This window comes from Corylus avellana, chromosome 3 (assembly GCF_965113065.1).
Source record: "Corylus avellana chromosome 3, dhCorAvel1.hap1.2, whole genome shotgun sequence".
In the NCBI taxonomy this organism is placed as follows: domain Eukaryota; kingdom Viridiplantae; phylum Streptophyta; class Magnoliopsida; order Fagales; family Betulaceae; genus Corylus; species Corylus avellana.
In genome coordinates, this window is record NC_142492.1 from 4,749,604 (window position 1) to 4,891,895 (window position 142,292).

Sequence of the window (142,292 nt, forward strand, 5' to 3'; positions counted from 1 at the left end):
ATAGCTTTTAAAAACACAGATTATTCTTGAAAAATCGCAATCCCAAATGCACCCTTAGTATCGAAACAAAAATTGATTAATATGAGAAAAAAGTAAAAATGTTTAGTATGAAAAAATAAAAAAGTTTTGTTTTATAATGATTTTTTTAATTTAAATAATAATAAAATGATTGAATAATGTAAAAAGTAAGAATGCTATAATTTTTTAAAAAAATTTATAAACATTAATTGTCCATGTTTAAATTCGCCGGCAGTTGCCAAATGCAGCCACTTTTCTTTTATATTTCTTAGTAAAAAATGCATTGGTATAAACTAGATGTTTTTAAGTCTTTACTATTGTTTTACCACAAAAGCAAGTAGAGCTGACAATTTTTTATATAACTTGCAAATCTAAAATGAATTCAACATGAAATTAAATGATTAGGTTTGAGGAGTTTAACTTATTTAATTAAATGGGTATGATTAAAAATAACTTATATAGTATTATATTCATACCTCGATACGATTCAAGTCCGACACGCGACATAATAGAAAGCAATTTTTGACATGATTCGTGAACTCGACATGAACCCAACACATATTAAAGGATTATGATTAATGGGTTTGACCCATTTAATTAAATGAGCCGAGTTAAAGTTGACTTATATAATTTTATACTCATGCCTTGATACAATTTGAACTCGACACGTGAACACAAATTACTGCACCGAAGTAGCAAGACACCTTATTTATTAGTGTACTAGTTAATGGAGACCTAACAAAATGCTGAAATTTGCAGAGGCTCATTTTTCTAGTACTTCTAATAGCTTCTTTTGGATTTTTCTTTTTAAATTTAGAGAATCAAACATTTTATATATATATATATATATATATATATATATATATATATATATATCAACTAAATATTCAAATCAATAATAGGAGAAAGACAAAAGAAAAGAAAAAGTATTTTTTTAATAAAATAAGGATAATGAAAAAGATTGATTAACATAGGTATCTGTCAATTCATGTCTTATTTTAATTAAATATTTAATGGGTTAAGTCTCATCTAATTTTTTTTAATAAAAAATTAAAATTAAAAAAAAAAGGAAAAGAAGAGAGGAGGTTTTACCATGCACATGAGAAAAAAAATATTAGAATATTAATTAAATCAAGCATTTTTCAACAATTTAACTTTTGAGATAAGTAATCATTTAACATATTTTTTCCAGGAAAAAAGTATCCGAAGGTCTTGAATTTATAATGACCACAAAAATCGAGTATCGAAATAATCAAATTGAAAATTAAGATGTTAATATCAAAAAGTGTAAAAGAACAAAGGAGTGGTGACATAATTTCCCAAAAAATAATAAAGCTTCAATCAATAGAACAAGGTATAAAAACGAGTCATGCATGAAAAACCATAGCCTATGAGTCTCCCAAAATAAACATCTAGTATAACAATTGGAAAAAAGTTCATTATATGTGAATATTCTTCTTTACTCTTTATTTCATTGCATAAATACATAAAAGACCATATATTTCCGACCCCGCTACCATAGAGGCAATAGTTGCCTGGAAAGTGTTTAAATTAAGTAGCGTCGTGGGATTACACAATATTATCTGAAAGGGAGACGCGTTGGAGATAATTCAAGTGCCACGTAAAGATGGAAGTTGTTGGAATAGATATGGGCAATTGATGAATGATGCGAAACATCTTCTTAATAGTTTCCGATCTTGGAGGGTGTGTCATGTCAAACGAACCGCCAATGAGACTGCGCATGAATTGGTCAAACTGGCTTTATTTCAAAGTATGAATCAGCTTTGTCGAGAGTATATTCATGAGATTGTATTTACTGAGTAAGATATTTTTTGAGCTATGAAATCTTGAAAGGAAATTTATGAAAACAAAAATATTGATAAATTATTTGTGTTCTCTAAAACATCGTGAAGTCCTGTTGTTATACAAAATTTGTGAATTTTTTGTATATATATAAATATAAAATATGGTTTGAATTTTTTTCTCTTATATAATATTTGAATTTTATTAGTATTATTTCATTTGTCCGTCGCCTCAAGAGAAAAATAGGAAAAAGAAACTAGTTGGCGTGGTACGCGCGCGCTTGGTGGCAGGTGGTGAATATAGTCCTTCACTAGAAAAGTGAGCCTGGCGAGTCAAAGAGCTGGGATTGGATGCCATAAAAAAATCAACCGGATATAAGCGGTGGACGAAACGGGAGCGGCGGCGGGCGGACGTCACGGAAATCTCTCCCGTGATAAAAGTAAGTGAAGAGATTTTCTGAGCCACCGGCTTGTCGGGTCAACTACTCCCACCTGCTTTACATGTGAAGTCACCAAACCCACTTGCTTTTTTCCCCTCCGATTCCCTCTCGGACTCTTTAAAAAAATCTATCTTTTTTCCTCGTGCTGCTCAATTCCTTGGTCGCATTCATCTTTAATCACTTCTTTTTTTCTTCTCATAATCACCTCAAAAAAATTTCTGATTATTTTTCATTCAACAAAAAGTATGTGAAAATAGAATTGAACACAAATATATCTATAGATATATGTTACAAATTTCAAGTAGAACGCTTTTGTGAAAAACGTCTATGTTGGCTTATTCTATTGATACTGATTTGATAGTAGCTCTTTATCTTTTAACGGCTTCACTCATCTATCGGTATTATAATATATAGCCCATAAGTCGCCCCCTCCGTGACTCGAATCCCTCGACGTGGTGGTTAGCTCCGATACCAAATGTTATAAACCTTGGGTAGAACTCACCCTTGAAAATCGGCTTGCAAGAAATGGGTGTCCAAGAATTTATATACACAGATTAAGATTAGACTTAAGTCATGTAAGACATTAAGATCGTAACAATATATCAACAAAAAGTAAGTGATAATATGAATGATGGTTTAAATTAAATTTTGATAAGGGAAAAACTTAATTTTTAAGCCTAAAATATATATATGAAAAATTTAAAAACCAAGGGAGGCCACCACTTCCCTTGATCTATATATAGTTCCGTCTTGATTTATAAATACTTTTTAGAAGATTTTTTTTGTTTTTATTTTTTATTTTTGAATAAGTGTCTTAATGTAACACAAAAGTGCAAATAATTTTGAGTATTATGTGGGTTTTTTTGTGTTTTAGAATATTTGTTAATGTCTTTTTAAAGACAAAACAAGAGAGTGAAGGAAAAAAAATTATCAAAGTAAGTGAAGATTTTATAGATACATATGATCCAAACACTATTTATTTTTATTATTTTTTATGATTACATAGATTAGGTGGTCTATGTAAAATCTGTTATTTATTTATCTTGGGATCATCATCAATTGATGGAATAATTTCTTATTGAACCTCAAATCAAATTTGACCTAGTGGGAGCCAATACGGCTGCGGGACATGTTAGGTAAAATAAATTCAACCATTTTGACAAATTCAAATTACTGACCATGATAGGTAGAAAATAACGTTTACATGGGGCCATTATGATTTATGAGTGGAATGTGATGTCTTACAAGTGAATTTCAAAAAATTATTAATGAAATTCTTACTCTATTCACACATTTTTCAATTGTTTATGTTGTTGATGTTCTTATACTTTCAATCAATTGATCAAATAGGAAAAAAAATAGGAACGTTTGTACAAATTATTTTTTTAAAAAAAGAAAAGTTTAGTAGCGTATGCACCATGCATCGAGTAAAAATTTCTTACAAACTAACATCTATAATGACATGGACAAAGTTGTAAGAAAATGCTTCAAATTCAGTCTTTAAAAGTGTTGTATGTCTCTTAATACATTTTTTTTAATGAGAAATGATAGAGACATAACTTTTCTCTTATGCGGTCATTTAAAAAAAAAAAACAAAATAAATAAAAAAATTTTGAAGTAAAAACATTCTATGTGGTCATTTTTTTATTGAGGTTTGATACGAATACAACACAAATCCAACTCATAGCCAACTTCTCTCCTATGTGTAAAAAACAATTTGAATTTTAAACCAAACAATGTCTTTTTTTTCCAAATTTTCAGAATCCCAAAATCCTCTCTATCAATTTTTTTTTTTTTTTTTTTTTTTAATTTTTTTAAATGACACGTAGTAGAGAAGTTGGCCATAAGTTAGATTTATGTTGTGACCTTAATATTTTCCTTTTTTATTTGGTATTTTTTTAAAAAAAAAACTGAACATTTTTTTTTTCAAAAAAATAACTACATTTTTTTAAATACCAAATAGAAAAAGGATCACATAGGATGTTATTACTTCATAAAATTTTTTTTATTTTAAAAAAAAAAAAGACCACATAAGAAAAAAGTTGGGCCAAAGTTATTTCTCTAACTTGTGTCTTTATCATTTCTATTCTTTAATAGCGCATGCTTCTCACATGTTTTTTTAATAACATTAATAAATAAATAATTGTGTTTAGTGTTATTCTCTAATATATCTCTTGCTCACTTTTTTTTTTTTTTTTTTTTTTTTAAAAAAAACCATTGAATCAGTGGGATTTACATGTGAGTCCAGCAGATTCAATAGTAAATTTACGCATCTCCTATACGGAGATAGATAAGCGATGTATAGGAGAATGAAAACAAACATTTATCTAAAAGAAAATGTGTTTCTCGCATGCTAAATGGACACATAACACTTTTAGAGACTGAATTGAAAAAATTCTTACAACTCAATTTGTAGATAATTTCTATCAAAATAAAATTGATTTAAGTAAGATTTGAATGTATCTCAACTTCTCAATGACAAATCATTCCATCTATAGACCAACCAATTCAATTTATTTCTAAATTTCCAGATGCAATCAAGGATAAAAAGCAGTTATAAAGATTCTTAGGATGTTTGAATTTTGTGTCTTAATATCATCAAGAGCTTATAAAAGTTTGTAAGTTTTGTTTCCAAAACAATCATTGCTGTAGTCAAATATGTTAAAAATCTTCCCTGCCTAAGATCAATAACACACTCAACTGTATAACATCAATTGGTACATTTACAAATCTACAAAAAATTTAGGATCTTTTTTTTTGCCTAATCATAAAAATGTTAGGATCATGAACCCTTGAAGGACATATCAAATTTTTGGTTGCAAAGACATATGTTAAAATGAAAAAAAAAAGAAAAAAAAAAAAAGGGGTAAAGTCTACTTAACCCTTTAAAACTACCACCCAATGACAATCTACCCCATAAACTATCAATTGCGATCATTTATCCCCCTAAATTATGAAAATAGTGACAATGTACCCCAAATTTTAACAAAATGACAAAATTATCCTTACTAAAATAAAAACAAAAATATTAAAAATTAATTTTTTTTCAAATTTTTAAGGGTATTTTTGTCTTATTGAAAATTTTATAGGGATAATTTTGTCATTTTGCTAGTATTGGAGGGTACATTGTCATTGTTTTAGTAGTTTGAGGGGTAAATTTTCATAATTGATAGTTTGAGGGGTTGATTGTCATTGGGGTGGTAGTTTAAGGGGGGTTAAGTGGACTTTACTTAACAAAAAATGTTAAATGTGGTGGACTATCCTTTTGGTCTACATTAAGCAATGTCAACGACCTAGAGAGCAGAAAAAAAGGGCCATTAATGATGATTATAATTGATCTGCCTATCTTGGGCGGTGCCAATCTAATTAATTAAGGAAGAAATCCTTTGCTTAGTGTTAAGCTTACTCAAGAAGATTAATTATGAGTCGTTTTACAAAAGTAACAAAGAAGCCTTGGTTATATGTCAAAATAGCATGATGAATATTAACTTTTATCATTTTAAATTTTTTTTTTTTTTTAATAACTAAACTTTTATCAAATTTACCAACATCTTTTGTCAAAATAGCATGATTAAGAAGATTTCTTTTTTCCTCTTTCTTTCTCAAACGTTGTTTTATGGTATAGAGAAATAATAACTGAATTTTATTGTGGAGTGTATATGAGTAGGAAAACAAAAAGTAACTTGATTTCCTAAATTTAAGGAAAATCTAAAGGAAATGGCAGCTAGTAAAGGATTCTAGCAACCCTTAATGATATACATATTCTCACTTTTATATTTTTTGACGTGGCAATGAAAATCACAATTCGATTCAAAATTTAATAGTGATCAATCAAAAAATCTAATAATAATTTTCACTGCCACGTTAAGGAGTGTAAGAATGAGAGTGTCTAGCATTTATCTGTACTTATTTTGATAAAATAAATAAAATATTTTAAAAATAATTGGACTTATTTGATATCAACTTTGATAACACTTATTGCTTTTGCTTTTACTTTATACGAAAAAAATAAAAGCATTAACAAATAACTTCAAACACAAAATACTTAAAATTGCATTTTTATCTTTATGTCACATCAAAATAATTTTTTAACTATAAATAAAAAATACCCTTTAAAAAACAATTTCAAACGAGACCCATCTATAATTTCTTATTCTCAGCTTTCGTCTATATGTAACTCCAACAACAATTTTGCAAATGACAAAAATTTCTTACAAATCCGCTTCTAAAAATGACACGTCTCTTAATATATGAGAAACAAGTGTTTTTTTTTTTTTAATAGCATATGCTTCTTGTATGCTTTTTTTAATAGCATTCATAAGAAAGCATACACTTTTCACATGCTTAAAGAACATATGCTATTTCTTAAAATCAATTTATGAGTTTCTTACAAATCAATTGTAAAAAAATTTTGGACATCAACCATGGAAATTTCTTACAAATCAATTTGGCTACGATGCCTAAATCTAGACAACAAGTACTTTTCTGATTTGCCAAATTTGCCAACACGTGGTGGGAGCAAACGCTGAAGCCTCTGCCACATATCCAAATAGAGAAATGATACGCATCATTCTTAAGTGTTTATCTTTTAGTATTCTTGTCTATGTTACATATTTACATCCACTCAATAACAAAGAGAATGCTAAGAGATTTATCATCCAAATAATGGGCTTTGCACTTGGTCCATAAATCAAAAACGTTGTCCTTTATGGGCTAGACATGAAATAATATAGCCTATTTATCCATATGTGCCGAGTTTTGAATAATTGAATCAAGCCCAGCATGAGGCCCAATCCATATTTAATTGTTTCTTTTTATTGAGTTTTTTTTTTTTTAGGCTGGCTTGAGACTCGAAAGAACATGGCATCCATTAAAAAAGTGGGCTTGTTATTCCAACCAACAACTTCTTCCGCAGAGAGTGGGCTTTTGAGATTTTTCGATCAATCTTGACCTTTCCAAAATCAAAATGAGGGAGACGTGAGGAAGGAGTTGAAACCACTCCAAAGGGCCCATGATAACCAATCCACCCAACTTTGACAATTAACTTGTGTTATAATTTCTTTGACAGTTGAGAATAAATTATTTTTGTTGGCATACTTAAGAGATTTTTAAGCTTATTTTGATACTACATAAACCTTTTTTTCTTTTCTTCTTATCATACAATAATAGGGGAGGTAGGCTTCCCTCACCTTCTCCTCTTTTTGTCTTTTTCCTTTTCTTTTTCATCAATTTGCTTTCCATTCCTTGGACTAAACATATCTTAAATTACCAGTATTTCCATAAGTTTAAGTTTATAGAAAAATGTAAATTTAATTATTTAATTATTATTTTAACACTCTCCCTCACGTGTGGGCTCAAACTTCTTTTTAATAAGGGAAGTATAACACGTGAAATATTTAATTTAAATAGGGATGAATTGACGGAGTTAAGGTTTAATCTTAGGATCTTTGACTCTAATATCATGTTAAATTATCAGTATTCTCATAAGTTTAAGTTTATAGGAAGATATAAATTTAATTATTTAATTATTACTTTAACAACATAGTAATATGGGTGTGATTGGATAAGGTTGTGTTACCTTCCCATACGTATGGGCCTAATTTTACAGGCCTATTATCCCAATTAAAGGCCCAAAAGACCATGAAAAGGTCTATTTGTGAAGAAGTAATCATCTAACAATAGTATACCACACAAGGTGCTCCTAGTCAATTCAGCTAGCATTTAAGTCATAGTCTTTATGTTTCTCATTTGTATTTTATTTTTGGTACAGGATGTTAGATCTACCACACTCCTATGTCCTCCACCACTCGCACGCCTCTCCTCCGCCCTTGTTGGTCCCCGTTCACCCTTTGCTAGTAGCCGCTTATGTGCGTGCACCTATGCTTCTCGCTTGCCCAATCTTAAGATTTTCTCCCCTCTTCCTTTAAATCTCTATATGCGGTGCCCTTTTTGGCATATGGAGACTTTCAAATCTAGATTTGAACAATTTATTTGTCATTCTTAAAAGATATTTCATTATTGTTAGTTAAGTTGCGGAAATGACTTGCTTTACATTGCTATTAAGGAAAATGTTCTCCTCATTATACTGTTAATTAATTAATTGTATGATAATTTAAACCAATTAATTAATGTTATGTGACTTTTTGTTAGATACTTTATGTCCCAACAATACGTGGCTTTAAAGTACAAATATATCCTAAATAATAAAAAATTAAAATTAAGAACAAAAATATAACAAAGAGTTATATATGTGACACTTCCCAATGGTACATGACATGCCAAATTAATATGTATGGCATTAATTAATTGTTTAATGTGATATATACTATTAAATAATTTAACAATAAATTTACAGAAAAATCTATTTGAAATCAGAAAAAACTTAAAAATATCTACTAAAAAAATCTCAAAATTAAATTGAATGAAACTTTAAAGAATAAATTTGATTTAAATTGTTTTATTCTTCAGTTCATCAAATGGATATTTAGTTGTGGTTCCTTGTAGGCGACGAAGCCAGAGAAAAAGATGGCGGAGACGAAGAGCATGGGAGTGGTGGGCAGCGGCCAGATGGGCTCGGGAATCGCCCAGCTAGGCGCCGTGCACGGAATCGACGTCTGGCTGATGGACTCCGATCCCGACGCCCTCGCCAGAGCCTCCAAATTCATCTCTTCCTCTATCCAACGCTTGGTCTCCAAAGGCCAACTCTCTCAGGTTCCATCATCTTCACCCATCCCTTTCTCTCTTTTGCTCGAATTAGTACTGTTTCAACAATTGGGTAATCATAATATGCATCTCTGTAAACAAGTCGGTCTGTATTTCCGACATCAAGATCTTGTCTGATTTAGTTGATTGGTTGATACTTTGCATGTAGATATGATGTTTACTTTTTGCAAAAAGAAAAAAAACAAATGAGAAAAGTTATTTATCCATCCACATACTCAACGGTAGATTTTACCAAGATAAGAGATGGCAAGAGGATGGAAACAAAAAACATTTCTAAAAAAACATATATATGATGTTCAGAATTTTGAGTCAGAATATTGTACTTGTTTTTAGTAGTGTATTAAGTGATGTGTAAATGTGCTGCCTCTTTGGGCCTCCGTTTGAAGGTTTAAAAGTTCGTTTAACAATAAAAAAGTTCTAGTTCGTTTAAAGAAAAAAAGTATACGTTTGAAAAAAAAAATTGAAAGCGCTTTTAAAAGTAAAAAAATCTAAAAATACCGATACATACTTTTGAAAAAAGCTTAAAAAATAAGCTTTTACCATAAAAATGTTTTTTTTTTTTTAACTTAAAAACTCTATTTTTTAAACACAATTTCAAACATGTTTAGCGGCTTTATGGAGCTGAGTTCCTTTAGATGTAAAAAAACAGAGCTTACCCAATTCTCTTGCGGGTAACACCTTTACAAGCAATCTGTACACAACAGAAACTAAACTTTCTATAAACCAGAATATGAACTAAGCATGCACCCTATCAGCTAAGAATATTAACTGGTAATCCCCAACACAAACAGAGATTTAAGTTATATTGGGTCTTCTTAAAACGTCCTTTAGCCAAAATTCTTGCTCTCATCTCCCATGTTATATTCTGCTGAATTCTTTCCTCAGTCTTGGGTTGGTTTCCGTATTTCAAGTCATATATTTGCTTCCATGAACTTGAGCCATTTATGAATTGCTTGATTTTATGACATCATTGGTGTAGGACGCAGGAGATGATACATACAAATACAGTTAGTTTTGTGGTATTTTCATTATGTTGGGGGGGTCTAGGTGAGGCTCTAATGTTGTAGGTTAATTAAAGGGGTTATCAAGTGATGAATGATAATGATGATGAAAATAATATCTCGTTTCTTTGTAGGATTATAAAAGTAAAAAAGATCTCCTTCCTAGGCTCAGATGTCTTTTTTCTGATTGCAAAGTTGTGAGAATAGAAATTTCATTTACACAACAAAAAGGATAAATTCAATGGGTCTTGTAGATTCATGTGAGTTTATGCTGTTAAGCTATTACAATGTTAACAAAAATTGGCTACTTAAAAGGCAGCAGGTACTGATGCTTTGGGACGCTTGCGGTTTACACCAAACTTGGAAGAGCTTCATTCAGCTGATGTTATTATTGAAGCTATTGTGGAATCTGAAGATGTGAAAAGAAAGTTATTTTCTGGACTAGATAGAATTGCAAAAAGTTCGGCCATTTTGGCATCTAATACAAGTTCTATATCCATTACTCGTCTAGCATCTGTGACTAGCAGACCCTGCCAGGTTTTAATCATAATATCTTTCCTTGGCCTGAAGTTATGCTTAAATATCTGATGGCAACATCTAATTGTATAGGTGTAGCAGAGTGTTTGCTCTCTTTAAATGTTTATACTGATTTAATACATAAGAAATCTGATTAGTCAAACCAATGCTTCTTCTACAGGTGATTGGCATGCATTTCATGAATCCTCCTCCTATTATGAAACTGGTGGAAATTATACGAGGTGCAGACACATCTGATGAGACATTCAATGCAACTAAAGCCTTGGCCTTGAGGTGGTTGATTGAAACTTTCTGTAATGGAAGAAATAAAATGCTTCTGTTCCACTAATTCCTGTTGGATTGGATTAATACCCCATGTCCTGGTTAGCCAAATAATAGCGAAAATAAACTTCAATCTCTCTCTCTCTCTAGAAAAAATTGTGATATGGTGAGCACGCTGTGCTTGTGTTCATGTGCATGCAATCTGACCGCCTAATTTGCTAAAAACTTCTCTCTCTGGGTTGACATAAAAATTCCTTCTGTTGGTGACGTATGCTTTTTCTTTCCTATGTTTTTAAGTAGCTCTTATCTACTCCCTGTTGTTCTTTCTTTTTTCCTCCTCCTATTGATAGCATTTTTATTTTGGCCCTTAGGGGGAGGGCTGTTTATAAATGGTGATATATTATGTATTCTTGCTCTGTGGTATTTTATCTGGTGACTTGTGAATTTGCAGGCTTGGGAAGACAGTTATATGCTCTCAGGATTATTCTGGATTCATTGTAAACCGGATCCTTATGCCGATGATAAACGAAGCATTTTTCACTCTCTATACCGGTGTAGCAACAAAGGAAGACATTGATACAGGTATGAAGCTGGGAACAAACCATCCAATGGGTCCCCTTGAGCTTGCAGATTTCATTGGATTGGATGTCTGCTTGTCGATAATGAAAGTTCTTCATACTGGCCTTGGAGACAGTAAATATGCTCCCTGCCCTCTTCTTGTGCAATATGTTGATGCCGGTCGACTGGGAAGAAAACGCGGTATCGGGGTGTATGAGTACCGTAAAGTGCCTGAACCAGTGAAGCCATTACCTCGACTTTGAACTAGAGGCATGTCACTAAGAACCTCCCAACAACTCTTATCAAAATTCTCTTTCAAGATGCCATAATATTTTCATTTGGCTTCTTCCACACTGTCATGTTATCTCACATGGTGAGGTTTAAAGTAGGTTCCACCGTGTGACCATGTCTCATATGGTAGGATGGAAGAAACGAAAATAGGTGGGGAAACAGCATCACCCTTTGGATTATGGAATGTATGATGCTTTTGTTGAACTAGTGAGGATCATCAAGTACTGAGAAGTGAGCTTTTACAAAAGTAATAAACAGAAAATGGTTGTTGTGATATTAATGCCTAGCTTTTGGTTTGGGCCTTACTATGCAACTTGAGATTTTTTTTTTAATTAGATTTTGAGGGATGATCTTCAAATATAATTGTTATTTAGTAAATTGTTATTTAATTTAATAATGTGGCAGTAAAAAACAGTTATTCAATTAACTATTATAAAAAAATTTAATAATTAATTTTTACTGTCACATTATTTTAATTATAATATAGTCATGTCATATCGGATCGTAATTCTCCTGAAAAAATAATTGAAAGTGGAGACTGTGGAGTCATGAAAGTCAATCCAGTAGATTGACATCACATGGGGCTCTTTAAAAAAAGGAGGACTAATAGTCCAACCACACCCAAAAAGAAACGACAATGGATAATAAAGTCGCAGACAAAAGAGGCACTTGATTCAATTATTGCACTAATAAAAGAATTTTAAATGATTTTTGTAAATTAAAAAAAAAGTGTCACTCAATTGTGCTATCATTTCCAAAGAATCAGATATAACTAATTTTTTATTGATATAGAGCAATCTTGTAAGCATTGAAGTATTGCGTGGTGTGATCCCTATGAGGATATTAGCACTTTAATCTCACATTGAGATGAGAATAACTTGCATACTTGTGGATATTAAGACAAACACTAGCTTTTTACTAGGTGAAATTGGATTTTATTAATGACTGTATAGTGAAATTTTAAATTGATTAGCCATTTTGACATGATAGTATAAATTTGATTAGCGCTTTCTCCGAGTCGTTACAACCTCACTACTGAATTTTGGCATCCAGATTGAATGGTTAATAATTTTGCCCCTAATGGGAGTATGTTTTACACCCTCATAGACTCAAAGCTAATATGTATTAAACCCATGTGCCATATCCATATACTAGAAACAAAATGTAAATCCTTCACCCCTAGGTAATGAAAGTTCTGCTTTCTTTATTGCTTGCCAGCTTCCCAATCTTTTGAAATGAGGCCAAAGGAATCAAAAGGAGCCCCACTTTTCCTCAAAACATGGCTAAGCATGACCCACATAGAGGCTGAGGAGCCTATTGCAAGCATGAGCTTCATTTGTTCAACTTGGTTAGCCCCACAACTCCTTCCTCCCACCCCACCCTAATTACTGAGGCATCTTCTTTATTTGAAAGAGACTGAAATGGAATCCAAAGGGTTAATACAGAATTACAGATAGATAAAAAAAATAAAAGAATAAAAGAATAAAAAAATGGAACAACATTATATAGAAAAGAAAGGAGATAAAAAGAGAAAGCAAAAGCTGACCTTTCTGTATTCTTAAAGGGCCTTTGGAACAACGTGAGAGATCAAGGGAAGGCGACAGCTAGAGATGAAGTTCTTGTTCCAGTGCCCATGTTGCTCCTGCTTCTGCTTCATGAAGCCCAAGAAGGGCAAGGCAAAGGTGAAAGAAGTTGCCAAGGAAGCGAAGGAAGCTGACAAGGTTGAGAAGAAAGAGTGACAACCTCAACCCCATCAAACAATGTTGAGGAAACCAATTAATCATCTGGTTTCTGCAATAACTCTTGTTTTAGCATGCGCAAGCATCTGTAACTAGCTACTTCTTTCCTGCAAGTTCATATGGGTATATCCATTGGGAAATGTGTAATATCTATGCATTGATAATAAATGTCTCTTGATCTATATTTTGCCTCTGTATCAGGCAATGTATGCCAATTTCTTGCACATATTTCGTTCAATACTAGTAGATCTGTTTAAACATCATAAAAAACCATTAAGTGTGTTGCTGGATCCTGCATTCTTTTGTGCATGTCATTGTCAGGGACAGGAAGAGAGGTCTTGATAATGATAAGGCACTCCCCCCATAGTTCAGTAAAATGCATTTAATAAAAGGAAGCAATTCAATTTCTTTCTGCATATTTCTTGCCATGGCATCATGGGTTTTGGTCCTCACTGGAATCCAGAAATATTGTGAGTATCTGTTTCTAATTGGGATCTTTTTAAATCACAGACTCAAACAGACCATTAAAAAAGAAAAACCCAAACAAAATTCTAAATAAAATTACAATGGAAACCAACTTAATTAATCTAATGTGGCGTTCAAAGTAGTGTTTTAATGGTACTTTGAACAGTGTTCTTTCGAGAGTTTCAAAATGGATTGTGGTAAAAATGTTGGAGGTGGGCATTGGAACGAAGTTGGGTCTCAGTCCATGTTTATTTTAGGCCAAAGTTTTATTAAAAAAATACCCCATCTTCATCAAGACTCCTCGTATTTTATTGGGCGTATGGTCATATCATATATTTTTGGCCTCATGGTCCACAAAGGAATGCAACTCAAAGTCGGGTTTCAACCCATGAATGATTCATTTTCTCCATAGGGGCCAATCCAACGACCTCAAAAGGCCAAAGCATTATTCACTCAACAATCATATAGAGGGTTGACAATTTTGATAAGACCTGCGAACTCGACACGTATACAATACGAAGTTACAGGGTTTGGTTTGATCTAAACGGGATTGGGTCATAATCGGGTTAACCCCTTTTTTTTTTTTTCCTTTTTGGCGGGTCAACCCGTTTCACAAACGGGTGATTCGCCTAACCCGTTAAAAAAAAAAAAAAACCCCCCTAAACTAAAGACTAACGTATTTACCATATAAACTTTATACTTTGAAATTTGCTATTTATTATAATGGAGTTAAAAATTGCTAATATTTGTAAATGTTTTTATTGAATGCCAGTTTGTTAACAGTTAAACCTATTATGTTTTTATCATATTGTAATTTGTGAATTCTACTGAATCCCAATGGTATTATTATTATATTATTTTTCCTTCAAACGTGTCGGGTTGGGTTGTGCCATGTCGGTTAACCTGACACGACCTGTTTTTTGAAACGTGTCAACAGGTCGTGTCGGTTACCCGGTTATTTTTCATGTTGTGTTCGTGTTTTAGAGTTCAACCCGCTTATCTAAACGGGTCGTGCTTAGGTTTAGGCTAATCGGGTGGCAGGACACCCAGGTCGTATTCGGGTGACCCACCAACCCATTTTGCTATCCTCACATACAGTAATAAGCCAACACTTATAATGAACGACCCATTGATGCCCAATTATAATGAAGAGCTTACATAGTCACCACACATAGGCTGGATGTCTAGCGAGTCCACAATAAACCCATTTAAAGGTTTTCTATTTCATTCGGCCCAAGTGAAGCTCTATCCAAAAAAGGCCCAACCAAAGTGCAAGTTCACAGTCCAATCTGAAACCTCATATTATGCACCAATTTATCTCTACATCTCTAGCTATCAAAATTTACATCCATCATTCTCAAAAAAAAAAAAAAAAAAAAAAAAAAATTTACATCTATCAGTACTCATAACAAAGCATTTATTGGTCAAAATACTTTAATCGAATTCAATCATCTTAGTTTTCCTCATCACCCAAACATTTTTGGCTACTAAAACTCAGTATTCTTTCTGTAGATAAAACATATGTTAAAAGTTAATCTCATCATTTTTCTCTTCTTATTTTATTACTCTGGTATATATATATCTGATAACAATAATAATAAAAAAATATATCTGATAATTCTTCGTTTGTTCTTTATACCATTTTTAAGCATTATTTTAGATGGGTTTTCTGTGTTTTTCTTGTTGATTTGAAGGATCAAGAATGCTGCTGCTAAGAAATCTCCAGCTCATTCAGGAGGTTAATTGGTCACTCTCTCTCTCTCTCTCTCTCTCTCTCTCTCTCTCACACGCAAGCACAGACCCATTTGGAGTGCAATGGGAGAAATGGGTTCTCATTTTTCAGAGATTTTCCCAACAGTTTTTAACTTTCAGACCATTTGGTTTGCTTATAAAACTCAGAAAGTAGAAGATTTTAACATTTTAGCACAGCAGTTGTTAAAAACAACCCTTGAGGATCCAAAAACTCAATGAAGAAACCAGAAGTAGTTTTGAGTGGCCACCACAATGAAACCTTGTGTAGAAACAGATTCTTGTCATTGGCCTGTCTATTTTTACCACTACGTACGTACTACCTTGTACAACCATGTCTGAAAGATGCTTACCAGCAAATTGCCGCCTTTTTTTTTTTTTTCTTCTTTTTTCTTCGATAAATGCAAGGGGTCAACACAAGTCAATGGCGGACTTCACAAATCCAATGGTTGATTATAAGGAAATATGGGCCAAATATGAGGAACTTATTGACCTCTAGCATTTCTCTTTTTCTTCTGGGCATCAGATTGCCACGTTAATCAATCAACAGAGAGGTAAAAGACAGATTGGAGAGAGAAAATGGGGATGAACTATGAAGGTTGCTGAACCATGGTTAAATTAGATTGATCAGTAAAAGTTAAAAGTAGGAAAAAATATAATATAGGGAAAAATCCACTTTACCTTCTTGAAGTTTAAGAAGTTTTTCAATTTGAACCCCAAAGTTTAAAAATTGACAATGTACCCCCCTAATGTTTCAAAAATTTTCAATTTAAACCTTCCGTTGCTAATTTCCGTTAAATTGGACAGAAATTAAAAAAAAAAAAAAAAAGCTTGAGAGTAATTACATAATTTCATAGATTTCTGTCCAATTTGACGGAAATTAGTAACGGAAGGTTTAAATTGAAAATTTTTGAAACATTAGGAGGGTACATGGCCAATTTTTAAATTTTGGGGTTCAAATTGAAAAAACTCCTGAAACTTCAGGGGGGTAAAGTGAATTTTTCCCTATAATTTAACCTCTCAAACTATCAGCCATTTTCATTTTAGCCCCATAATATTAAAAAAGTGATAAAGTAGCTCTAAAACTACTAAACAATTACAATTTGGTCACTCCGTTAGTCATTACAGTCAAATAGGATGAAAAATTCAATACTACTTCGTTTTGGCAAGGTTAAGTTATTAAAATGCCATTTTGAAAAAAAAAATCAAATTAAAAAGAAGCCCACAAAACGATGCCATATTGATTGAAATAGAAATTCCTTACACTTACCAAAACGGCGCCGTTTTGGTAAGTGTTAATACCCTAAAGCTAAGGACACGCAACTGACCCACGAAAAAACCTAAGCCATCTTCTTCTTCACTTCACGCAGCAACTTCTTCCCTTCTCCCTCAAGTGAAAAACAACGTAACCTGCAATTTGTTTAGCCAACCCATTAAACTTTGAAAAAAGTATATGTAGGGGAAAAGACGTCTTCCTTTGAAGATTTCGGCCATTGAAGGAAACCCACTAAATTTAATTAAGTTTTTTTCTATTTTTTAGGGTTTGTGGAGAAAGCTCAATCTCGATGGGTTTAGGTTGTTTTGTAGTTCTCTTTATTGATGTTTTGATTTAGTGTGAAGGAAAATTGACTTTATGGTGAAGGAAAATGATATGGGGCCCATTGTTTTGTTTTGTTTTTTGTTTTTTGTTTTTTGTTTTTTTTTTTTTTTTGTATATTTTTTTGCTTGTCTGCTTATTGGGGGTTTTGGTTTCACTGAATAATGTTTGAAGTTTCTGGTTGATGGCTTTATTGTCTACTTGTCTGCTTATTGTCAGATGGGTTTAGTGTCTGCTTGTTTTTTTGCTTGTCTGTTTTTCCTTTTTTCTGTGGTCCTCCTTTTGTCTGTGGTAAACAGTAAAACAAATGGACTTAACTGCTACCAAAACATTGACCAAATGGGAATACCTACTGATGTTATATCCTAGAATTGAGCCATCAAATTTGGTTTTGTGGTCCCTACAAAATAATGTCATATAATAGATCATAGAAAGCTACATGTGCCCATATAATATTGTGTACATAATTAATGACCATATATTGTCTACATGTGGTGACCATATATTGTCTACATGTGGTCCTAGGATGTGCCCCTACTTTAGATTGCATGCCTTGTACAATTTAACTTTAATTAATTAATTAAAGTTAAATTGTACTTAATATTTACTTAAGCTTGATTTGTTTAATATTTGATTGAGTTGTTAATTTTCTTTAATTCTTTTATTGTTTAGGATAACTATACCAGAGTTTGTCTTTGAGGTGCATTACAATGGTAAGATTAATAGGGGGTTTACGTGCACATATGTGGGGGTGAGGTATATGTGTATGATGAGACGTATGACGAGGACAAGTTGTCATTTTTTGAGATTGAAGGTATAGTAAAAAAATATGTATACAAGTAAGGGGATCTGGTGTATTACTTATACCTAGGTTGTAGTATCCAAAGTGTTTGAAATTAATTTTATCAGATTATAATGTGTTGGAAATGGTTGCTGCACATAAGGGGGTACTAGTTATTGAATTGTACCTTGTTTTATTTGATGAGCCTATTGTTAAAGATGATGAATATGAAGACGATAATGATGATAATGATGGTGAATATGGTGAAAACAGTAGAATTGATCGTGATGATCCTTATTGGGAAGAGGTTTTAGAACCAGACTTGTTTGATGAAGATAACAACCTGGCTGAGCCATCCATGGCAGGGAAAATGTTGAGGAGGGTGGTGTTGAGGGTGATGGGGAGGGTGATAAAGGTGAGGATGGGATGAGGGGGAGAGTGATGAGAAGGCGGAGGATGATAATCAAAATGCAAATGCAGAGGGAGCTGAAAAAGATAGTGGAAGGGGTAAATGCTATGGTGATGAGGTTGATGATGATGATGCAAACTCTGACATGGCACGAAGTGACATTCTTGTATCCCCTCTCATAAGTAATGAGGAGAATGAGATTTCATCTCTTGCCACATGTGTAACTAGGCGAACAGATTTTTAACAAACTGACATGTCGAACCCACAGTTGAGTAATGGACAGACATTTACCTCGATCAATGTCTTTAGAGAAGCTATTAGCGAAAACACTTTAAAAAATGGGAAGGATATATGGTTTAAAAAGCATTACATAGCCACATGTATTGTGGTATGCAGGAATCCAGATTGTAGGTATCGGGTTTTCGATCGTAAATGTAAGAGTGAAGAGTCATTTGAAATTAGATCAATACAGGACAAACACACTTGTACAAGAAAGCATAGGAATTCGACTGTGAAATCTGCATGGGTTGCTGATAAACTGATTGACAAGTTTAGAACACAACCTAACATGTCTTTAAAGGCAATTCTTAGGGAAGTGAAAGATAAGTGGGGTGTTGATGTTAATAATTGGCAATTGTATAGGGCTAGAAGAATTGCAAAGGAAATGATTCAGGGCAAAGTAGAGCTTCAATACAATAGGCTTTAGGATTATTACGAAACAATTAGACAAACGAACCGGGGTAGTTGAGTGATGATGAAGGTTGATATACCTTTACCTGACCATCTAGCATGTTTCCATATGTTGTATTTTTCTTTGGTTGCCATGAAAAAATGTTTTCGAGCTGGTTGTAAGCCTATCATTGGGTTAAATGAATGTTTTTTGAAGGGGACTTATAAGGGACAGCTTTTGTCTGCCATTTCGAGATATGACAATAATAACATGTACCCAGTGGTACTTACAGTCGTTGAGGCAGAAACCAAAGACAGTTGGATATGGTTTCTTGAGACTTTGCTATCAGATCTTGGCACCCCCTACACAATGATGGACATTTATTTCTGATTGTCAAAAGGTAACTATATTTTAAGTTTATTATTTTATTTTTTGTTTTTGTTTTTCATTGTTTTCATCAAAAGGTAACCAATTTTTGTTTATTATTGTGACCGATTGTAGGGGCTGCAACCAGCTTTTGATGTGGTGCTTCCCGGGGGTGACCACCGGTTTTATGTGAGACATTTGTATCCGAACTACAGAGACATAGGTCATCGTAGTCTTGCATTGAAGGACAAGTTATGGGTTGTTGCTGCATCATACACTGAAGCTGAATTCCATAATAAAATGGATGAATTGAAGCATATAAGCCAGGATGCATTCGACTATTTGTCAAAGATTGACCCAAGCTCATGGTGTAGGGCTTGGTTCAATACATTTCCCAAGTGTGATCTACTTGTGAACAACCTGTGTGAGTGCTTCAATGCATACATTCTAAAGGTGTGTGACCTGGCGATCATATTCATGCTGAAAATGATAAGGAAGAAGTTGATGAAGAGATATCAAATAAAGAAGGATGGCATCTGCACCATGACTGGTAGGCTTTGTCCAAGGGTTGTTGCCAAATTGGATGAAATTTGATAGGTTGTTGGGCATTGCTACAGCACATATGCTGGAGCTAGGTTATATGAAGTGACATACAATAACAAGTAGTATGTTATAAATTTGTTGAGGAGAACTTGTGGCTGTAGACAGTGAGACTTGACAGGAATCTCATGTGCACATGTAATATCTGCAATTTGTTTTTTTAATGCAAACCCTGAAGATTATGTAGATGATTGGTATACTGTTGAGATATATAAAAAAACCTATGATGAAATTGTTTATCCAATGCCTGGAGAGGACATCATCTTTGCAGATTTCGCAATGCCTGGAGAGGACATTATCCAATGCCTGGATAAGACCAATTGTTTATTTGATTTACCAAGTTTACATCATCTTTGTAGATTTCGCAAGCTACTGATGCATCTTCTAGAGGTAGAGAGAGTAATAGGGGTAGGGGTCGACCTACTCTAGAAAAGTCTACTGGACTGCAAAGAGGTGGACCAAGGACTAAGGGAGAGCCAACTGGAATGCATAGAGGTGGACCACGAATTAGGGGTGGAGGTAGAGGTCAATTTCAAGGTACAGTCCACACAGTCAGATTGTATGGGCCTTCTCAATATCAAACATCACAGTCTTAGAGCAATGCTAGTGTGAGCAAGCTATTTATAATATTATTTCATTGTGGTCCATTTAATTTAATGTGCATTTTACTTTTGAATGAAAGTTAATATTTTAATGTTACATAGTTTCAAGGTACTGTCAACACAGTACGGTTGTATAGACCTCCTCAAACACAGTCCACACAGCCTCCGAGCAATGCTAGTGTGAGGAAGCTATTTATACTATTATTTCATTGTGGTCCATTTAATTTAATGTGCATTTTACTTTTGAATGAAAGTTAATATTTTAATGTTACATAGTTTTAAGGTACTGTCAACACAGTACGGTTATATGGACCTCCTCAAACACAGTCCATACAGTTTCAGAGCAATGCTAATGTGAGCAATGCTAGTGCTACTGTGAGTACTTCATACACTAAGCGTTTCTTTTATTTTCTTTTCATTTGAATTTAATGGTTGATTAATGTGAGCACACACTTGTCGACACAGGAACATGGGACATCGCAACCAGAAGGGTCTACTCAACCAATTGGATCTTCTCAGCCTCCTCAACCACAACTGGAAATTACTATTGCATGATCAACACCTGTTAGAAGAGGTAAAACTATTGTACCAACCGTGGAGAAGACAATTGCAGTAATGGAGGCTAACAAGAAAAAAAAAGGAAGAAGACGGATTGGCAAAAATATTAGATCCAAAGAAAGGGGTTGTGAAAGCAATAATTGGTCATGTTCGATATGTAATATATACGTCTAATGGTAGACATCTTTACCTTGTGAAAGCAACAATTGGTTATTTTGGATGTGTTTTTGTTAACTTGTGCTATTGAGAGATTATGAACCAATTTTTAGTTTTAGGAAAGTGGACTATTCTAGGATAATATAGAAGCAAGCTATTTATGATATGTGAGATTACACACATTTGAAATTTTAGTAGTTTTAATGATAGTTTGGATTAGTTACTTTTTGCAATTTAACTCTTCACTATCTGATGTTTTTTCTTTCTCTTGATCTTATCCGGTTGCTAGTTGAATAATAAGCTCAAGAATGGAGGATATATATAGATGCATTTTATCATAGCCATATCATGTACAAATCATATCATCATTGCACCAACACCATCAACAAGAAATAACTTTGCAAATTAATAGTAAGGTGAGTAAAAGTCCATACATTAATAACTTGTTGAACAAAAGAAGTTCAACAAAAATTAATAGGCAACATTGTTTTCTCACTTTAAGACAAGCCACTAAATAAAAGCTCTTAAACTATATAGGTTTCTTCCTCACATGGCAACATTGTCCTACTAACAGTGCAATGATGTTTCTCCCTATTACTAACCAAACAAGACAACAACAAAAATGCTAAAATCAAACAAGTGGCCAATGACATCCTTAAGTATTTTTCTATGCTATTGTTTTTACACTTTTTAGCATCAATCTGCAACGTTAATTTCGCCAGTTCAGTTTCAAAACCTTTCTTCTGATCAGCAATTTGGGCATTGAACTGTGACACTGGGAGCTAGCTTCTTCGTCAGCCCAGATAAAATAATCACAACCACTATCACTTTCGTTTTGCATATTTCATAAATGAGAATTAGTCATCAATTGTTCATTCTATAGATTTAAAGAACCTGAATAAAAAAATTGAATCCTAAGCCCTTAAAAGAGAGAGCAAAATTTAATCCTAAGCTCTTAAAAGAGAGAGAGCAAAATTTAATCCTAGCCCTTAAAAGAACAACATAGGTTCTATAAAAAAAACTAAGCCAAATCCCTCAAACAAATGTCCTCACAACTATGCATGCAAATTATGTACTTCTTTAATCCAAAAAAGTAATAGCAAATCAAAAACTTCATGAAAGTCCATCATACATAATGCTTAACATTCGCCCTGTAGAACCATCAGGAGAGATTTATGCTTTGAGTGATAACTCAAAACATAAAACATACAAAACTAAATTTTTGTTTTCACATCAAAAATTTTTTGGAACAAAAAACATTGACAAACGGAGCATAATATAATTTAGTCTCCCTAAAAGAACTCCAAGAAGTAAATCTCCTCAACACATAATCTTAAAACTGAATCAAAAGAAACCATAACTAACTTATTGTCCTAAATAACAAAAATAATGCAAATTAAAATCCAATTAGCAGTTCTCCCAAGTTGCTTGAGACAAGGAAGCTCAAATAAAGACAAAAAATGTAGCATTCAGCATAGAAACATAATGAACTTCCACATAACCATATAAAAGATACCAATTTTCCAAAATTTGATGTATATCTATGAACCTCTAAAATTAAACAAGTGCTACAATGCTAATAAGTTAAAACAGAAACAGAAAAGGCTTCCATTGGAATGAAAAAGAAGGTTGGAAATGGCTATCAGAAACTTGGAATTTAGGAAGAGCACCTTAACAATGAATTAATTCAACTCTGTTTACTAATGAAGGTATCCAAGAACCAAGCTAAATATATGACTATAAGTGTTTTTTTTTTTTTTCTAGAACTTTCAGCTATCTAAAAGGAAACAACATAGACATAATAATAGTGTTAAAAAAAAAGAAAAAAAAAAAGAAAAGAAAAAAAGAAGCTCAACATGCATATACACATATACTTGATCTATTGACAAGGATTATCCCTAAATTTTTTTGTTCCAATTTAATTTATGGGGATTCTGATTACTAGCCTATGATTAATATAGACTAATTAATTAAAACCATTAAAAAAAAAACAACGTAAATTGGATCCTAATTAAGTAGAAAAAATGGAAGGAAAAGAAATGTCCAAAAACCTTTCTTGCAAACCGAAGCGTCGACATTGACAGCGCAAGAAGAAAATCTACATTTCACAATTTAACCTATTCCAATCTTTACTCTATTCCTTGATAGCAAATGCAACTATTTTAAAAACCTAAGGGCACTTGACTAATCAACTAATCAAAACAAAAAGGTCACATATCTAAGAAAATTTGTATAACCTGCAAGAAAATACATATCTTGAAAAGAAAAGGCAAACTTGAGACAGATCGATTCAAACAATATAATTCCAAACAAACATGTTAGTGACCCACGATTCATAAATAAACCCTAAGAAACTTATTTCGTAAAACCCCTAATTTTTAAAACCCTAAATCCGCACCTTGTATTTACCGCATCCAATAAACCTTCTACCAAGATTTTTCTGCGTGCGAGAAGTTATCACTAGTGATTCAATTCCGCATAGGCATTTTGTACACGCAATGGTAGACTTCGCCGACAAACTTCCCACCGACAATCCACAAGCCCTCACATTATCGTCAACGAACTCACTTGCAATCTTCTTCCTAGTTGACAAGCTGTGAGCCGGAGAGGAGAAGGTTTTGAGCTTTCGCATGGAGGTTGGGCAGCTGTGTGGAGAAGGGAAGTGACGAACTGGAAGGGTTCTTGACGAAGAAGATGAAGTGAGGAGGACGGGGTTCTCTTCTTTGGTTTTAGGGCCCGTTTGGAAGTGCGATTTCAATAAGTGCGATTTTAAAAATTGCGTTTTTAAAATCGCTAATTTTTAAAATCACACAGGCGTTTGGTAAAACATACTAAAAAATACTTTTTTTTATTAATTGAGTGTTTGGATAACATTAGTATATAATTGTGGTTTCATGACCAAATTACTAATAAGGATGAACAAGACAGAGAGGATGAAGAAAAGAAAAAAGAAAAAAGAAGGGTTTTAATATATTTTAGGTGGGTATTCTTGGTATTTTTTTTATTCCCGTTCTAAAAAAGGTAACTATTGCGCCAAATATCTTTTTAATATAAATCGTGATTTTGTTTTAAATTCGCACTTTTTTCAAATAAGTACCTCTAATCAGCTTATGAAAATCGCAGATTTTTTTGAGATTTTAAAATTTGCGTTTTTAAAATCCCAATCCCAAACACCTTAAAGTTGCAATTTGGTTTAAAATCGCAGATTATTTTTTTAATCCCTTACCTTAACAAATCGACGGCGTTTTCGTAAGGCAAAAAAGAAAAGCTACCCATGGGAAATAGTGGACAAGAAACGTTGTCGTGTTCTTTGTGAACTGATCGTTTCAAACAGTATGTTGGAAAACGTTGTCGTGTTCTCCCAGCACGACAACGTTTTGTGGGAGCTTCTTTCTAATTTGATTTTTTATCCCAAAATGGCATTTTAGTAACTTAACCTTGCCAAAATGATGTTGTATTGAATTTTTCATCCTATTTGACAGTAATGACTAACAAAGTGGCCAAATTGCAACTGTTTTGTAGTTTGGAGGCTACTTTATCACTTTTTGAACATTATAGGGCTAAAATAAAAATGACTGGTAGTTTGGGGAGCTAAATTATATTTTTCCCTTAAAAGTAAGTAATTTTTTTTTTTTAAGGGTGTGTTGTTAAAAGATATTGCAAAACGTAAGGCGTTTGGCATTGTGACTTAAAAAGCACTAAATTTAAAATAAGAAAAAAATATGTGATTTCTATAAAAGCAGGCTAGGAGGTGCTTATTTGAAAAAAACACGAATTTAAACCAAAATCATGATTTATCATAACAAATATTTGATAAAAAAATATTTTTTAATATATTTTACCAAACGCCTTTACGATTTTAAAAAGTAGCGATTTCAAAAATGCAGTTTTTGAAATCGCAATCCCAAACGGACCCTAAGACCTTAAGAAACTTAGAATCTGTTTGGCATTGTGTTTGATAAATTGAGCTTTTAAGTAAAAAAAATGTTTTTGGGTAAAAACTTCATTTTTAAGCTTTTGCTAAAAGTGCGTTTTGACTATTTTTGGGTTTTTTGAACTCTTAAAAGCGTTTTTAATTTGTTTACCAAATATGTACTTTTTTCTTCAAACAAACTTTTCAAATGCTAAACATATTTTTAAATCCTCAACCCCATACCCAAACAGGCCTTAATCTTAACCGTCGGTTAAATTACATGCTCAAGTTAAAAAGAAATGATGGAAACACAGAAAGAATAGGTCCATATACAGCTGCTAGTGGAAGCCTCTGGATTTTTCTTCCTTTGCAGCTGTCAATTAATAAGGCATGGCCCAATTTATTTATCCTTTACATTTCTCGGCTCTCGGCAACAATCTTTATTTTATTGAATTGGGCACATGTCACAAGGCAATGGATATTGTTTTAATGTTTTTGGACCACTTTATTGTCGACATCCTAGTAAGAATAAAGATGCAATATATATATATATATATATATATATATATATATATAGAGAGAGAGAGAGAGAGAGAGAGAGACAAATTGTAAGGATAAAAGGTACTACGAGAACTGGGGTGGAAAATAGAGATGTCTCCGAACACATATTCCGGCACAGATCATGGACCCTTGCTAGAGGCTTGTGATGATGATGATGATGATGATATTCATGGTGGAGATCATCAAGAAACAAATAATGGAGGGTGGGGGAAGAAAGTGTTGGACGTGGAGGAGGCCAAGAAGCAACTTTTGTTTTCCCTTCCAATGATTGTTACCAATGTTTTCTATTACTCCATAACCTTGGTGTCTGTCATGATCGCCGGCCACCTTGGCGAGCTTGAGCTCGCCGGCGCAACTCTTGCAAACTCGTGGGCGGTTGTCACCGGCCTCGCCACCATGGTAACTACTCTATCACGTCCATTATGTCTCTTAGTACTTCTTATATATGTTTTCCTTTTATTTGTTTACTTAATTTTTCATCTTCCTTTTCTTTCATGTATTTTTTTTTTCTTTCTTTTTAGTCTGAGTAATAGTATTGACATATTTGTAGCACACTGCTCTTGCTTTCACAAGAAATGTATACCATTAAATTCGCATTGATATAGTTCTTTCATAGAATTGAGAACAAATGGAAAGGCTATGGCTTCGTATGATACGCTCTCGAAATAAGCAAAAGTACTTAAAATTACTTTCATTTTTATGTTACATCATAATACTCTTTCAGTCAAAAAGCAATAATCACCCTCTAAAACGTTTTATCAAACGAACCGGTGGTACTAATATTTGTCTTTGGAATACAAAAAAAAGTAATGAATATTAGTATTTATTTTTGGAGGTAGTTGAGCAAGTGGGCCGGGAGAGCATGGTAGCAGGAGGAAGTGTTTATAATTTTTAATTAGTGGAGTAGTTGTCTCTTACATGGACATAGATTTCAGGCCACGTAATTGCAGCCAAATATGACAATGATGATGGTGATGCTAAACCATGACATAAGAAAACAAAAACTCCAAAAGCAAAAGGAAAAAGCTAAAGGATCACGTTTTTGGAGCAATGAGGCTTGCCTTTTGTCGTTTGATAACACTCCTTGAATATGCATCTATGAGCTCACAAGAGAGGTGTTGATCCACCTCAAGCCTTTTCTGGTTGTATGTATATATATATAAGGTAGGGATGTTTTCCTTTTGCTTTTGGAAAAGGAAAAAGCTAAAGGCTCACGTTTTTGGAGCAATGAGGCTTGCCTTTTGTCTTTTGATAACACTCCTTGAATATGCATCTATGAGCTCACGAGAGAGGGTGTTGATCCACCTCAAGCCTTTTCTGGTTGTATGTAATTAAGATGAAATGTGAAGGGTATACCCACATATGCTTTCATGGTATCTTTGTGGCACGAACTTTGTCACTTCATTTCTCATAATGGATTGGAGAAGAGACATAATATATCAGTACTGTTCTCTGTGTTTGGAAGAACTTCTCATAAAGTTTACAGACTGACAAAGTTGTATGCAAGAGTACCTATTTTCTGATAACATTACATAGTTCATGACTTCATGCTTTGTCTTGATCAAATGATCTTTCTTTTTTGAATGAATGACCAATTTATTTGACCAAGAGATAAAGAGTACAAATTTTGCTATAGCAGAAGCAAATCAAGGCACTCGATCACTCCTTAGTTGCAAACAAAGCTAAAACAAAAACACTACTACAAAAAAGTTGACAGCAGATAATCCTAGCTACTGCAAACAATGATATGAAACACTATACTTGAGGCTAACTTTTCTCAAATTTTTAATGATGTTCAGCTGTTGACTCCTATCATCTTTGTTCTTGTTTTAGATTGGATTAAGTGGAGCCCTTGAAACACTTTGTGGGCAAGGATTTGGAGCAAAATTATACAGAATGTTGGGAATTTATCTACAAGCCTCTTGTATCATATCTTTCCTCTTCTCTGCCATCATAGCCGTCATCTGGTTCTATACAGAACCCATACTGATCTTACTTCATCAAGATGCTGACATTGCAAAGACAGCCGCCCTCTATATAAAGTTTCTTATTCCAGGATTATTTGCATATGGCTTCCTGCAAAACATGTTGAGGTTTCTTCAGACACAATCTATTGTTTGGCCCCTGGTTGTATTCTCAGGGCTACCATTGCTTTTTAATGCTGGTATTGCATATGCTTTAGTACATTGGACAGCTCTCGGTTTTAAGGGAGCTCCATTAGCAGCTTCGATTGCATTATGGCTATCAGCAATTAGTTTGGCCATGTATGTGACTTGTGCAAAGAAATTTGAGCAAACATGGGAGGGATTTTCATTGGAATCTTGCCGGTACATTTTTTCAAACTTGAAACTAGCTCTGCCCTCTGCAGCAATGGTATGGTAAGTGCCTTCAACATACTATCCCCTTCCCTTTGCTTGATCTTTATATTCAAGACATTATCATGATGGAAGAGTGCCCGAGAATTTATATACAAATGGTTTAGTTTTTAAGCCATGTGGGACACACTCTATAGCCGATGTCCTCGGCAGCCTACTGTATCAATACTGACTTGATGATAGTACTTTCTTTTTTGGCTCATCCACTTATTTATCAGTATTCAATGACTTAATACTATGCTCATGTATAGTACTAAGACATTTTAATACAACCTATAAGTTGTTCCCTTCCTAATTCGACTACAAAGTCACCACAAAGCGGCAACTCATTTGATCCCACAAATGATATAAACCTTAGGTAGAACACATCCTTGAGCACTTAGTATCGTAAAACATGACCATATAAAATTTTTACAAGTCCTCTATTTTCAAAATGTTGCCAGCTTGGAGTACTGGGCTTTCGAGATTCTGGTGCTCTTAGCAGGACTGTTGCAAAACTCAGAAACAACTACTTCGCTGGTTGCAATGTGGTAAGTTCCTCCGTCTTTTCCCCTGCTGTATCAGTTACAGGCTGATTTTTACCCTTAAAATTTTTTTTTTTGTCTTTCTCTGGACTATAACTTCAGCGTGAATACAGAAGCTATTTCTTTCATGTTCGCATATGGTCTCAGTGCTGCTGCAAGGTGAGTTGGTAGGATATATATATATATAAAGTTGCCTTATTCTTTCTAAGTCCTCCATTTCTCCATTCTGTTCCAGATACTGACAAAATTTTGAACTTAATGTGGCAGCACAAGGGTGTCAAATGAATTGGGAGCAGGCAATGCCAACCGGGCTAAGAATGCCATGTCTGTGAGTGTTAAGCTCTCTCTGCTTCTTGCCTTCACAGTTGTTTTGGCTCTTGCACTTGGTCACAATATATGGGCTAGTTGCTTCAGTAGCAGCTCTGAAATCATAAAGGAATTTGCTTCAATGACACCTCTTCTTGCAATTTCAATATTCATTGATGCAGTGCAAGGTGTCTTGTCAGGTCAGAATCAATCAATTTTCTGTCTTTTCTAATATATGTTTTGAGGTTCAAACTTCAAAGCTAATGGTTTTGATGCTGCAGGGGTGGCCAGGGGATGTGGTTGGCAGCACTTGGCTGTGTACGTTAACTTGGCAACCTTCTATGTCATCGGTGTGCCAATTGGATGTGTCCTCGGATTTAAGTCAAAACTACAAGCTAAGGTGAGCTCTTTAAGAACAAGAAGATAAAACAGGAAATGAAATGCTTCTAAATTGCGTTATGGAGTTGTTTTTCTTAAGAAATTATTTGCCCCCCTCCAATTCTAACGAATTGATATGGGGCTACAATAAATATTTCTCAATGATACAATGAATCTCATAAATCTTTTATAGTTTGGTTGCGTTTTGCACAGAACGAAGTTAAACTAAAAGACCCTTAGAAGACATGTTGACATTAACATTATGTACACCAATAGATGCACCAACTTCAAATCTTAATCATAAAATGGATAGTGTCCTATTCCGCTTGGTTAAAGCAATAGCTTGGTGTAAGTTGGGCGTTACAAATGTCAACTTAACTTTCTCTTTTCTTCGTGTGAACTTCTTCCGAGACTCTTATGACCGAACATACCCAAATATCAGTTAAAATCTGTCTGCAAATACATGCAAAATACCATATTTCCTTCAAAGCAATATGAGAAGATATCATCTGCTTGACAAAAAAGAGAAAGATAATGTTTAACTTATTTGCTTTGTTTTCTACAGGGTTTGTGGATAGGCTTAATCTGTGGCCTCTTCTGCCAAGCCGGCACCCTCTTGTTGATTACACTCCGCACAAAATGGGATAAACTGGATCTTCTCGAGAAAGGTAATAAAGAAAACCCTGTCTCAGTCTAGCTCAAAGCCAAGCAGAAAAGCAATGATCAACACAGCCTGCAGCTCGGGTGAAGTAAATGACCAGTGACACATTTTGGCAACAGCAGCATATAAAAACACTCACATTTTATGATGATACACATGCAAATCTTAAGTCTTCACTCTTTGCTCTTTTTTTCTTTTTTTGCTTCCTCTAGGATTTCAAACTCATAAAGATACAAGGAACATTCCGCCGCTGGAGAAGGCGGAGATGTGTCGCCTAATGTTTTGGCGCTGCTAACTCTAAGGGGTTGGCCTAGTAGTTGAGGCTTGTGGTCTTAGGAAGTATCACCCCGTATATCTCAAATTCGAGACTTGCTAGGTGTAAACTCCCTCCAGTGTAAAAGCCAATGGTTTACCCTGATTCGTGTAAGAAAACTTTTGAGGGTGGGGCATAGGTTCAGGTTTACTCTATAGGGGTGAGTCCAAAAGGCTCTGCCTTGTTGAGGTTCACCGTCATTGAAAAAAAAAAAAAAAAATTAGGGGTGCCTAAAAGTAAAGAGTGAGATAGAGATTAAAGAGAATTTGAAACCCTAATGTTTTAACTCTTCTTACATGTAAAGAAAGAGTAGACAAAGAACTTTTTTTTTTTTTTTTTTTTTTTTTTTTTTTTTGACATGTCCGCACAAGAGGGGGAAATAAAATTTGAACTAATGACCTTCACTTCATTAGGCGTAGTCCCAGCCGATTGAGCTACCTCTTGGGAACAAAGAACTAATTTGACGTTCCTTAAACGGAAGTTACATAAGAGAGTTAATAGGCAAATTAAATGCACCATTTATTTCACTTAAAATGCACATAGCCATATTAAACCGGTTTTTTACCTGAACAACCTGTTTACTTTTAAAAAATTGTAAGTTAAATGACTAGTTTAGTATTTAAAATTTATGGGGTTTATGCCACATGTTGCAATTATAAGCCATTCCAAGGAAGAACTTTACTTTTTATATAAGGGTTAAATACATAATTTCCCCCTAGGGTTTCATTTGGATCACAGGAGGTACATATGATTTTGATAAAGACGGAGATAGTACTTTCGTTAAAATTTCATCCAAAACTTAACAGAACGCCACATCAGCACCAATCAAATGTCGCCACGTGTCATGTAATTAATTAATTAATTTTTTTTTAAATAAATAAAAAGATTTAAAAAAATTATTTTTTCAAAAAAAAAAAAAAAAAAAGAAGAAAAAAAATTGGGAGTGGCCCGGCCACCTCCAATGAGTCTTGGGTGTGGCCAGGCAAGGGGGTAGCTAGGTGCGCCAAGGGGGTGGCCGAAACCACCCCCACCCATTGGGGGTGGTTTCGTCCACCCCCTTGGTTCTATGAGGTGGTTAGGTCATCCCCAATATATATATATATATATATATATATATATATATATATTAATCTTTTTAATATTTTTTTTTAAAAAGTCAAAAAATTAGTTACATGACATGTTGATTGGTGTTGACGTGGCATTCCATTAAGTTTTGGACGGAATTTTAACGGAAGTACTACCTCTGTCTTTATCAAAACTACAGGTACCTCTTGTGATCCAAATGAAACCTTAGGGGGCAAAAAATATAGTGTTGAAACCCTTAGGGGAATTAGGTATTTAACCCTATATATAATATATATGATAAATGATTGGTATCAATATTTTATTCATATTTTCCTATATCATCTTACAAATTAATCATTAGATTTATAAATTTATGTGGACCCCACATAAGTCAATGGTGGACTTTATAAATTTAATGATTGATTTATTAAATTTGTAAGAGAACATGAGAAAAATACGGGCAAATTATTGAAATAAATAATTTCTCTCTATATATATATAAAATGATGAGAGCGCCATTATTCAAATCGACAATGGTTTTTTTTTTTTTTTTTTAAATAAGATTAATGGGAACATTAAGTGGGTCAAAGTTAAATTAATTCTCAATTAAAATCTAAACTTGAGCTTATTAACTCACAATCAACTAAAAAACTTTTCAAAGCCCCAACATAGTGGAAAATTTAGATAAATTTGAATGACATGAAAAGATGAAAGATATGTAAATTTTGAGCTAAATTTTTAGCCGTTTGTGAGTTATAAGCTCAAATTTACTTAACTCACAAACGGCTAAAAAGCTTTTCATATATATATATATATTTGACAATTCATATCTTCATCTTATCTTCATCTTATTCGTACATGCGGAATTGTCAAACTGAAGAAGATTGTACACTAAAAGAGTGCCTACTTTTTATGTGGTAAGCTCTTTCTTCTCATCCATTCTCGTCGTGTGGTGGTATGTCAGAAAGTGATAAGTCAGAAGAGAGAAAGACAATTCACAGCCAAGTAAGAAGGATTTTTTTGGGTCTCTTTCCAAAATTCTATCCAGTTTTTATTCCAAACTATTTTTTAAATATTTTATTGACTAAAGCATCGGAGTCTTCTTGTCGGACTAAAAAACAAAAATACTGATCCACCATGCACGATAACTTAATTAACTAATCATTATTAGGTTGGAACTAACTTTGTTCAAATGGTTGATTATTTTTTGAAAACATTGTTGTTGTTTTTTTTTTTTTTTTTTTTTTTTGGGTATCACTGAAAATTGTGGCCAAACAGAAAACGTTTTCGGTTAATCAAGAAAATCCTCTTTAATTACCGTCAAATAGTTGACATTTTTTTTAAATCGAAAACCATTTTTTGAGTTTGAGCTTTTCTTTCTTGCATACACTCTTTCTCGCAATTCATTCTCCGTTGCCCAGCCGAAACTCGTCCACTGTTTCTTGCTATTGCTAGAGGTTGTTGACGGTCACCATTACGGTCATTATTTTTTGTATGAGCAAATAACCAATGATTATTTTCAACTAATTTTTGTTAAAAATATTTCGCGTCGAAGCCCAAAAAAAAAAAAAAAGGCCTACATGTCTTACATAAGTCTATAAGTCTCTCTTGTGTCCATAAAAAAATGAGGTATTTTTTAAAATTATCATTTGATCAAAATTCAATAGTAATTAATCACAAGTCCAATGGTGATTTTAAAAGCTACATTATCATTGGAGAAATACAAAAAGAATATAAGAGTAACTTCTAACATTACTCAATAGGAGGCACATGAAATTCAACTCACATTATCATTGGAGGAATACAAAAAGAATATAAGAGTAATTTATAACATTACTCTATAGGAGGCACGTGTGAAATTCAACTGTAGATATAAAAGCACATTTTGAGTAGTTTTGTCCAAATTAATAGAAAATGTGGACGGAGGGGCAAATTAAAAATAAAGAAATGTTAAGGGTACCAAATATTTTACCCATAGATGAACACCAAAATAATGTAAAGCTTATTCATAGGTACCAAATATATATATACCAATGGATAAGCTTTTTTTTGTTTTTTTTTCATTAGACCGATCGATTAATAATTTAATAGAGAAATGCTAAAGGCTAAACTTTTTGGCCCAACAAAAGTCCAACTTTTACCATCTTTTTTTTTTTTTTTTTTTTCTAAAAAAAACAAAATGGAAAATGGAAAAAATGTCTAAAGCAACCCTATTTATTTTTTGTCTTTCTTTTATTTGGTATTTTAAAAAAATGAAAAAAATATCATTTTTCATTTTTTTAAAATACCAAATAAAAGAAAGACAAAAAATAAATAGGGTTGCTTCAAACATTTTTTCTATTTTTTATTTTTTAAAAGTAAATAAGACAAAAGTTAAATTTTTGTTGGGCAAAATAGTTGGCTCCCTATTATTCCTCAATTTAATATATGTAGAGAAGTTAACCGGAGGCAGAAAAAGCAGAGAGGACAGCAGAGGAGGAAAACAGAGATGATAGAAAAGGCAAATTTAGATGGTGCGACACCCTTAATAGAGGTTGATGATGTCGAAGAAGAAGAGAGAAAGGGAGGGTGGTGGGAGAAAGTGTTGGACGTGGAGGAGGCGAAGAGACAAGTCTTGTTTTCCTTGCCTATGATTCTTACCAATCTTTTCTATTACTTGATCACCTTGGTATCCGTCATGTTCGCCGGCCACCTTGGCGAGCTTGAGCTTGCCGGTGCCACTCTTGCAAACTCCTGGGCTACTGTCACCGGCTTTGCTTTCATGGTAACTCCATCTATCACATCTGTAATTATATAGCAGTATACTATACAGCTCCGGCTCAGCTGACCATAGGCAGGTCCCATAAGAAATATATGAAAACTACTGCCACAATTGCTTATGAAATATCTATACTATTACTTTGTAGGATTGAAATCAAACTGGGTCTCTTCAGTTGTCCATGTAACACAGTCATTGGTGTAAAGAAGGTGGTTGTGCCATGTAGTATATAACAAAATGAATTTGTAATTGTATTTTCCACCTTGCACAATGTGCACTAGATGTTTGATATAAATACAATGAGAAGATAGAGCTGTACATTAAACGTGGAAATAAGTAATGAAAGCTAATCTACTGCTGTGGTGGTGTTGGCCTTGTGGAGAAGCACGATCGGCGGACCAAGAATCCATGTCGTTACTCCACACGTAGGACAGAAAAGCTTGATGAATAAGTCCAAAGGCAAAGTAAGCATAAGGATGCCTATATCAGCAGAGTGAAAAAGTTAGAAAAACCAATGTCATCACGTTCGGAGCTGAGCCATTCGAATGGTGGCCAAGAACGCTTGAATAAGTAGGTCTATAGTAGGACTAATGCTATTTAGTAGACTGGTATACAATTGTTATACAACTTGGAATGGTGTGACAGTAAAAATCAGTCCTTGATTTTTTTTGTTTTTGCAATGTTTATTTTCACTGACATATTATCAAGTTGTATGACAGTTGTATAAGTTGTATAACAGTGTACTAAATAACATTACTCCTATAATAAACAAAAAATTTAAGGTAGAGTGTTTAATTTACTATGAGGTTTTCCACTTCATAGCTTTATCTATAAGGGCAGTCCTACATACTTTCTTAGTTAGTGTGTTGCTTGAACTTATTTTTACTTCTTTACTCATAGTTAATAGAAGATGAGACATAATTTGAGTTTTGAAAAAAAATAATAATAATTTCAGTTGTTTTCAGAACATTTGCAGTACTTATCTGCTTTTTACGTATCTTGATATTTATTTGTCCAAAGACCAATACCTGGAAAGATCTTAATTAAAATTTATGGATTGTGACATAATTCTGTGCAAGATGAGCTAATCTTTGAATTGATTGCATGGTTCATGCGTTCTTTACGTGCTAACTTTTCCTCCTTAACTTTATTATGATGCTCTTTTCTTGATTCTTATCATTTTAGGTTGGTTTAAGTGGAGCTCTTGAGACACTGTGCGGGCAAGGATTTGGTGCAAAATTATACAGAATGTTAGGGATTTATCTACAAGCCTCTTGCATCATATCCTTCCTATTCTCTATAATAGTATCCATCATCTGGTTCTATACAGAGCCCATACTAATCTTTCTTCATCAAGATACTGAGATCGCAAAGACAGCTGCTCTTTATATGAAATTCCTCATTCCAGGTCTATTTGCATATGGCTTTCTGCAGAACATCTTGAGGTTTCTTCAGACACAGTCTATAGTTATGCCCCCGGTTGGATTCTCATTGCTACCATTGGTTATTCATATTGGGATTGCATATGCTTTAGTACATTGGACAAGTCTTGGTTTCAAGGGAGCTTCATTGGCAGCTTCTATTTCATTATGGCTGTCATTCCTTATATTGTCCATGTATGTCATTTGCACAAATACACTTAAGCATACATGGGAAGGATTTTCATTCGATTCATTCTATTACATTTTCACCAACTTGAAACTAGCCCTGCCCTCTGCAACAATGGTATGGTAAGTAACCTGAAATTTCAATTATTTATCTCTTTGTTAGGCTTATTGTTAATTGTTTAAAACTAAACAATGACATAGCATTACTCAAATATGTGAACAATGTCTAAGATACAAATTGGATTGTACTGCCTTGTTAAGATATATAAATACTAAAACATGCTCGGTTGATTGTTTCAAAATTTTGCAAAATCTTCTTTCTATTAGCAATATACCATGAAAAGAAGAAATTCCAAACTGATCTGAAAGAAACTAGGGAAACCCATTCCTTTTTCAAACAAGTATCCTGTCCAAAAGTCTCAACACAAAGGGTTTCAGGTAATGAGTAATTTGTACCTTTTTAGCGTACAAATCAGTCAGGGGCCACAGGAATTGGTATAAAACATAATCTCATATATTTTACTAGTCTATTTTTCAAAATATTTGCCAGTTTGGAGTACTGGGCTTTCGAGATTCTGGTTTTCTTAGCAGGACTGATGCAAAACTCTGAAACAACTACATCGTTGATCGCAATGTGGTAAGTTTCAGTTATCTATTTCCCTGATTTTATCACTTTTAGACCTAATCTTTATGCTTTAATCTGATATGTTGCTTTTTCCTTTTGGATTATATATTCAGTGTGAACACAGAAACTATTGCCTACATGATCACATATGGTCTAAGTGCCGCTGCAAGGTTAGTTGGTTGAGTAACCTAGTAGATTGTTTTTATTCTTTCTTGTTCTTTCATTTCTGAATTCTGTCTCAGACACTGCAAAAAATAAAACTTATTGTGACAGCACAAGGGTGTCAAATGAGTTGGGAGCAGGCAACCCTAACCAGGCTAAGAGTGCCATGGCTATGAGTCTCAAGCTCTCTGTCCTTCTTGCACTCACAGTTGTTCTGGCCCTTGGCTTTGGCCATAACATATGGGCTGGATTCTTCAGTGACAGCCCGGCAATTATACATGAATTTGCTTCGATGACACCCCTACTTGCAATTTCAATAATTGTTGATTCTGTTCAAGGTGTTTTATCAGGTTTGAATTATCCAATCTTCGTCTATAAGCAGTTGTGCCTGACCTGTGTTTTCTAGTTTTTATCCTTAGTTACTGATTCTAACATTAAGATACTACAGGGGTGGCCAGAGGATGTGGTTGGCAGCACTTGGCTGTGTATGTTAACTTGGCAACTTTCTACTGCATTGGTGTACCAATTGCAGCCTTCCTTGGTTTCAAGTCAAAACTGCAGGCGAAGGTGAAACAGATATAGTGGCAGTCTGTTTACAAAATACCTAATCATTACACTTCTCTGCATAGACATACAATTAATCACATTTCCTTCTTAGCAATTTGAGAGCAATCACATACTTAACAAAATGTTTAGTTATTTAAGATTTGCTAATGTGCATTAATTTGTACAGGGTTTGTGGGTTGGCTTAATCTGCGGGCTATCCTGCCAAGCCGCCACCCTCTTGCTGGTTACACTGCGTTCAAAATGGACAAAACTGGATCTCCCTGAGAATAGTAACAAAGAAAATCCGGTTTCGGTCTAGCTCAATGCGAAGAAGGTATAGTGACTAACAACACTAGACTACTTGAGCCTTTTACAGATTTTTGGGGACATAATTAGTATTCTATAGAGACAAGTTTGAGCTTCTGATATTTCAGCTTCCTTCAAATGCTGCACATTTGCCATTTGGATTTGCTCAAGAGATGTGTGTGGCAAGAAAATTTGCAAGCTATGAAGTAAATTTCAGCAATTTTTACTGATTGATCCTACTATGGCTCAAAAGACAAAGATTAGAAGAAGGTGAATGTCCTTCCATATATTAATCTGGAAATGTGTTGTAAAATAAAAGCATTTCAATTTTCCTTAGCTTGACATTTGCTACATGGCCTGAAAAAAACACCCCCAGATAGTTAGGGATCCAAGAGTATCAAATAGGCACCCTGCACTTGTTACTAACATGTGTTAAAATTTTGATACATTAGGAAAAAACGAAAGAAGAAGATATAGAAATAAAGAACAAAAAGTATATTTAAGGTGTTTTGTCCATAGAGGTGTACTATTATAGATGCCTATAATACTCCACTATATATTATAGGCATCTATAATAAGAAACCTCTATATATATGGCCAATTAATTTGAGTAAACTTCTATTTCGATTTTTTTTTTCATCCTATTATCTTATATATTAATTAATTTGAGTCAACAATTCAGCATCATCGAAATCAAGGGTTCATAAATAAAATTTCCAACCCAATCAGTGTTTCCAAAAGTACAAATCGAACCCAAGAACCCACCGCTCCCTTATAGATGCCTTTAGTATTAAATCTTTAGTTAGGTGCAAAATTCATGAATAGAAATGATGTTTCCATCAATGAGCTAGCCCTATATTGGGCCTTTGCCTTTGGTAACATAAAGTCTAGCATTTTATAAACAATGATTTACTACTGTACGTAGTGTTATTTATTGCTTACCATAAACTAAATTATGTTTTTCAATTGGTTATTTATAGATTATTACATGTCGTATGACCATGAAAAAAAATGCTAAATCTGGGCACATACACACTTTTATATAGAGGACTTGACCCTAGCTATAGCCTGTAGTTAGTAGATTTAGAATGTCTTGGATCCAAAGGCCAGATAAGTGACCAGTGTAGCCATGTATGGATGGCAGTCACGTCTTATGGCATTACTTGTGGTGTTGATCACCCGAGATTGGACCTGGTGGGGCCACTAGTGGTGGCTAGACTAGCTATGTACCTCATTGGGGCACCGATGTTGACTAAAGGTCACATAAGACGCGCAAATCACCCGTAAGAGGGTTAAGTGTATGGGTAGGCCATGTGAGAACAGTTATGGATCATAAATGACTATGATTATTATATTGCACACTTCCTCAACATGGTTTTCCCCATTAAATTGCTCAACATGTTGTTCGCGAGATTATATGCCCTAACTATTTTACAAATGTACCATTTTTCTCGAAGAGCATAATAACAAAGAGAACACTTACCAAATTACCCAAAACTCATTACAAATGTTATATTAACTACTCACACTTCTAAAAAAAAAAAAAAACCACTCACACTTTTACATCTTTTCAACGTGAAACTCATTCTTCCTTCCTCTTTTTTTTTTTTTTTTTTTTTTTGTATACTCACATTATAACCAACGAAACAAATATTAATTACACTTTGTTTTAAAAAGTAATATGGTTGGAGCTGCATAGCTAGCAAAAACAAAGAGCAATTGGCAAAATAGCTTGACAATCAAGAAAAAAAAAAAACAGAAAAAGAAAAGAAAAGAAAAAGAAAAACACGTAAAACACAACCGCATTAATTTGCATGGCACTAAATATTTAGAGATTATGTTGGTGGGTTTGACATGCAACACGAGTGGCTTGTCCGCAATTACCTCTGCACCACAAAGCAATTACAAAAACATTAACCGAACTGCTCCATCCTCAACAAATTAATGGATATAAAAACATGAACTTGGATCAAACCTCCATAGACATCCATCTCCCTTTCTCCCTTTCTCCCAAATTAACAAAACCCATTTAAGACAGTAAACAGAAAGGGGAAAAAAAAAAAAGGGGGGCATGAAAATGGCTTCGTCGACCAAGGCTGCTGCATTGCTTGTGATGATCACCATGGTCGTCTTCCTGGCATCCTTAGAAGTCGGAGAAGCCATTAGATGGAAAGTGGACCAGCAATGCAACAAAAAGTGCTACAGCGGGTGCACGCTTGAGGGCACCGACTCGTCTGAATGCGCCGACCAATGCGAAACTTTATGCGATTCAATGGAATGTTTTTTCTGTGTTAAATTTGGTAAATTCAAGATATGATCATCACATACTGACATACGTCTATATCTATGTATACAGGGATCTTAGATATATGGAAGGGTGAGATGTATAATTCTCCAAACAATCTGCCTTTTATTTGCACCATTTGCTACACTACAAAACTTATATATATATATATATATATACACTTTAATTTCTACACTACAAAACTTACCATATGCGGATAATTAGTAAATAAAACTCAATACCTTTACTATTTTTTTTTTTTCATGCGTGTTGCATGTTGGCATGCATATGAACGTACCGTACGTATACGCCATCCCAAAAGACAAGTTATTCAAATAAAAACTTTCTCCTGATGTTGATTTTTATGATTAAGTATTAAAAAATGTAGCATAAACTGCAAAACAGAGAAAGGAATTCCCGGCAGCCGAAAACCACCAAGCAAAGTCAAGTAAACGCCGTACGTGACAAATTTTTCGGCCTTTTTTTTTTTTTTTTTTCTTTTTTTCACATTGTTCCTAAATGTTGGGATATATGGTGTCGGAAGATGTTTGTCTTGACGCTTTGGTGCCGCGTTGGGGAAGGTCTTCACAAGATCATGCCGACGGTTCATCAATGATGGCAGAACATTAAACGTGTTTTTGGCAAAAACTCCGGTAAGGCTTTTCCTGAAAGTTTGCTAATTAAAGACTCCGAACAAAGTCCTATTGGCATTTGTTTTTTTACGCAGAAAAATAATTGACAGTCTTTGCTGCCTGGCGTTGGTTACAAACTCCGATAGCAGTTTTGCCCGCGTTTAAAGAAAAGAAAATGCTAGGTGTTCTCCTGGTATTTTGTTAGCCTTAGGTGAATACCACGTTTTGAAAGTACCCATCTAAAGTTTAAAACTCTCAATTAAGAGTATCGAACTTTCAATTTTTTTCAATTACCTATTTCCGTTGAATTTTATTAAAATTCTCAAAATACCCTTGTTGTTTTATTAGAAAAAAAAAAGTAAAATAAAAAATTGTAAAGATTCATGCGTTTGTTTGTGTATTTTGATCTTTCGGGAGCTCCCGCTATCCAGTTGACAAAGTTCATCTCTCAATAAAGGGCTCTCTCCAGATCGAGCTCCCGAGAGATGAACTTGACATTACACATAAAACAAAGGATTGTATGAAATAGCGATCAATTTTTATCTGGACTTAATAATTTCAAAACAATTTTGAATCTAATTCCAAAACCAAATTAAACCCTAATTTGGACTTAGAACCATACTAATTTTGAAAATCAATCATCATAAAAAAAAAAAAAAAAAAAAAAAAAAAAAAAAATCTCCACAACACGTCCATCAACAAAAGTCAAAGACACAGTCCAACATCAAAACATCAAATTAAAATATGTCAAAATATAATTAGTCAACTCCCATACGTACATTCGTGACTCCCCTATTTGTTACGAACGAAAAAAAAAAAACCCTCATCAAAAAGTGTTTCTAAGTGCTCGTACATTCTCCTCGTCAATCCTCTTAAGTTTAGTTTTCCGTTCTGTCTCCATATAATGTCGGATGTAATACCCCAAACAAAACATGTAGTAATTTATAAGAAAAGAAAAAATACAATTTGAAAAACACACGTGACATTCATAATCAAAAGAAAAATATTAATTTATCAGAATAAAATTTAAAATTGAAGAATGCCCCTAATTAATTAAAGAAAACTAGTGTTATAAAATGGGAAACAAACAATAAAATCCCTAAAGTAGGCAAAGACCTAGAAAAAATAAAATAAAGCATATTAATAAATAATCAAAAACACCAAAATTCAGGTAGACCGGTTGATTAGCACCTGAAGGGTGATCAATCGATGCCACATTAGTTCCTTATCCACAGTAACCAATATAGCGGTATAACATATTGATCGATTAGCATCAAACTTGCATGCAAAAATAATACGTGCAAAACTTGTAAAAAAAAAAAAAAAAAATCTTAGAAAGTTCTTTTTTCTATCCTCCTAGCAGCCGACAGAGAGCGAGAGAGGAACCATTTTTATGGTGCGTTAAGGCTAACAAAGAAGAGTCTACACTACCAAGGGGTAAAAATGGGAAACTCTTGCCTCTATATTTTGCTGTTTAAGTTTACTTTCGTTAATATGTTGTTTAGCATGTTAAAAGTGTAGATAAAGGTAGGAAATTGGTTAATTATGGAGAAAAGAGGTGACTTTTATACCACAAGAAATTCTATGGCTAGATAATTTGTGGTTTGGAACTTTGGAGAGTACTACACACACAAAACTCCTTTATTTTATGAGTTAATGTTGTTTGAGAATCTAAATGGAAAGCTTTAAAGGTTTTGTGTTAAAAAAGCTATGATTTTTAAGACCTAAATGTGACCAATACTAGTAAAATAAGTGCCTTTAGGACTTTACGACACATTAGCTAGGAATATGTAGATGGTAAAAAGTTGGAAGCTCGGACGGATAAAATACCCAAATTAAATCTGATACAATCATTGATAAATCGATGCTCTTTAGTGATCCATCGGTGCCCGACCATCCATATAAAGCAATGATTGATCAGTGAGGGCTAGAAAGTGAAATTAAGGTTTTAAATGAAATTAGGGCTTTGTGATTTGGGGTAAAACTTGACTTTATTAGCTGGTCCTCACTCTACCCAATGTAGGCTTTTTAGTCCCCGTGTTTCTTTCTCATTGTTAAATTCTGAATTTTTTATTTTTTTTATTTTGGGTATCCGTAAAGAAAAAGGAAAAATTATTCTTGTGAAACGTCGACGTACGTAGACGACGAGAAGTTGATGAATGATTGGAAAAGTCTTTTCCTTTTTTTTCTTCCCTCTCTATTTCGCTTTGGCTAGTATGGCTACTACGTACTCTACACAATAATGCCACGTCAGAAGTGACGCTCCAACCAACATATTAAATTATTAATTAATTTCCACCATTGAGTCCCTACGATTATGCCACGTCAGAAGTTCTCCACACGGCTGGAAAAATACGGCAGCTGATCATTTAGCGCACCATACCAAATTCTCACACGCTTTCAGCAATATTTCTTTCCTTTCCGAACGTTAACCTCTATGGCCCAGACCCAGAAAAAAAAACATGGACGTTAGTCTCCATGGAAATCCCTTTATAATCCAACCCCTTCCACCTTCCACTTCCACATCTTCCACGAACATTCTTCTCCGTTTCCATTCCCTCAGGATGGACTACTTTCACAGACAATATTTCTTCCTTTTCTTTTTTCTTCTCTGTTCTGGTTTTCTATCCTCCTCCTCCTCGGCCTATAAATTCTATGTTGGTGGAAAAGATGGGTGGGTATTGAATCCCTCCGAGAACTACGACCACTGGGTTGGGAGAAACAGGTTCCAAGTCAACGATACTCTCGGTAATTAATTAAATTTTTTTTTTTTTTTTCTTGTCGTTTTGGCTTGGGAATTAATTTTTGGTTGATTTATGTTTTGAGGGGTGTGTTTTTGTTTGTTTTGCAGTTTTCAAGTATAAGAAAGGGTCGGATTCTGTGTTGGTGGTGAAAACAAAAGACGATTTCGACAAATGCAACAAAACGAATCCCGAGAAGAAATTGGAGGACGGAGATTCTGAGTTCAGTTTTGATAGGTCCGGGCCGTTCTATTTCATCAGTGGGAAGGAGCAAAACTGTGAGAAGGGGCAGAGACTGACTGTCGTTGTTTTGGCGGTGAGAAACCACAGCCAAAACCCTCGTCCTTCTGCCCCGCCGACTCCGGTAGCTCTGCCACCGATGTCGCCATCTCCGGGGGCGAAACCTCCGTTTGTATCACCGCCATTGGCACCGTCTCCAGGATCCTACACCCCAGCTAAGCCACCGACGGCGGCGGAAACTCCGTCGGTTTCAACACCACCGGCGCCATCTCCAGAAGCCTACACCCCGGCTATGCCACCGGCCTCGCCATCTCCGGCGGCGACAACTCCGTCGATTTCAATACCACCGGCTCTGTCTCCAGAAGCCTACACCCCGGCATCGCCATCTCCGGCGGCGACAACTCCGTCGATTTCAATACCACCGGCGCTATCTCCAGAAGCCTACACTCCGGCTATGCCACCGGCGGCGACAACTCCGTCTATTTCAATCCCACCGGCGCTATCTCCAGAAGCGTACACCCCAGCTTTGACACCAACATCATCATCTCCGGCTGCTACACCTCCGTCATCGGCGCCGTCCTCTGAGTATTCATCTCCGCCAGAACCGACAACTCAGTCGCCGACGACTGCGCCCTCAAGTCCGGCAAATGCGCCGGGAACTCCATCGGGCAATGACACTGTACCGCAGCCGTCACCATCATCTGCATGGACTATAAATCCTAAAAATTTGTTGGTGGGCTCGGCTACTTTGGTGCTTAGTGTGGCTTTGTGTGCATTTTAGTGAGGAAAAAAAAAAAAAGAAAGTAAATAATTTGTCGGATTTGTTATTGTTGAAGAGATAGCTTCTTAGAGGCAACATTTGGTTTCGATTGAAATTTAATAAATTCTGATATATATATATATATATTTCATCTTCATTATATATTTGCTTGACTGAATATGTAATTATTGACCTAAAACTTGTTTGTAGACTTGTAGTGGAAAGCTTTTTGAGTCAATAATCACACATCTTTCTTTTTTACTAAGCAATCACTTAGCTTAGCAAGTCTATAAAAACTGGTATGCGATCTAATTGACCAGAAGTCAGTGTTTCCTACATTATTTTTTAGAGAAACCACCACGGACAAGTGATTAAAATTCAATAAAGCCGGCCATGCCCTCTCATTCAAAACTACTGTGCAGAACTGAGTGGTATTTATGTTTGCATTAAACTCTACGTGTATGGAACGTTCAAAGTCCAATTAATTACATTGTCCTTGTCCCCCTACAACGGCTACAAACTTCATGTGGATGTTCGCAGAGATGATAGTAAAAAAGGTTATAATTTTACCTATTTTGCTGGTGAGAGTAAAAAAGGTTAATATCTAGAGATTTGACTGAATGTAATATTAAGCATATTTGTCGGTGGAGGAGTAAAAAAACGTGGTTTCCTTTCCTTTCACTATTTATGGAAACTGTGTATTGCCCAAGGTGTCACCCACGTATTGGTTTCTGCTTTCTCCATTGATATGCAATTGACGCAACATGCAGACGTTTCCAGCCCATAAAAGATTGCTTTCTTTTTGGATAAAGTTGTCTTCTTTGGGTGTTCCTTTTTCCAAAGGTTAAAAGCACACACAGTGCTCTCGATCCTGCATAGTGGAGCGAAATATTATGGATTTTTTTTTTAAAGGAAAAAATGAAAATTTTACGTACTTTTAGTACTGTTGTTTTTTGTATTATATAAGCTGACACTTATGAGCCTCATCATGTTCTTGACTCTTGAGCATTAAAAGAAACAAATAATAATAATAATAATAATTTAGGAAAAAAAAAAAACCCAAAAAGTTGCTTTAATTATTTGGAGAAAGAGATTTGATCAGATCTCTAGGCCGTGCATTGGGAGGAAAGAGTAGGCCGGTGGCCGGAACATGTCATGCTGGCCCTTCTGGGACATTGGCGTCTCGGAACATGTCACGGGTCACTATCAAGCTCTATCCAGTATCCATTTCAAAGTCTCTAGAACTAATAAAGATGGCAGATTCAATAGTTTTATTAATGGATATTTTGTCTATAAAGTATTTTGTTAAAAGAATAAAAGTTATTTAGTGTGAATAATTATATTAATTTTTAGTGTTTTAAGCTGAATTATCTACTTCCTATTAGAAGGTGCAAAATACCTCATTTACACTATGGTCTGATTAAAGCTATTTTCTTCCAAAATATTTTTACTTTTATACTATCACATGATCAAAAAAAAAAAAAAAAAAAATCTCTTAAAAGACGTGAGTAAACAACTCCGGACTGAATGCTATAGAGATGAGGTATTTTTATTGTAAAATTAAGGAATTTGGTAACATAGAATGTGATGCTATCAATATAATCCTTGCAATTAATTGGAACTTTGCTTCAAAGTTATTTAGGATATTCATTTTCACTTGCCCTCTTTTCATAGCAGAAAGACTTGTAGGTGAAGTGTCCAAGAGCACAAACTATTATGTATATTTGTTAGATAGATTGCGTTTAAAAACATTTTTAATTGATCTCTCATTCTTTCTTTCATTTCGATGAAAATAAGAAACACCCTCTTCTCCAACCATTCCTTATAATTGGCTTTAAAAAAAAAAGAAAAAAAAAAGTCACCTCTATGATCGCGCGCCTTGATCTCCATTGTGATATGATCATGTATGTCCTCCTTACGTACGTCTGATCAAGTCTCATCATTAGGGTCAGCAATTGACTGGTCAAGATTACTTCTTAAAGCTTAATTAAACATTTCGACCTTTTCTTTTCCTTTTTTGTTTCTAAATATATGCTGAGAAGACCGTGAAAGCGAAGGATCGGGAAGGTGACCCCAGATAGAGAGAGAGAGAGAGAGAGAGGCTTCTGGAATGAACCCTACGTGGAAAAACTCTTCTTCTTTTTTGGTTTTATGCATTTGAAATTATGCCTCCAAAGTGAATATGAAGTATGAGCACCTCTGATGCAATGTTTAACGATCACAAGTACAAGGGCACCTGTCGGCATGACCAAAATTGTACATTCTCATGTGTTTCGTGCTCACAAATTATTGGGCTGTATTAATTTCTTCCATGATGAAGATAAATAATTGCTTAGTGCCCAAGGAAGGAACTTCAAACAAAAATATCATAGATTCATAGGGACACATGGACATACACAAGTGATTAAGATAATATTCTTAATTATCCCACTACCATCATTTACACCCACGTAGCCATCCAATAATTATTTCCATTTATATTTATATTTCTCATGACAATAATTATCATCACATATTGGAAGGAATTTCAGTAGACCTATAATACTATATATTATCACGAACATTAATAAAAAAAATTAAATTAAAAAATCTTTGTAAGTCGATTTTCAAGAATGAACTATTCCCGGCATTTGTAGAGTTGCTAGGAAAGTAAAGGGTTCACGTGTTCCATTGCCATGGCTCCATAATAATCAAACCCTTTATATTGCAAAAATCGTCATAAAAGAAAAATAAAAAAAGTGGATTACTTTATTAAATAGAAAAAGAAAAATGAGAGCCATCAGCCGACAACCTTATTCAGACGTTTTCCCTATTCAGACTCACGTGGATGATCAAAGAAGCTTTGGCATGCAGTCGATGTACACCAACTTAGAACTAGTCAAATAATGGATAAGGCTTCTTCTCCGCATCTAATTAACGACAAAAACTAGTAACTTCTACAACTCGCATTTTCTTTCCACGTATCTCCTACGTCTCAATCTCTCTCTCTCTCTCTCTCTCTCTCTGTGCATGGCCCGCGCGCCTTCAATTGAGCGCCAAATATAATCTACCAAAAGTCATCAGCCAATTAACAACAGGAGATGGTCAATGATGTTGAGTTTATTATAAGCATTACGGGTTTAAAATAGGATCGCTTATAATTTGTTAAGTTACTATTTATCTCAAAAGTTAAAATTAATAAAAAATGAAGAGCTAGAAATAGATAAAGATGTATAAGTTACATCTTATATATATTATATAATTATCTATTTATATAGAGGCGAAACTAGACTTTTAAGTTTGGGGTGCAAATATTTTTAAGGATATATTTTTTTAAAGAAAACAAAAACAAAAAATTAGGCTTACCCTGGTTTCGCCCCTGTTTATATAGTATTAAATATAAACTCCATCAATTCATCACTCATTTTAATTAAATATTTGAAGTATTAATTAAATGATTAAATTTATTTAGACTTTTTATCAGTTTAAGCCCCTTTTTTTTTGTAAGTATAGCTTAAATTTTTGGGACAAATGATATTAACACTATTTTTATCCTTACCCAATTTGGAAATTGTTACTACATAAAAAATTAAAAATTAATAAAAAAAAAGAAAAAGAAAAGATAAGAGAGAGAGAGAGAGAGAAAGAAAGTCCCACCAAAGGTGCCATGCGGCCCATGCATACCGTGTCTCTTGTGGCGTACGCGAATAGAGGATCATAATTAAGGGCATATGACTAAAGACGTTTTGTAGTACTTGGGCCACTTGTTGATGTGTCTGTGACAAGTGTAAATGGAGTACTTTTCTTAATTTCATTTTCATGGAACAGGGTCCGGCCAGGGATATATATGAATAATATTAATATTGTGGTTGTTGAGGTGAGAGAGTTTAAACTTTGTCAATTGACAATAGTGTCGGCAAGACGATAGAGATCGAGAGAGAGAGAGAGAGAGAGAGAGAGAATGAATTCTCTAAGTGGATGTCGGGGGAGGAATCCAAAGAGGGAGGGCACTGCCCTGAAAAGAACAGGACATGCAGTATGGATCAAAGACCGTTGGCAGCTTTCATACCATGAAAACAAATTAAAATAATAAAGTAGAAAATTAAATAGAAAAGCGGAAGGAAGAGAAAAATGGAAACAAAGATTTGCGAGTGGTTCTTCCCTTTATAGAAGAGCGTGATAGCTAGGGTTACATATTGTGTTCGATCTTATTCTTATGATGTTTACAATACAAAAGACATGTTTACAAAACACTGGGATAGATGAAAGATAAGTACAGGTGAAAGCACATACATGCTTGGCGATGATGAGTGTACCACAAGAATTTTTAAAAATCTTTAAAAAAAAAAAACTATTAAATCCATTATTATCCTTAATATTTCATTTTTCGTCCCCCAAATTACTTTTTCGCCCCTCAAATGATAAGTTGAAGTCTATTCTCAAATTAAATTCTTTCTTAGTCTATGATCAATGTGGCTTCTCATGTACGTTGGACAAAGAAGTGAAAGCTCTCAAAAATTAATTTCCTCTCCCTCAATTTTTTTTTTTTTTAGTTTCCTCCCCCTCACTCAAAATTCTGTTCCACCCCTTATAAATATAAGTATGCTTATAACCAAATCAAAATGATTTGATTCCATTCATGCACGTTGTTACAATCAATATCTTATAAGGGATATATACCTATTATGGAATCATATAATATATGTTATATATATTCTATAACAATCAACAACTTACATTTAATTTCTTCGCAATTAATGGAAATTAAGAAACATTTCTTTAATTTGAACTCCCCGTGCCCTTTACAATGATTTTGTTGAGAATGAATATATAATTCGTGAGGGTTTAACACAATAAATATATTAAGGCTTTACATTAACTAAGTTTAATTCAAGTGGGTTTGGATCTAAGAATATTATATCAAAATCACTTACTTTTTATCTTTAATTAATATATATTCGATGTAAAGCTCAAGTCATGCCCACCCATATGTGAGTATATATTCCAACACATCGATCTCCTCTTTACCTCGGATTCTTCAATCACCATAATATCCAACTACATTCCATTTCTGGCCCTACCTTAACCTAAAGAGCTTGAACCAATAAATTTTGATCCAATAATAATTTATTATTGGAGCCATTAGCATACATGCCAGCCACCTTAGTTAAAGTGCACCACCAAATCCATCCAAGTGTCCTGCATCGCCACCAAATTAATCGAAGGGGTAATTTCACTTACCCCATGAAGTTACGCATCTTTTGCAAACACCTCCCCAATGTTTAAAGTCTCACACTTTGGTGTATCGAACTTTGATTTCCTTCCACTTTTCCCTTTTCGTTAAGATTTTCTGTTAAATCCTAACGGAAATGTGTGAAATTACTAAAATTTCACAACTGGGTTGGCCGGCCACCCTTTAATTTTTATATTTTATTTTAATTTTATTTTTTATTTATTTATTTTAACTTGGGACGGGGGCATTTTGGAAAAAAAAAAAGAAGTCAGAATGGTTGAATTGCAACAATTTGGAAGTTTGGGGGAGATAAAGTGTCACTTTTTAAATATTGGGGTTAATAGTGCAAATAGGTGGATAGTACAGAGGGGTAAAATGTATTTTTCCCTAAATTTATTTTTTTTGAAAGAAAGTATCAAATTGATAAGGTAGTTTAGTTAAGTACATATGCCAATTTAATCACTTTTAAAAAATTATATACTTTTTTTATGAAGAGAAAAACTACATGTGCCAATTATACATTGTTTAATTAGATACTACATCGTTTGTTGCTAATCTTATAAAATAAGAAAAAAAAATTATTTTAACAAATATTGTTTGTGTTTTATTTCAGTTCTATTTACGATTTGAGTTTTCAATATTTTGTTGATTACAACCCAAGATCTTTCTTTACTTTTTCTAAAATTTACAATAGAAATAACAAGAAATTACAATTATGCCTTTAAGATGAAAACATTTAAAAATAAAAAATTTGCCTTATGCAATATCTAACTACTACGGCCGCCATCATGGTTGGGAATATTAAAGTAATGGTTAAGTGATTAAATTTATCTCTTTCTATCAGTTTAAGCTTTTGGGATAACTGGTAATTTAACATGGTATCATAACCAAGGTTCTGTGATCGAACCTTGACTCCGTCAATTCACCCCTCATTTCAATTAAATATTTCACGTGTTGGGCCTCACCTATTAAAAGGAAGCGCTAATTTAATAGCGAAGAGCAATGAGATTATAATAATTACAAAGATTAAAAAAAAATAGAAAAAAAAATGGCCTTATGCCATGAGGCAAGGCCGCCGTCGTCCCATCCCATCCAGTCGCCGTCGTGGTTGGTTGGACATAAACACTGTATTAAATATAAATAATTAAAATAAAACACTAATAAAATAAAAATATAATGATATGTTGACAAGTTCATGCTTAATTACAAATTTCAAACACTAATTTACTTCAAAAAAAACAAAAATTCAAAGACTAACGAAGAAGACAAGTTTCTTTATTTTTTAACAAATATGAAAGAAAAATAGATTTAGTAGCTCCTATTTATTGTCGTAAATCTATATATAAAGGAGGAAAATGACTCGCCTACAGTTTTTACTTGTCATCGAAAAACTATTGGGGCTCGAAACGAAAATCATGCACCATTTTTTTTATATTAAATTTGAGTATTTATATATCCCAAAACTGTATTGGCTTTTCAAGCATTTGAAAAATCTTTTCTTTTCTTTTTTTCTTCCATGGATTCTAATTATGTTAATTACGCAAGTGCTTCAAGCTAAAACAAAACCTTAAGAACTTATCTAACCATGTTGTACAAATAGGGTTATAATCAAACTGAGTTGAGTATTGAATGTTCAAGTTCAATTCATTTAATTTTTTTCGAACACAAGTTTAGCTCAAGCTTGTTTACAAACTACTCAATTAAATTATTTATTTCATATATACAGTAAATGTCGTGAATGTATATATATATATTTTTTTTCTTTTTGAATATTCATACTAATTATTAATCATTTAATTATTGTTAAGATTATATTTGAGTAATTAGATAAATAAAATCAAATTTTAAACAATCCATTAATTTTGAGTTTATTTGTTTATCTTATAGTATATACATTCATTACAATTTACGTACACACACACATACACAAACACATTTGAAAAAGGTCTTATAATGAATTTCTTTAGTTAAAAGAATGGGAAGTCCTTATTAATATGTCATTGGTGACTTGGATATTTAACCATGAATTAGATAATCAAAGGCATTACTACATATTTAAAATTTCTAAAAGGTCTTTCGTCTGGACCCCCCAAAAAAAAAATAAAAAAAAATGATATTTTAAACAATTTGATGACATCAACACACGCTTTATTTTTAATTACCCTATTCATATTACTTTTTTTGTTTTTTAATTAAATTCATTGGAGCCCTTTTAAGCCTATAAGGTATAGATCGAGTAATGTTATTTAGCAAATTGTTATAAAAAAAATTAAGATGTTGCTTTTTATTTTGAGTTAAATTACGTGAAATGAAGAAAGAGTAATCCACCTTCTATTTATAAACACCTTTCATTGTTATTCCTAATTTCATAAGCAAAGAAAAACATGACTTCAAAATCTGTATGCTTATTTGTCATCATTAATATTTTGTTCATCCTCCTTGCTACTGCAGGTTAGTAGTCATTTAAGCTGGGCTATCTTCAACTGTCTCGGTATTGCCTTTATCTTTACGGCTTTGTTGTTGGAGTGCATCCCTTGTAACCCTTTTCCCGTCATTAAATTATATATATTAAAAAAAAAAATCCATCTTTAAATTTCTAATTAGAGATTTTCTCATCATATTTTTGCTGAACATGTTACCTCAACATGTGATTCTACTTGCTCTCTCTCTCTCTCTCTCTCTCTCTCTCTATATATATATATATATTCAGTATAATGATCTTTTTTTTTTCTTTCTGTTTTGTTATAGAAGAACTAGTGAAACAGAAGAATTGTGAGCAAACATGGTCCGGAGTGTGCTACAGCCTACATGTGGCCATCAAATTGTGATAAGCAACGCATAGAATGGGCCACGCAACATATGGATTCTGTTGGGAGCTTGCATGCTACTGTGCCTATTGCAATCTAATCTAAAGAAGCTTTGCAAGTCAAAAACCCACAATTCCACTTTCTTTCTTTTTTTTGGCAATTATGTATGTAGAGTTGGTGATGAGTGAATTATTCATTATTGCAATACATGCAATTTTTACAAGTATTGATCCAACGGCTAATTTTCACTACCGTATTATCATCAAGTTGTATAATAATCATATATCAGTATACTAAATAATATTACTCATTAAAGAAACTAGGTGGGGAGAGAGAAGAAGAAGAAGTTAGAATATCGATCGTTCATACATGCCGCTATAGGGTCAAAATTTACCTGTATATAAGGGGGGGAGAGACAGAGACAGACTCATTACATAAAACAGTATTTCCAGCGGCCTCAAAAGGGTAGAGATGAACTTGTGAGTAATAATAAGGGGGGAATAACAATTTACCATGAGGAACCCAAAAAATATATCGCCCCAAAAAGAAATCGAGGCATTTCCATGGCCACACAGATACAAAAATGGTTTTAAATTCATCAAAAGAACCACCATCTCCGGTGCCGGGTCCTCTGCAAAATATATCAACATCAGTCCCAAAAGATGCTGAATTTCAGCAACAAATATAATACGGCCACATTTGCAAGTCAGTCTATAGTTCACATGGTTGAGGAAAAAAAATGTGAAATGGGGGGGGGGGGGGGGGGGGGGTGTTCAGAAACCTTAGGCACACAAACCCTAAAATAAGATTTGAAAGCCAATCTCTCACAAATTCCATCCCAAACACAAAAGCTCATGCAGGATACCAACCATTTAAGGAAACTCTTAACAACAAACAGCAGCAAATATAAAGGATTTCATAATGCATAGTATTATAACTGTATCCACAAGTTGTGGGATGGTAGCTGTTGGATCTATTCTTGAGGTGCAGATACAGGAAAAAGAAAGTATGAATCCGAACTCAGTAACACATTGATCAAAATGGGGGAATCATCCATAGAACATGAAATTGCTGCACTTAGTGACTGTCTACATGGACATCAGACCATTTGGGCAATCAGTTCAGGAAAGAAATTTAGAACACCATATACACTATATGACAACACCGTGGTACAATAAAGGCGACAGATCAAATAAAGTTAAAGATGATGAGCCAGTTTTCAAAGCACGAACAGTTTTTTGCTTAGAAGGTGACTGGCTAATAATATAGAGCATCTTAAGTGCATAAGATGTATCACTGTTAAGGATGTACAAAATAAAAATCATTACCAACATATATTTTTGCAGCACCAAATGAAGCATTCAAGAAATGGCACAAGGGATCGTAATTGGACAATTTGGGATCATAAAAAAAATTCATTTTCCAAGTAAGGTTTTCTGATTAGTTTTTCTTTTTATGCTCAGCTCGAGATAATAACCAGAATAAGTAAACAGTAAGTGAAAAGGAAAGACGAGAGAAAAACCTTCTGGTCCTGATTCTGTGATCGTAAGACAATAGGTTTAGAGAGGACTTCATTTTCAACATTCTGAATATATGGTCGCACCTTCTCCTCCAACATCTCATTTAACTGGAAATAACAATACGTATATAGGATCAGTGCAAAAAATTGACGATTTATGACTGTTATAACTATGAAATAAGATGTTACTTATCTTTTTTTTTTTTATAGGTATCATGCATATAGCAATAGCAATAGGAAAATTCATTCTCAATGGACTTCAGGAAATACATGGGAAAAGCAAGTTACTGCATGTGCCATGTAGCATTTGTGCAGGTATGCATTTTTGTCAACTTCTTGGTTTCTTTCCTTTCTTTTCTTTTTTCCTTTTTCAGCAACGTTTCATGGTTTATTTTTCATCAATAGACCCCAAAGATGGTAAGTCTTTTCCTTCTTGTGAAAGAAAGTCTTTTTCAAAGATTCTATAGAAATTTATATATGAAACTGAGATAATTACCAATAGATCCCAAACCCTACAAAACCTATGAAGTGAATGATTGACTAATGTCACTAACACCCAAGGAGCTCCGGATTCCAGAGCTTCTCCATCTAAGGTCTCTCAGTACCTAATTCATACCACTAGGCCAGGAGGCCATCAGTTCTCGGTTAAATGCTTAGAAAAGCACACAAATGTGACATCCCTATAGCTCCACATCACAGCCATTCCAAGAAGGAATTAAGAACTGTAATTCCTATAATTTTCCTTACTAGTTTTGGTAACCTTCAGGTTGCAAAAGAATCATATTCCCAAGTAGCTTACCTTAATTTGAGACTGTTAGATTTCATACTTCATTTCCAAGAATGAAAATGTTTTCAACATGTCAAACGTTTGCCAAACATTAAAAATGACTTCACTCTCTCGCCCATATAAAACTCAGAACTTACTAACCTTTTCCTGACGCCATTTAGCTTCCCACTGCACATCCAACATTTTATCAGCAATTTCTCTTTGTGCATTAAGAAGAACAGTCATCTCATATAATTTCTCTGGATTTTTGAGATCTTCCTTACTCCAAGAAGATGCATTCAGCGGAAGATCCAGCTCCTGCAAAGCTTTGCAGTTAGTTCAAACTACATCCCTCATGTTTAATGCATACAAAGAAAATGTTTGCCCATATGCCCTTCTCTTTTCTTCTATGTGTTACACAATTCATATTTAAAGAGAACAAGGAAAGTTCAACCAAGTGAGGGAGGGAGAGAACAAAAATACTATTAAGTCAAGGACCAATTTATAAAATCCAAAAGGAGATCAGATACACTGTAGCAACCATCGCATTTTCATATTCAAAGAACAAGGAACAGTCGATCAAGGGAGAGCAAGATAGAGAGAGAGAGAACAAGTAATATTAAACTACGAACCAATTTATAGAAGCCCTAGCAAGTTAATCACACATCAATCGATTATATGCAAAAGCAGTAGACAAATGTTACAACCACTATATGTGAATTTCGAATATAAGACCCTTGTCTGCCAGAAAGATGTTAAAATGTGAAATCCTATAGAGGTCCACAACCACAACATCAGTAAGAACCTCTGCCACAGAGAACAGTATGAAAAGTGTCATTACAAATACCGACTTAAAACAGGTACTCCTGCTAAGATATGAGTCTCCTCTCCTACCTTGGTGCACCCTAAACCTGCTAGGCAGCACCCTCCTCAGCCTCCTCTGTAAAATAAATTGCCGGTGGAAAAGTGAATCTACAGCTCAGCAAGTAAGGTTAACATCAATGTGTGAATGAAGCCTCTCCTTTGAAGAAGTGTAATAGAAATTGAAACCCTTTTTAAAGTCGATTTGAAAAATTAGCTTCGCTTAAACCTTTATAAAACATAGCCTTTACCTTTTTAAAAAATAATTTACTTAATATCCTTTCCTTTAAACATGATCTAGGATCTTTTCAAAAGAGAATTCCGAAAACCTAGTTAAATTCTTTGTAATCCTTGCAACTTAGGTAACCTTTTTCCCCTTGGCTCAGCCTGTGGCCATACAAGGGACCTCTATGACAAGGCCTGTGGCCACACAATGGAACCGTCTTAAAGTGAGAACTTCACTAATTAATTGTGGCTTCTCAAATATCCTTCACCATGGGTGTACACTAAAAAAAACCACTCAGTGATAGCCCACACCTTCTTAAATGTCTTTCAGTGTGGTTGCATTGGCTATCCATCATTCATTTCTCACACGGTACTAGTAACATTCATAACATTCACATGGGTGCCGTGGGGTTAAAGCCATAAAAATATTGTACACGTGTTCTTTCATCAAACTTATTCACATAGCTTTTCGCAACATTTTTATGCATGGCCTTTCTTCTTATAAAATCCTTCTCAATTATTGAGCAGCTTTCAAATAAAACTTTAAGGTTCCTATACATATCAAATAATATTTACTGAAACTTGGTAAAACCTTTAACATCAAAACCATGCTTAATTTTAACCATGTATCAGAGAATATACCACATGGTAATTTACTCATTTCCAATCACATTTAAACTAGCAAATTATTTTATGGAAAATAACATATTAAACGTTAACACAACTTCATAGGAAGTAACATAGTAACTTAACAATTTATTTCACTTCAAGAAATAAAACTCCGCATGTCAAATAGCACAATAACTTGCCAATTAATTGCATAGGCATTCACACATTTATAGCCATGAAACTTCAATAACCTCATAATTCACCTATTGCATGAATATAATTCAATTTTTAGAAATAAAAAATTATGTTTTTAACCAAAACCCGCTTACCTTGGAATCTTACAAATTTTTCATTTTTTTTTTAATCTTAACGATTATCACCAAAACCTACAATCATGTAAATCCTCTAATTAGCAAAATATTCATTGCAACACCAATTTATCATGCATGGCCGAATTCCCTAATTCCCCCCTTTTCCTCATCTATCACAAGCTCATGTGATTAGCTTACTAATTTTTTCAAGCAATGGCCATGATCAAGGGTCTTCTTTTTCTAATTTGATTACAAAAACTAAAGTGATTAACTACCAATTCCATGCATTAGATGGAAACCCTAAATTCTTTATTTTTCACAACTTTAAATCATGTAAAAATAGACCTCCTAATTTATCAAATCTTGCAATCTTTCCTTCACGTATATGTAAGCCAACTCAATTCACTAAATTTTTCCAACTTTTCCATACAATTCTTCATGTGGCTGAATGGTTAAAATTTACATACAAATCATGAAAAACCTGAAGCACCTAACTAGACCAACTTCACCTCAAGTTTCGCATGCAAGTTTTGAAAACTGTTTTTCATTCATCCAATCCTTGGTCGAATGCATCAAACCTCACCAACTTGACATGCAAAAGCTTTACACACTAATTTGCACATTTTTAAACTAAACCTTACATGCATGATCAGCAATTTCCATTCCTAACAACTTTCATGCACTGAGCCCAATATATACTTTGAATAAATAAGCATTAAAACATGCAAACTAGAAACTTAACACTTAATCTTTACATTTGCATGTTTAACTAGGAATTATCCAAATCATTACATGTCCAACTCCTGTATAACCTCCATTATTCCAAGAACCAACTTGATTTCAAGCATTATAACATGAAATTTTCAACATGGAAACTAAGAAAAACCCTAAAGCATGCAAGCCAACAAATTTCATTTTGCATGTATTTCAAAATAATACCAAATCAACTTATTTCTATGAAACTTTAACATCCATGTCAAGAAAATTTAAAACATGCAAGCTTTCCAAACTTTGTTCTTGCATACATCTTTAAACAACTCCAAACCAACAATATATCTTCAACTTCAACATCCAGCCTATGAAAACTTACACGTGGACTCTTCATAAAATTGCCAAACCAATTTGAACATCAACATGATACTCAAAAAATTTACCCAAGCATGCATGAGTTTCTTAAACTAACAACCAAAGATTTTATACTTCCAAAACAATAACCTAAACCAAAAGAAAATGGAAGAGCAAGGACTTACCTAGTCCTCCTTCAATGGCCGGACCACACCTGGTCTATTTCCTCCTCCTTTTCTTCCTTTCTTCTTCATCTTCCTTTTTCTTTCTTTCTTTTTTTCCTTCCTCTTTCTTTCTTTTTCTTCTTCTCCCTATTCTCTCATGGCCAAATGATAAAAGAATGAAAATGGGAAAATGGTCTTCATTTCACCCTTTCATAATAGCCTAAACTAACTATTACACGCATGGATTTTCATTGGTTGAAATGGGTGAAAGATGCCACATGGAAAGGCCATGTGTCACCTTGTTTCCAATTTGATTATTCACTTTTGTTTTTTATTTTTTTTGTAAAAACCCTAGTGGGCTAAATTCACCTAGGCCCATCCACGGCCCACTTTCCAAACACATTTCAAGCACACTTGATCCAATTTCATGTTCACTTGGCCCAACATCAAAGCCAAGTTTTAATGGGCTAAAACTCAAAGCCTAAAACTAAGTCCAATTAAATCCATTTTTAGGCCCATTTTGGCACCAATTTCAAAATCCAATCCTAATTAGCCCGAAATCCCATTTTTTTAAGCCCAAAAATACATTCTTACATGATTATGGACCACTGTCCAAAATTATACCCATAATAAATCTCTAAACTTGATAATCTATTTATCAAGCTTCTAATCCCAACTTACCTAATTAACAAAAACATTAAGTCCAATAAAAAATCTTGAGCCTAATCGTTACCTATCAAACCCATAATCATTGTCCATATTTTGAGAACCAACTTAACCTTGAAGGCCAATAACTAATTCTCTTTTTCTCTTTAAGTGTAGATCGGGGCAGGCTTTGTACGGAAACCCCTTTACAAAAGTCAAAAACACAATTGGGGGTTAGCCAGCTGCTTATTAAATCTAGAGTTTTGGTAGGCTTTTGTCAAAATCCGATCAATAGGGTATCATTTTATGGCCATCTAAAAAGACCCCAGCTATTCAGCCAAGTGCCATAACCTCCATCAGTTACCCAATAAATTGCATTAGCCAAGTCATCCTCCTAACCAACATACCAAAATATTTTCCATTTTTCAGAATTAAAATTCAAGATTAGTTTGAAATGAAGACAAATGTTCAAAAGCAAGAAATAGCATACATAAAGTGAAAATAGAGAATACGCACACCCCAATTTGGAGGACGTGGTGGAGGATCAAGCCTCGTGACTTCTGCCTCCAAAGCTTTCTTGGCCTTGTAGTAGGGAATGTTTTTCACTATAACAGGATCATCCCTAGCACGAACAGGATCTATAGAGATTAAGGCCTGTGAATCATAAATAATATTAAACAAAGAAATGTTTTGCAAAAATGGCATCACAGGAAAGAGCATGAGTTTGCATAGAAGCCAGTATACATCTAGAATATGTGTTAGATTGCAGTTATAAACATATATTTTGGAGAGAGAGAGAGAGAGAGAGAGAGAGAGAGAGAGAGAGAAAACCCTATAATGGAAAGATGAAGATATAATATTACCTCTTTTACAGCCAGCAACTAGTGGATAGACATTGAATTTTATTTACATGATTCTTAAATATAACTATCAACAGCAAACCACAAAGGTCCCTATAACATTTATGTGAATGCACATACAGAACAATCAATTATTGATAGACTCTATTTGTCAATAATTCTCAATGTGTGACATAGAATATGAAAGTTGCAAAACATTGATAAATTGAAGTGAAAGGAATAGACCTAATTGGCATATAAGGAGGAAAATTAACAAATAGAGGAAAAAAAATCATTTTTCAGCTTTGAGGGGAACTCAAAAAGTAGAAAGGAAGAAGAGATCTGAATTTATAAAGAGAGGAAGAGGAAGAAAGAGCAGTAAGATTTTATAACGAGTTCTAACCATTTTGTTGAGATCCAATTTCCCCGTACAAACAATATAATTCCTTTGCATACAAAGTAGCCTTGCTGATTGCCTAAACTTTTCAGGGTCAGACATTGCTATTCCACACCCGTATCATGAAAATAACTCCCAGACTGTGACCATCACTGTTTCTTAACATATAATTTTGAGCATAGTCTAACCATGAACATCACTTTTTTTCCCTCCCCAAAGGGAACTACACAAATCTCAATGCACATACAGAATTCACATCGGTTTGCTGACTGTTTCAATAAATTTTTTAGGCATAAGCATCATTTTGGAATAAAATTATCTTACTTCCTGCAAGTGCTCCCAGCCTGGACTTCGCTTTGCTACCACATCTCGAAGCTGATCATACTGCATGGATTCCTGAAACCAACAAAAGATTACATAATTACAGGAAGGCACTTGAGCAATCATCCTTAACAAATTAGTTTATGAAATAAAGATTACAATATAAAATGGGACCCAAAATGAGATATCAGGCAATGAAAGGTCATAATATAGGACTTTAGAAGAAATGGCAGAAAATTTACTAAAGTCGGGTAAAGCTCGTGTGTATTATAGAGTTTGTCACCGGTTTCTATAAAGCATGCAAAAATAGTGTTTCTTCAACATGAGAAAGGTGCTATTGTGTAATGAAACTGCATATAAAGCACCTTTATAATTGGAGAATTGAGTTAGGTCGAAACACCAATGTAAATCGACAGTAAGAAAAGATGAATTGCAGACTAATTAGGTAATAGAGAAAAATTGGTGGGAGTGACAGAAGAAAGCATAAAAGCTCTTTAACAAAGGTTTACATGTATTATATAATTTAAAAGAACATCTTTACATATACATATGGCTTCAGTAAAAGATTAGGTTCCCAATCAGTAATCGCATCTCAAACGTATCAATCATTGCAGGAGGCAACCATATCATCAGCTTTAATCTTAGGACATGAAAAAGTGGTACGAACCCAATTCCTAACAATCCAGACAAGACTATGCTACTATAATGTGTGTTTGTCAATTAACTTTACTAAACAAATACATTGATATGGATACATTAACCACCAAAATAAATGAACCTTGTGACAGGTTCTGGAAACAAAAAGAAAAGGAAGTATACTACACTTAGAGCTTGTTTGGAATTGCGTTTGAGAAATAGAGCTTTTAAATCAAAAATAGCTTTTAGGCCAAAGCTTCATTTTTAGGCTTTTTGGACCCTTAAAAGCGCTTTTAATTTTTTTACCAAACGTGTATTTTTTTTTTTCAAATGAACTTTTTGAGTGTTAAAAGCACTTTTAAGCCTTTCAAACGCAATCCCAAACAGACCCTTAATTTATATAGCTGTCATCCAAGACCATGAAAAGGCTATAATTGATAACAACTTCATCTACTTGATTTTTGGGACAACGTTCCTAGAGCATGTTAGCAAACTCAATATCTACCGTTCCAGCTCAAATTTGAGAAGTGGAGATTTGTAGACACATATTATCCACCAGGTATAGCTTTGCTGATTTTTAACCAATCACTATAGGAAAATACACAGTTCAATGGCAAGAAACAATGTGTGAAACGGTGGTAGGGACATTAACAAAAATTTACACCTAAATAACTGAGGGAAAAAGAGAGCGAGATTAATTCAAAACCTTGTATTGCCACCAAATTTTCTGCTTGACATCATCATCATAGTTGAAGCCACCCACAATCTGAGGCAAGGTAATCAACCAAAATGCAGCAATGCTGGGATCTTTCATGCTGTGAACTATATGCTGAAACAGTAAACAAAATCACAAATGGAATATTAGATATGAACAAGATGTCTAAATTGATATTAGGTGCATTGCCTCCAACTCTATCATCCTCTATTAACCAACTTGTTCATAAGATAAAAAAGAGATTACAGGCCTACAATTGAGGCTCCGTGATCAAGAGTATGCATTGAGAATGGAAGCACCAATTCTATCATCCTTTGTCATGAGAACATTTTATTCCATACTGTCCTTAGAGAGCATATATGTCATATTTATTATGTGATTAAAGCATGTCTATAAGTCTTTCAAGAATTTCACATAAACTATTCATATATTATGATGATTTATAAAATAAGAAAGAGCAGTCAGCTAACTATGGCCTTGAATTTTACTGGCATACAGAAAACTGTGTTATTATCATATGCACAAATGTTTATTTTTCCCTCTTCCGTTTGTTTTGATGTTAAAAGAAAACAGAGCTCTAGTAAAGTAAATTTTAATTAAATGTTTATCACCATGGGAGAACGACAAGAATCATTATGTCAGCTCTAGAAACAGAATTTATATTAGTAGAGGTGTGACAAGACAAATGCAAGAGAAAGTTACAAAGAATGAACATGCTTGAAATTTTACTAATTTCTCTATAAGGAAAACATGCTCCTCCATGGAAGGTGAGGCTTGTGAGGCGATATACTGCTTTAAAAGAACTGGGCACATCCTTCTTCCACAAGAGGGCCAAAGATTATCGAATATCATATCAAGATTTTATATCGTGCACTTTTAAATTTTAGATGAATGGTGCATAGCACTCTAACTTGTAAATGAGAGCCCAAGAATTCTGAATACACTTTCACTAATACCAATAATTTGATCATGATATTATACAATAGAGAAAAATACTAGCCTCATAAGGATAGTCCATCTTTTTCAAGACATTATAGGCCTTCCATGGTGGCTCCATGATCTGCAAGAAAAGCGAGAGAATATGAAAATGGAATCATTTTAAAATTGGATAGACGATATAAGAGCAGATAATATGGTAACACCAGTGTGACTCACTAAGCAATCAGTACCAGGTTTATTAAATGAGTGTATTGATAGAGAATACGCACACCCCAAATGAGTATATTGATAGTCGACTCAAATTAGGGGTACTAGGCTTATTGTGCAAATTGGATCTAGAAAAGGCATATGATCATGTAAATTGGGAGTTCTTGTTGTATTTGTTGAAGAAAGGTGGTTTTGGAGAGAAATAGCAAGCATGGATAGCCTTTTGTATTACTACAAAACGCTATTTTGTTTTAATAAATGGATCCCCCTCTGGTTTCTTTAGTAGCACTCGGGGTTTAAGAAAAGGGGATCAGTTAGCTCCTCTACTTTTTGTGGCTGTTATGGAGGCTCCGAGTAGAATGATGTGAGCCACAGTGGGCAAGGGTATTTTAGATGGCTTTCCTGTGGGGTCAAGAAATAATGTAGAAATTGTTGTATTGCATCTTTTGTTTGTGGATGACACTTTAATTTGTTGCAAGGCTAATTGAGAAAATCTTTGTAATCTAAGATGTCGCTTTTTATGTGTTGAAGTGGTATCAAGGTTAAAGATTAATTTGTTGAAATCAAAGATCATTCCAATTGGTGAGGTAGATGATGTAGAAAGTTTGGCCAAAATAATTGGGTGTAGGGTGGCTTTGTTACCAGTGAAATATTTGGATCTTCCTTTGGGGGTGCATACAAGTCTACTTCTATATGGAATGGTACTATGGAAAAATGGCGAGGCGGTTGGCGGGTTGTAAGAGGCTATATTTGTCAAAGTTAGGTAGGTTGACTTTGATCAAAGGTACTTTATCCAATTTGCCCACATACTATTTGTCTTTGTTTCCTATTCCAATGGGTGTGGAAAATAGGATTGAGAAACTTCGAAGAATTTTTTTTCAGGGAGGTATCAATGAGGAGTTTAAATTCCATCTAGTTAAATGGTCAAAGATTTCTTCTCCTAAGCAAACTGGTGGTTTGGCCGTGGGGGTAAGAAACCTGATTAAATTTAATCAAGCACTGTTGGGTAAGTGGTTATAGTGGTTTGCTATAGAGAGAGAGGCTTTATGGTCTTTGGTGGTGGAAGCAAAATATGATACTATGAGTGGAAGTCGGTGTTCTAAAGAGGTAGAGGGGCATTTTGGAGTTGGAGTGTGAGAACATATTAGGAGGAGGTGGGGAATTTTTTTTAGATTTGTCAGATATGAAGTGGGAGATGGATCTAAGATTAGGTTCTAGCATGATGTATGGTGTGGGGATCAACCACTAAAGGAAGCTTTTCCAAAGTTGTTTAGTATTGCTCGTAGTAAGGAGGAGTGGGTTGCAGGTAATATGCATTTTTCCAATGGTGATATTCAGTGGAATGTATCTTTTATAAGACCTGTATAGGATTGGGAGGTAGATTTAGTGATTGCGCTTTTTGATTTGTTGTATTCCCTCATATGGAGACAAAGTAATGAGGATTGTATTTGGTGGATGCCTTCAAAGAGGATGAAGTTTGAAGTGAGATCGTTTTTTCACGAGTCATCTAGTTTGAGGAGTTCATCTTTTCCTTGGAAGAGCATTTGGAAAGTCAATGTTTCTTTGAGAGTGAGTTTTTTGTGTGGACAGTGGCTTTTGGTAGATTCTGACTTTGGAGTAATAGTGGTAGAATGGTGTTGCATGTGTAAGAGGAGTGAGAAATCTATAGATCATCTTTTTCTCCATTGTGAAGTGGCAAGAGAATTATGGAGTATGATGTTTAGTCTTTTCAGAGTAGAATGGGTTATGCGTAGAAAGGTGATAGAGTTGTTATATTGTTGGCAAGGTCATGTGAAAAGTCGTTTAGCCGCATGGAGAATATACCAATTGTGATTAATGCGAAGCATATGGACAAAGTGGAATGCAAGATGTTTTAAAGATCGTGAGAAGTCGATGGAAGAGCTCAAGAACATTTTGGTCAAATTGCTTTTCACTTGGATGGGTATATAATATTTCTCATGTTTCTATCTTTTCTATATTTGTGGTTTTTTGTTCTTCTTTTAGCCATTAATGGGGACTCTCTTTATATACATCTTGTGTACTACGGTTGCGCCATTATGTGCTTATCAATGATATATATTACTTATTAACAAAAAAAAAAAAAAAAGAGTTATCCATAATTGATAAAAACATCGGAGAATTTAAACATGGGCTTTAGTGCAACAACCCTCTCTTAAAGTTCTCATAGATGCCAATGTTCTATTTGAAATAACAATATGTTCTCCTATAATCATTTAAAAGCAATTTCAAATGGTAATCAGAAAAATAATAAATTATCAAAGTAAATCAGTTGACTGTAAGAAAGAATCGTTTTTGGTGGCATTATGTGCAATTTTCAAGTTACATGCAGATTGCACAAGACAAATTCTAAACATTTACTGCTTCTCATCTAGACACCCACTTGTTGAAACTTCCAGTTTTTTTGAATTGCTTGTTCTAGGACAATGAGGGTCATTGACCTATCTGGTAGTTATGAGGCAAAGCATAGCAGAGTTAAGAGATGTACAACAAAGGATCTCTCCTGTGTAATTTGAACACGTCTTTGTTAGCACTGACTCCTTTTTTTACTTCTTTCTGACTTGTATACTCCTGGAGGCCAGACAAAACGATCTCAAGTTGTAATCCTCAACATCACTGGAGAACACCTAGAACCAGAAGGAGCCTCTAAGAGTAGGGAAGTGGATGCCCCTTTTTTATACTGCCTCACAATGACTGGAGGACCTCTGGAACCAGATGAAGGCTCTAAGCAAGAATAATTATTATGAAGCAGTCTTTGCTGCTGCCTCAACAATCCTACTAAGGAGAAGTGCATAAGATACTAAAGCTCCTAAGCGCGCTCTAAACTTCTATTTGTCGTTGTTAGATAAAGCAAACTGTATAAATATGAAGAAAACAAAGTCGAATTGGCTAAGTTTTAGCCTAGGAAAAGAAGCATCAATTCCATATGCATACTAGCCTTAGATAATTATTGATACCACTTAAATAAAACCTAAGCAGTATCACCAAAGACAACTCACATCATCTGCAGAGATTCTGACTTGTAATTTGTGTTTGCATTCAGGACAGCCCATTACACCCTGCAATACCAATATATATTTAACATAAACATCAGGACCTAACATTGAGATATTACGACACTGTAGAGCAGTATGTGCCACAGCAGAGTCAAAAAATGGGAAGCTATACATTGAGAAGCATATGCCTTGACTACCACTTACAAAGGTGCATATGCTTGAGAATATTTTTCTTACCGTCCCATCGCAAATTTGGCACTCTTTAGATGGCAAAGGCACATGAAGATCCATGGTAGATGGAAGGTGCACCAACTCAGCCCTATTGTCTGCAATGGCATCTGCAACACATTCAGCTGTTGCCTTCTCTCCACTGCAGAAGAATTCGTGGGAGAGATATATTACACAAAGAGATAAAACATTATATGGCATTTGTTAGACTTTGATCAAAACTTGGTTTCATGGACGCAGGCAATGATAATAATGATGACGTTCAAAAGTCAAAAAGCTATATTCTAGAGATTTTCTGGCTAATCCAGCTTTGTAAAGAAAGCTCAATAAGCTTTTTAAATTTGTCATAAAGGGACAGAGAATATTGTGGCTTATATAGTTACAAGGTTTGCGGTATTAGGACTCAAAATTGATTCTTGATAGGTTACCTTTTCAAGGTGTAATTTTTCATTTGGTAGTGCACCCTCCCTGATCCTCTGCACATAGTACACCGCAATGCCTGCCACCCATTGCAGGTTCGACAGTTTCTGCATTTCAAGACCACTTTTAAGTAAGAAAGCATCAACCTTTTTCCAGCCTACGAACTTACCCAGATTTGTAGCACAACCATATACATTTCAAAAGGAAAACCAATCTGGTAAATGCATAGCCTTATATCAGAGCGACAAAGGTTTACGCCAAGGAAAATATAACTTGATCTCAAGTACTTACACAAATGAAAAATATAACTGGAAATTATGGTATTTGGGTTGTGCCTTTTCCGCTTTTTAATAAATTGAGTTTACTTATCAAAAAAAAAGGGGAGGGGGGGGGGGGGGGGGGGGGGGAAATGATGGACAAAAGGATTTACTGAATATTCAAAGGGATAAAGGCAAGTACCTCTGACATATCACTTTCTTTCCCAGCTCCAATGCGATGTCATAAGTCCCTAGAGTAGCAACAGCCTGCAATCAACCCACGGACCATATCTAAATGATCCGACCATTTGAATATCACGCAAGTCCCACATGATCAAATCACAAGCATAATTCAAATGGCCCCTTTAGCCAAATGACTAATACGGATAACAAATTCCCAGACTTTAAGCGCCAACATAAATTCACATTAAATTAAACTTTGTGAATTTTAGGAACTCACAGAGTGTAGCAAACCATTTATCCAATTATCCAAATGACAAGTACCAGCCCAAGCAACAACTAAAAAATCCCATAATTTACATACCAACATACACTGTTGTACACATGCATATTTGACTAAATTTCGTGAAAGTGTAGCAGCTTATAAAGAGTGAAGCAAGCCATTAAACCAACCAAAACAAAATGCTAAATTTTCAGAATTCTTTCATACCAACATACACATGCGCATTTTATTGAACCATGTACACAAATTTTATTTTATTTTTTTAAAAAAAAACCCTTTAACAAAGATTGGGAGCAACCCATTTAACAACATGGCAAGAAGCACCCAAAACAACATCCAAATTCCCAAATTTTTGCATACCAACACCATGCACTTATCATGAAAACTCAACATATTAGGAGAACTCACGAAGATAGAAAGGTATGAGAGCTTGGAGATGAGCTCGGGGACGCCGAAGCCACGAGGAGCAGAGCCGGCAATGTCAAAAGCGAGAGTGAAGGGAGACAGCACGAGCTTTATGGGGAACTCCAAAATGTCAGTCAGCTGCTGACCATGGCGAGCTTTCAGCAACTTGTACTGAACATCCGCGAACTTCTTCAAGCTCTTCACCAGACGGTCTGTTCCTTTCGACATGGTAGCGAGCGAGCGAGCGAGAGGGGGAGAGAGTGAGAGGATAGACTTTGCGGTTTGGGTAATGTACTTACAGAGCAGGGGTTGGTTTATCCGGAATAAGGTTGTCAGTAGTGCAGCTTAGTGGCACATATGACTATCACCAAACACGCTGTTTCTATGGTTTTTTTATTTTTATTTTTTCTTTCAATTAATACTTTGGGTTACTTTAATTATTTTTTAGAATAGGTATTTGCGCCTATTCCTCCCAAAAAGGGCAGGAAGGGAACAAATTTAAGGGAAATTATTATTTTTATTTAAATGTTATTTTTTCACCTCTTGGAATGCAAAAACATTAATTAAATTTTGTATTCAAGTTTTTCTCACAACGTACGGGAAACCAATATTTATATAAGTATAAAGAGAAAAGAGGCATATTGGACATTGGCTAATTTTTTGGGAGAGATAATACACTATGATTTTGTTTCTTTGTATGTGTTTTTTTTTTTAAATGGTTGTATATGGTTCAATTCGCTAGGGCCACGCCTCGTGAAGCAGAGGTTGCTAGTTCAAATTTTCCTCCCTCCTCCTCTTGTATAGACACAACAACCAAAAAAAGTTGTATATCATAATTTGAGTTCTGTTTTGAGAAAACCTTCTATCAAGCCTGTAAAGGTTCAAAGATTTGTGGTGTTTTGCCCCCTGTGTCAAACGAGGGAAAGGCTGTAGTATTTATAACAATATTTTTACATCAGAAATCAACAAACAAATCTTATCCTCTCTGTACAATATGACAAACAAATCTTATCCTTGCTGTAATTTTTCTTTTGATATTACGCCTGTCGGTTTGCTTTTACAAGATGGTGTACTGCTACATTGTGTTGTAGAAGTTATGTCATATCTTTTGGATATTGCTGCTGTCGGTTGATTTTGATGAGGAGGAAAGATATTAGTCTTAACACACCCCCTCAAGCCCAAAGTCAGTGGAACGACTTTGAGCTTGTCTCGAAGAAATGCAAAACGAGCCGAAGATAATGGCTTTGTGAAAATATCAGCAACTTGATCATGACTTGAAATGAACCGGATGTCAAGGGACTTGTTGGAAACCATGTCACGAACAAAATGAAAATCGATTTCTATGTGCTTTGTTCGAGCATGAAAAACCGGATTAGATGATAAATAAGTTGCACTAATGTTGTCACACCAAAGAATGGGTGATTGAGGAAGAGTGATGCCCAATTCACAGAGAAGAGAGCGGAGCCAAGAGATTTCGGCGGCAGCGTTAGCAAGAGCTTTGTATTCAGCTTCTGTGCTTGATCTAGCTACAGTTGCCTGCTTCTTGCAGCTCCAAGAAATTAAATTAGCACCAAGGTAGACACAATAACCACCAGTTGAGCGTTTGTCATCACGGGAACCAGCCCAGTCAGCATCAAAAAAAGCTTGCAACAAATTAGATTTGGATGCTTGAATTTGGAGTCCAAAATGAATTGTGTGTTTGAGATACCGAAGAAGACGCTTTGCAGACTGCCAGTGAAACACTGTGGGCTTATTATGAACTGAGATAACTTGTTCACTGAATAGGCAATATCAGGCCTGGTAATAGACAAATATTGTAAAGCCCCAATAGTACTTCAAAACAAAGTCTGATCAGAAAAGGTTTCACCATCAAATGCAGTGAGATGGGTTGACGAAGCCATAGGACAAGAGACTGGTTTAGCCTCTAGCATATGGGTACGTTTAAGAATATCACAGATGTAACGTTTATGAGACAGTATAATACCAGTGGCGTTCTTCACAACCTCAATGCCAAGAAAAAAAATTCAAGCTCCCCAAATCCTTAATAGCAAACCCATCTTTCAGAGAGTGAAGAAGATCTTCGATTGCTGAAGGCAGTGAGCAAGTAATTAAAATATCATCAACATATATCAATATGTGCATGATGAATTTTTCAGACTTGTAGATGAACAGAGAGGAGTCAGAGCGACATCCTTGAAAGCCAAGTTCTATGAGTCTGTTGTTCAAACGGGAAAACCAAGCCCTAGGGGCTTGCTTGAGACCATAAAGAGCTTTCTGAAGTTTACATATATGATTGGGATACTGAGGATGACTAAAACCAGGAGGTTGAGTCATGTAGACCTCTTTAGTTAAAAGGCCATGTAAAAATGCATTTTGCACATCAATTTGTCTAATAGACCATCTAGAGGATACCGCAATCGACAGAACTAACCGAACAGTAGTAAGTTTGATAACAGGACTATAAGTCTCAGAGTAATCAATACCTGGGTGCTGGTGAAAGCCCTTTGCAACAAGTCTGGCTTTATATCTATCAATGGAGTTATCGGCTCTTCTTTTTATCCTAAAAACCCACTTACAGCCAACAATGTTTTGTGCAAAAGATGGAGGGGCTAGAGTCCAAGTCTGATTTTTCAACAAGGCATCAAACTCTAAATTCATTGCTGCACGCCAATTTGGATCTTTCACAGCAGTTATATAGCATGTTGGTTCTGAGCTATCATTTTCAAATTCTGCTAGGAGAGCTCGTGGAATTGGGTAACGGGTAGTACTATCATTGAACAGTCTTAGCTTAGAGATATTATTTTTGGAGCGAGTTACCATGGGATGGCTGGGTTCTGGTGGAGTTGGGTGAGAAGGTGAGGATTCATGAGTTGGGAAGGAGGGTGATGTAGAGTCAAAAGTAGCAGGTGGTTGATGGGAAAGTGGTAAAGATAAAGATGTGTCAGATGGGTTGGGCTCACTTGCAAGAGGTGTGCTTAAAGGGTCTTGTACGTGTGTCAAAGAAGAGGAGACCATAGGCTGTATTACACCAAGAGAAAAAGAAGACGCGGACAATTCTGGAGATGCAGAAGACAGATTAGAAGACTTGGAAGATTGAGCCTTATAAGGAAAATCTTGTTCGTCAAAGACTACATCTCGTGACACATAAAGACGACCAGATGAAGTGTTTAGACACTTGTAACCCTTATGGCGTGAACTATATCCTAAAAAGAGACAACGTGTTGACCTGGGTTGAAGTTTATTAGAATTATAAGGACGTAAATTTGGCCAACAAGCACATCCAAACACTTTCAAATGGAGGTAATCAGGAGATGATTTAAAAAGGATCTCATAAGGAGAAGAGTTATTGACAGTAGGAGAAGGATGCCTATTTATCAAATAGCAGGCAGATTCAAAGGCATCATCCCAAAATTTGAGTGGGACTTTAGCATGAGAGAGTAAAGTTAGACCTGTCTCTACAATGTGTCTGTGTTTTCGTTCAATTGCACCATTTTGTTGGTGTGTATGAGGACACGAGATGCGATGATTAATGCCAATTTGTTTAAAATAAGCATTGAGAGGGCGGAATTCACCACCCCAATCAAATTGAACATATTTAATTTTAAAATTAAATTGTCGTTCAACATAACATTGAAATTGCATAAAAATGGCATGGACATCACTTTTGTTTGACATTGGAAAAATCCAAGTATAACGACTGAAGGCCAAAAAGGATACGTAATATCTATTGCCAGAGACAGAACAAACAGGAGATGGGCCCCATACATTGGTGTGAATTAACTCCAAAGGAGTTGTGACACGTGGAATTGAAAGAGAAAAGGGCAGTTGCTTTTCTTTAGAGCTGAGACAAGCATCACACATCTGGGCTGCTTTAGTGGTTGACACTGGAAGATTAAACCGAGACAAAACACGTGAGGCAACACGATGAGTTGGGTGCCCCAATCTGGCATGCCACTGACTGAAGGATGAGAGTTCCCCAACACAAGCAGCCGCATGGCCAGTTTGAGCACAGGACTGGGAGGAACAGGGAGTTGATGACGCAAAAATGGGAAATGAGTACAGCCCATGGTCATTCTGACCGCGCAGGAGGACCTTCCCCGAAGCCCGATCCTTCACAAGAAAGAAGAAGGGATGAAATTCAAGATATGTATCAGTGTCTTTCGTGAATTTATGAACTGAAATGAGATTTTTTTTAATTGAAGGAACATGAAGAACATTTTTTAAAAGACAGGAAGAACAGGGAGTTTTAAGGTGGGTATGTCCAATGTGTTCAATGGGTAACCCATTACCGTCTCCCATACGAATCTGATCTGGGCCTTGGAATCGATCAGCCTGAACATTTAGGTTGGCAAGATCAGCGGTAAGGTGATGGGTGGCGCCAGAGTCCATGTACCATTGCTGATCGGGTGGAGCTTGAGAAGAAGCAAAAAGGGCCTGGTGATTTGTATTGTTGTTTATCTGATAAGACTGGTCATAACGGTGGTAGCAATCAAGAGCAGCATGGCCTGGCTTGTTGCACACCTGACAAACAATTCTTGGATAATTTCGGTTAGAGGAAAAACCACGACCGGTACTTCTGCCACGATAGTAGTTGTTGTTGCTGGTGTTTGTGAAATGTCCTCTACCAGGATTGGAGTTCTGTGGGGAACGGCCTCCACGTTTGCCACGGAAAGAAATCTGTTTTGAAGCAAAATTGGCGCTTGCAAGAGAGAGATCAACAGAGGGCTGATTTTGTTCCAGTCGTTGCTCATGAGCTAGCAAGTGCCCATATAGTTCTTCAATGGTGAGAGGGTCTACTCTTGTTGTGACGGAAGTCACAAAGGAATCAAAATCCAAGCCAAGACCTGCTAAGAGAAATGATGTTCTCTCAAAGTCATTCAGAGGTTGATCTATGGCAGCCAAGGTATCCACAAGATTAGTAAATTTGTGGAAGTAGTCAGCAATGCTAGAATTTCCCTTCTTGAGGGTAGCAAGCTGATAATGTATCTGCATAGTGCGAGCACGTGATTGTGAGGTAAACATCTTCTCAAGAGTGATCCACACATCACGCGAGGTAAGGCATCTTACAACATGGGTAACCAGTTTTTCAGAGAGGGTTGAAATTAATGCACTGAGGACAAGTTGATCTTGGAGGTGCCAAGTCATAAATTTAGGATTAAGAGACACCGTAGTGACTCCATTGGTGGTGCTGGAAATTGACTCTGGAGGGGAAGAGATTGACCCATCCACATAGTCGAACAGATCTGTACATTTAAGGTAAGGAATGACAGAAGTTTTCCACAAGAGATAATTATCACTTGTGAGTCTGATGGTATTTGAGTTAAAGAGAGATATAATAGACGTGGGAGGAGGGGCTACGGATGTGGTAGGTGGCTGGGTAATAGACGCGGGAGGAGGGGCTTCGGATGTGGTGGGTGGCTGGGTAATAGACGTGGGAGGAGGGGCTACGGATGTGGTGGATGGCTGGTCAGGGGTGGTGGAAGAGGAGGCCATTGGATTTCGACGTTAGTCACAGTAGCTCTGATACCATGTAAAGGTTCAAAGATTTGTGGTGTTTTGCCCCCTGTGTCAAACGAGGGAAAGGCTGTAGTATTTATAACAATATTTTTACATCAGAAATTGACAAACAAATCTTATCCTCTCTGTACAATATGACAAACAAATCTTATCCTTGCTGTAATTTTTCTTTTGATATTACGCCTGTCGGTTGGCTATTACAAGATGGTGTACTGCTGCATTGTGTTGTAGAAGTTTTGTCATATCTTTTGGATATTGCTGTTGTCGGTTGATTTTGATGAGGAGAAAAGATATTAGTCTTAACAAAGCCCAACCTTAAAACCCTATTTTTGTAGCATTCAAAAACAATGACACCTCACTTCAAACACCAAAATACACTAAAACTAAAAAACACCAGATTACACCCTCTTCTAACCCATGAACCACTCCACCCCCTCCAGCCAAATGCCGCTGTCGGAATATAGAGGCACAGCCGGAATCCACGGCTAGATGGGCAGACCTAGCCGTGGGTCACGGCCAGACCCACGGCTGGGTCTAACTGACCCACGGCTGGGTCTAACTGACCCACGTTGGGTCAGCAGCCAAACCCAGCTGTGGTTCACAGCCTGACCCACGGCTGGGTTAGGTCGTGACCCAACCTAGCCAGACCCGCATGGGTCTGTTGACCCACGCTAGGTCGCGGCATCTACCCCTCTTTCTCCTGCGGTGACTCTATGGATTCCGACGGCTGGGTTTGGCTGGAAGGATGAAGTGGTTTAGTGATTGGTGGGCTAGAAGGAGATATAAATGTGTTTTAGTCTTATTGTATTTTTGTGTGTTCAAGTGAGGTGTCAAAGTTTTATTGGAAGCTGCAAAATGGATGTTTTAAGGATGAATATGATAGTAGGAGCTCTTTTCTTTTTTATATGGAATGAGCCTTAATTGTTTTCTCACTAACCTATCACTTTTTTAGATTAATCATTTGTTTTTTGGACATAAATTTTCTCCAAATCAGTTTGGAGGAAATATTCTCCAATCTATTTAAAATAGTGCAAAGTGTCTATAAACATTTAAAACACACATTAAATTCTTAACATCATTAATAACAGTTTATAACATAGACTAACGTTTTAAATGTTTATAGACACTTTGCACTATTTTAAATGGGCTTGAAGATATTTTTTCCAAAACTGTCCCCCTTTTTTTTTTTTACCAATACTACTATTATTTAAGGGCTATATTCCACTGTAGGCCTTAAGTAACTACCTAATTTGCCTACTTCGCAAACCCTTTCTAATTTATTCTCATTTATGAAGTATTAGCAAGTTTGTATTAAAAATCCTGCAAATTTATTCCTATAGGGGTGACTGAATAACCCTGATGGCTCATAAGGGTGATTGGACTATTTTCAATGACTAGTTGGCGATGACCGTACTGCCCCTTAAGGTGGTAGAGATGGTTTCTTCACCCCTAAAAGCTATTCGAAAGTAGTTGAATTATCCCAATGGCCAAAAATGGGTGGTTTGGCCACCCCTAAAGGCCAATTGGGTGTCGTCAAACCATCCTTTTTATGACTAGTAGAGTGGTTCGATTACCTCAAAGCATCCAAAAATGTGTCCTGCCACCCTCAAGAATGGTATGGTGAAAGATTGGTAGTGCAAGAAGACATCAGAATAAAGGCCATTCACATAAAATGAGCAGCCCATATTAAAATTGTTGAACATGAATACATAATGCAGTACCATGGGTGTGATTGTTATAGACAACTTCGTCATGGTGAATTGGTGATACAGACAATTTAGAGGTTGATGTTCTCGTATAAATGGAATCTTCTAGGCATTATCCCCATCTCCCTCAGTTTCTCGTATGAGATCCTAAAATGCACACAAGTACAGCGTAACACGTGCTAATAGTTAAAACTAGAACTATTTTCCCCTTTCATCCAATGGGAACCCACATTTTAGTCACCAATCAGTAATACAATCACCTGCTCTAACAAAGATTCTTGCATATGTAGCTCCCAAAATCTCACACCCAATATCTGTCTCTTTCTCACAAGCCGAATACAGCCTACATTATAAGCTAAATACACGCACGCTCTCTTCTTCCCCTCTATTTTGGAAGTCACTGGTGCTCTGTTTCTGTCTCTAGAATCCAATGGCGGCAGTGCCAGCAGTCTCAGTGAACGGGATGAAGGTGGGCACGGCACCGCAGGCCTACCTGGAGAGCAAGGCAGTGAAGGACACGAGGGTTTTGATCTCGGACCTCTGCCGCCAGTTCTACAATCTTGGATGGGTATCGGGGACTGGTGGCAGCATCACCATCAAGGTCCATGACGACTCCATCCCTAAGCCCAACCAGCTCATCCTCATGTCCCCCTCAGGTGCTTGCTCCTTTTTGGTTTGTTTGGTTTCCGGTTAATCTGTATTCTTGCGCAAGTGTGTCTTTGTTTCAATTTTGTTTGCTTGATTTTCTGGGAATATGTTGTTTAGGCTTTGTACGCACGTGTTCTTCTGGCTGTTTGATTTCTGGGTATTCGTAGTTTATGCTCGGTTATGTGTAAATTTTGTTCTTTTGAGTTTTTTTTGGCTTTCTTGATATACGTTATTGATGCTCAATTGTGTGTGTCTGTGTATCTCTGTCTTTGGGTCATTTCTACTCTAGGAATGTATTATTGTACATGTTCAAATGTGTCTTTTTTGTGTGTGTGTTCTTCTGTGTTGTTTGATTTCTGGGTGTTTGTTATTTGTGCTCATTTTTGTGTTTGTGCGTTCTTACGTGCTAGTTGATTCCTGGACATGATGTATTCTGCTCAATTGTCTGTGTTGTGATTCCTATTGTGATATTTTTGAGCTCTGGGTATATAATTGGGGTCAATTGTGTGCGCTGCATCTTTCCATGAGTATTTGAATTTTTGTGTATTGATCATATGGGATCAATAATTTGTGCGTTTTGTACTATGAATAGGTGTTCAGAAGGAGAGAATGGTGCCAGAGGATATGTATGTGTTATCTCCAGATGGGTCTTTCTTGTCGGTGCCATCTCCTAAGCCTTATCCACACAAGCCTCCTAAATGTTCTGATTGTGGTCCTCTTTTCTTGAAGGTATCAATCATTTGTGCTTCTTAAATAATTAACTATTAGCTAATTGTGAGACTCTGTTTGGTTGGACATCAATTAATCAATCAGGAGACCTCGTTATTCTGAATGCAATGTGAATCCAGATGGGTTCTGTGTTGTGTAGTTTGAATATCAAAGTTGAGCTCACACATATTTGTTAAATATGTTTAGGATAAGAAGCTATTTCGATTGCTATGTTCTCTATTAGATTGACGTACTAACTTTGTTTCTGCATATGGGGCTTGGTGCTTTTGACTCTTGATTGTTATGGTGGTTATTGTGGTTTTCAGCATTTTTAGTTAACATTTTTATTGTTTCCGGGGAAAAATGAAGGAAAAGAAAAGAGAATGGAAATTAAAATATTATGTTTTCTTTTGATGGTTAGGCTTCCTACCAAATAAATGAAAAAATAAAATAAATAAATGCATAACAACTTAGCCAAATGCTTGTGGAAGGCTTTGCATAGTAATGTATACAGTCCTCTTCAGTTCTTAGTATTGACAAACCTGAGATTAAAAGTTGCGATTTTTTACCCTTTCCAATATCTGGTCAGCAACCAGGAGCATCATTAAAAAATTTAATTCCAAATTATAACTAGGTTGCTAGCAGAATATGAAAAAAAGACAAAAAAAAAAAGAAAAAAGAAGAGCCATTTGTTCTTAATGAGTAAAAAATTCGTTAAAAAGAAAAGTGCAATAAAGGGTGCGCAGCCCTAGTACATGGGAGGTATACAAGAGAAATACACTAAAAGAAAAGCTAACATCTAAAATTCATGTGTTCCAAAAACTTACAAAAATTTGAGATGGAAGAACTACATGTTGTTGAAGTCCAATCATAGAGAGAACATAAATGGAATTATCACGAGTAATTAGATCTTTGTTAAGCTGATTTCTAATGTTTTTTCTTTTCTTTTGGTTTAGTGATATTCTTTCATAAAGTTACAATTGTCACCTTGATACCTTTCCCTTTTTCCAGACATATGAGATGCGTAATGCTGGAGCTGTTATCCACAGTCATGGAATTGAATCTTGTCTTGTAACAATGCTAGAACCATTATCAAAAGAATTTCGAGTAAGTTTTTGACTATTGGCGTATGTAAGCGGGATAAAACTTTTTTTTTTCTTTACCTGTTTGCTATTTCTCTAAGGCGGTTACCCTTTCTATCATATACAACCACTCTTGACTACAGGTTTTGGTTGCCTGTACATATTTCTTTTTCTTGATTTGGTTGTGCTCGTTGGAAAATTTGCAGATCACTCACATGGAAATGATAAAAGGAATCCAAGGGCATGGTTATTATGATGAACTTGTGGTCCCGATAATAGAGAACACTGCTTATGAATTCGAGCTCACAGAATCTCTTGCTAAAGCTGTATGTTTTGTTATACAATTCACCGTGCATGATGATTTTATTGCCTTTTTATGTCAATTTATGGACGGCACATTCTGCTTTGTGAAAAAAAAAGTTTCCTATGCACTAGAACACTATAATTCAAGCATGTGAGTGCATAAGTTCATATATGGGAAAGGTATAACTTCTTTCCTACATGATGTCATTTGATTATCTTTCTTTCTTTTTTGTAAGCAATTGATTATCTTTCTTGATGGATGTTTACTCTCGTAACCTTCTTAATTGTTACTATGCTATACTGAGATTTCTATATTGATTTAGACTAATTAAACTTGCCTTCTTCTATTATAGATTGAAGCCTACCCAAAAACAACAGCTGTTCTTGTTCGTAACCATGGCATATACATATGGGGAGACTCATGGATCAGCGCAAAAACTCAGGTTTGTGTTATCTATGGAAGATGTGAATCAAATCGGCAAATTGTGCTGAATGATTGTATGAAATCAAACTAGGAGACAACCAATACAAGATAGCTTGAGTTCAAACAGGGTATTTTAGACAAAGGTTTGGAGATTGTATTTCCCCCATTGCTTTTGTTAGAATATTAATCAAAATATTTAAATTCATCATTCCTATCAGCTTAGTTTTTGAGACAACTAGTGATTTGATTGCTTTATTAAAAAATGCTTCTAATTTGTTTGTTTTAATTGGAAAAAACTTGGAGGTCAGCATTAAATTATCCTTAGCACCTGCCCTATGTGCACTTATGACTAGAACTCTTGTTGTGGACATTCAATGATTGATACATGAAAGAAAAAAAAAAAAATCCAATTGTAATGATTGATGCTACGTAGCATGCATCTACAACCTCATGTGATATTATGATCAGAGTAGCAAATGATGCATGAAATTGCTTAAAACAAAATGTTCCTTGGAGGGTTTCTAATTTTTCCAGATCTTGATCATAAATGTCTTTTCAGTTTGGCAGTCAAATACAGAATGTTATACATTATATCTCGCACTTCATTGTTATGTATAACTAAATTACTCGAGTGTAGCTGGAACCAAGTTCTTCTATTTAGTTTAGCTTGGGCAATCAATGCTGGACTTCTTAGTTTTGTGTGGGGTCAGTGTTTTCGAAATGTCATCCGCAACTATTACCTATTGTTAAAAACCACATGAACCCGGCAGCATGTGTACGAATTTCTAGGATGCAGTTTTCCTCACATCATCTTCTTTCTCTATGGTTGACTTTCTCTAATGAAATGATGCTCCTATCAAGAAGGTGGAACTTTTTTTATAGCCCTTGGAGTTCATTTTATATGCACTATTCAACTGGTGACTTTCCTTTCAGGCTGAATGTTATCATTATCTCTTTGATGCTGCCATCAAGCTTCATCAACTGGGGCTGGACTGGTCTACTCCAAATCATGGTCCCATTCAGAAGTTTAAAGGAGTTTTAGGCAGTGGTGGTAATGTAAATATGTCTGTGAAGGCAAAGGCGGATGCAATTCATGAACATGAGCCATTGCGAGTGAGTTTATGAAATGTTCTTCCTTTTATTGGAAATCTTGGGATTCTAGAACCATTATTGATATTCTTTCCTGTTATTTTTATTTTTTATTTTTTGATTTTTTTTTTCTGATTTATATTATCAACATTATAATTGTAATAATTATTATTATTTTCTATCTGGGTTACAGCGGTGCATTGTTCTCGACATTGAAGGGACTACAACTCCCATATCATTTGTTTCTGAGGTTCTCTTTCCATATGCCCGTGACAATGTTGGGAGGCATCTATCTGCAACATATGACACTGCAGAAACTCAAGATGATATTAAGTTGCTGCGTATCCAAGTAAGATTTTTCTTCAGATGTTTTGATTTGATAATGGTGCTTGTGTAATACTTTGCATGAACTTTGGCATTTAGACTGGGGATGCTAGTGGCATGAAAATATGGATTGATATATGGGACAGTCTCAAATGCATGCCTGCGACTTGTTGCCTAAAGGCTGCATGTATCTTCAAGATTTCAAAAAGTGACTGCTGTCTATATTTTTTGGCATGGCACTTTCCTCTTTGATTTTCTAGTAACTATGAGATGCAAAAAGAACTAATTTGAGATAGATGATGACAACCTGGTCGGGGTAAGAAGAAAACCATTGGAGTGGAGTCCTACGTGTATTATTCAAGACTTTTTCTGCGAGTGCCTTCCTGCAGTCCAAAAAATATGCATGCTCTTTTCCTTCTACATGCAATGAGAAGCTGCAAACATGTCTCTCAAACGACTCAATCCCTATCGCCTTTATGTGTTGCTGTTTGTTGTAATAGCAACTAACGTCAACTTATGTAAAGCCTAGATGGACAGTACAGAACAAGGTGATGAACCTAATTCTATCAGATAACCGATAGTAAGAATTTGGATATATACAACATTACTAATAGAAAAAAAAGAATTTGGGTATAATTCTTCAGGTTGCATTAACTATTACTGTTTAAATCTAACTAAGACTTCCTTACTTGGAAGGAAAATTACTATTTCTTAGACCATTGCCTTCCTTTCCATGATGAAGACTGTTCTTCGAAGCGATCTAGAGAGAAACCCTTTTGAAGTGCTTATCTGGATTGGTAGAGTGTATGCTAGGTACATGACCAGAATGTTATACCTTTTGGTTATGTGAGAATTGGGTATTTATTAACTTTGGCACTTACCATTTTTTTTTTAAACCCAATTTATTAAAGACTGATACCCAATATTTTGGAGATCATTTTGCCCCTTCAACATCAATTCAATCATGGAATTGTTGGTTGAATGAGAATTGCCCTTACCCCTTGTCCTGCCAACATAACATTGTGTAGTTCATGAAGGAATTGCTATTGAAATTTTTATGCTTTTGTTACCTAGATTTTTGGCTTTGCCTGTATAACATGACAGACATGAGTGTGCTGTGGGACGCTTTAAGATGGAAGTGAACACAAATCTAAACCAAAGTCCATAACATTAGCAGGCATGTTACACGTGCTGTAGATTCACTTTATTGTCACTATTGCAACTTAGAACTTCAGAAACGTTTGAGGGAGAGTTGGTCATCTCAGACTAGTAGTTCATCAAGTAGTTGCGTTCAAGTTAAATTTTTGGGATTTCAATCCGTATGTTGCAATCAAATAAGTCTGAATTGACTGAATGACTGCTCGAAAATCTATTCCATGAACTGTTAATTAATCAACATTCTAAATGCAGGTTGAGGATGACCTGGAACAAGGTGTCGTGGGTGCTGTGCCCATTCCCCCTGATAATGCAGGGAAAGAGGAGGTGATTGCTGCTTTGGTTGCTAATGTGGAAGCAATGATAAGAGCTGATAGGAAGATCACTGCCTTGAAACAATTACAAGTAAGCAAAACTGGATAGTAGAAATATGATTGAATGTAGCCCATCTTGTGGTTATAGGTGACGTTTAACTTTGCAGGGTCATATATGGCAAACTGGATTTGAGAATAATGAATTGGAGGGAGAAGTTTTTGAGGATGTACCAGAAGCTTTTGAGAAGTGGCATGCTTTAGGCATAAAGGTCTTACATTCCTTCTCTCCCCCGCCATTTTTCCCTCCTTCCCTCCCTGTCTCTGAATTTATGGTTTGAGTTAAAAACTTCTGTTTTATTGTCGTTTCTTATTTTATGTGTTTTAAAGCTGTCTTTCTTTGTAATGGAACATTTTCGTCTATATGTCTAATTGTATTCCAACTGTTACACATACACACCAAAGAAATAGACATTGAACAAACTTGTTATACAAACATGCGAGAGAGAAACATAAATGCAAGTTATAGATATAATCTGACCTCCGTTACTTTGTAAGTATGATCACTCAACTGAGTGCCTATGAAAGGACTGAAAACACTTTGAAGTGGAGTGGACTATACCCATTACGATAATCCTATTTCTGGTGTGATTGCTTCTCCTTGGAGAGGGAAAGTCATTTTAGAAGCCAGCCAATGATATGTCATGTGACTCCGAATATCTACAAATTCAAGTCAAAGCTATCATTCATTTTCCATTTAATTATCCAGTTTTCTGTTGCATCTAATACTTTATTTATGATTATGAAATGCTAATAACCTTAGCAACCCCATCCCCTCCCATCCAAGGGCTGTAGAGATGCTACCTTTCCATGAATAAGTGTCGCTTTAGGGTCGAACTTAGAATCCTGTAGGAAAATAGTATTTAGAGCATGTTTGGAATTGCGTTTGAGAAATAGAGTTTTTAAGTCAAAAAGAACTTTTGGGCAAAAGCTTCATTTTTAAGCTTTTGCCAAAAGTGCATTTTGACAACTTTTAGGCTTTTTGGACCATTAAAAACGCTTTTAATTTTTTTACCAAACGAGTATTTTTTTCTTCAAATAGACTTTTTAAGTATTAAAAGTACTTTTAGGCCATTCAAACGCAATCTCAAACAGGCTCTTATTGAGCAAAAGATCATTGTTGCTTAAACAATTATCACTTTCCTTGGAAGGCATCACTACTCTAGTAACAATTAGATGTAATTCCTTGAATGCATCTGATTTTTTCTGTTAATGATTCATACATTTTTCTTTGAAAGCTTATGTTTCTATCTTGTGCAACAGGTATATATTTACTCTAGTGGTAGCCGGTTGGCACAAAGGCTTCTATTTGGAAATACAAGCTACGGGGATCTAAGAAAATATTTGTCTGGATTTTTTGACACCAGAGTGGGGTAAGTTTTGGAAGTTCCATAATGCTTCTCTTTATTTAGTGCTCAGGAGTGTCTCTTTCGACTCGTCTTTCTTCATCTCTCTCAGGAATAAAAGAGAAACGCGCAGTTATGTTGAAATCACAGAATCTCTCGGGGTTGATAAGCCATCAGAGATTTTATTTGTAACTGATGTTTATCAAGAAGCTGAAGCTGCAAAGGCGGCAGGTAATGAGCTATTTGTGAAAAATCTTATAGGTTATGTTTGTTTATGTATTTTGAAAAAGTGTTTTTTGTGCTTTGATTTGAAAAGCTTTTGATGTCATAAAAAGTTGAGAAGTGTTTTTGGTGGGGTCCAAATTTGAAAATTGTTTGAACCCTAATCCATGTGCAGGTTTGGAGGTGATAGTTTCCATCCGGCCAGGGAATGCTCCCCTTCCTAAGAATCATGGGTTCAAGACAATCAAATCTTTCTCGGAAATCTGAAACCAGACATGTTCTTCTATAATCATATGAAATGTGACAATTACTATGAATAAGTACATACATATATACCAAGCTTTCACTTTTTTTTCTTTTTTATATATATAAAAAAATAATAATGCAATTTGTGTTCTGCTCTCCTCAATGCTTTGCCCCAATTTTTAATTTTAAATCATCTTTTCTTTTTGAAGAGATTTATCTTAGTGAAAAATATTGGCAAAAAAATATATATATATTGAAAAGATTTATCTTAGTGAGAATACTATCAAAGACATGATTATTTTAAATCCTATTGTTTACTGCAAACAGAAAAAGATTTGAGCTTTATTGATTGAGGTTGGAATATTCAATTGATGGACCTGAAAATGCTAAATTGAAATAACAACTATGTATTTGAATTCTAGATAAATCATTAAAATCCATTTACGGTTAATTTCCATCAAACATAAGAATAAAGGGCCAAAACTAACCAGAAAAAAATTAATTAATTAATTAAATTAAATTAGTACATTCATGATTCACCCCATTTCAAAAAGGTCCTACCAAATTCCATTGGAAGAGAGATTACTAAAGTTTCCCAACATTAATTGTTATCTCAACTTTGTATCTAAAACTATCAAACTAGGATGGATAGTTTTTTACATGATTCGCGAACTTGTAACTTGTTAAAAACCCAACACAAAATTAGCAGGTTAGAGTTGAGAAGCGTGATCTGTTTTAATTAAATGGTTCGAATTAGGGTTGACCAGTAGTTTATACTCATTATTTGACACGATTCAAACCCGACGCACTATATAAGAGTTAGCAATTTTTTACGCAACTCGCCAACTTAATACGAAATCAGCTGGTTAAATTGGCCAGATTATGATTGTCCTATATAATTTTATACACAAACTTCGATACAATTCAAACCCAACACACAAAACACAAATTATCAGCCCTGCATCAAACCGCTTCAATTGAAAATAGTGAATTAAATTATAGTATAGGTACATGGTTAAGAAGTTTGGTCCAAGTTTTTGTACTAAAAGTAAGTAGCAGCAAACAGTGAGTTTCAAACATTCTATTAAATTTTTCATATAATATCACGAAATAAATTAAACCACAATATTCCAAGATTGAATGTTTACAAAGCATTAATCCCAAGTAAACAAGTACCAAGCATTTTACCTAAAACTGTATAAACATACTAAAAAAATATCTGGGAACTTTCTTTGGGCCCCCACCAAGTGTTGGATCCTGTCCATATATAACGAGTAATTATTAAATGAGATTTTATAAAAAGAAAAATAAAGTTCTTCACAATTTCTCAGCTTTGGCTAATTAGGTCATTTACTGTGCACTTCTTTTCTTCTTCATCAATCATCATCATAACTCCACTTTCTCCTTCTTCTGTCTTAACCTTTTAATGTGTTCCCATTTACTTGAGCAAGCTGGTCTCCTGTGAGTAAATACAGGCCACGTCACGATTTCCTTTGTACAAATGGCTGGTTAAATTAAATGCAAAGGGAATTTCCAGGAATAACTAAATTAAGAGGGGCCTTTTTTTTTTCTTTCTTTCTAAAAAAGGTAATAATAATTAAAGTAAGAAAAATTTATTAAATTGGTCCATGTAGTTTTACCTTATAACAACAAAAATTTCTATAGTTTCTAAATGAGCTTATAAAGAAATCTACCATTCTTTGTACTATTTTTCTTTTTACAAAGTTTTTATGAAATTATAAATTTATCCTTAAGTAATAATTTTAAAAAAGAAAAAAAAAAGAAGGTTTTAGAATGGCCGAACCACCTCCATCAAACTTGGGGTATTCGACCATCCCTTGGCCAATTTTGCGGGTTTGTTGAACTACGCTTATAACTCTTGAAGGTGGTTCAGCCACATCAATAGTCAATTTTAAGGGTGGCCGAACCACTATATAGGGTGATTCGACCATCTCTATTAGTCAGTTTTGAGAGTAATCAGCTATCCCTTTGGGCCACTCCGGAATCATTTTTTTAGTTTAGTTTTGTATAATTTTTTGTTTGAGGATAAAATTGTAATTTCATAAGAGCATCGTCACAAAATGATCATTTTGTTACATAGGCATATCACATAAATTCATTTTCAAACCACAACGATTTATTTGTTACAAGGTCAAATAAGAGGGTTCAATTTAACAATTTTCTCTTTAAATTAAAATCAACTTGATGTTTTGTATGACATATTACACTAAAATTTTATAATTTGAACTCAAACTTTCTCTAATATTAATTCTATTTCTTTAATTATAGACATAATAATAATAATAATAATTTATTTATAAATAAATATCTTTAAAAAATACTTATGTATCTCTCAATCCAATTCCAACCAAACTCTAAACCTTTAAACTCTTACTTTTCTATTCTCTTGATTCTGTTAGAGTAATACTAGGTATCATCTTTCTATCATCCTAAAATTCTCCTAATGCTGATGTGGCTTTTAAAATCACAATTAAATTTTAGATGAATTATACTTGAATTTTGATCCAATGGTGATTTTGAAAGCCACATCAGCTTTAGGAGAATTTTAGAAAGATAAAAAGATGGTACCTAGCATTACTCACTCTGTTATCATTCCTTATTTCACAAAAGATGATTTGATTTTTCCTTTTTCAAAAAAAACAAAAGCCATAGGTATTTTATTTTATTCTCGTGTTGAATTTGAGTCCACGTAAACAGTTTTGGATATAGGTCATTTTCAAACGTTGAGTTTTTCTTTGGAAAACTCTAAAAGGATTAGGATCTTATTTATAGAGAGTATTTAAAATATTTAAAATATGGTTTTCAAACCAAATAAATGAGATCCAATTTGTCATATCAGTATCTATCACCATTTAAAATAACATTCTTAATTTATGATAAATCCAACAATTGAAAAACTCATATGTCATGATCAAGTCATCAGCAACAACAATGTAACAGTGAAAATCAATTTATTTGTATAAAAAAAAAAAGAAGAGTCTTTTTCTAAAAGGGTATTGAGTAAGGAAGGAAGGGCCGAGGGGACCCAGAAAGGTTCACAAGTTGACTCCAAGTGAAGTAGGCCAAACTTTGCAGTAAATACTGAAAATGAGAAATCGAATGCTTTGCCAATAAACTTTCTCTAGAATTTCCAATTGTTTTCTTATGATTACTATTCTCCCTCTCCAGTCTCCACACAAATATTGATTGAAGTCATTGAACCAAATAAACCCAAACAACATATATTTATATAGGAAAAAGAAAATATATATAGTATAATGAGAGAAAAAAGGAAAGAAAACCAGAAAAAGGGCAAACGACCTGAACAAAATCTATCTCAGCTTGATGGGGTTGTGAATAATCATGAAAATAAAGCCATAAAAATTTGAAAAAAGAGTGAAACAAAGACCTTTAACATTCTATGGAAGGGACAGGGAGATAAAATTGTACAATTAAAAAGAAGCAAGATGATAGTGGTTTCATACAAGATCTCTCATTCAGGAAGAAGAGCCTGAAACTCTCGGCGACGTCACCGGAAACAAAGGCAAAAGCTGCGGCTCGGAGTCTCTCGGGGTGGTGGTTCTTGGGGAAGGATGGAAGTAAAACTTTTTCTCGGCGATGGCTTTGTCTTCCTCCGAGGAGCTCCCCAGCGAGGGCGAGGAGGATTTGTCAAAAGGGTCTTCTCCGTTCAATGGGGTGACAGGGCTAAGAGCGAGAGAAGGGAAGTCGAGCAGGCTCGGCGAGAGGATCTCCGGCGCCTTGCGGGGGGAGAATCCGGGATTATTGTGAGCGAAGTTAGGAATCAAGGTGTTGATCATGAGGCTGTTCTTGAGGTTGTTCCTCCGCTCGTACAGCTTGAAACCCCCTTGCTGCCTCTTCGGTGCAGTCCTCATCGGCGGTATGCTATGGTTCTTGGGCGGCGGATCTTGGTTGGGTTTTGACGATTGCTTGGCGGTCTCCGATGAGCCGGTGAGCATTTGGACAACGTGTTTGAAGGTGGAGGTGTCCGCTTGGACAAAGGTTGTCGGGTAGGGGTTGGAGTCAGCAGATCTGGGGATGGGTTTATGTGGATTTTGGAGGCCATTGCTGTTGCTGCTGCAGACGCTGTTGGTGACATTGCTGGTCGGGGAGTTGATGGGAGATGGGTTCTCTCTTTCTTGGGGTTTCGAGCAACTTTCCATTGATGGGTCCGTCTCCAAAACCACCGAGAAAGAGAGAAAAAAAAGAGATGGGTGTGATTTGGGTGGAGAAGAAGGGATGAAAGAGTGAAAAACAAGGTTTGATGGGGAGAGGGGTTTGCTTATTTGCTCTGTTTTTGTTTTGTTCTGCTTCTCTCTCTCTTTTATTTCTTTTTTCTTTCTTTTAATTATTTATTTTTAATGTGTGTCTTTAGAGACCATAGGGTCTCTCTCGGGCATGAAAATTGCATATTGTCTTTTTAGGTGGGTGTTGGGGCTGATTGGGCAGAGAGAAAATTTGCCAACGGTTTTGGGAAATTGATGAGAAAATAAATAAAAAAAAACTAAAAAGGGCATTGGTTGAAATAGGAATTTTGGGGGCCATCAGCATCTGTGCCACCACCAGTGTGGAATTTTATCAAATCTGTCTCTCTATGTTTTCTATTATATGATGAGAGAAGTGGCATTGACTTCAGAGCCCTGACTGCAGAGACTCTTCTTGTGTATGTGTGTTTGTGTCCTTCTTTGTGTGTCTTTCTGTGATGGGATTGGAGAATGGAAAAAGTATTTTTTGTGATCATCATCATCATAACCCCCATCAACTCATAGATTGCACATTTATGGCGCGTGTTTTCCACGTGCAAATCAAAGTCTTATGTGGTTGAGGAGCTTTACCACAGCATTTATAAAGTCTAGATTTATGATTTAAATTGGTCAAATCTTTGCATCTAATGCATCTTTCATTTGCTTTTCATTGCTATTTTCCGCCCTCCTTTTATTATTTTAGTTATTTAAGTGAGTAATATTATTTAGTAAATTGACATGATAAAAAAAAAAAAATTGATTTTTAGTACTATGTTAGAAAAACTCATTAAGGGACATCTAGTACAAAATTGTCCGTGGTTTTATTTCCAACTATCTTTGCCTTCTTTCGCACTCACAGCGTTACTCCATAGGCGGCTACAACCAATGCTACAGGCAGCCTTCCGACTTGTTTGATCTTACACTTGGATGATTGGATCCTCCTTTGGCCTATAGGATGGATAAACCTTGGATCTTATTAAGGACAATGCTTATTTGCCTTTTGGCCTTCATTTATTGTTGTTTTCTTTATTTCCTTGTAATATTCTTTCTCTTGTTGATCTGATCTTGTTTCCTGTTTTTGTTGTTGCTTCAATTCTTTATTTCCCAGCTGTATCTTTCTTTTCTTGTTGATCTATATAATAAAATAAAAAAGAGAGGTAATAGAGCCATGTTAAAGATATAATAATAATACACGCAATTTTTTTTTTTTTTTTTTTTTTAAAAAGATCTTCTTTTTGGATATTAAAGTAAATTTATAACATCATCCCCTTGAGTTAGAAGAATTCAACAGATATCATGATCAAATGCTATTGGAAGAAAGTATGATTAAGACAAAGTGGCCTATTGTAATCTGCCATTAGCAAGATAATTAGTATTTTTTTAATGACAATCATTTGTAGGTGAATAAGTTCGGTTCCAAACGAGTGTCTAATACCGGCCAGCCAGCAACAATGGTGATCAGATTCTAATTCTAATTCTCATTCTCATAATTATTTTATTTCTTAATATTTTGTTCTTCATCCACAACATTACATATTGAGTGACTCTTAATTTGAATCACAATTAAATACAGAAAAGTAATAAAGCAAGGAGAATCAAATTCTTATTTACATTGAGAAAAGAGGATTAAAAAAAAAAAAAAAAAGAAAAAAAAAGAAGGGAAAATGCCCATAACACACATTGGCTGTTCCAAAAGGAATTGCAATGTGTCATGACCATAATCATTATGGTTTGGGTTGTGGAGTCCCTAACACACTCCATCAACCTTGTACAAATTGGAAATTCTGTGTATAATTGATGGAAGGAGAAATGTTTGAAGTTAGTCTAATATTGTGTGTAACACTTCGGTCTCTTATTGAAAAGATGATAAGTAGTCCATATAGAGTGTGTGGTATATAAAGATAATCATGATCACTCATGGGTTCTAAGTCTCACATTGCCTATAATGAAATTGGGCTTTACAATAAATTCTAAGAAAGTTCCAAATTGACTAATCATTTTGAAGTGATAACGCAAATGTAACTAGTATTTTTTATAAATCTTTAAATTGTGTGTATCATAAGTCTAAACTGATCGACATTATATTTTCTGTTTTTTATTTTTATTTTATTTTATTATTTTTTATGTGATGGGGGCAGAAAGAAGAAACATATTACGAAAATTCTGGTCCCAAGTAGTAATATTCAACCAGCATAATAATTTGTGGTAGGGAATTATAAGTTGAAAACGGCCTAAAAGGACAAGCAAAATAGGAAAATCCAAGTGGGAAATGAGTAGGTTTTGTGAAAAAGGATGGGTAGCAATGAGCACACTAATGTCTTACGTGTGATTTTCTCATTATGGAACATTGAAGCTACCTACTATTGCATGAGAATGACTTAGAGCTGGTTTTTCTTTTTCCTTTCGGTAATTAAATTTTTACTCGCTGCTTTTGAAACTGATTGTAATGACTTATAGTGAGCGTTAGAGTATATTATGGAGATGATAAGAGTTGAAGACTATCAGTTAGAGTCTATCTAGAATTGAAGATTATCACATATCTACAGTTAAAGACTATTACATATCTACAGTTTACAGTTGATCAGACTATTCGATTTATTTGCATTATTATCATCTATCTTAATTCTCCTATAAATAACAACCTCTTGTATTGTAAACATTACTAAATTAAAGCAAAAATGTAGCTCTTTAATCTTTATTTTGTAGACATAAGTTATAAGCCTAGTTACATAATTTTGTGTGACTATTTCATTCATTTCCCTTTATATTTATTTGTCTATTAATTATATTTTCTTTCACAACTTTTAAAAAGCTAAACAAAAAACTCAAAAATAATTGTACAATAATAAAGGAGACCGACTCAAAACATCTTAGACGGTGAAACATAGAACCACCGAGGAGCAATCTTTATTAATGTTTTTAAGATTGAGTTTGAGGGATAGAGTTTTTAAGTTAAAAATAGCTTTTTGACAAAAGCTTAAAAATAAAGGTTGTGCTAAAAAAATGTTTTGACCATGTTTAAGCTTTTTGAACTCTTAAAAGCACTTTCAATTTTTTTTTAACTAAACGAATACTTTTTTAAAAAAAAATTTTAAAACGGACTTTTTAAGTGTTAAATGCACTTTTAAATCCTTCAAACACACACACCCAAACAGACTCTAACAGTTTATTTGAAATTGCGTTTGAGAAATAGAGCTTTTAAGTAAAAAAAAAGGCTTTTGGGTAAAAGCTTCATTTTTAAACTTTTACCAAAAGTGCGTTTTGACCATTTTTAGGCTTTTTGAACTCTTAAAAACGCTTTAATTTTTTTTACCAAACGAATACTTTTTTCTTTAATCAAACTTTTTCAATATTAAAAATAATTTTAAATCTTTCAAACGCAATCTCGGACAAACGCTAAGTCAGTCTGTACTCGCGCAAGTTTTTATCTTTTTCTTCTTACCTCAGACAAGCGTTGTATAACCATGCAATTACACAGAATCTTGGAGATTGGACTTCATGGTTTTTCTTTTCCATATCTCTTTTTCCTTTTTTTTCCCCACTATTTATTGGATCTCGAGAAAGCAAAAAGAAAGAAAGAAAGAAAAAAAGTGTCAAAATATTATTATAAAAAAAAAAAAGAAATTAAAAAAAGAAAGATAGAAGTGACCAAACTAATTTTTCAAAGACCTTATGAGCAATGATTCTCCCGAGACCACTACATGGTGCTACATAGAAGTCTTGAGCTATCAAGTATATTAATTGTTTGCTTTGAATCTTAAGAGTAGTCATTTTCATATCAACCATAACCACAAAAAAAAAAAAAAAAATAATAATAAATAATAATTAAATTTAAATTGTTAAAAAAAATTACAATTTATTTTTTTTACAGCACTAACCCTAATCCAAAAGGCCAATGATAGGGCCATATGTTTATTTTAATCTATGTTAGATATATAATGGACCTTTTATTTTAATACCAAAAAGAGCTTAAACATGGAGTCGTGAATTGCTTTTAAGTGACATGAAACTCTCATGGCCCTTGGAATGGGGGCTACTACACGAATTTGCACTAATAAGCTTCTGGCACCATGCAATATTATGCCTTAATGTATTGAATTCTCTAAAGTTCAGCTTGCTAGTGGACCAATAAAAGTTACATTAATCTCTCCCCCACAAACTTTAACTTTGATGAGAAACCAAAAAGAAAAAGAAAAAGAAAAAGCTCCCCCATATATATATATGTTCACTTATTAATTATGTACCCCAATCAAAAGGTTAGACCCATAAGTCTTATTGTGGCTATTTTATTTGGATGTGACTGTACAGAGCTGCATAAGAAATGCTGCTTCCTCAAGTCTGACTGAGTCACCACCTAACTTAAGTCTACCAAAACATCAATAAAAACCCTAATGAGATTGGACTTATGTGCTCCTCGGTCTTAAAAAAAAAAAGGCTTAAATTCCAATGACATGGGGTATAACATTTCGTGTCAATTGGTCGACACTATATAAGTCGACCGAGTAGCATAGCTAGGGAGTTAGATAATAACAACAACAACAACAACGATAATTAGTCGCAAGGTGGCCGGCTTGACTAGAGCCTAAATAAAGAAATGCAATAATGAGGTGGCATTTTGGTAGGTTTGATGGTGTGGGGATGGTGACAATTTGTGTAGAATCTTACTTCGATTTTTGCTGACTTTGTAGGGTCCGCCAAACTTGGTCTTATTGTCTCACCCGTCACAGCCGGTCCAAGCTAAATGGTAATGGTAGGCACATGTTATATCTACAATACCTGCCACTATTATATAATTTATTCCTAATACACCCTCTTCTACTAAGAAAATCATAATTAATTTCAACTTAGCTTTAATTAGGTCTAATTAATTAATTATATTATATATATAAGGACATGTTTAATTAATGGAAGAATTTAGAATTTTAAACCCTAATTTTCGTGTTTTTACAGTGCTGGTAATTGGATAATTCGATTGTAAAGAAAGATAATGGGATGAATTTTCTTTGAAAATCCTCATCATTTGCCTTTTTATATCTTCGGTCTAGTCCTTTTGGATAGTTTTTATTCTATTAGTTGGACCTAGCTAGGGTCATTCATTTCTTAGCCTCTAAAACTTTCTTGACGGGAAAACTTCACTTTAACTCGACTCCTTAAATTTTTATCGTTTTTACAATCATCTTATATTGTTAAAAAAATCTCAATTTAGTATGTTTAATTTTAAAAACTTTGTAATGTCAAAAAAATCCCAACAAAGGCCTTGAAAATTCTCAAAATACCACTATTTAAAAAAAAAAAAAAATTAATTAAGGTAATTTTATAGAGGTATTTTCCGTTTGATTTAATCCCAAATCCTAACCAGGGGGTGAAATTGAATTTTTTTTAAAGTTTAATACATTAAATTGAGAGTTTTTATTAAACTGTAATAGGATGATTAAAAAGCGATAAAAATTCAAAAGAATTAAGCTGTTTTCATGCTTTATTGTTAGGGTTTGAGACAGTTAGGCTCATTAGGTAATCAATCAGCTAAATATAAAATTTTCATAGGTTTATCATCTATAATCTCAAATCTTGTCTTTATTATTATTATTATTATTATTTGTAGTTATAATCTCAAATCTTGTCAGTTGAAGGTGTTTAGTTGTTCACTTACCCAATCTTCCTCCTTTATATCACACACACTGCGTGAAGATATCATAAAGAAACGAGTCAGTTTGACAAATTCAATACAATAAATTCAAGTTTGATAGACTACTTTTAGGGTTAATCCTTTATGACACAACATATTATAAACGTGACTAAAAAAAAAAAATTAAGTTTTACATTGAAAAGATATCATAAACGTAAGTCTAAATTCATAGACTTCAAGTTTTGGATTAAACGGGGTCCCAGCCAACAATACCAGAAGATTCTTTTAGGTGTCAACCTCTTTAATAAGTGATATCAAAATCAGTGACGATATGAGGCATAGTAGGTAATAGTGATTCTTTTGCAGTTGAAGTGTGAACGGTGCAAACGAAATGTATGATGAGTCGTTTTTCACGGTTTGAACAAGGAAAAGGGCGTATGGAAAGGATAAAACGCACATAGTCCACACAAGATAACCTACAAAATTAATATAGATTTCGTTCAATATAACTAGTGGTTAATATCTTCTTAGCATGTTATATTATTGTCTTATTATAATATTTTTCAATATGTCAAATATCCCCCAACACAAACTTTATCATGAAGGGGGAACTTAATATGGAGGATCATTGTTGTTTTTGCCTGAAATTTTTTCAGACGAACATGATTACAAAATGACAATCCCTCCAAAATATACCCCTCAAATAAAATTATTACTTTTCATCATAAATATATCATCAAAAGGGTTTTTTTTTTTTTTTTTTTTTTTTTTTTTTTGCAAAAAGAGTCCAATGAAAGTGTCTTTATACTTTGGTGGTTGAGTGTTTTATGGATTCAATCATTCTGATAGAGAAAGGATGAAGACCCTTGACTTGATGCCCTTCTAGGTTCACAAGACCTTAGAGAGAGAGAGAGAGAGATAGTCAATGCAATAGTATCCTTTGTTTCCTTGGTGGCTCTCAACAATCATAGGGTATATCCCCCAAAGAAGGGCAAATTTCCAATTGGGAAAGATTAGAGACAAGAAAAAAGGAAGAAAAATTGTAGTATGCTTTTAGGCATGCGTGCAACTAAATTGCTTGTTTCAAAGTAGAAACCACTGTCAAGGTGTGCGTTTCACCCATCACTTAAATTTGCTCCCCACACATTTACTTTTGTCCTGAAAATACAAATACAATCTTTGTGAGAATATTTCAACGGCTAGGGTTAGAGGTGGAAAAACAAACCTTTCTAATCTGACCCTTTAAAAATATATAAGATAAATTGCACTTTCTTAGATTTTCATTTTGTCCTTGACAATGAAAAACATGCTTATTTTATATATATATTCTATCTCTTGATTTTGAAAATTCACATTAGGGGTATTTGCCAATGGGGTTGATTAGTTATTTTTAGACTCTATTTTCACATAAAAGGGAAATTTAATCATTTCACATGGTGAGAAAGGGATATAAATTTTCTAAACTGGGTTGTAGAATTCTTCCAATTCAGCCTCTAAAAGTGTCATGTATTTTTTGAGCATATAAGAAGCACTTACTATTAAAAATAAATGTGTTTTTCACGTGTTAAGGGAGAAATACCCAATTTATTGAAAAATTACGTCATTTAAAAAAGCGTCTTTAAATGGATTCAAACATTTATAAACTTACGGCCCCTTTTGAGAAAAGAAATGGGATCTTTGAAATGGAGAGAATCCTTTTGGTCGGGAAAGTTGCTTCTTTTTTTTCTTTTTTATGGAAAAAGATATTTCATTGCTTAATCAAAAACTTGGTCAGCCAGTACAATTTCATGAATACTTGGGTGGTAACCCCTTATTCAAAATTGTTCATCAAGTACAGCTACAAAACTTGGCTAATTGATGCGCCACACTATTGGCCCGACGGTTTACATGGTTGAGAATGTGGCTTAGAGCACTAGTAGTATACTCTCTAAATCACATTCTTTACCTTAAATGTATGAAAAACTCTTAAAAAAGCCTTCTGTAACCAACTCAATCGGCGTTTCCTAGACCTACGGTAGCACTTTTGCTTCTCTTACTATTATTTTAATTAAAAAAATATTTCATTTCACTTTCCCCTAACATTTATTTGAACAAATATTTAAATAACTTTCTATTTTCTCTCTCTCTCTTTTTTTTTTTTTTTTTTAGCATTTATTTAAAATAATATTTAAATGGTATAAGGAATGGATACAGAAAGCTATTGTGAAGTTTGTTTGAACAGGGAAACAAAAAGTAACTTCATTCTCTAGATTTTAGGAAAAAAAAAAAAAAAAAACTACTACTAATACTCTTAAGTATTTGTAACCTTTTTCTTTTTATATAAATATATTTTTCATTGATAATTAACAAATCAACCGGAGGCTGTTTGTTCTCTGATTACAAGATTATAGATACAATTTGAAATTTCCACAAGCTAAACATTATCTATAATATACTTAATGACTTATTTAGTCAAACCTTGAACGGCTGAATTTGCGTCCTTTTTAACATGTTCAATTTGTACCTTTCAATCCCGATGCATTTATATTTCTTGGGCTGTGAATTTTTATTATAAATAATGGAAAAAGTCGTATTAGTAGTACTTAATAGAGTATAAAAATTAATTAGTTATAGTAGTGACATAGACATAGTTTGACCTACCCTTTTTTTTTTTTTTTACCCATTAATTTAGTAGACGGCAGTAACTATCAACAATGACATCAGTCCTGCTTGCACTATCACTTATTTTTTTATTTCTTTTTTCATGTTTTAATATTTATTGGGGGTGATAGAAAAAAGGCTTCAATCATATTTTCATACAAATATAGGTTTTAGGGAAAATTTCACAAAAGACCTTGAACTATCACACAATTTGTTCCAAATTTCAAAACTTCTAGATCAATTTCATTCTCCGAACTTTCAATTTAATGCAATTTACGGATCTACCCTACTCCGTCAATTTTTGGACATTAAAAGTGATGAAATGACCTTTATACCCCCTAAAACTTTTATATAATTCAAAATTTACCCTTAATTTCTAATTAAAAAAAAAAAAACTAAAATTGAAGGGTAGTTTGGTATTTTTAGTGGTTTTCATTAGGGTATAATAGCAAAAATTGATGGAGGGAGGTCAATGGCATCAAATTAAAAGTTTTTTTTTTTTTTTTTTTTTTGAGGGGGGTGGGGTAAAATTGAGAATTTTTGAAATTTGAGGGAGTTTTTTCAAAACGCGTTGTACTTTAAGAGTCCTAAGTGAACTTATCCCTAGTTTTTAAGAAGAATAATGCTAAAAATTGCATTTTGTTTTAAAATTATCTTATAATGCTAGTGTTGCGGTCCTAATTAATCTTTGGATCCATTTTTTACTATTATTATTATTTTTTTTAAAAAAAAATCAAGTGTTGATTCTTGATTAATATTGCATCGTTAGTATTGTGAGATAAAATTGTAGTTTATAACATTTTTCGTTTAAAAAAAAAAAATCCAAAAATTAATTGAGACTTCTCACATTTCTCTTTCAAGAAATTAAACTATGTTCCTCGATAACGACTCAGTCATCAAATTCGTAAATTTTAAGCGAAAAGAAGAACATTTCAAACTTTTAACGGAACTTTTCAAATAAATAAAAAATTCAACAAGCAAATTAAGATTATTCTTTTATGACAAAAGGCATTATGATGAAAAAAGAAACACTTCTATTTTTAAAATGGGAAAACATTATTCGACCCAAAGGCCATGAAGCTAAACATTACGTTGTAAAAGCTAAACATTTTAGTAGTGTATTTATGCTATAAATTTAGAGTTAATATTAATTAATTAAATTCACCATAATATATTAACTTAAAACTCTAGAGACATAATAAACATGGGCAATACAGAAACAAGTCAGAGATTTGGTCAGAAAATCTTGCCCACCCACCCCACCCCCACCCAACCAAAAAAAAAAGCGGCGGATTCGAATATGCCGGTGGCCAATAATATAGAAGGGGGTGAATAATTTAATAATAATAATAACATGGTGAAATAATAAATATAAGAGTGACCCTACTATGCGGTCGGTCTGTAAACCCAGCCTTTTGCAGCACCCAATACAAATGTGACACGTAAGGGAAGCACAGCTTATGAAATAAGATCGAAAACACGGGATTTCTTCTTCATCCCACTCGAGTCTTTGCGTTCTTCTTCAGTCTTCTTCATCTTTCTTCCTCTCTGTTTCCTTTTCCACTTTCTCTTTCTCTCTTTCCTCTTCCCTCTCCCCTCACGGACGGCCGGAACCCAACTGGAAAACCCATCACCCAACGGGCCAAACCCACCTCAACTGGAACCCAACTGGAAAACTCATCACCCAACCTGCCATTTACGACCTTCACTTTGCCGTACCCATGGCTGGCGCCATCCTCAACACAATCAGCATTTTGCTTCTCCTTTTCAAACGACTCACTCTCCATTTTCACCTTTGGGTTGCTCTCCATCTTTGGTTTGAGAAAACTTTCCCAATGGAACATCTAATAAATTCATTGAACCCAATCACCCAAACATCTAATAAATTCAATAAACCAGTTCCTGCAAATATCAGATGGGCGTTCAACAAACCGTTTGAGAAATTTTTTTTTGTGGAAAGTTGGAAACGACAGTGACCCACGCGGGTCACGGTAGAGCAGCCGTGGGTTCGACCGCAGACAGAGAGATGGTTACTACCAGTATTCAACCATCTCCGTTAACCAGAATCTCTGTCTCCGGCCGAACCCAACTCCATGGGTAGAGAAAAGTTCTTGCTTTGATTGAATTTGAAGCTTAAGATTCTGGTCTGTTTGAATTGATTATGGGTTTTGTTGGAATTTCTGGGTGATTGCTCTGTGATGGAATTTCTCTATGATTTCTCTGTTCGAATTCCAGGAGGTTCTACCAAAAGAAATCTAATAGATTTTGCTACTCAGTGGATGTGGTGGGTGAATTATTGGGAGAGAAAGAGGAAAAAATATTTTCGGTGAAGATGAATGAACCAGAGAAGAAAAGAGAGGAGAGAAAGTGGGAGAGAGAAAAAAAAAATTCAATGTTTTCGATCCTATTCTATTATGTGCAGCTATCTGATGTGTACCCACCGTATTAGTTGCTGCAAAAGGCAACTTTTGCAGCTCGACCGCATAAGAGGTTTTCCCTAAATATAAATAATTGTAATTTCAATTTTATCCTGTTGGACTAGGTCGCTTCAAATAGGGACATTGGGAATGGAGGGTTGGGGGACCACTCACCTCCATATTACAACCTTCATCAACACTTCTCAGAACATGCTGACACTATAGCTGTCTTTGTCTTTTTTCTTTTTTCTTTTTTCTTTTTAAAGTAATTATCACGAGTGTCATCACACAAATTGATCCAAGAGTTTGAAGTTTTGAACCAAGAAAGTAATCAAAACCCACCCAACTTCTACAAATTAAAGTGACTTTTTTTTTTAAGTCTTTTAAGGGTGATGGGCATGATGGCTTTGACAACTGGGGATTAGAAATTGAGACTGAGATTCACAGCAATTATTTGTTTGAATTGTTAGTAATTTAGATTGATAATGTGAGAGATAAATCTTATATAATATGAAATTTATTTATTTGTTCAGTTACTGATCTGGATAAATAGATCTTATATAGAATCTCTCACATTACTTATTTTACCTGTCCGAATAGGTGAATGAACCGTTCAAAACCCACCCAACTCCTTCAAATTAAGGGTGATGGGCATGATGGCTTTGAAAACTAGGGATCATAAACTGGGACTAAAATCTACAATAATTATTTATCCGATCAAATTGCTAATAATTTAGACAGATAATATGAGAAATTTTACATGAAACTCATTTATCTTTCTAGCTAAATCCCATATAAATCTCTTACACAACGTGTTTCACTTGTCCAATAAGTGACTAAACTGCTTAAAATTTATTTAAACAATTAAATTTCATCTCTCATGTTACTTGCGGAGTAAGTAAGATCATTATCCTAGAAATTAATTGTGATAGGTGTTTGATCCATTTGATGCTCTGAATTCTCAACGCCCAACTTACAGGTAAACGGGTCAAACTCTCTCTCTCTCTTTCTCTTTCTGAATATATTTTTTGTTTTTTTGTTTAGAAGAAACCTTTTTAAAAAAAAGAATAACAAGAAGAAGACATCTTAATCGAACCTAAGAGTTGTTTCATATTGCCAAGCGAAAAGTCAAAAAAGACAGCATAGAATATTTTCTTTTGGTAGGTAACAACATGGAATATGTATGCAATTTAATCTTTTTTTGTATTTAATAATAATGTTTAAAGAACCAGCTTTGTTTCATGTCCTACAATTAATCATTTTAATCTTTTAAACTACTTGGATTTTTTTGTAATTGTCTATCATGCTTTCACATGAATTTTGTTACAAGAACCTTCTTATTGTGCCTGCATTTCACTTTTTGGAGGAAGGGGGATGTACAAGACAAGGGTTAAGATTGACAATTTTTTACACAATTTGTAAAAATGACATGATTCGAACAAGAAATTAACAAGTTAGAATTAATGACTTTGTCCCGTTTAATTAAATGAACTGAGTTTCAATTAAACCTATATAGTTTTAGAGAAATTATTGGTGTCAATAATTTGCCCATATTTTTCTTATATTCTCTTACAAATTCAATAGATAAAGCATTAGATTTATGAGGTCCACAATTGACTTATATAGAGTCTACATAAGTCCACAAATCTAATAGTTAATCTGTAAGATAATATGAACAAAATACTAACACCAATCATTTCTTATAATTTTATTACGAATGTCTTAACATAACCTAAACTCAACACACAACATAAAGACTAGCAATTTTTGACATAACCCACAAACCCTAAATTAGAAACTTTAGAATTGAAGAAAATTACTCGTTTGGTTAAATAGGTCAAGTTAAAATTGACCTATAATTTTATACATATGTTTCAATACAATCCAAACCCAACACGCAAATACGACTTGGCCATCCCTTCCCAGAGGTTTGTTTTACAAATATTAACGGGCTGTTAATGATGCAATAAGTAGTGCCTTAGAAAATAACAAGTGTGAATGTTCACTAGATGCGAAAACCTCTGAATTTCTAGTAATAGGATTGCCAATTTGCCATCAAAGGGCCCGAGCAACATTTTTGAACTCGTTCAAGCAAGATTGAAGTATCTTTTGACGCTTCTGAAGAGACTGTCGTTCGTTCTGTAGGACATCAATGGCGCCTGGAGCAACAAACATGTCCATGAATCTCTCATCGTTCACAGCAAACAAATCCAACCCAAGTGCCACCACAAGCCTATCCCTGCTGCATACAGCAGAACAAATAACAGCTTGTTATAACCAGTTCCTTACTTTTAAAGTAAACGAAAAATGATTCCCTAAAGTTCATAGCTTGGTTTCTTAATTTAAGGTCTACAACTAATAGAGCAATGAACAATGTCAAGGCCCTTTTAAAAGAAACCAAAAAGTTTCCTTGTAAAGAAAATGTAGAAATCTATGTTATTCAACTGACAATCAAGTGAATCCGTGAGATATTCTAGCAATTTGAAAATCGCAGATTATGCTAAGAAATGGTTTGAGCAAAGTAGTGACTGCTGAAAACATGTGTACAAAATAACATAAGCTGACCAAACAAATCAAACCAAAAGACTTACGGCTTCCTGACAGCCTACAACAATCAAAAGAAAACAACTTTCGTGAAACCTGTAATGGTAAATTCCTAAGCCCCTCAATGCACAAATCCGACCACTATCTGGTGCTTGCACTGTCACAAGGACAACATATCCTGTTGTTTCTGTAAATGTAAATGCTTTTGTAGATGCAAGTTAATGTTGAAAAGATAAACAAGCTCACCAGGGGGTTAAGAATCCAGAATTCAAAGTTGAAGCTACATTTCGCTCGACAAGAACTTCACGAATCCGCGCAAAATGATTTGCAGCTGATGAACAGATATCTGAATAGGCTGAGCCTGATCTTGAACCACTATCACCAAATAAAAGACCGCCACCATCTTGAGCTCTTATGTGATCAGTATTTCTGCTATTGCCTGTCAATCTTGAAACCCGTTTTCTCGCTCCAACATCAATGCCATTTACAAGTTCTTTCTTGGCCCCAGGATACACTACATCACATGGCTGATCAGGTGATGGTGTCTCAGGCACAGTCATTTGGCTTTCTCGAAGAGCTCCTCTAGCTTCCGCACCTTTTCCTGGAGTGGTTTGCTGTCCGTTCTTTTCCGGAGGTATGTTCTCTTGATCCTTCACATTTTCATCACAGGCTGCTGGCCCCCCATCAGTTAGCTCGAGACAAAATGAACCAACTGAAGCCTGGTTGAACTTGCAAAAAGAGGTTGCACTTGAGCCAAGGCGTCCTTGAAAATCATTCTCATAACAGACCTGCGAGTATGGGCTTGTAACTGAATCAAGGTGGTGCCGAACTAGTTGCTTGCATTGTTTGGCAAGGTCCTTAATAAAGCGATTGTAAGCATGCCTTAAAGCAGCATGAAAACCAACATAGCCATCCATTTTTTCTGATTTCATCCCATCTGCACAGCAAACAAAGTCCAATGGATTTAATGATCCATTCTATGAAATTAACATACCGACACCCACAATTAGAAAAAGAAAAGAGAATTACAGAAGTGGAAAATGTTGCATAAAAAATATATTAATCATAGAAGGCACAAAGCCCATATACGCTCTTGACCCCTCAAGGACCTTTTTTCCTTTCTCTGGTAATTGAAGGTTGGTTTCTTAAACTTATCTTGGAATCTGGACATAGAGATAGTAAGAAATAGATCACCAGAAAATTAGTTGACGTACTCAGACATCAGATTACAGTGAACTTGAACTCCCACAAACATGAGTTATTACACTACTCATGCTTTAATGCATATTCTCATTACCAACTAAAATATCATAAGCTGAAAGAGAATAAACAGTTCAAAGAAAATCATTCTCAGGTAACCTTAAAAAGAGAGAGAGAGAGAGAGAGAGAGAAACTACACTGAATATATTAAAGTTGTAATCCCAACTCTTGGGTTGGCAATAAAGTAAAATAAACTAGTAACTGCACAAGAATTGTGAACAAAGAGTTAAAAAGCTTCTCACATTCTGCGTCATGACTGTGATTTCTTTCTAGTGCAAGATCATAGAGATTCCCCAAAACAAAAGCAAGCCTATCACAAGCAGTGTCAAGAAGAGGAGCCAGCCATGATTTGGCAGCAGCACGGGCTATTTCTGCAGCTGCTTCTGTTACTCCTCTACCCCCACCTCGGCCAGCATGTGCAAGTAATATGTTTGCCACCTATCAGGAAACTAAATAATTTACCAGTTCACAGACAATCTCAATCCATTATCCCAAGTAAATTGCTCTTAGAATATATATACCTTCTCCCTTGACACTCGAGGGCATTCAATGGAATAAGCAGCACAGCGAAATTCATGTATCACTCTTTCAAAAGCAGCACCTCCATAAAGCCGAAGACTAGCATTGGGAGGCTTTATATCTGCAGTAACACCAGGCCAACCGCCCAGACCACTTTTTGACTGCTCTTCCATTGTTGTTTTTCCCCAATGCTCTGGGGCAGGATCTGCTGCTCCATCAATCAAAGCTCCCTTTACAATAGGCATGAACAGATGACATTTTTAATCAAATATCTAAAACTTACTTTCTTGGAATTAAAAAAAGAAAAGAGTAAAAAGGAAGGTGAATCTTATATGATAACTTCATGAATTACTTTTTACTGAAAGTAATAGTAACTACAAGTAATTGGGTGATATTTCTAGTGGCATGGGATGATTAATAAATAATTTATATTTATTTTTCTTTTCATAGGAGGTTTAAGGATATTACTTTTCTGGTTTCTATTCACCTCTTTTTGCTTGAGAAGGGAGGGGATTCAAATTAACTCAACAAAAAACTTCTATCTAGTCTCAACTACTTGACCTGAGGAATTCACATTATGAATAAAAGCATATGTTTGTTAAATGAAAGTATAACTGTATAAGAGAATCTCACAAGGAAATCATGGACTGTCAGAAATATGAGGGAGATTTATGAATTACGAGAATCTAATATAAAAAAACAGGTTATGTCCTCCAAATGAAAGATGTCATGAATAGTTTATGACTTAACACATAATTAAATTTAAAAAAATCTTAAGAGTGAATTTTGCCCACCACATGATTGCTGATCGAAGCTGCATACAGCATTGCAGATCTCCTAAGATGAGCAATATCAGAAGTAGCCTGAATTTTAGAGTCCATTCTGGCCACATCAGCCATAACTTCACTGCAGCGCTGCTCAAGCAAAGCTAGAGTTGCTGGTGCAGCTTCTTTATATCTCTTCTGAAGCTCAGACTCCAAATAATCTCTCAGATGGCCAAAGCCTATATAAGGCTTGAACTTTTCCTCATCAAATCCACCCTGGACACCCTCATGAAGATGACGTAGAACTTCTGAGTCCACCTGAGATATTTGCCTGCGGAACTCATCATTTGAAATGGTGTTCCGGTCCTTTGGCAGGGCCACAAAAAATGGGCGTATGTTATCTCCCAGGTAACCGCTTGCACTCAAATATCGGTCCACTTCCCACCTGTCACTGAACTCCTGCATACATAGATATCTTAGATTTAGTATTCAAACAATAATACAATGACATCCACAGAAACCATTCACTTCTGCCATACTATGAAAACAAGTTTCTTTAGTTATTTGTACATTTGCAAAAACAAACTTCAACAGCATGAGGAAGCACAATTTTGTGCATTGAGAATCTAAATGATGGAGGTATCCACCCATCATTCTCTTTTCTAGTATGCTTAAATTTTATTACCAGGGGTCAACTCAACAAAATCCATAAGTTCATACCTTGAGCCGATTATCGAATTTGGAGACAACGATTACTGTCCGTCTGAATGTAGGATCAATTTCGCGAATAGAATCTAACCAAAGTGAGGAGCACCACTCCACGCTACTCTGTTGAAGGAACAACAAAATGCGATGGGGAGGACTAGCCAATGACTTCACCATCGAAAGAATTTCTTCGGGGGTATTATCTGGTTCTCCTTTCTTTGCCTGCCAATGAAAGTTCCAAAAAAGAAAAAAAAAATTAATATAAGATCATAATTTCAAACATATATTTGCCCATGTAGAAGAGTGTCACCTTAAGAACAAAGCCTGGTGTATCTATAATGGTGAGATTAGGACAATGTGCATATTCAGCTCGCATCACAATTGGCTTAGAAGAAACTGCTGTTTTAGTCTTCTTCAAAAGGGCCTCAGTTCGGGACTTTATGATATCTGCAATTGCAGAAGCCAAAACAACAGGACTTCCATATTCTTCAGAATCCTCTTCCTGCTTTCAATGCTAAACTCTCAGTACTTTTTGTAAACAAAACATCAAAGCATTGGGAGAAGGCAAAACACAAGTAACACAGCAAAATAACCACCACATCAAGAAGATTGCATATGTATTCATTACCATATGACCAAAAAAAAAGTCAGTTAATACCCAGAAAACATACGAACCCACAAGTTTTTCAGTTCTCAATATCCAAACCCTAATATGTTCATTCCCACGTTACTTGCTGTTTGATTCCCAAGAAACAAATAAAAGACTGAACTTGATCCACCCAGTTTCTACAAAGAAGATTGGTTGTTTTCATCAGTCACCGTTTCAACGTAATAATTGAACATATTAAGTAATTTCATTTTACAACTTTGTAATCCACAACTTCCTCCTGTTTCTTGGCAAGCAACAAGGAACAGAAGTGTAACATAAAGTACTGAATACATGCTATACATCTATGAATCCGACATTTTTAAACGGTAGCCTAAAATGTTAATCCCAGTTCTGAACATAAAAAAAATGGGGAAGACAAAAAAATATACTAATCTGCATATTTGAAACTTGCTAAAACACTAATCTGTATTCAATTAAAAGTTAAAACTAACACAATCACTCGGCCTCCAAAGTCGACATTTCATTTCATATCGCTTGCTGGAAACTAGAACCCAATTGTTTCAACATGAACCGCATACGTTAATCCAATTTCCATTATCTTTCCATTTTTACCAAAATAACCAGCAATCCATTTGAAAGAAGAGCACAGAGAAAAGAAAACCTGAAAGCGGCAGCGGGGTTCGAGGGCGGAGGGGTCGTGGACCATCTGGAGAATGAGGGGGCGGCGGGTGCCCATCTCGACCTCGCGGACATTGAAGCGGAACCCAAGGAGGGCTTCGAGGAGAGAGCTCTTGCCGTCGGATTGGCCACCCAGGGCCACGATCTCTGGGATCGGCAGCTTCTCCCCGAAGGCCACCGCCGCCGCCTGGAGACGGTTGTAGGCCTCGAACCGAGCGGAGCGAGCCGAGGATTCGGCCGAGACGGGGTTGGGGTGTTTGCGGGACTTGTCGGAGGGGGTCTTGGAGGGCGTGCTGAGAAAGGCGTTGGAGGTCGCCATTGGAGAGAGAGGGAGAGGGGGAATGAGGAATGAGGAACGCGGAACTTTCGAATTTGAATTTGGCTCACCAAGCCGTTAGGGAACGGGTTTTCAAATGAAATGCGTCTCCTTTGTTTTGAAACAAAAAGTTCAGACAAGTTTAATTGGTTCTGCTCATATTTGGCCTATGTGGGCTCGTATTTTGGTCTGTGATGATCTAGGCCCATATTCGGCCCCAAATTTGTTTTTTTACAAGTAAGTTGGTCTTGCTCATATTTGGTCCATAGCCATATTTTGGCTCATTGTTTTGCCAATTTTCGGCCTATTGTTGTTAAAGGCCCACCTCCGATAAATTTCACCGACTGCCACCAACTCCAGTCACCACCGTCGCCCGCCACCAACTCTATCTAGTCTCCGACCTCCAACACTACCATCTCAACAAAAAAAAAAACCTTATTTTCAAACTTAAGCTTCCATATGAAAACTCAAGCTTATAGAATTTTCTGCCTTTAGTTCGGGGGTAGGGGTGAAAAGATGGTTAGTAAAATCCAATAATTGCATCCGCTAACCGCCGGTTAACCCCACATAACTTTAATAACCGCTAACCATTTTTTAAAGAAAAAAAATTAAAAAGTTAAAACTTTTTTTACAAAAAAACCAAAACGACATTGTTTTTATGGTAATATGATAATACCTTACTACATACGACAGCATTTATATATATATATATATATATATATAAACACAAAAATGACGTCGTTTCATGTATTTTTATATATATAAATATAATATACATAAAGGCGGTTAGCGATTAGGCGGGCGGTTAATATTAAAATATATTTCCATATACTTGTGATTGATAATCAAATCATTGTGATTGATTGTCAAATCGTTGTGATTGATATTCAAATATTTGTAATTAGTTCTCTTATTTGTATGGTACTCACCTATAATATTTTTCCTATAAATAGAGATAATTTGTATTGAAAAGATCATTAAAAAATAACTACAAGATGTAGCCCTTTGGGCTTTTCCCTAGTGATGAACGTAAGTATCTAACACCGAACCATCTGTAAAATTTTTATCTCCAATTTCTCTCTTTATTCCGCTTTTTATATTTGATTATCCATTTCAGTATGAGTTTATTCACTATAATCCTGATCTACATAGCTGTTATCAGCAAGTCTTGCTACAAATTCAATCTAAGAAATTAAAGAGCTAAAACTAACAATATAGGCTTTTAAATACAAGGAATGAAAACACTAAGCAATAGCAGATATTGGAACCTTAACAAATGTAAATGAGGATTTGATAAAAAATAATAATAAATAAATAAATAATGTAAAGGAGGAAATGATCGATTTGAACCTGAGAAACGTTGGTGAAGAGAAAAAAACGGAGAAATGTTTCTTTATTATGTAGGAAAAATGTTGGTTAATTTGGGTGAGTGTTAATTTAATGCCATGTTTTGTTTTGAAAATAGTATTATCGGTTTATGCAACATCCCGTGAGTCTGTCGATTTAAGGAGGGGATGCTCAAACTCGAAAAATTGTTTACGGTTTTTAAAAATAAAAACTATTTTTCCGAAATTAAAGAGACATTTTCCAGTCAAACCGAAAATATTTTTCGTTGACTATTATTTTCTACCGCACCAAACACCTGAAAATACAAAAAACATTGTATTAACTTAATTATGTTATATTACACTGGAATGTATTTTCTGTCGCACCATTGTAATATACCATAATTAAGTTAATACAATCAAAATGTAGTCTTACAAAACATTTTCTGCCATGGTCGCAGGCCTCTAAAATCAAATCATTTAAACACTTCTTATCTTTTTTCTCTCTTCTCCAAATATTTTTCCCAAAATCTTTATTTTTATTTTCTAATTTAGCAGTAGTATTAAAATTTAGCAATTAATAATGATCATCCCAAATTCAATCCACATAACTTTTGAGCATAAAAGGGACATAATAGTCCTATTTTTAACACTATTCATAATAAAGTCATATGGTGTCTCATAGACTTGCTTTCTTCCCCTAGTCTTCCATGATACTTACACACAAAATCAAAATCAAATTTAATGTCTTAATATTTATTTATTTATTTTTTTTTTTTTTTTGAATTGAATTGAAATCTCATGCTTTCATTAATAAAACATCAAATCATACAGCTCTGAGAGATTACAATATCATGAAGAAACATAAGATATTTGTCCATCCAATTTTTTTACATAGCTTGTAGTTGTTGCCTGTTGGAAAGCCTCTTTTGCCAATAGATGGGCAACCATGTTTGCTTCTCTCTTAAAATCATGTTTCACTTACCAGGATTGGAAACTATACAAAATGAGCTCTGATATTCGTCTATCAAATTCACGTACCTGCTCTATGATTGCGCTTTATTATGTAGTGCAAGCACACTCTTCAAAGTATCGTCTTCCAAAATAACATTGCGAGCCATCCAACGTTGTACACCTCGGTCTGACTATCGAATCTCGTTACTACTATTATTATTATTATTATTATGTTGTTCCTCCTCATAGAACTCCTCCACAGTTGCCCTTACATTTTTGACAATTTGATTCGAGTGTTTGAACTCTCTATAAAAAATCATATTGTTTATACGTAGCCATATCCCTCTTGCAATTGTGGCCATCGGCTCGAACTTTCCCTTTTCCAGTTTACCCAATAGCTCACCTGCAACTTTTTTTTTAAAAAAAATTAATAATAATAATAATCATCCCCTCCAATGGGGTATTTTTGAATTTTTCTAGGACACTCTCCCCAAACTTCACAAGAAGATGGGTAAGATGTGAAAGATATTTTCCACCTCCATTCCGCAAATTGGACATAGAGGATCCTGCGCCACCATTTTTTTAAACAAATTTTCTTTGTTTGGCAGTAAATTATTACTGGCCTTCCACATAAAAACTTTTACAACTCCAAGGACGTTTAAATACTAGATGTTCTTCCAAATTTTGCTATGCTTAGAAGCTTAAAACACTCACAAAACAATTGCATATTATCTTGTGCCATCAAGAAATTTTAAAGCACCTGATTTCAAGTGAATGAGAGATATAACATGAATAAATTCATGATGGAGTTAATCAATTGTATCCTACATTAATTAGATGCAAATTAAAAATTACAGAAACTCCATCATTTTTCCAGTAATTTTGGAGCAAAGCTCGGATCATAAATAATTATAAAAAGAAAAAAGAAAAAAATGATTTTTTCTTTGAAATGCTATAGTTGACTAGTAAATTTGTCAAAGTTGGAGCTTAATGCCAATATGTATCACACAATGAGCTGTAAATACAAACACTTGCACAATATTCTCTAAATACCCTTTTATATCTTTTGTATTTATAATTAAATAAAGTTTTTTTTTTACTAAAAAATTATTATTATTTTTTAAAAAAAATTCTTGCAAAGGTGGGGTGGGGCGGGGGAAGACTAAAAATTGTCAAATAATATTTAAATATTTTGAGAGAAGAATATATGGACCGTATCACATGATGATCAATGATTCAATGTGTGACCAAACACGATGGGAATAATTAATCGGTTAATCGTGTGGTGGTGGTGGAGTCAACGCGATCTATGTACGACTTTGAGAGAGTGCAAATTCGGTGGGGACGCCGCGCTGCGCATGTGTGTGCATTCGGCGAGTCAACCGTGTTTTGCATTCCATACCTTCTAGGTTGATGCGGTCTTGATATTGTTTATTAGTGGCTCAAAATTCTTCGATCGACCAAGGAGATGGGGCCACGTGTCTCATCGTGTATGCCATGGGGGATCTAGCGCTGGGTAATGTGACCCGCCCGTGACTCTAACGCATTTCCCGCCGGGAAAGAAGATCCCGTACACGTGTACCAGCAACTTCGCCTCCAATTTTCATGGTCAGCTAATTAAAAGGGTATTAAAGTGTGGGTATTTTGTTATGGAGAATTACTGAATTGATTTTTCCGAATTAGATTTGTATCAAAATGATATTTGTGATATATAAATTATCTTAAATATTATTATGATAAAAGTTTTATACAAAATTGTTTATTTCATTGACTTTTATTTATTTTTTGGACAGAACCTTTATAAAATTATAATTTTACCCTTTAAAATTATAAATAAAAAAATAGATGGACTCTCATTGAGGGTACGTTTAATACGCAAAATTACTATTTCATTAAGAAAAAAAAAACCTTTCTTAAGAATGGAAGAAGCCAAAAAGGTGGAATAAAATAACTTTGGTGTCAAAGTATACATATCTCTAACACTTGGAGTAGCCATTTCCAATTTTTCATGCCCCACCGGGGAAGGATTACTTTCTTAAATCGAGGAATAACAAGGCTATTTCAATTGACCTTCTTCCATTTCCAATAAAAATTATTCATTTTTTTTTAATAATCATTCCACGTACTAAATGTAACCTAATTTTTTTGAGAAATCTTCTGTTTAGCACCGGAACTAAGCATTATAATTACATTAAAATTTGCAGTTTGTGTAAATCATTTGTATCTGACGAGTCATTAATTAGAGGTCTAGATGTTGTGAACAAGAATCTAGGGCAACAATGACATGAGAGGTGGTTTTATTATTATTATTATTATTTATTTTTATTCAAAGCGAGGGGAGGGGAAATGTAAATTACAAGAAAACAAATGACAAAGGCGACAAAGATTTCCTAAGAACAGTCAGGAATGAGTCAAATAAATTACCCCGCCTATCAAGCGAACCAATACAGCCAAAATAGGCTGTTATGTATGACAACGTTCCGTAAACGGAACAAAACCCCAAAGGGTTGCCAACACGACCATCATAAGTCAGTAACAAAGAACAACAAAGCTGACTATTAATAGTAGGAAAATGAGTTCAGGTGGTTGAGTAAAACACTATCATGATATATAGATATTCATATTTAGAAGTCAAATTCTTAATAGTTTTGGTAATTAAATTAATTTAAAGCAAATGGGTTCCTAATGAGCGCGCTCTATACTAAATGTAGCTGTCAAAAGTTTCCCATGGAATTCCAGAAGTTTATTTTATATAATGTGCTTTTTGCAAGAATCTACAGCAAGAAATAATTAATTATTGCTACATCTTGCAATATTTTATCAAAACCTTGCAGCTTTATAATGCCCCCACTCATGCGGGCATGCAAACTTCATATATCACACAATGGCTTCCACACTCCTCAACCTCACAACCATTCTCATCATACTCCTATCTTTGCACCCTCATTTATCCTTCTCAAATGATATTGCTGAGGAGGATGGAGAAGAGTACACAGTTGACTCCCCATTGGCCAATCTCAGATCAAGAAGCAGGTTTTTGGCGACTGTGATAAAGAAAGGTGCACATTGTGATCCCATAACTCGCAATGTGTGCAATGGGGTGTCGGCAAACAAGGGGGCGAGCCTTCTCCATTGCTGCAAGAAGCACTGCAGAAACGTTCTTGGGGATAAGAACAACTGCGGGCGATGTGGGAATAAGTGCAAGCAAGGGCAGCGTTGTTGCAATGGAGCCTGCATCAACACTGCATACAATGTTAATCATTGTGGCAAATGCAATAAGAAGTGTGCACATGGCCTTAAATGCGAGTATGGATATTGTGGGTATGCTTGAAAATTTATTCAAAGATATATTGTATAATAAGGATATTCTGCATCTAGGATTAGGGTTTTCATAATCTCTAGTGGGTGGCATACAGATACAAGTTCATGTCAGCAAATGATCTGAGCTTTTTCAAGCACGTCTTGAAACTGATGCATGTTTATTTTATCGATTAGTACTGCTATTGGGATTCATCCAAAACTGCCTTTTGTTTTGTTTTGTTTTTTTTTTTTTTTTTAAAATTACCAAGCTGTTTCGACTCACTTCTTGACTGAAAATATTCATCAACTTGAAAACTAGCCTAAGCTTAATGAGTATTGAGACACAAGACTCCAAGCCTCCAGATCGATAAGGAAATATTTTGAAGCGTGATCGAGTATATATTTTATTTGGAGGGGGTTTGGTGTCTAATGATGTTCGTACTTACGACAATCAATGATTCAAATCTATAAAAGTTCACTTCTATCCCTCTTCTCGTCAAACCAAGGGTGGTGTTGTTAGCGTGCACAATAATGATGAATAATACAGAAACGAAAAGAGAGAGAGCAAGAGAAAATCGAGACACAGATTCACATGGTTTGTCAATGTACCTACGTTCACATGAGAGTGCGGTTATATTTCAATGATTTAGGGTCACAACATAACATATTTACCTAATTGTACGAACGTATTTTGAAAAACCCCAAAATACTCTTTGCTACGTTCGCTCCGCTCAGCTCCGACAACTGGCCAATCATACTAGTATTTCAGTATTACTCTCTATGCCTGATAGAATATGAGCCATTTGTTCCAACAGGTGGAGGTGAATTGTGTATGTTTTGTTCAACACGTCTTTGCCTAATTACTGCACATTAAGGCCATTGTTTGTATTGGAGGGATAAGTATATATAACATTACTACTAAATGCACACTTCCTGTATAAAAATTACCATTAGATCCAAGTTTGGATCTAATGGTGATTTTTACTGCTACGTGAGGGAGTGTGAGAGTAAAAATGTGTGTAACATTTCTTTTAAACCATTTAATAGTGATCAATGTAAAATAAAAGATCGGTTCTTGTAATATGCTCCATGTGGCATAAAATGTTATAAGAACTCTATGCGATATATTTGCAAAATAACAAATAGGACCCTACATTTAACTTCTGTCCAACTTTTAGATGGAAACCGTCAACTGTCACATTAGCACCAATCAAATTATGACACATGTCATCTATAATAAAAAAACTTAAAAACTATAAATAAATAAAATATATAAAAACTATATAAATGCATAAAAATTTAATTTAAAAAAGCTGCCAAATGGGGGTGGTTCTGCCACCCCCCATTTGGCCAAAGGGGATGGCTCTACCACTTCCCCTATTCAAGGTTTTTTTTAAAAAAATTGTATATATTGTATATATTTATAAAAAAAAAAAAAAATTGTTACGGTTTGGCTTAGGTGCTGTAATTTTTTTTTACATCACCTATGTTGTACTTCTTTTAAGAGGTGAGATTCAATTTTCATTTCTCTCTCTTTCTCATTGAATATTATAAATTGAATCTCAACCCTTAAAAGAACTACAACATAGGCGCTGTAAATTAGGTGAAAATTGGGTGCATAAACCTATTTGTTATTTTTGCATACTATAAAGAACTCTTAATTATAACAATTTTATACTCCCATGAACTTATTATAAAAAATCGGTGTAAACTCATGGGCTAATTTTACATTTTTCACATTACTTTATCGCAATTTTATGAGCCTTGTGTTCTACAAACTTGCAATTTTTCCAAAGACTATAGGTTGCATGCATCTGCTTCTGTTGATAAAAGATTGAATGCGAATGGAATATATGTAATATTGGGTATATTAGCCTCTTAATGGAGACATCCCTGTATCTTTATTGGTATTTTCATATAGCAATTTATGCGCCTTGTTTTCTACAAACTTGCACTTTCTCCAACTACTGTAATTTTATTTTTGCCACCCACCACTACCAGGAAGGAAATCCAACAAAGCCATTCTGATGTTCAAATCAGTATGGGTAAGCGGATAGGAAATTTAGGCAAGTTTGGCCTTAGGGTGAGAAAATGCATACATGGAGGAGTACCCTCGCCTCCTTTATATAGGCCATCGTCCCTACCATTCCTCCTTAGGGTTTTAGGAATTTCCACCAATAAATTTGTTATTGACATGGAGATTTCCTCCATAGAATATCGGGAATAAGAAGTGCTAGAAAGTCAAACAAATGAACCCAAAAAATTTTTTAAACTGATGTGACAAGGGTTTTTAAATTAAAAAAAAAATACAATTCTCTCTCAATTGTTTGGCACTCACAATCTGCCACGTCAGTTTGGAAACTTTTCTGGGTTAATTTGTTTGGTTTTCTAGCACTTCTCATCAGGAATAGATACATGGTATGGGTATGCAATTAAATGAGCTAGCAGAGGAATAATTAGCTGCCAAGTGTCATACTTGAGCAAGGATACACTTAGGTCTTGGGAACTAGTCGGGTCGAGGGTCGGCGGACCTGCGATGGCTTATAAGCCCTGATATTCCTAGGTTTGCTGGGTTCTCTAGCGGACAGCATGGCCTCCAATAGCCCCACAATTCCTTGGATGATTGATTTGCTAATCGATCCATGGAAATTTGAATAGAAGCCCATCGTAGTTAGGTCTTTCAGTGCCCCCCCCACCCCCCCCACCCCCCCCCAAATCCATTGGATGATTGATCTACCAATCGAACCATGTGAATTTAAATAGAGGCCAGCCGGTTATAACTAGACCCTCAATTAATTTTAAGTCTCATTTCGCATAAAAGATTCAATCAGTTTTGGTATTTATTTATTTTTCCCTCCGAAAATGGGTTTTAATTCGATGCATAACCTCCATTGTTTTTTAATTTTCTTCAAAAGGGTGGCCTTTTGGAAGCATCTTCAATGGTAGACATTGAGGGTCTGCAAACAAAGGCAAAACAGGATTTAAAGAAGAAAATTATTTCTACAGAGAAGTCTGGCACTGCTTCCTTTTGGAGTTTTTGTAATACTTATTCAACAAGTGAGATGAAGTGATGGGTACATTCAATTGATAAAATGGAAATAGATGGATAAATGGAAATGAAATGGAAATTGTATTGATAGTAAAATCAAATTGGGCCTGGAGACAAACCATAAAGACAGACGTCTATATCAATTCTCAATATCCTTTCTCTTTTACAAAAACACCTACTTATAGTAAAGCTAGTAGAGACCATTTCCAATGCAACTACATAAGCTAACTCATAGTCAATCCTAATCCTAATTTCAAATCACCTAATCTTAATTTCAATAAACTAATCTTAATTTAAATAATCTAATACTAATGAGTTGGAATATATTCCAACTCAACCTTATCTTATCCCTATCATGAAGGGTGTGCTTCACCCACCATTTTAGGGCAAAGAGGCCTCCGTGACCTTCTTCCACTCAATTGCAAGCTCACTAGAATGCAACACATTTATTAGGCCAAAACAATTTTTTTTTTTTTTTTAACAAAAAAACTTTATTAGAAAAAGGGCAGTTTTGCTTCATTATTATTATTATGGCACCCAACATTAACAAGTACAATTTACCTTTCATCATCCCCTAACCTTCCCTTACCAAAAGATTGACATTAAAGCTTGAAAATAATATTCAAAGTTGCAGAGTTACCTCATGCCAAATTTTACAGATATCGAAGGAGCTCTACTTCAAATTTTCCCTTACGTGTAGTCCTTGTTTCTCCTATCTGAATTCACCAAGGTAAAATTTTGAGCATCAGAAATGGCAGGCTAAATACTTGGAAAAGCCATTCAAATTCGACAACTCACCTTTAGTCTTCCTCTTCCACTGACTGAGACAATATCACCAGTCTTGAGTGGGGTGTTGTTTTTAGAAATAGGTTTCCAATTCACACGAACCTCTCCTTTACTGCACAAATGGAGAACTTCAAATTCATATGCTATTATTATTATATAAGCCTAGCAATTTTTCGTGCTTCGTGTATAAGAAAGATCAAAATATGATTTTGGTCCTTAAACCATGTCTCAGAATATATGGAGACATGAACATATGTGGACAACATTAAATGTAATGTTAACTGCTAGAGATTAGGGCTTCCAGTTGACTCAATAGATGCATGGAAGATAAGATCATTCAAAAGACTGAAGTTACCAGTAAGCATGTGAAACTGTCTTAAATGATCATACCAGAAGTTAACAGAGACTAACCAGAGAAGACACTAAGAGGTGGCAATACTTCAAGGACGAAAGAGTCTGGCTGGGATGATAATGATGTGACAGAAAAAAAAAAGAAAAAAAAGAAAGAAAAGAAGAACGACCAAATGACAGGTTACCAAAAAGAGTGATTGTGCCTACTATTTAGCAAATGAGATCAAATGACATGTTACCAAAAAGAGTGATTGTGCCTACTATTTAGCAAATGATATGGCCCGGTAAAGACAAAGGAAAGAAGCAGAAGCAAATTCAAGCTGACAACCCCAACTAGTTTAAACAAGGCTTTGTGGTCAGTTGTTGTGCATGCATCCCTTCCGGAATCCAGGCGATCCTTTAAAACATCATATAAAAGACCTCAGCCTATGTCAGAGCATTCACACCCAGCTAGCCAAACTAACCTTTGGCTAGCCAGAATGCAAATTTGGGTGAAAAATCACCCACATCCAGCTAGCTACTTTAACAAAAAAATTGGTGAGCTGCTACACACTCACTAAATAAATAAATAAATCTATCATTTTCTCTCTTCTCAATAAAGAAAGAACATTTAAATGAAAAAATGAAAGTGGTAGCTAAAATAAAGAGTGGGATGTAGGTGCTTTGGAAAAATGGGTAGCTAAAATAGAAAAATGTAATTTTTTAGTTAAAATGGAGAGAAAATTTGCTGAGCCGGATGTGAATGGTTTCAAAGCTTAGAGATAATACTTTATTCAAGTGACATATTTTGCACTAATATAGAAGGCTATACCTGATCGAGTCGACAAGTTTTGATCGTGAAATCTTAAATCCTGCACTAGCTAGAGCGTCAAGCCTTAGTGATGCTTCTATGGTTTTAAATGGCTGAATCCTGCCGAAAGAAGAAGCTATGTTTAAGTCTATGGTAGAGGAGAAACATTTAGAAATTGAAACAACAATGATTAGCACGACAATGACTATCAACCTTGGTGGTTCATAATCAAGAGAGATCAACGGTATCTTTGTGCAAGAGACTGGAACATTACCAACCTGCAATAAGGCAATGTTGGTTATTGAACTTGATTTTAGAAATTTATTTCTAGTTTATGTTCAATAATTCCAAGGATGAAGAGTTTGTGTCTTTCGATATTCTTGTAGGTTATTAAGTTGAAGAGTTTGTGTCTTTTAGTCATGTGGGAGTTATATGGAATTTATCATGCATGTAAGTTATTTAGGACTTAATTTTTATGTAGGAGTTATATGTAATGTAAATGGGTGAACTGAATATTGGAAGTTAGAAACATCCATTGTCGCATAAAAATATCCATGTGCTCAAGTCAATACTTTCAAGTGAATGGAATTAAAAAAAAAAAAATAGTTTGTTGTGTTTGTCCTTCTCTCTACTTTATCTTCTTTAGACTATTGCATGTGTTTTAGCCTCTTAATTTCCAACAAAAATGCATCAGAGCCACTTGTGGTAAGATTCGTAAGAAAAGAAAATGGAAAATGGAATGAATGAAGATTCCTTATCTTCGACTCAATATAAGTCTTTACAAGCCACAAAAAGAAAAAATGAAGGATCAAAAGGCTATCATGATCATCCATCAATGTTTGGATGCTGGCATGTTACAAAGGAACTACTTCTAAGCAAACTTGGGAGATTCTTCAAAACTCTTATCAAGGAATTGATAAAGTGAAGAAAGTTCGCATGCAAACTTTGCGAGGTGAGTTGGAAACTTTGCATATGAAAGAATCTGAATCAATTTCAGATTATTTTTCAAGAGTCTTGACCACTGTGAACCAACTAAAGAGATATAGTGAAAATTTGCATGATATAAGGCTTGTTGAAAAATCCTCGGTTCATTGGATATCCAATTTGCATGATTAGTTTATTAATTCTCATTGTGATGAAACCAGAAAAAAAAAAAAAATAAAGAACATATTTTCAAATTGGATATCTATTGAAAATGGAAAAGCAGTAGAAATGAAGTGACAGTACCTTGTCTAATGACGATATAATAAAGTCAACAAGTTCTGGGACAATGAGGATTTGAGCCCCCTTCTCTCCCTGAGCAGTGAATATTGAACAAATAACAAGAAAAAAAAGCAGGTCAAACTCCACTCAACAAAGCCCATCATCCCACTTTCTGGAGATGGCTAGCTATTAAATGAAAGACCATGCATTTTTCTATTCCCTAAAACCAAAAAAGCTCTAACTATTAGGAATGGTTATGCTGTCTACTTTGGAAACGAGAGTATGCTCAGTCAACACAATGGAGTAGGGTTGAGCATCACCCCCTACGGGAGGATTTCAGCCCTACCCCGCCCTGCATCCGCCCCTCCACCGATTATTATGTTGAGAACATGACAAAATATTTGTGTAGTTATGACTTCTGCTTTTTCACCCCTTTTCTTTCTTTTTTTTCTCAAATTGCCAAGGTTTCTCATAGTTTTCTCCCCACATATAGGTTAGAGCTATCTATTTCTGGCATGAAGAAATTTTTTTCTCAAAGTGCCCACAGCCCACTATGGCATTTAAAAATCCAAGATGTATAAACTATTCTAAAACCATGAACATGAACAAAGCATGTCAAACACATCCATCAAGCATCGGGCATGGATGCAGCTCCTTTGATATGTCCAAGCTATTTGGTTAGTTACAAACACAACTTTGAACTGATTATAAGATTAGTTTTTAGGAATTATAACTAGACCTTTCCATGCTTGGGGCTTTTGCCACAGCCTAAGCGGTACAGAGTGGGTTGCAGCTGGGCTAGATTTTATGTTCAAATACTAAAAGGTGTAAAGAAAGAAAAAGAAGTAATCCTTCTTCATATTGCAGTGACGTTGAACTGAACATAGTTTGGTTATCAAACACAAATGTTCCTAACTAGTTGAAAAATAAAATAGTGTCTCAAATGAACATTCAAATGATACCTGCAAGATAATATCTCCGAGCTTCTCCCTGGCAATCCCTTTACCAAGAGTTGCACCAAGGAAGTCACCATGAGAACAAGGTTGAAACCCAAAGTTTCCCGTGACACTGGAAAAATATTCATTAAATAAAAGATAGACAAAGGTGTGCAAAAAACGGAGGTGCTACAATACGACTTACCTCAATGCTGCAACTACATCTGGATCACTTGTCATCACATCGGGATGTCCAATAGAAATTCGGCAACGCTCAGCCTAGATAATGTCACAATTTGAAAGATATATCAATATAGACAAGATGATAATTATATGCATATACACAAAGGAAAGCAGAACGCCAGTTTTACTTGCGGGTATCCTCCCTGAGCAATTGCTCTAATGTCGGCTAATTTTTCCAATGCTAGCATCGACTCCTTGAGCACTGGTGGGGTAAGAAAATTCGTATGGACAACTTCTCTTCGTGATGATGCTCGTCTAGCCTACAATAAATGCAAAACACAGTGGTGAAATCAGAAACATTTTTACAAAATCAAGTTCCATGTAGGGTTTATTTCATGACCACAAATCCAAAGGGTCTAACCTTATTGCCCTTTTTACAGCAGAGAAAAAAAATTAAAAAGGAAAAAAAATCAGGTGGCCTTTACAAGGAAATGAAAGTAGATATAGTCTGATATATTTACTGAGAAGTAACACAAATACCATTTCAAGAATATGTTTCACTTCATCAATAGCACTTTTCTCATCACCCTTTATGGCTTGTGCTAAGTGGCATATTCCTGAAGCTATCACAGAGAATCCATAGTGTTAAGGAAAAAAAATAGCATCAGATACGAAACAAAAGTTTTTAGCTTATAAGCTAGAGAATTCATTGAATGTAAGGGAACTAAATTGAACAGGTCTCCATGTACAGTACTGATGAGGTCTTAAACATTCATCTCACAGTGTTCAGCAGACAAGGTGTGCAATAATGGATGTTGTTAGGAACCCGGGGTTGGTGAGAACTAAAATCAAATTGTTGGTCTTTCCAAATTTTAAACACATAATGGTCTCTTGATATGGATTTCTAGAGATGCTTGAAAATCGGGTATTAGTTACCCCAGTACGCAAAAGAGTTTTAAGGCAAGACCCAAGGTGCTAGGTGGTATGCTGGGCAGGTTAGAAAAGGTTCATACAAGCTGTGGCTTGTTCATTCCTTAGTACCCTATTATTTTTTCATACAAGTTTCTTCGGCTAAGTACTGTCCTGAACCAAGACTGGTGTTATCATCCTTCGCTTTTCCATACAGGCCGGATACTTAAACCTTCAGCATGGCTCATTTAATAATTAGCATGCTCCTTGATAAGCAGATAAGTTTCAAACATTCAGAAGCCACAACACAAACTGATTGCCACAACATATGGTTCGTTTTCTCATAAGCTTTCAAATGCTGATTTTCCACAAAACTTAAGTCAGGATTTTTATCAAACAGCATTTCCTCATTTCTTCAATTCACCTTGTTTAACGACACTGCTTATAATTCATGATAAATGGATAACTTAATTAGTTCAATTTCATATACATTCCAGTAACATCTCAATCATCAACATGGTAACAGCTGCATTAAGACGGTAAGTTACCAATGTCTGCATAAATTTAGTGTCAATAAAATTACGTGTTTCAACCATTAAACCAATTGGGTGTCCGAAAATCCCCAACTTTAGCACAAATTTAGCATAAACACTAGCAAGAGTGAGACACAAAGCAATCGTACTACCAAAGAGTACCATCCCAAAGCCACACTCGCACCTTGAGAACTCAAAGGAGAAGTGAGAGGAAAAGAGCGGAGTGTTTTGTAGTGAGTGAGGTTGCTGTTGATTCCAAGAGCGGGAGAGCGAGCGAGCGCATTTGCTGCTTTTCTCAGAACCCACGGTGCTGCGAAGCCCATAGTGGTGGCGGACATGGCGGCCGGGCGTTCAACAACATAATTGGCTTCCCATTTAAATTCAATCAATTAGATTCTGTCCATGCCTGCACTAGACCCACTTGTAGAAACAAAGACGACGCCGTATCAGTATCTTATCGTATAGCTAATTCAATGTATATTTCAAAAGAATTTTTGGTGTTTTAATTTGAAAGGGAAATTTTTGATGTAATGAAAAGTTGATAAACCTCTTAATTTGAAAAGAATAAAATTCTTTCATAAACTTTGTAGTGTTTAGTATTTTTTAAAAAATAAACATATTTAGTGTTTATTTTAAGAAAATATCTATTTATATTTTAGGTTTGAGGCTAATTTTATATAAAAAAAATTAAAAATAAAGAGACCGTGATCACCCAAACATTAGTGGGTTACGACTTCATTTCCATTTAAAATTGTGTTTATTATACAAAAATTAGCCACAAATTGGTTTGTAGTTAGTTTATACAGACCAATCTAATAGAGTGACATGCGTTCTTTAGCATGTGAGCAACACATATTTTTTTAATAAGTATATGATACATGTCACTTTATTATATTGGCTTGTATAAATTAACTACAAATCAATTTGTAGCTAATTAATTTTTGTCATTTTTTAAATAGTATTTGCTTAGCTAATCCATTACCCCCTGATCTCATCTTATTACCAGTTTGGAGTAATTAAGTCTCTTTTATGTCACTCTTGTGTCTGTTTAAAAATGAGGTAGCTTTTAAAATCATTATTCGATTAAAATTCAATAATGATCAATCACAAACCTAATGGTGATTTTAAGAGCCACATCATTCTTGAAGAGACACGAGAGTGACATAAAAGTAACTTATAACATTACTCTATTGTTCGTGCTGTCCATTTTGTTTATTTAAGACCTGCAGCGCGTTTTAGAAGGTTTAGATGTTGTTTCAGGTCATTCTTTCAACAAATTTGTCAACTTTGTTTATTGAGGATGAGTTCAAACGTCCTTTCGTGCTTGCCGTATTGGACGTATTGAGAATGAGTTGGAAGAAGTTCCTCCAACTTAATTTAAAGGTAAACTCTGTCCATTATTTATTTATTTAAGCACCTAAAAGACACTTATTTTATTTTTTCTTTTGGGTTGAAGGGAAGCAGGATTCAATGGGTAGATGACGTTTTCTTTCTTCTGGCCTTTGTTAACGTGGGCCAAAGACAAACATCAAAATAAGGAGAAAGCCGTTACAAGCAAAGGAAACGTGGATCTTTTCCGCTACAAATGAGTAAGAAGGGAAAAAAGAAAAAGGAAATAGGTGGGAATGTAGCCATATTAATGGAATTTAATTGCGGCCTAATAAGCCACAATGCCACATGAAAGGTAAATTTTTCTAACCTTCCAAAATGAATAAGTTAGGATGGAAGAGATAGAGTCTACAATGCGGTCAGCGATTTTCCAATCTTGCACAATAGACAGGTGTTGAAGAGCCATAACCACCACTAGTGAGTCGCCTTCCACAATAAAGTCCTTCAAATTGAGAGAAATTGACGGGTGTTAAAGTAATGATTAAGTTATTGAATTTACCTCTCATATCAGTTTAGGTGTTTGGGACAAGTGGACGATTAAATGATTAAATTTATCTCTTCTTATCTGCTTAAGCTTTTGAAATAAATAGTAATTAATTAACACTAGAACAGCAACAAGATTCTCCCCAAATTAAGTTGGGGTTGCAAGGAGGACTTAGTTGAGAGAGGGCCTTAAAGATGTTACCATTTGAATCAAGGCACACTCAGCTTGAGTCGAAAAAGTCTCTCTTATTGTCGTGCCAAAATTAATTTTGAAGGATCCCACCATGGGAGGGGACCATGATGACGCTGCCAGCACCAAAATATCAAGAATGATTCCTCCATGAGCTACCTTGTTCCTATGTAGCCAAAGAAGATAACATTGTCACAAGAGACAACATCGTAATTAAATTTGGAAATAGTGGGAGTCCTTTTGAGGGACCCATTAGGAGAAGGAGTCCACAAAAACTCAAAATTAATTCGGAGAGATGAGAACCTTAATTTTGTGGATTTTCCTGATGCTAGGCTGATCAAAAGGGGAGTTGATCAGGAGAGGGAGGTTCCACGAACAGGAGGGGGAGAGAAGCATATGATCTGATGACTAGTAGGATTGAGTCTCACAATTTGTTACTATCCTAATGTCTCACATGGGTTAAGTCTAATTTTGACTATGTGTATACAAGTTCTTGGACACCCTTCTCTTGCAAGCCGGTTTTCAAGGGTGAGTTCTACTCAAGGCTCATATCATTTGGTATCAGAGCTAACTACCACGTCGAGTATGGAATCGGAAACAATTCGTCGAGTGTGGGATCGAATGAGTTGCGGCTTTGTGGTCGAGTCACGGAGGAGGCGACCTATAAGCCAGATTAAAATGTCTTAGTACTATGTATGAGCATAGTATTAAGTCATTGAATACTGATAAATGAGTGGAGCCGCCAAAATAGAAATGGCTACTATCCGGTCAGTGTCGATAGATTGGGCCGCCGTGGATGTCGGTTGTGGAGCATGGTGGTATTTTACAATCCTAGTGTCTCACATGGGTTAAGTCTAATCTTGACTATGCATCTATATAAGCTCTTGGACACCCTTTTATTACAAGCCAGTTTTTAAAGGTAAGTTTTACCCAAGATTTGTATCACAAATCTAATCATAGCTAGTTTATTGAATTACAAAAACAAGAAGGAAATCTCAAATACCATATTTTCTCATTGGGTAACGTTTTCAGTGACCTTATTTTGTTTCTCTTGCTTGGAGTTGTAGAAAAAAAGTGGCATTTCCACATTGCACTGGAAATAGAGTATATCGACTAGAAGTAGTACTTTGAAAGTAAATCGAAGGATTACCTATAAGACTAAGCCGCTGCTACGAAAAGATGAATTTAATCATTTAATTAACACTTTAACACTCCCTTCATGTGTTGGCTCAAACTCTCTTCTTTTTTTTTCGATCAAAGCTTTAATACTATGACTCAGGAAAATCATAGAGTCAGAGTGGACAAAACACTCTAAGAAAGAAGAGCCCGAAGCTTTAAGGTTACAATGTCAGAAATACAAGTTGGGATTTCCTCAATCCAATTCTGCTCAATCAAGGATGACGTTGCTTCTTTTGCTAACCCATAAGCAGCTTGGTTGGCATCTCTCTTCACATGACAAATCTGCCAATTTCTGAGAGAACCCAAAACTAACTTGATGTCCTCTAGAATCTGTCCAAAAGGCCTCCAGCTAGCCTCTAAATCCCCAATAGCTTTCACTACATTTAAGGAATCCCCTTCAAGAATAATATCATGGAAGCCCATCTCATAGCAAAATTCTGCTGCCCGAAGAGCCCCCCAAGCTTCGCCAGTAGTAGGTTCTTGGATCAGCTGGACCGGTTCACATTTTGCTGCATTAACCATTCCATCGTGGTCCCTCACAATGACGCCAACCCCCATCCTTTTATGCTTAGAATCAAAGGAGACATCCCAATTAGCTTTGAACTTTCCTTCAGGAGGTGGTACCCATCGCTATCTGTTTTCGCAAGCCCCATCCGGATGACTCCCTTGCTGGCCCAATGAGTCCTTGAATTGAAGTAGGAGATTCTCACCTTCTTGGACCAACTTAGTTGGATGCAAAAAATCGCCTCCATGGACCATAGAGTTTCTTTTAGCCCATATCTTTTTTAATAAGTGATGTCCAACACGTATAATATTTAATTGAAATTAAGTGAATGACCGAGAAAATGCATTAGATGGATGCCCATAGTAGTTATGGTCATCAAACATAAAAATAAACACCATTTTCAAGTAGTTGAAAAATCCCAGATCATTAATTTACTAATCCTGACAATAATTTATTCCAAATCGTATAATCCAAAGCTTCAATTTCGAAGCTCCTTTAATCTTTGAACAAATTTTCAAGCGTACCCACAATATCCATACTCGCATCTAAGGCCATGAGCACACTTCTTATTGCACTTGCCACAATGATTAACATTGAAGGCAGTGTTGATGCAGGCTCCATTGCAACAACGCTGTCCTTGCTTGCACTTATTCCCACATCGCCCGCAGTTGTTCTTATCCCCAAGAACGTTTCTGCAATGCTTCTTGCAGCAATGGAGAAGGCTCGCCCCCTTGTTTGCCGACATCCCATTACACACATTGCGAGTGATGGAATTACATTGTGCACCTTCCTTTATTACAGTCGCCAAAAACCGGCTTCTTGATCTGAGATTGGCCAATGGGGAGTCAACTACATACTCTTCATTGTCTTCAATATCATTTGATGAGAAGGATAAATGGGAGTGAAAAGATAGGAGTAGGAGAGTGGTGGTAAGCTTGAGAAGAGTGGAAGCCATTTTCGAATGAACTTGGGGAGTGCAAGATATGTGGGATGGTGGGTGTTATATATATATATATATAGAGAGAGAGAGAGAGAGAGATGTATAAGTTTATCAAATATTTCATGATTTGAGAAAAGTTTTGTCAAATGCAACTCCAAACACAAGCCAATTAAGCATCCAATTGAATGAGTCAAGCTTTGCAAATTAGCGCATGCTTTAGATTCTTGCTGAGGCATGTTAATTAAAATATACTAACTAATTCAATTGCCAACTTAATTGTCCCCTAAAGTAGATCTAGAGTGTAATGCTATTTAGTAGAATGCAATAGAACGGTTATACAATTGGAATGATATAGCAATAAATATTAGGTATTTATTCAAATGTTAATTTTTACTGTTATACCATCAAGTTATATGACAATCTAAATAAAATTACTTATACAATGGAAAAAAAAAAAAAAAAAAAAAATAGTGGAACCTTAGTTGACCAGAAAAAATATCTGATTCTAAACTAGTTTATCTGATTTATATGATTCTCTCCTGTTACTAGTATTTTTGGATCCTTATCTATGTCTTTGTTAGGTTTTATGTGGTTGACAATTTTAGTGTCAAAACTCGTTGAGTTGTAAGTCTATATTTAAGCTTTATAGATTGAAGTCGGTCTTAAAATGGAGTTAAAAAACTATGTAGAAATTGAAGAACAAAATGACTGGTTCACAACATCGATTCTATGGCATTCAAACGAAATAGTTTTCAAAATTCAAAGTACAAACTCAAAATGTCTTGATCGTAAGTATGTTCAAAGGGCGTTCGTACAAGAGCACGAAGACAATTCAAGATCAAGTTTTAGAATGCCTTAATCGCGTTCATGATCACAAGATTGTTCCAACTTCAAACGGAGTGCTCAAGACTTTAAAAATTCCAATTCCAAAATGCTCGATCACAAGGGTGATCATACCCCATTCCAACAAAGTTGAATTGCTTTGTTTCACAAAGTTTCGCAATATGCCCCGATCGCTATCACGTTCGAACTTTGACCATAAGTCCAAAACATAAACTCTTGTTCGAATACCGCTATGCGGTTTTTGCGAAACCCTAGCTTCGTTTGAACGAAACTAAATCTTGTTCGATCGCAACAGCCTCAGCTTGTTTTATTTGTTAATCAAATCATCCTTTGAACATTAGTTTTCTCCTCACTTATATAACTAAGCCACAATTTTCATCAAACCCTAACTCCATTGTTTCTTGTTCTTGGATCGAGACCTACTGTTCCTACGCTTTCATTGATATTCGATTTTCTCCTTGATTTTCACTAAACTACACATAAGCCTTAAGAGTTCTAGAACTATTACTGTAAAAGACAAATGGGTTGTTTGTCGAGTAATAGTCAGATTTTTACTGCAAAGATTTTGTAAGTACAAATTGATTGTAATTGTTTTTTCTATAGCATGGATAAATTTCTTGAAATTAGCTCCTCCCAAAGTGATTTTACTTTTGAATGTGTGATTTGGGATTACTTGGTGTTTTTCACGGGCATCTTATCGGTCAGGGCTTTGTCCTATTTTCAAACTTCTCATTTTCCTTCATCAATGTATTGATCATGTAGGAGTAACTGTAGGACGTAATCCTACACATACTCTTACTTTTTTACACAATTTCAATTATATATCAATCGTATAACAATTTACTAAATAACATTACTCTACAAAATATGGTTGTCGGTATGCGTATCATCATTGACTTTAATTATGTAATGTTTGAACTTGGATGTGCTTAAAGTAGTAGTCCTTTATATATATATACATATATATATATAGTAGTCCTTTCCTGTTGCGGACATGCATATATAGTTGCATACTACTACCCATCTGTACATTGAGTACAAAATGCTCTTTTTGGGTATTTCTTTAATTTTTCCCTCCAGGAATTATATTTAATTAATGCAATGCAAAGGCCCCATTAATTGTTTTGACCCCTTTATTTTTTCGTTATCTTTAAAGAAGACAACGGGTGGACTTGTGAAAGCATCTCTAATGGTTGACAATGGAGGCCTGATCAAAATAAAGTCCAAAAATTATTTTAAGAAGAAAATAATTTCTAATATATATCAGAACAAAAGTCAGATGAAAATTAAGCGCGTTTGACCCAAGTTTTTAGGGCAAGGAGGCTTCCATGATCTTCTCCACTCGATTGCAACCTTATACTAGCTAGAGCCTATCACCGTTTGCTTTTCATCATCATCCCCTACCTTTCTCTCACTTATGGTTGACTTTGAAGTTTGCCAATAATTTATGTTCAAATTTAACTAATTCTATTAAAATGATATGAGAGCATTACTTTATATGTCAAATGTGACACCACAAGAGGTTTACAAAGAGAGTTCATAGTTTATAAAGATAATCATGAGTGTTAAGTTTCACATTACTTACTTATTAGGTGAAACTGAACTGTATAAGTAATTCTAGAGAAGCTTCAAATTTACTAATCATTTTAGGGTAATAACGCATATATACTTATACATTTTTCTTAGGTCATTACAAATGGTATCACAAGCGATTTATAAAGACACTCATAAGACCCACATTATTATCTTACTAAGTAAAACTAAAATTTATAAATGATTTTAAGAAAGCTTCAAATTGACAGAGTAATAGTGCAAATGTGATTTAGCGTTTTTCTTTCAAAATTTAGAGAATTTTGTGAAGTATGATAAGAACATGTATACAAAACACGTCATTTGCTCGCATATATTGGTGATAAGAGAGAGAGAGAAGTAGCCATTATTGTTGTATATAATGTAGAGTAATTGATGATATTTGGTAGGCTATACATATCACAAGTGTACATATGCAATATTAAAAGATGATAAGTGCATTAAATTAACATCCTTGCCTCAACCTCAATACAAGCTGGCTTGAGCTTCTAAACAAGATTACCAAAATGGTCAATGTGTGTTATAAACTCATTCAATTAATAAATTTTATATCTTTCAAAAAATAAATAAATAAATTTTATCATTCATTCATGAATTCTAAATGTTTTTATTGGCTTGGATAAGACTTTGGGGACAACTAGTACAAAAATTAGAAGATTGGTGCAAGGGAAAGGTTTGGTGACCCACCGCGGCCGTGGTATGGCGTTGTTAAGACTCACGGTGGTTGTGGGTTTGTCATCAGCTTTTATTTTTTATTATGATATTTTTGTTATTTAGAGTACACTATAATTTTTTGATAGTTTGAAGAAGAATATTAGTTCAATCGAAAGTTTGCATAGAGGACATTGTAAATAAACTCTAATCAAACTTATATAATCTATATAATGGCATGTTAAGATTGTTACTAGATGAGTAATAAGGTTGTTAGATCAGAAAATTGGTGGAGGTCCTTGATATATGAAAGTAGTTCACTATTATTAATAAAAAAAATCTTCTTTTTAATTGATTAAATTAAGGTTTTATTTCTGTCAATATAATTAAAAATTTTTTCAAAAAATATCTTTGAAATGTTATTGTTGACTAGCCAATTCATGAAAGATAGTACTTGACGCCAATGTATGTATGATATATACAAACACTTTTAATTAAATTACTTTTCTAACTAAAATTAGAAGAAGAAAAGGTTTCCTTCATGGTGAGCATGTTCCCATTCCACTAGCCATTATTTTAGTTGGGAAGACTAAAAATTGTCAAATGGTCATTAAATATGAAGGAAGAAGAATACTTGGGGCTATAATGGGAGCGGGCGAAAATTATCTGTATTTTAAATGAAATTGATAGTATTTATTTTATGGTCAATATTTAAAGTTTGTATATCTAATAATGTACATAATTTTATATTTTTTAAAGTTTTTTAAAAGATGTGCCTATCAGTTTCATTTGAGATGAGGATGATCTTATCCCGATGTGAGCAAATAGTAAACCCAAACGAAAAGAATAATTTTAATTAAGAGGCAAACTAAGGACTCATTTGCTAACGCCTTTTAAGATGTGTTTTTTACTTTTTGATTGCTATGTAAAAGAAATGTGAAAGTAGTTTTGAAGTTTTTGTATGTTAAATTGCTTATTAATGTTTTTACTTTTTGGCTAAAGAGCTATAGCTGTTCCAAAAGGGGTTTGCAAACTAGTCATAAATAAGATCCTCTTTATTATGTGCGTCATATTTAAATTTCTAAGTGTTGAAAAAATCAATGTAACAAGTGAAGGAAGATACGTTAGTGTGGTTGGTTTTGTTTTTTCAATTGTTCTTTATTTGTTTGTTGAGTCTACAACCTTTAGGTGAAAGATTTGAAATTTTGGCTCTATTTATTTGAGTCACAAGAAACCACATTTACTCCTCTCTAATTACTTTTTCTAAAACACTATAGTAGAAGTAATAAAGGAGATTGAGTTTGGAAATGCACTTTTAATGGAGATTAAAAAGCCCAGAAATTGATGACCAGAAAGTAGCTAAAAACGTGATTCGTCAGAATTTGCTTTAGATTCGAAACTGATGGAGACAATAATATTCAAAGATATTGTCTAGCTTGTAATAGCTCGAGAAGCTATTGTGTGTGTCATAGATAGTGTTTGGATAATGAAGATTCTAAATTGTATATTTGGTAGTATACTGAAGGAGCAATTTGTCCAATTTAATTGTTATATCAATGAAAAGATATCATTAAAAAAAAAAAAAAAAAAACTTTTACCAAAACAAAATAGAGAGTTAAGAGTGTTTTTTGTTGAAGAAAAAAGGTTCATGTCTTTCAAAGCACTCACTCATGATAGATGGGGCACACCTTCATCCAAGGATTTTCTTGCATTTTATCATTATCATTCAAATGCCTCGTTTGGTTACAAACTCACATAATGAGCACGAGCACCTAGCAATGAAATATGAGACTCAATCTCTCTGAGTATTGACAACGAATTTTTAAAATAGTCTTAATTGATTCGTCGGAAGATCCTGGCACAAAAAATATAATATATTTAGAAGGCTTTTTTTTTTTTTTTTCCTCCCTTATTCACCTCCGTTCTAAAATAATGGAATTCCTTTGCATCCAAAAAGTGACTTATTATCGATGAGAATTGAGTATACTTTCGTCTTATTTCTGCTTTGTATTTTATAAAAAAGCTTTGAGAAAAAAAAAAAAAAAAATGAAGAGGATAAGAAAAAGACAACAAAACATATCTCGGTAAAAAAAAAGGTGGTTGTGAGTACAGGGCGAATCCAGGTGGCACGCTGAGATTTGGTGACAATTGGATTTGTGGATATTTGCTCAAACCCTAATCCAATCCCCAATATTTGCTCGAAGTGCCTGCAAATGCATATGTAATTAACTACCCACCCGTGGTGGGTGGGGGATCCCCTGTGACCCAAGGGGATGTGGGGCGTGCTGAACAGTGAACAAATAATTGGTCGCCAACAATCCCCACCCAGAGGCACCTGGCACATCCAACCATCTCAAAGTCCCACTTGGTTACAAGCCCACGTTACTGAGCTCGACAATACAAGGGGTTAATGCAACGATATATAAATGACAGAATTTTTTTATATTTTAGTGATGTGGGACTAAAAAAAATATATATATCACATTGAAAGTCTGTAGCGCTTGCTTGCCTTGGACGAGAAGAAACTGTAAGATATTGAATATGCGTGGCGCCTATCAATTGCCAACTATAATCTCTCTATCATCCTAAGTAATTTCATATATAACCAATCTGATTGGCTTTGTGCAAAGTAATTATTCCCTTCTTTTTCTTTTTTTTTTTTTTTTTTTTGAAGTTTTGATTTTTGTGCTTCAATTAAGTTCTATTTATTTTAACATCCATTCAACATGAATAGTGAGGTCACAAGGATTATAAAAGTTGAACAAGTGTACTATGTATGATCTAACAAAAAAAAAAATGTACTATGTATGAGCACTGACAATAGAATTTTCAGAACATTCTTAATTAATTCATTGTAATACTTTTTTTTTTGTTCATCAACTATTTGATGGGGTGTATAACTAATTCATTCTATAGGCATAAGAATTTTTGTTATGGGACTTATTTAGTCACATCAATTTGTTCAAATCTCATTTACCATGCGTGTATATTGATATGCACAGATTTTATCTCCCGGACTTTGGTCCATATAGGAATAAGCTAGAACTCGATGAGTTCAATCGTTGTTCCGTTTAGATCAAGTCTGAACAATTAGAGAACCCGAGGAGCTCAGTCTGTAGTTTGTTCGGCCACATCCTAACTAGGTAAAAATTGACTAAAAATCGAAAAATTCATTCAATAGAACTGTTTGAACCACGCCTGAATGAGCTGCCCATATTTTGAAAAGATATTACTTTTTTTTGGAGAAAAAATGACTGTTGAAAGTATGGTAAAATCTGAATACACTAGAAAAGCTTAGAATCTAACAAATAATCATAAGATAAATGTAGATAATGGACAAGGGCAATATTTCTATCATTTTTCTATTTTTATTTGCTTAACCTCATAGATGGGCTACAGGGCTAGTCTCTTAACCTCAATGAGTTTACAACTTCACATAGCTTGGGTGAAAGATTTGAAATTTTAGACATGTTATTTGAGTATAGGAAAAATTACATTTGCTCCCTCTAGCTATCGTCATTTTTGCAATGTTCTTAAGTGTCTCAATTTTTGCAATGACCCCCAATTGAACATTGGGGTTGTAGTATCCCCCTCCGTGACTCAAAATAACAAAAATATCCTCTATAAGATTAAAAAAAAAAGAAGCACAAATTATCAACGACTAGGCCTTGTTGTCGCTAATATTAATATTATCAATTACGAGTTTTCGCCGAAAGTATTTACATAAGATTTTAGCACATGACATGTGGTGCGTTTTATGGCTAAAGTGCATTTTTAAATTACATAAATAATATCATTTTATAGATTTTATCAAATGCTCAACTGAATTGAAAAAGTTACGCTTTCAAATTACCTCTCTTTATCGAAAATCAAAAGAATTGAGCTTTGCGGTTTTATTTTAATTTCCACTACATGTAGAGGCAATTTGGAGCAACACAAGCACCAATTATGCAACATAACAGGAAGAAATCAACTAGGGGTGGGTATCGATTCGGTTAAGTTCGGTATAGTTATTTTATTGTTCAATTAACCGATTATATTTCGATAAGGATTTATTTCGAAAGTTTCGGTTAAAATCGATTCAGTTAATCGATTAACTGTTAGCTTTTTTAATTGGCCAAAAATTGATTGTTTTGCGGTTTTATTTTAATTTCCACTGCATGCAGAGGCAATTTGACGCAACACAAGCACCAATTATGCAACATAACATGAAGAAATCAACTAGGGGTGGGCATCGATTCGGTTCAGTTCGGTATAGTTATTTTCAGTTCAATTAACTGAAATTGTTGGGTTAATCATTTAATTCACCGATTATATTTTGATAAAGATTTATTTCGAAAGTTTCGGTTAAAATCGATTCAGTTAATCGGTTAACTGTTAGCTTTTTTTAATTGGCCAAAAATTGATTGTTTTGGGGGTCCAAAAAAATAAGATTCATGAAGTGTAAAATGATTTATACCTATGATCCTTAAACCATTTTTCGTTATGTTAGTAGTTAATGGGGGTATATGGTAATCGAGTGGTAGTTCATGGGTGTAAAAGATAATTACCCCAAAAAAATGCATACGCATTCAAGGCATGTGATGCGTACGTGATGAGTTGACTGTCCGACTAAACAACCTTGAAGGGAGGTTTTGGAACAAAATGATAGTTTGGTGAGATCATAACAGTAATCAAATGATAGTTCATAAGGAGAAAGGATAATTACCGCTTAATAGAAGAGGGTGAAACCCAGGTGGCGTGCTGGGATTGGGCATCAATTGATTTGAAACTTCTTCCAATCCAGGGCTGTAGTAAGCATATAATAAGCAAATAATAATTGTATATTGACTACCCACCCGTGGAGGGTGGGGAATCCCCTGTAACCCCCAGGGGACGCTGGGCTTCGGCGCTGGCGGCGAACAAATCAGTCGTCACCAACAATCCCACACACACCCAGAGACACCCCCTACCACTTCCAACCATCTCATAGATCCCCACTTGGTTACAAGCCCACGTTACCGAGCTCGACAATACATGACATTAGTGAAATCATATATAAACGACAGAATTTGGTTATATTTTAGACATGTAGAACAAAATAAATATCACATTGAAGTCCACAATCTCGGCTCCCTGTTTCTCCCTCTTATTATCTTTTAAAGTCATCGAATTTTGGCCTATGAATTTGGGTCTCATGATTCATGAAGGCGCAAAATCAAATCAAAAACGTCCACCATTCCAAGTCGTTTTTTAAGGCTATAAAGTTATTCACTGTCTTCATATCTCACCAATCTCCCGCAACTTCATATCACTTACCACCTCTCTTTTCATCCTTTCTCTACAAGCATTCTCCTTCTTTTACTCATCCTTAATTTTTAAGAAGAAGAAACGTCTGTAAAGAGAAAACATTTTGAAAAAAAATAAAATAAAATAAAATCTTTTTAGCTTACGTGATAAAGATCAAGGAACATTGTTCTTTCATTCTGGTTTGATCTCGTTTCTAATTGTCTTTCCCTGAATCTTTTTCATCTTAACTTATTCTGGTTCTTTCATTCTTGAATGGATCTTTTTTTCTGGGCAAGAAAAATGTGTTGAAATCACTATGCAGAGTTTTAATTTCTCTCTTTTATTTTGTTTTATTGTTCAAAAAGATGTATATAGGAGAGAGATGAACAGCAAAATGGCTTTCAAAAGAAGGCATCTTCCTGTGTTGTTGAAGCATAGGGGAATCCACTCATTCTTCAATGGCCTTTGTTTGTCTACTGTCAGTTAGTTTCTCTGGAACTCGAAAATTGGGGCTCCTCCACAGTCCACACAGTTAATACCATTGCCGATTAACGATTGCATATGAGAAGAATTTTGAAAAGGACAGAAAACCGTAGGATTCACTTCCTCTGTTTTAGAACATGAAAAACAGGGATGAACAGAGCATCATAAGATTCCATTTTTCACGACTTCAAAAAAAAAGTGGTTGTGAGTACAGAGAGAATCCAGGTAGCACGATCAGATTTGGTGTCAATTGATCATATAATAATAATTAAGCCTCACTTCGTTCCAAAAACAGAGGCCACATTCTTTCTTCTTCAAGTAGTTTAATAATAAAAGGTGGTTGTTAGTTTCGTGAAACCCGGGTGGCGCGCGCTGGGATTGGGCGTCAATTGATTCGTATCTTCTACCAATCCTGGGCACCTGTTCCTGTAGTAAGTAAATTTGTATCTTCTACCAATCCTGGGTACCTGTAAACCTTCTACCAAATCCTGGGCACCCGTTCCTGTAGTAAGTAACCCCCAGGGGACGCACCTGTAAACCTTCTACCAATCCTGGGCACCTGTTCCTTCTGTTCCTGTAGTAAGTAACCCCCCAGGGGACGCACCTGTAAACCTTCTACCAATCCTGGGAACCTGTTCCTGTAGTACCCCCAGGGGACGTAAGGCTTCGGCTGGCTCCTGTGCTGGCGAGGAACAAATCAATCGTCACCCAATCCCACCACCCAGAGAAGACACCCCACAACTTCCAACCATCTCATAGTCCCACTTGGTTACAAGCCCACGTTACCGAGCTCGACAATTCATATGATTAGTGAAACCATATATAAATGACAGAATTTGGTTATATTTTAATAATGTGGGACAAAAAAACATATATCACATTGAAGTCCACAATCTCGCCTCCCTCTTATTATCTTTTAAAAACACCAATCATTCCAAGTCGTTTTTGAAGGCCATAAAGACTTGATGATGACAAAAGTTGTTTCACTTTCTTCCACTCTCCGGATGGGATTCCTCCAAAAATCAGAGTGCAGAGAAAAGTAAAAAGTTCTTGAGAGATAGGATCAACAAGGGTTATTTGAGTTTTTTTTTTTTTTTTTTTCTAAACAAGGGTTATTTGAGTTTGTCAATATAAAATTAACTCTTATTCGATGTGGGATCTATATATCTTGATTTCTTATATTTAGTTGAAGTAAAAACAAGTAAGATAGCAACCTTAATCTCCCATTGAGCATTAAAAGTGATTACCCCCAGCAGAAAAGATGTAAAATGTAATAAAAGATTTTGCATCAAAAAGAAGGGGTTTTGTGGTAGAGATTAACATAAAGTTGTTGAACCCATATCACCCGACCTTTGTAATATGATCCATTTCCTTTGCAGACAATCAAAAGAAAAGGAGAAAAAAGGGTTTATGAAACACAGTCACGTATATCTTTGAAAACGAATTCACGGTTTCGTGCCTTCTTTTTTTACGCTCTGTTCGTTTCGACGTAAATTATTTTATATTTTTATCTAAAAATATTTATTTGACAAGAACGGATATTAAATGTCCTTTGTTTGCAATCCTGAAAAAATGATTTGAAAAACTCCTTACTGGCTTATGAGGAAGCTTGGAAAGATTGGATATTTTTTAGGTCAGGTCCGGATATGGAATTTCAGCAACTTGTTTAGACATTCAATTGCATGTTTTTTTCTTTTCTTTTGTTGTTGTAACAAAACACTTGTTATTGGAAGGCCTTGAATGGATTTTAAACCATGTAAAACTCAAACACACGTGAACAGAGTAGAGAGCTAAAAGAGACGTCTCATCTCAAGAGAACTGAAAAACTTCAAATACACATATGCACAAGTAATGGCCAAATAATGTAGACGAGTTAAATTCTGTGTTATGGTTCCAAAAACAGAGCATGACACAAAGGTGGTTGTGAGTAGTAGAAGAGGGTGAAACCCAGGTGGCGCTCTGGGATTGGGCATCAATTGATTTGTATCTTCTTCCAATCCAGGGCTGTAGTAAAGCCATATGATAAGCAAATAATAATTGTATATTGACTACCCACCCGTGGAGGGTGGGGAATCCCCTGTAACCCCCAGGGGACGCGGGGCTTCGGCGCTGGCGGCGAACAAATCAATCGTCACCAACAATCCCACACCCAGAGAAGACACCCCACAACTTCCAACCATCTCATAGTCCCACTTGGTTACAAGCCCACGTTACCGAGCTCGACAATACATGAGATTAGTGAAATCATATATAAACGACAGAAATTGCTTATATTTTAGACATGTGGGACAAAATAAATATATCACGTTAATGACAAAAGTTGTTCACTGTCTTCATATCTCACCAATCTCCCACAACTCCATAGCTCTTAATTACCACCTCTGTTTTCATCCTTTATCTGGTGGAAGCATTCTCATTGATTTGGGATTTTGATCGCATTTATCATTATGGGATAAACATGAGGATTAGTCCTCCAACAATTTTAACGCCTCTATTATTTACAAACTCACATTATTGAATTAATTTGTCAATAATGTAAGTTTGTATAAGTTGGAGGATCTGTTTCAACTTCTTATTACATTTATTTAAGACTAAGAACAAGTATTATAGTCGCTATTGTAGTATGTATCATAGAAATAAAACCCTTAATCTCCCTTTATCTACTGACAAAAGAATTTTCAAAACATTCTTAATTAATTCTTTTTTTTTTTTTTTTGTTCATCAACCATTTGATTGGGTGTATAGACTTTCGAACCACAATTCATCCATTCTATCAACACAAGATTTTTTGTTATAGGATTTCATTTTATTTTTTTTTCCCTTTTTTGACATGTCCACATAAGAGGGGAAAATGAGGATTCAAATTAATAACTTAAGCTACCCCTTGGGACTATTTAGTTGCATTTGATATGCTTGGATTTTATCCTCTGGGCTTGGGCTAAGCAGTTCATTGCAGGTCATGACCGACCTAGGCTCAGATCGGCTCAGTTGTGTTATTTTAGCGGCTGCAAAAGAATTACACTAGATAATGAAGTTTAAACTAGTTTGAGAGTCCATTTGGAATTGCGGTTTTAATAAGTGTGATTTTAAAAATTGTATTTTTTAAATTGCAACTTTTAAAAATCACAAAGACTTTTGGTAAAATATGTTAAAAAATATTTTTTTTATCAAATATTTGTTATGCGAAATCGTGATTTGGTTTAAATTCGCATTTTTTTCGAATAATCACACCATAACTTGCTAATAGATATTATAGATTTTTTTCCTATTTTAAATTAAGTGTTTTTTAAATCGCAATGCCAAACATCTTTCGTTTTGCAATATCTTTTAAAAACACAAATCATTCTTGCAAAATCGCAATCTCAAACACATCCTAAATCTCAATGTTTGAGCGGGTTTTATGAAGAACTTGCACCAGAGATAGTATGTGAGCACCATTCTTCTCTCATTATAGAGGAAAGGATATTGGGGACACCCCTTGCCAAAGCCGATGACTTTGATTCATAGAAGAACCACACGCAACCCGACCTGTCAGAAGATAACATGTGGCAGGGTCATACAAGGAAAGAATGACTTTCAAATTGAGAGAAAAAAATGATCAAAATGAGAGGTAAGCAAGTGTGGAAATCAAGGTAAAAAGTGGTTGGTTTTGTTGTTACAACTATTCTTTGTTTGTTTACAGAGTTTATTTTATGGTTAAGATTAGGATTAAAAATGATGTAAAATTTTTTTTTGACAATAAAGTTGTAACTTATCTTAGAGCAAGTTGCTCCATCAAAATTACATCACGGATATAGTCGGGAATGACATCTTTCCATGTATGATCTATGACTTGGTGAATAGCCGCCTTCACCAAAATGCGAGCTGCATAATTAGCATCTCGAGAGACATGACAACATCTCCATTGCGGAATAGATTGTAAAAGCATCTTCATATCACCTATAAGGTACCCATTACTGCTCCTCCAAATGCATCGCAATCACTACTTTCTAAAAAATGATGTAAGATTTGAATTTGCATGAAAGTAGAAAAGTAAAATGTCATGGTGATTGGGGCCCTTGTTGTGGTCGATATCTTATTATTAGCGACGACAATAGGGAGAGTCATCACTGAATTCATAATGAATTTTCAAAATAATAATAATAATATTTTGTTTTATTACTTGCCTGAATTATCTGCAGAAGCCAGCCAGAAACTACAAGTGCAGAAAGGATAAACAAAAAATAAAATGCCAAAATAATTTCTTGAATCAAGGAAAACTAAAATTACTCTAAATCCCATACCAAGTACACTGCAGAGATTATCAATCCACCACAGCAAGTTTCTGATACTCTTCGCCGGAGATGGCAGCTTCCATGATATCCGCCGGGTTAATTATCCCATCACCATCAAAGAACAACTTCATCAAATTCTTCGAAAACCCACTCACCAGCGCCACCCCCTTGTCGGAGATAGTCACCGGCGTTGATTTCGAGTCCCTTAGATTCCAAAACACAATCTCCGGCACCACAGAGCCATACCCTCTCTCCCTGAACTTCCTCTGTATAGCTTTGTAGTCGGTTTCCCAATCATTGCACGAAGCATTGTCAAACTCCATGTCACTAAACGCGAAGATCCTCTTGATCATCTGGTCCTCCTTCAACTTTCCATCCACCGCCACTTGCAATATAAGATCAAACACCTTCTGAAAATCGGTGTTCAAAAAGTTTATTGTGTTCTCCGCAAACTTCATCTTCGACTGAAGATCATCGCCCTCAATTATATGAAGCTGAGGTGATTTGCTAAAAATAATAACCTTCCCCTTCCACGGCTCTTCGCTCAGATCGGAAACCAACAACCCCATTGCAACAGAGACTTCCCAAGGGGTCCCATACATGCTCCCGGAGACGTCGCAGACGGCGAGGCAGTTCCTCAACTTGCCTTCCTTGGACAAATCCTCCACCATTCTCTTCCACTGAAGGTCAGCCACTTGAAATGAAGCGTCTCCGTTTTTCACAGAGGCTATAATCTCATGCGGAAGCAAAGCCCCTGCAGCAATTGTTGATTTCCCAACTTTAACATCTTCTAAATACTTCACAAACCGCTCTTCGTCGTGCTTCAAGAACTTTTCTCGGTACAGATTCATGGCTACCGAGGGAATCCTGTTGTACGGAATCTCATTCCACCGATTGGCTGACATGTAGACCTCAGGCAGCTCCAACGACTTCCTAATCGGAACCAGAACTTCCTTCCTCAGCCGATCCCGCACCCTGTACGCATAATGGGCATCTTCGATGCCTCTGTATTCCGGGTGGGAATCAACCGGGAAAACCCTCCTCGCAACGCTCTCGCAGAGCAAAATCGACTTGTCAAACGAGCAATCGAGCGACGGGCACCACTTGGCCGCCAAACTGATGTCGTAAAAGTTGCCGGAGTTCAATAACTCGACGTCGGCCTTCAGAAACTTGGCGAACAAGTCCGATACGCTGTCGTGCAAGATCTGGAATTCCTTGTCGCTCTTGTATCTCTCAAGGGCCTTTTTCGCCATGGCCACGCGCTTCTCTTTCCTGGCGGCGCTTGCAATATCCTTCCTCACCAAAGTTGGCTCGTCATATTTTTTCTTGCGCCACTCTTTCTTTTGCTTAATCCGGATATCAGGAGATTCTAGAAGAAGGTAAAGAATCTCCGGCAAGTCTTTGAAGTAACCGAATTTGGCCAAGGACTCGATGTTGTGGACTAGGGTTTTGGGATGGTTCATGTGGAGCCAGAGCGCCGCCGTGTAGAAACCGAATTTGTCGGATTTCCCAGTGCCTCGTACCCCTCGGAGATTACAGATGAGCTTGAGGGTGGTGAGCGGGTTGTGTGCCCAGGCCAGTTCGAGCCTTTGGGTCAAGGAATCGGGTCGGGTATCGGGCACAACGTGGAAGAAGAAGTCCAGGCAAGGGTCGCCGGAGGAGAGGTAGGTGGGCGAGCCGTTCTCGGTGCGGAACATTTCGGTGATTTTGTTGTAGTTGGAGACCATAAGGTTCATGAATGTCTCACCGGTCTTCTCGGGTCGGGTTTCAGGGGCATTGTTGTAGAGCTCCGGGGGACCAAGAAGACCGGCCGGTTGGTGACAGGGAACTTCATGATTCGTCGAACTTTGGGGCATGAAATGAAGAAGACCCTTTTGACTCCGACATGAAGATTTGATGGAGGAAACAATTTCATGGATTATTGGGTTCCTCTGGTTCGGCACGGAGGATCTGATGAATCGCAGCATCGTCGTCGTCCTCTGCCTCGTTTGTTTTCCTGGTGTTTTCTGCAAATTAATGGGCTATTATTTGGAGTCTCCTCCCCTTGCGCCTCACGCAAGGGGAGGAGATCTGCCCACCAAAGGAAAGCCGTAGATTCCTTGGCGGGAAAGGGAAAGAAATATATAAAGGGTAAATTGGTAATAAGAAAAGACAGGTTGAACAAGTAAGTAACCTCGATTACCAACAAAAAAAAAATATATATATATATATATAATTGGAATTTTTTGTCTTAAAAAAAAAACACACCCTCAATAATTATGCTTTTTGATTATAGCAAAAATAATAGAGAGCACGGCACATTTTCTTTTTTTTTTTTTTTTTTTTTTTCCTTAAAGAAAATGCCATCATCAAAAGCGAAAATATCTAGGGTTTTACTTCTGTTTCTGGGTGGCACAATTTCCAGGATCCATCACTGAATAGCTGCTGCTGGTTAGGAAGCAAAAACGAATAGGGTATAGGGAAATGGGTCTCCTCCTCCATATAAAAAAGCAAGTTTATTATGGATCCAAATAACATTTTTTAATGAAATTTGATATCAAAAAGTCAAAATTTGAAAATTCATCAAGTCAAACTAAAATGTATGTAGCTTCTGAGCTACCACCAACAACATTATGATTTTGAGTCCATCCCACTCAAAGGATGTAACGAACAGGAATAAACTTGGATTTTTAACACTACAAACCTAACCCCCCCCCCCCCCACCCCCACTCTCACCCTGAAGCAGGAAAACTGGTTTTCATGACTCTTTCTACTTGGTTCTTCTACTAGCTCACACTATTTAGAGAAGATAGTAGTATCCGAGCACTGAAAACAGCAGAACCAGCACAGCAGCAGGAGCGGCCCATACCCAGTAGTTTGTTGACTTTTTCCGTTTCAGGAAGACTTTTGGGACTGAATCTGGGCCTTTTGGTCTAACCTTGTGCCTGATATTGCCCACCTTTTGACCCTTCTCCTTTGCTGGAAATGGGGCTTCTACATTTTCATCAGCCTTCTCTGTTTCTGCAGCAGCATCTGACACTGCTTCTGCTGATTCTTCGGGATCAGAAGAAGGTGCGGATGCTGAAGCCTTCTTCTTCGCCTTCCTTTCAAGCTTCTGAGATAAGAAGTGAATTAGAAAACAAAGTCAGTTTTAAGCTTTCTACAGTAAACAGCAAATAGGAAAGCAATGATGATGAAATTATAGAAATTAATAATTTCCTTGAGCTTCTCTTCAGCTGCCTTTTTAGTTTTCATAGCTGCTCTGGCTTCTGCTTTCTCTGCTAACTTCTTTTTCCTTTCCATTGCTATTTTAGCTTTTGCAATTTCTTCTTCTCTTTTTATCTCCTTCAATTTTGCTACATCAACTTCATTGTCCTTTGCAGGAGTGTCCTTCTGCGGCTTTTCTAACCCAGAGATCTCCTTGTCTTCTACTTTAATATGCTCCACGATGGATTTCGAATCTGTAGCTACATTTTTAGCTTCCTTCGGGGCCTTTTGGATGGGCAAAGCATCCTGTGAAGGGGATTTGGAATCTTCCTTTGATTGTTTCACAATGGGTTTTGGCAGTGTCACTGTTTCAGAGGATGTAGTTTCTTCTATTACCGCCAAAGGCTTTTCGTCTGGGTTCCTCATCCGCCCATCCCTACTCAATTGTCGACTATCTAATGATGGCAAAATTCTTTTCTCATATTCATCCCTAAAAGCCTTGTCACGGCTCCAGAGGGACACAAAATTGTCAACCTAATCAAGAACAGATCAAAAACATTAAAGTACAACCAGAATATCAACTTTAGGTGATGTTCTTGACAATGGACAAACACTTGACGAACAAACCTCTGAATGTGAGAGTTCCTCAAGAGCCTTGATATCTTTCTTCGCGGCAAGCTCTCGTGCTTTATTCAAGACTGTACGGCTTTGGTAAAAGTAGGAATTCTGAAAAATAGGACGATAATAGTTTAACATTGAACTCCAAATACTACCAAATTACAAATGTAAACTTGACATAAATATATTCAAGGAAGCTTGAAAGCTAATGAAGAATAGTCCACATTTTTATAAGAAAGAACCAAAACAGAATGTCACACCAGTCAATGTGGCGTGTTTTAAATGGCTTTTACTTTTGTTTTTTAAAGTGGCTGACATGAAAAGTCACTTAAAACACACCGCGTTAATCGGTGAGATAAATGGCTGTAAGAAATAGCATTACTCTTATGACATTATTAGGCCAGTCAGATTTATCTCATACGCTCTCATCTTTTCTTGCATGCAGGCATGCAGGACCAATTTTTTGATTGGACTGGAGCTTTTAAGTAAACCACCATGAGTGTGTGTGTGTGTGAACAAGCTCGCGTGCACGTGCCAAAATGTTAGGTTAATTAGCCCTTCTATTATTTCATCTACCAAACAAAAGAGGTGGGTACTGATCAAAGAGTGGCCGAAATCTAACCTCTAACCACCTGAATCTGGTTAGGTTAAAAAGGAGGTGTTGGCATCCAGATCTGATGGAGACAACTTTATCCAAGCTACATTTAATTTTTATATAGCTAAAATTATGCCTAATTACAATATTAAATTTGGGAATTTTTTTTTATTTTTTTTTTATAAGTAATAACCAGTCTTATTAAAAGTGTAAGGCGCCCCAAAGTACAAAAAGAGTATATAACAGGGATTCACCTAACTAGAGAGGAAAAAGCGAAGAAGAAAAATTAAATTTGGGAACTTTTAAAACACCACCATTCTACCTAACAAGAATCCAACATAGCACACCCCCCTAAATGACACCTTTACTTTTTTCTATTTTCATAAGAAATTCTATAGTTAACTGGGAAAAAAAAAAAAAAAGGTCTCATGCAAACGTCCCAATCCAGATACAAAAGTTTATTTGGAAGGAAGAAAAATAAATAAATAAATAACCCCAAAAGTATAAATATCTTCAAGGAAAGCATTCAATTATAAACCAAATCATTAAATCAAATTTAATAGATATAACTAGCAATACAATAACCAAGAGCAGCCACGTTTTACTTCTAATTTTTGCTACATCAGCTGCAACAAAAGTTAAGTCAGCCTGTAAGTTGAAGATGGAGCCCTAAAAAAATCATCGGAGCCCTAAACAAGATTATATAAATGCACCAGAGACTGAAAGATGGAGCCCTAAAGAAATAACTAAAGAAAAAAATGGAGTCCGAAAGATGAAGGGTAAGCTGCAATAACTAAAAAAAGGCAACAGAGCCCTGAAGAAGATTATATAAAGCACCAGAGAGAGACCGAAGATGAAAAACTGCAACCCGGGTTTCCAGATAATACTGATACAAATCAATGAACCTTTCCAAGCAAGGCAATGACAAGTGATGTCAACACAATCTAGGCAACCGAAAACCACTTCTTTTTGCTTGCACCATAATTTTCTATCACACTGTTTACACATGCTCCTAGGAAAGGAAAAGACAATGGTCTATGTGACGCAGTTACCATTGTAAAATGCTTCAACAGCTTCTCCAACTCCAATGTTCTACAAAGTATAAACTTTTCTCACCAACTTTCATACTAAATCAACTGCAGAACCTATATCAGATAACAGGTATCCACAGCATACATAATTTACCGTGACCT

General features: G+C 35.1%; 13 protein-coding genes and 1 pseudogene across 21 annotated transcripts in view; 6 read left to right on the top strand and 8 right to left on the bottom strand.

Annotated features, from left to right (window-relative positions):
* Positions 1–8,721: 8,721 nt before the first annotated feature.
* On the top strand, positions 8,722–11,907 carry LOC132176392 (3-hydroxyacyl-CoA dehydrogenase family protein). Its single transcript, XM_059588585.2, has 4 exons — positions 8,722–8,971; positions 10,300–10,521; positions 10,682–10,794; positions 11,234–11,907. Exons 1-4 carry the CDS (start codon positions 8,786–8,788, stop codon positions 11,601–11,603), a joined length of 891 nt encoding a protein of 296 aa, XP_059444568.2. The 5' UTR covers positions 8,722–8,785; the 3' UTR covers positions 11,604–11,907.
* A 13,925-nt stretch (positions 11,908–25,832) lies between these two features.
* On the top strand, positions 25,833–30,217 carry LOC132176531 (protein DETOXIFICATION 18). The gene is made up of 7 exons (XM_059588769.2): positions 25,833–26,196; positions 27,631–28,175; positions 28,616–28,702; positions 28,799–28,855; positions 28,964–29,202; positions 29,284–29,402; positions 29,946–30,217. Exons 1-7 carry the CDS (start codon positions 25,888–25,890, stop codon positions 30,075–30,077), a joined length of 1,488 nt encoding a protein of 495 aa, XP_059444752.2. The 5' UTR covers positions 25,833–25,887; the 3' UTR covers positions 30,078–30,217.
* Positions 30,218–33,877: 3,660 nt separating this feature from the next.
* On the top strand, positions 33,878–37,657 carry LOC132175005 (protein DETOXIFICATION 18). 2 transcript variants are annotated; one of them, XM_059586795.2, is made up of 8 exons: positions 33,878–34,183; positions 35,363–35,907; positions 36,335–36,421; positions 36,523–36,579; positions 36,683–36,921; positions 37,020–37,138; positions 37,305–37,451; positions 37,552–37,657. In XM_059586795.2, exons 1-7 carry the CDS (start codon positions 33,908–33,910, stop codon positions 37,434–37,436), a joined length of 1,455 nt encoding a protein of 484 aa, XP_059442778.2. In that variant the 5' UTR covers positions 33,878–33,907; the 3' UTR covers positions 37,437–37,451; positions 37,552–37,657. The 2 variants fall into 2 exon arrangements, with proteins under 2 accessions (XP_059442778.2, XP_059442777.2); XM_059586794.2 differs by having other exon boundaries at positions 37,305–37,657.
* Positions 37,658–42,750: 5,093 nt separating this feature from the next.
* LOC132174888 (uncharacterized) lies at positions 42,751–44,220 on the top strand. Its single transcript, XM_059586623.2, has 2 exons — positions 42,751–43,087; positions 43,191–44,220. Exons 1-2 carry the CDS (start codon positions 42,802–42,804, stop codon positions 44,099–44,101), a joined length of 1,197 nt encoding a protein of 398 aa, XP_059442606.2. The 5' UTR covers positions 42,751–42,801; the 3' UTR covers positions 44,102–44,220.
* An 8,203-nt stretch (positions 44,221–52,423) lies between these two features.
* Positions 52,424–67,377, bottom strand: EMB2737 (embryo defective 2737). The gene is made up of 12 exons (XM_059586269.2): positions 67,109–67,377; positions 66,440–66,504; positions 65,989–66,087; positions 65,570–65,702; positions 65,336–65,395; positions 62,173–62,232; positions 61,164–61,286; positions 59,825–59,896; positions 58,781–58,918; positions 54,547–54,702; positions 53,622–53,726; positions 52,424–52,730 (listed from the first exon to the last, which is right to left on the bottom strand). The coding sequence occupies exons 1-12, from the start codon at positions 67,331–67,333 to the stop codon at positions 52,698–52,700; spliced, it is 1,269 nt and encodes a 422-aa protein (XP_059442252.2). The 5' UTR covers positions 67,334–67,377; the 3' UTR covers positions 52,424–52,697.
* Positions 67,378–74,496: 7,119 nt separating this feature from the next.
* Positions 74,497–82,409, top strand: LOC132176156 (haloacid dehalogenase-like hydrolase family protein). The gene is made up of 12 exons (XM_059588284.2): positions 74,497–74,984; positions 75,569–75,705; positions 76,696–76,791; positions 76,973–77,092; positions 77,423–77,512; positions 78,427–78,606; positions 78,776–78,931; positions 80,317–80,466; positions 80,543–80,644; positions 81,696–81,805; positions 81,891–82,009; positions 82,176–82,409. The coding sequence occupies exons 1-12, from the start codon at positions 74,759–74,761 to the stop codon at positions 82,265–82,267; spliced, it is 1,578 nt and encodes a 525-aa protein (XP_059444267.1). The 5' UTR covers positions 74,497–74,758; the 3' UTR covers positions 82,268–82,409.
* A 3,234-nt stretch (positions 82,410–85,643) lies between these two features.
* On the bottom strand, positions 85,644–86,506 carry LOC132175300 (VQ motif-containing protein 4). The gene has a single exon (XM_059587189.2). It carries the CDS (start codon positions 86,425–86,427, stop codon positions 85,744–85,746), a length of 684 nt encoding a protein of 227 aa, XP_059443172.1. The 5' UTR covers positions 86,428–86,506; the 3' UTR covers positions 85,644–85,743.
* Positions 86,507–98,940: 12,434 nt separating this feature from the next.
* On the bottom strand, positions 98,941–104,684 carry DRP5A (Dynamin related protein 5A). 3 transcript variants are annotated; one of them, XM_059587327.2, is made up of 8 exons: positions 104,255–104,684; positions 103,294–103,485; positions 102,999–103,205; positions 102,309–102,737; positions 101,517–101,744; positions 101,238–101,433; positions 99,982–100,672; positions 98,941–99,433 (listed from the first exon to the last, which is right to left on the bottom strand). In XM_059587327.2, the coding sequence occupies exons 1-8, from the start codon at positions 104,588–104,590 to the stop codon at positions 99,247–99,249; spliced, it is 2,466 nt and encodes an 821-aa protein (XP_059443310.2). In that variant the 5' UTR covers positions 104,591–104,684; the 3' UTR covers positions 98,941–99,246. The 3 variants fall into 3 exon arrangements, with proteins under 3 accessions (XP_059443310.2, XP_088370892.1, XP_088370891.1); XM_088514766.1 differs by having other exon boundaries at positions 98,941–99,430; positions 103,294–103,488; XM_088514765.1 differs by having other exon boundaries at positions 103,294–103,488.
* Positions 104,685–109,562: 4,878 nt separating this feature from the next.
* LOC132175338 (protein GRIM REAPER pseudogene) lies at positions 109,563–110,197 on the top strand (annotated as a pseudogene).
* On the bottom strand, positions 110,025–119,295 carry LOC132175337 (RNA-binding S4 domain-containing protein). 5 transcript variants are annotated; one of them, XM_059587240.2, is made up of 11 exons: positions 119,090–119,295; positions 118,004–118,086; positions 117,652–117,783; positions 117,486–117,559; positions 117,308–117,413; positions 116,370–116,438; positions 115,356–115,420; positions 115,164–115,262; positions 114,014–114,113; positions 113,856–113,931; positions 110,025–110,108 (listed from the first exon to the last, which is right to left on the bottom strand). In XM_059587240.2, exons 1-10 carry the CDS (start codon positions 119,241–119,243, stop codon positions 113,869–113,871), a joined length of 945 nt encoding a protein of 314 aa, XP_059443223.1. In that variant the 5' UTR covers positions 119,244–119,295; the 3' UTR covers positions 110,025–110,108; positions 113,856–113,868. The 5 variants fall into 5 exon arrangements, with proteins under 5 accessions (XP_059443223.1, XP_059443225.1, XP_059443224.1 ...); XM_059587242.2 differs by having other exon boundaries at positions 110,054–110,097; XM_059587241.2 differs by lacking the exon at positions 110,025–110,108 and adding an exon at positions 112,959–113,123.
* Positions 119,296–122,278: 2,983 nt separating this feature from the next.
* LOC148586711 (uncharacterized) lies at positions 122,279–122,704 on the bottom strand. Its single transcript, XM_088514148.1, has one exon. The coding sequence runs from the start codon at positions 122,702–122,704 to the stop codon at positions 122,279–122,281; it is 426 nt and encodes a 141-aa protein (XP_088370274.1).
* Positions 122,705–123,165: 461 nt separating this feature from the next.
* Positions 123,166–123,606, bottom strand: LOC132173458 (protein GRIM REAPER-like). The gene has a single exon (XM_059584962.1). The coding sequence runs from the start codon at positions 123,604–123,606 to the stop codon at positions 123,166–123,168; it is 441 nt and encodes a 146-aa protein (XP_059440945.1).
* A 12,094-nt stretch (positions 123,607–135,700) lies between these two features.
* On the bottom strand, positions 135,701–138,865 carry LOC132175667 (uncharacterized). 2 transcript variants are annotated; one of them, XM_059587686.2, is made up of 2 exons: positions 136,710–138,865; positions 135,701–135,954 (listed from the first exon to the last, which is right to left on the bottom strand). In XM_059587686.2, the coding sequence occupies exon 1, from the start codon at positions 138,665–138,667 to the stop codon at positions 136,730–136,732; it is 1,938 nt and encodes a 645-aa protein (XP_059443669.2). In that variant the 5' UTR covers positions 138,668–138,865; the 3' UTR covers positions 135,701–135,954; positions 136,710–136,729. The 2 variants fall into 2 exon arrangements, with proteins under 2 accessions (XP_059443669.2, XP_059443670.2); XM_059587687.2 differs by lacking the exon at positions 135,701–135,954 and adding an exon at positions 136,561–136,621.
* A 315-nt stretch (positions 138,866–139,180) lies between these two features.
* Positions 139,181–142,292, bottom strand: part of LOC132174747 (proton pump-interactor 1) — a 7,577-nt gene continuing 4,465 nt past the window's right edge. The window contains exons 6-8 of the mRNA XM_059586407.2: positions 140,514–140,612; positions 139,851–140,420; positions 139,181–139,794 (exon numbers count right to left, since the gene is read on the bottom strand). Coding sequence (XP_059442390.2) covers positions 139,480–139,794; positions 139,851–140,420; positions 140,514–140,612 — 984 coding nt within the window. The 3' untranslated portion in view covers positions 139,181–139,479. The remainder of the gene's footprint in view (positions 139,795–139,850; positions 140,421–140,513; positions 140,613–142,292) is intronic.

What these genes read in the sequence shown, in the direction of transcription:
- LOC132175300 (XM_059587189.2), bottom strand. Translation starts at nt 86,427, where the DNA reads ATGGAAAGTTGCTCGAAACCCCAAGAAAGAGAGAACCCATCTCCCATC.
- LOC132175667 (XM_059587686.2), bottom strand. Translation starts at nt 138,667, where the DNA reads ATGCTGCGATTCATCAGATCCTCCGTGCCGAACCAGAGGAACCCAATA.
- LOC132173458 (XM_059584962.1), bottom strand. Translation starts at nt 123,606, where the DNA reads ATGGCTTCCACTCTTCTCAAGCTTACCACCACTCTCCTACTCCTATCT.
- LOC132176156 (XM_059588284.2), top strand. Translation starts at nt 74,759, where the DNA reads ATGGCGGCAGTGCCAGCAGTCTCAGTGAACGGGATGAAGGTGGGCACG. An exon ending in GTGGTCCTCTTTTCTTGAAG is followed by an intron (nt 75,706 to 76,695) that starts GTATCAATCATT and finishes CCCTTTTTCCAG; the next exon opens with ACATATGAGATGCGTAATGC. An exon ending in TGAAGCTGCAAAGGCGGCAG is followed by an intron (nt 82,010 to 82,175) that starts GTAATGAGCTAT and finishes ATCCATGTGCAG; the next exon opens with GTTTGGAGGTGATAGTTTCC.
- LOC132176392 (XM_059588585.2), top strand. Translation starts at nt 8,786, where the DNA reads ATGGCGGAGACGAAGAGCATGGGAGTGGTGGGCAGCGGCCAGATGGGC. An exon ending in CCAAAGGCCAACTCTCTCAG is followed by an intron (nt 8,972 to 10,299) that starts GTTCCATCATCT and finishes GCTACTTAAAAG; the next exon opens with GCAGCAGGTACTGATGCTTT. An exon ending in ACTAAAGCCTTGGCCTTGAG is followed by an intron (nt 10,795 to 11,233) that starts GTGGTTGATTGA and finishes GTGAATTTGCAG; the next exon opens with GCTTGGGAAGACAGTTATAT.
- LOC132175337 (XM_059587240.2), bottom strand. Translation starts at nt 119,243, where the DNA reads ATGTCCGCCACCACTATGGGCTTCGCAGCACCGTGGGTTCTGAGAAAA. An exon ending in GATGTAGTTGCAGCATTGAG is followed by an intron (nt 117,414 to 117,485) that starts GTAAGTCGTATT and finishes ATATTTTTCCAG; the next exon opens with TGTCACGGGAAACTTTGGGT. An exon ending in AAACTTGTCGACTCGATCAG is followed by an intron (nt 114,114 to 115,163) that starts GTATAGCCTTCT and finishes CCATTTGTGCAG; the next exon opens with TAAAGGAGAGGTTCGTGTGA.
- LOC132175005 (XM_059586794.2), top strand. Translation starts at nt 33,908, where the DNA reads ATGATAGAAAAGGCAAATTTAGATGGTGCGACACCCTTAATAGAGGTT. An exon ending in ACATCGTTGATCGCAATGTG is followed by an intron (nt 36,422 to 36,522) that starts GTAAGTTTCAGT and finishes TTATATATTCAG; the next exon opens with TGTGAACACAGAAACTATTG. An exon ending in TGTTCAAGGTGTTTTATCAG is followed by an intron (nt 36,922 to 37,019) that starts GTTTGAATTATC and finishes AAGATACTACAG; the next exon opens with GGGTGGCCAGAGGATGTGGT.
- DRP5A (XM_088514765.1), bottom strand. Translation starts at nt 104,590, where the DNA reads ATGGCGACCTCCAACGCCTTTCTCAGCACGCCCTCCAAGACCCCCTCC. An exon ending in CTTCGATCAGCAATCATGTG is followed by an intron (nt 101,745 to 102,308) that starts GTGGGCAAAATT and finishes CCTATTGTAAAG; the next exon opens with GGAGCTTTGATTGATGGAGC. An exon ending in CTCGAGTGTCAAGGGAGAAG is followed by an intron (nt 101,434 to 101,516) that starts GTATATATATTC and finishes GTTTCCTGATAG; the next exon opens with GTGGCAAACATATTACTTGC.
- LOC132176531 (XM_059588769.2), top strand. Translation starts at nt 25,888, where the DNA reads ATGTCTCCGAACACATATTCCGGCACAGATCATGGACCCTTGCTAGAG. An exon ending in ACTTCGCTGGTTGCAATGTG is followed by an intron (nt 28,703 to 28,798) that starts GTAAGTTCCTCC and finishes CTATAACTTCAG; the next exon opens with CGTGAATACAGAAGCTATTT. An exon ending in GGTCTCAGTGCTGCTGCAAG is followed by an intron (nt 28,856 to 28,963) that starts GTGAGTTGGTAG and finishes TTAATGTGGCAG; the next exon opens with CACAAGGGTGTCAAATGAAT.
- LOC132174888 (XM_059586623.2), top strand. Translation starts at nt 42,802, where the DNA reads ATGGACGTTAGTCTCCATGGAAATCCCTTTATAATCCAACCCCTTCCA. An exon ending in CCAAGTCAACGATACTCTCG is followed by an intron (nt 43,088 to 43,190) that starts GTAATTAATTAA and finishes TTTGTTTTGCAG; the next exon opens with TTTTCAAGTATAAGAAAGGG.
- LOC148586711 (XM_088514148.1), bottom strand. Translation starts at nt 122,704, where the DNA reads ATGGGGGTTGGCGTCATTGTGAGGGACCACGATGGAATGGTTAATGCA.
- EMB2737 (XM_059586269.2), bottom strand. Translation starts at nt 67,333, where the DNA reads ATGTCGAAAGGAACAGACCGTCTGGTGAAGAGCTTGAAGAAGTTCGCG. An exon ending in TCAGAATCTCTGCAGATGAT is followed by an intron (nt 62,233 to 65,335) that starts GTGAGTTGTCTT and finishes CTTTTCTTGCAG; the next exon opens with ATCATGGAGCCACCATGGAA. An exon ending in CTAAATGGCGTCAGGAAAAG is followed by an intron (nt 53,727 to 54,546) that starts GTTAGTAAGTTC and finishes TGTTATTTCCAG; the next exon opens with TTAAATGAGATGTTGGAGGA.